At 37.0% G+C, this 144,179-nt stretch overlaps 9 protein-coding genes across 9 annotated transcripts in view; 2 read left to right on the top strand and 7 right to left on the bottom strand.

The window, feature by feature from the left end:
* The window catches only part of rubcn (rubicon autophagy regulator), a 33,923-nt gene extending 27,219 nt beyond the window's left edge, over positions 1-6,704 (top strand). The window contains 4 exon segments of the mRNA XM_038291687.1: positions 2,372-2,433; positions 2,529-2,682; positions 2,783-2,876; positions 5,973-6,704. Of these exon segments, the coding sequence (XP_038147615.1) occupies positions 2,372-2,433; positions 2,529-2,682; positions 2,783-2,876; positions 5,973-6,109 (447 nt within the window). The 3' untranslated portion in view covers positions 6,110-6,704.
* Positions 6,705-10,383: 3,679 nt separating this feature from the next.
* Positions 10,384-31,819, bottom strand: LOC119787668 (5-hydroxytryptamine receptor 3A-like). The gene is made up of 19 exons (XM_038291649.1): positions 31,705-31,819; positions 31,139-31,302; positions 30,963-31,007; positions 30,771-30,880; positions 29,209-29,378; positions 28,816-28,976; positions 28,085-28,295; positions 26,285-26,575; positions 17,880-18,094; positions 17,378-17,391; positions 16,925-16,980; positions 16,476-16,636; positions 16,221-16,265; positions 15,738-15,844; positions 15,365-15,534; positions 14,997-15,157; positions 13,326-13,536; positions 12,433-12,642; positions 10,384-10,899 (listed from the first exon to the last, which is right to left on the bottom strand). The coding sequence occupies exons 1-19, from the start codon at positions 31,757-31,759 to the stop codon at positions 10,577-10,579; spliced, it is 2,880 nt and encodes a 959-aa protein (XP_038147577.1). The 5' UTR covers positions 31,760-31,819; the 3' UTR covers positions 10,384-10,576.
* A 2,047-nt stretch (positions 31,820-33,866) lies between these two features.
* On the bottom strand, positions 33,867-47,308 carry LOC119787629 (5-hydroxytryptamine receptor 3A-like). Its single transcript, XM_038291597.1, has 20 exons — positions 47,211-47,308; positions 47,056-47,125; positions 46,461-46,515; positions 46,131-46,294; positions 45,999-46,043; positions 45,523-45,629; positions 45,009-45,178; positions 44,352-44,515; positions 44,054-44,264; positions 43,714-43,899; positions 43,439-43,620; positions 42,279-42,342; positions 41,252-41,415; positions 41,056-41,100; positions 40,820-40,926; positions 37,201-37,370; positions 36,929-37,092; positions 36,333-36,543; positions 34,449-34,658; positions 33,867-34,354 (listed from the first exon to the last, which is right to left on the bottom strand). Exons 2-20 carry the CDS (start codon positions 47,080-47,082, stop codon positions 34,077-34,079), a joined length of 2,724 nt encoding a protein of 907 aa, XP_038147525.1. The 5' UTR covers positions 47,083-47,125; positions 47,211-47,308; the 3' UTR covers positions 33,867-34,076.
* A 16,854-nt stretch (positions 47,309-64,162) lies between these two features.
* LOC119787630 (5-hydroxytryptamine receptor 3C-like) lies at positions 64,163-70,576 on the bottom strand. The gene is made up of 10 exons (XM_038291598.1): positions 70,335-70,576; positions 70,192-70,240; positions 69,850-70,013; positions 69,582-69,626; positions 69,340-69,446; positions 68,962-69,131; positions 68,019-68,179; positions 67,726-67,936; positions 67,130-67,315; positions 64,163-64,592 (listed from the first exon to the last, which is right to left on the bottom strand). Exons 1-10 carry the CDS (start codon positions 70,359-70,361, stop codon positions 64,324-64,326), a joined length of 1,389 nt encoding a protein of 462 aa, XP_038147526.1. The 5' UTR covers positions 70,362-70,576; the 3' UTR covers positions 64,163-64,323.
* A 3,561-nt stretch (positions 70,577-74,137) lies between these two features.
* LOC119787667 (receptor-transporting protein 3-like) lies at positions 74,138-75,272 on the bottom strand. The gene is made up of 2 exons (XM_038291648.1): positions 75,121-75,272; positions 74,138-74,468 (listed from the first exon to the last, which is right to left on the bottom strand). The coding sequence occupies exons 1-2, from the start codon at positions 75,270-75,272 to the stop codon at positions 74,138-74,140; spliced, it is 483 nt and encodes a 160-aa protein (XP_038147576.1).
* A 3,165-nt stretch (positions 75,273-78,437) lies between these two features.
* LOC119787643 (receptor-transporting protein 3-like) lies at positions 78,438-80,250 on the bottom strand. The gene is made up of 2 exons (XM_038291619.1): positions 79,986-80,250; positions 78,438-79,138 (listed from the first exon to the last, which is right to left on the bottom strand). Exons 1-2 carry the CDS (start codon positions 80,135-80,137, stop codon positions 78,808-78,810), a joined length of 483 nt encoding a protein of 160 aa, XP_038147547.1. The 5' UTR covers positions 80,138-80,250; the 3' UTR covers positions 78,438-78,807.
* A 2,105-nt stretch (positions 80,251-82,355) lies between these two features.
* LOC119787642 (receptor-transporting protein 3-like) lies at positions 82,356-84,200 on the bottom strand. The gene is made up of 2 exons (XM_038291618.1): positions 83,927-84,200; positions 82,356-83,070 (listed from the first exon to the last, which is right to left on the bottom strand). Exons 1-2 carry the CDS (start codon positions 84,076-84,078, stop codon positions 82,740-82,742), a joined length of 483 nt encoding a protein of 160 aa, XP_038147546.1. The 5' UTR covers positions 84,079-84,200; the 3' UTR covers positions 82,356-82,739.
* A 1,293-nt stretch (positions 84,201-85,493) lies between these two features.
* On the top strand, positions 85,494-92,082 carry dynlt2b (dynein light chain Tctex-type 2B). The gene is made up of 5 exons (XM_038291620.1): positions 85,494-85,658; positions 88,638-88,771; positions 89,185-89,254; positions 91,691-91,754; positions 91,833-92,082. The coding sequence occupies exons 1-5, from the start codon at positions 85,603-85,605 to the stop codon at positions 91,878-91,880; spliced, it is 372 nt and encodes a 123-aa protein (XP_038147548.1). The 5' UTR covers positions 85,494-85,602; the 3' UTR covers positions 91,881-92,082.
* A 32,836-nt stretch (positions 92,083-124,918) lies between these two features.
* Positions 124,919-142,856, bottom strand: nmur1a (neuromedin U receptor 1a). The gene is made up of 3 exons (XM_038291763.1): positions 142,751-142,856; positions 127,093-128,037; positions 124,919-126,113 (listed from the first exon to the last, which is right to left on the bottom strand). Exons 2-3 carry the CDS (start codon positions 128,009-128,011, stop codon positions 125,725-125,727), a joined length of 1,308 nt encoding a protein of 435 aa, XP_038147691.1. The 5' UTR covers positions 128,012-128,037; positions 142,751-142,856; the 3' UTR covers positions 124,919-125,724.
* Positions 142,857-144,179: the final 1,323 nt, after the last annotated feature.

The following is a 144,179-nucleotide window of genomic DNA, read 5'->3' as shown; positions in this document are numbered from 1 at the left end:
TGATGGAAAAATCTATGAATGCTGAAATACCACCCAGCTTTACAGGGCAGCAGTGGGACTGAAAGATTCAACACATAAAAAGTACTTCTATTTTAATACTATTTTAATATTTTACAATGTCCTGATGACATTTTTTTTTTTATTTTAAATCACCACTAGTGTTGTAGGTTACACTTTCATCCATAAATAAGCTTTTAAGCAGCATTTATGTGATTCCCTAAGACTTATTTAGTAATTATGTTGAAATAGAAAACGAAAAATCTCCATTTAAAAAAAAAAGATTTATAATCTTAGGATGCAGGCATCATTAATGAATTATCTATGGATGTCAGAAGCAGTTACAGCCCCCCAGTCAGCTGACCAGATCTTATTTGAAGGAACTGAAGCAAAATTGGGACAAGGAGCCAGACTAACTTTGATGTTTTTACAGGGATTTCCATCAGCAGCTTTCAATGGTATCTAAACTTGTATTAGTTTTTCATTCAGTCGTTGTCCGCCTGATAGAATAAATTCTATGTTTGGGTACAATTTAGAAATAAGCAAGTTATGAACAAAGTCATGGTGAGGCCTGCAAAAATGTCTGCTTCTTTTTTGGAATTAGTTAAAATCTTATCAGCATCCTGACAACCAGAGAGCTGCATCATCCTTCATTTCAAATACTTTGGAAGGTTTTCAGCTGAAACATCTTTGGCTCAGGACGTTAGTAGCTGGAAGAATTAAGTTATGCCACAAAGATCCCCCATCATCCTTCTCTACACAATCTGCTTTGAATGTATTCCTGTTTATGTTAACTGGGAGTTCTAACATCTGCATCTAGCTTTAGCTTTAATATGCATGTGGAATAGGGATGGAACGGTTTATGAAAACCGTTCGGTTCGACTGTCTCGGTTCGATTCGAGTGTGTTGCTTTTGGTTCTTGCGCGGCTCCTTTTTCTCATAGGCGAAGCGTGTACACTCCAGAGCAGAAGGTGGCGGTACTGCGACCAAAGCCAACCACCAGTAGTAAACAAGAAGAAGAAGAAGCAAAGCAGTGTAGCCGGGTGTAGCAGAAAAAAATCAGTTGTTGTTGAGAATTGTGTGGGTATGGCGAGTGGGAAAGAACAGGAGTTGGACGACGCGCCAGCAGCACTTTATAGGTCTGCTGTATGGGACCACTTTGCATTTAGAGTGACCTACGATGACGGCGGAAGGAAAGTTGTGGAAAAAAGTGTACCGGTGTGCAAGCAGTGTGGAACACGTTTTGTTTATGCTAACAGCAACACGACCAACATGTCATGCTAACCCCGAAATCCCACATACTCCGTCAGCGCTCCGCTCCAGACCGCCCGCACAAAGCAAAGCCTACAGCCTCCGCTGTAGAGGGCATGCGCGAGATGATTGAATTCAAAGCAGCAAAACATGCGGAAATGATCCAGGGTTTCCGCGGATCATTAAAAATAATTACAATTCATTAATTTTGGTTTTTTTTTCATTAATTTCATTAATATTTATGGGATTTCCGGGTAAAGATCAAAATATACCGAACCGAAAACCGTGACCGGGAACTGAACCGCGGATTTTGTGAACCGTTCCACCCCTAATGTGAAATGCTAAAGGTTTGTTACACGTCAGAAAAGCACAGACATTATAGAACAGCTGTAGCTTCCCAGTTTTCAGCACTTCTTCAGCTTTATTGATTAAATAGTGATGTTACGCTGAGAATAGTCTCACCAGTTGTTTTAAATTGATCCTAAAGCGACAACCAACATATATTTCTGGAAAATCCTTTTTCAAATTTAGGGCCAGAGGATTTTGACCCCCAAAAAAAATCAAAATAAGGATTTCATTTAATTTTCTCTAACCCTAGGAATACAATTAATTGTATTCATGACCTTGTACAGAGCCCATTGACACAGGGTTTTACTATCACTGTTGTGTTCATGGGTCTTCATGCTACTCTGTTTCCATCTGAGTGGAATTTAACCCAATATAAGCATATAACTGCCAATTAGAGGGCTGTAATTAGAAAGTCTGTGTTAGTCTTATTAAATATAATGTGACCAGATTGATTGCCTGTGATAAAAACAAACATTTTGTTTAATTGCTATTATATCCCAAATGTAAATAATAGCCCATCCCTACTCAGAATGGCTCCTTACTGCCTGCATCTCCTCTGACTTCAGTCGTCCTTTAGTTTTGGTGGAAATGGCAAACATTGAGTTACCATCTTCAGTAAAGGCTTTCCCACTGAGTGATGTGGTTAACATCACTTTACTCTTCACTTACTGGGAAGCGGTTGGATTTTTAGATTTCCACCCATTTAATCCCTTTCTTCCATGTGTTATTTTTTCTCTGGATCACCTTTTTACTGACCTTTTTTTTCCCCCGTCAGGTTTTGAGGGTGCAGCTGTTTCACATGAAGAACCTCCTGAGGACCTGTCGGTTTGCCAAAGAGTATGTTCCTGGGTTGACATTTAGCAGAGCCTATGTGGGATGTGAACTGCTCACTGATTGGAGAATCACTGCTTTGCTTCTGCATCTTCCTTTAGGGTACTAGACCTTTTTGACAGCCTGCCTGGCCACCTGACCGAAGACCTTCATCTCTTCTCGCTCAACGATCTCTCTGCTGTTCGCAACGGAGAACTGGCTCCTCGAATGAAAGAGCTGCTGAAGCTTGGTACCGTGCATGTGGCCGGATGCGTGGTAAGACAGCGTCTGTTGGCTCTTTCACTTTATTTTGTCATCCAAAATGTGTTTTGATTTCTACAGTATGTCGTTTTTTTCCCCCTCTCTTTCCTCTCAGCTGTGTCAGGCAAAGGGTTTTGTGTGCGAGTTCTGCAACAACGACAAAGACATCATCTTCCCCTTCCAGCTGAGCAAGTGCCAGCGCTGCGAAGGTGAGCCACCCCCAAGACCCCAGTCCTCCCGCATTCCCTTTCAACTAAACTGGAGAGACTGGAAGATCCCGAATCCCCGTAGACTGGCGAGGGCGCTCTCCAGAGACAGGAGAGAAGGGGAGGGAGGGGAGGAGGGCTTGCATTTGGGGATAGATCAGGGGGTAAAGAGTGGGGAGCCGGAGGAACAGAGGGAGGAGCCTTGCGATCTTTCTAATAGCGTAGAGACCAATTGGCCCCTAAGTTCTGGAAATACTGCTAATCTAGTTCCCTGGATTACAGGAAATGAGGAGGAGGACGAGATGTCTGACAGAGAAGGTCAGGAAGAGAATGAACGTAAAGAAGGTGGAGATGAACCTGCAGGAAGGGAAAGAGTTAGTTTTTTAAAGGTTCTGCAGATAGACAGATTAAAGCAAAGGATCGCGAAGCGAGACAGAAGTGATCATGAAACATGCAGCAGCTTTGAGAGTTTGGATGAAGGAGGACAGGAGGGGACAGAATCCAATACGATGTCTGCAAAGACAAGTAAAGTAAAACATTTCTCAAAAGGCGGTGGCAAGGAGCGAGGGAGAGAATCGAAAAAGGAATCTGGAATGAAAGGGTTCCGAATAAGATCACTGGTAAAATCAAAAGAGGAAGAGAAAGCTCAGACAGAGGGAGTGAAAGCTGAAAAACATCCGGGCTTAAGGTTACTGAGGACACGTCAGCTAACAGGTGTGTTCAGCAAAAGCACAGAAGAGAAGGAAGAAGAGAGCTGTGAAAGTGACGGGAAAATGAATACTGACCGAGGGGGCACGGCGTGCGGAGCAGAGGCTAAGTGGAGAAATAGAAAAACCCGTAAAGCCAGGAGAGTCACAAAAGAGAGGAAGAGGAGGCAGAGCGGAGGGGAGGAAGGGGGGACAACAGAGACTGATGCTGACAATCGTTCTGAAGGAGCTGGGGGTCAAGAGTAGAAAGTAAAGCTGAGCGATATTCCTGAATCTGGACACGGTAATAAAACCCGCTTTAAGTAAAAATGCAGTTTTAATCATGAATTTTCTATATTGGAATACAAAACGATGACGATGGAAACCTGGAGGCATGGAAATGGATCCTGAGTTTTTGAATTTTCGTTTATTTATTTATTTTTTTTAAGTTTTAAAGTTATCTATTTGAAATTATTTGGGGTTTTTTTTGTAAAATTTTGTTGTATCTCTTTCCAATAGATATTTTTTTACAATATCAGCCCTTTTTGCAAAGATTATGTTGAGATGGTTCCATTATTTTCCTGTTCAATGCAAAGCTGCATCCTACTGCATGTTTATGTTGGGGAAATGCTTTTAAACTGGTCTGAAAGAAGCTTTGCAGCTACGGATATCCTGATGTAAAGGTTTGGCTTTTTGCTCCCAGTGTGAATGAGTCTATAAAGCCAAACGCAGCCTCTCTACACGACTTAATTAAAATTCTATTTGTAGGTTTATAACTGTAGGATCATCAGAATAGATCTACTTTATTGTGCATGTGCAATACTTGCCTCCCTTTACCAGGAATGTTCTGGACAGAGAATGTTTGAAGGATATATGCAATATGCTTAAATATATTGCTAACAAAGTTGTAAATGTATTATTATAAAAAAAACTCCTTCACCGAATGCAAATGTGAAAGGTTGTAGCTGCAAAATGGCAACATTTAATTTAGCATTATGTGCTCTACCTACGCCTATTAATACCAAGATCAATTGACTAATGAAACATAAAATTATATTTTACTGCTGTCATCACATTGGCCTGTACAAAAAATTGTTTTTTGCTAATTTATAAATGAAAAAACAAATACCTTAGATAATTTTGGTGAATTTTCACCCGATAGTCATGCAAACGTCCCATCATTGCATCCCTGATGGCTACAGTGTTCAATAAGCTCACATCTTGCTCCTGGGTGTGATGTTTTCATGCAAAACAGTCCGAAGCTAACGCTAACACTACCTGCTGTGATTCTGCCTGTACTGCTGATGTTTCACTCACCTCAGGATGCTGTTTGCTTAAAACTGAAACCAACTTCCTCCTTTAGGAAGAGCGTTGAAATTTCACAGGTCCTTTAATATTACATAAATGGCTGAAGATGATGTCAGAGCAGTTCCTTGATCCCAATACACATGCACTATACAATGTAGTGCATGCGCTGCCTTTTCTATCCTCACTCTTACAGGCTGTATGGGAGTCTTTCTCTTCTCTTCACTGGCTGTTTTCTGGGTTCCTGGTGTCGCTGTGCTGGTGTTGGTTTAGGCTCCTCATGTTGAACAGCTGGTGGCGGGCAGATGGTGGTAGATATCTCAGTTTTGACTCTAGAGGGTGTCGTTCTAGTGTTTTCCTCTTTTTGCCTTTGAGCCATTGCCTTATTTAGAAAAAGAATGCTGCTTGATGTTACACAGGGTGTGCATCATCCTTCCTATGTTTATGGTTTGGAAACCACTTTGGTCCTGAATTTCTTCAGAGTTAATTTCTCCCCGTGTTTGTCAGTGGAGGATTTAAGTTTGTTCACTAGCTTTGTTCCTTGGAGGACTTTTTTTTTGTAAATGTAGTTTTTATTTACCACCTGTTGTTGCACATTTTGACTTTTGCTGTTGGTTCGCTTTTGATGTTTGTAGGACTGTTGGAAATGATTATTTATGCCTTGTACAGTTGTGCCTCTTATTTATATTTTTAACTTCATTTGAGCATGAAATAAACATGTTTTAAATTCACTTTTGAGTTTTGTTCACTTTTGAGTTTTGTCATCAATAATGTTTTTCATCTGATCATGTCATGGGATGCTGCGCTGGGTGAGGCTGCTGGTAAATATCAGGACAAGTCTAAACAGGTTTCATGGTGCAGCTCTGAGAGTGCGATTTGCTTCCTCCCATCTGCCTCGCTGCCTTTTCTCCGGGCCTTTTATACTCTCTGCCCTCTCTCAGCTCTCCTTCTGATTGGCTCCTCTGCTTATGCAACATACACTATAGTTGGCAAACTGGTTAAACCTGTTTGCCGCTAAAGTGTTGCCTCTGCATGCCCTCTGAGGCGTGAATGCCTTCTTAATCATAAATGACAACCTTTCTTTTTTTCCCCCACCTCCTCCTTTTAGGGTGCCACGCCTGTTATCACCAAAACTGTTTCCGGACGGGTAAAGACTGCCCTCGGTGTCGGCGGCTGGCGGAACGCAGAGAGAGGATGGCGCGCAAAAACATGGAGGAGCAGGAGGATGAGGGAGGGGGGACCTAGCGCCGGCAGGGAGAGAACCTCAGGAAAGAAGAGGAGCACAAATCGACGATGATTGTAGACACTGACCTCCTTCTCGTCTCTCATTCCTCCCAGATCACCACAGGAAGCTATTTTTTTGACCAGATCGCAACATGGAAGTTAAGTTTAGAGACGTATATTTTCAAAATAAACCCTAAGATGTGCACTTTATTTGACTAATGCTTGAAAAGTATAGAAACCAATATGGAAAACTTAAGTAATGTCCACAATATAAGAATAAAATAATATTAATAATAATAAAAATAAAATAAGACCTTTAATACTAACACATTAAGCCTGTATTTGAACATTTAGTTGCAGCTTTTACTGCTGCTCAAACATCTAACTTGAGTTTAATCATTCTTGATCTAAAGACAAAGTTTTATGGTTATTATGTTTGTCTGTCTCCTCCTTTTTACCAGCTATCCTCAGCAGTGCTGAATCATTCCTGCACAGATAGACCAGCTCTGGATGAGATATCAAACCTGCTGCCTTGCACACTTACATGATGCTAATGATTTTTGCAGTTTTCTGTGCAACATGAGCCAAAGACCACCGTTAAAATGTCAGCACTTGTATGTTGTTATACTTCTCCCTCTTTATACAAACTTGTAGGATAAATATTTGAGTTTTTTTTTTTTGACACCTGTAATATTAGAATTATTTTATTTTTAAGAGTGACACTGGAAAATGAAAATTATAGGATTTATTTTTAGGATTTGACCAATAATTATTTGAATGATCTTGTCAGGTGCAGTTTTTTATTTTTTTTTATTTTGATATTTAAAAGATTCACCCCTCTGCTTTTTTTATTTTTATTTTTTTATATCCATGTTTCATATTTTTCTTGCCTTTTTTTGTGAGAAATGAAGATGTAATGGAAAAGATGTTGGAGTCTAAGCAAAGCCGAGTTTATTCTCAGTCAAACTGCTAATGATCAGTTGGTGTGTGCTGACTAACGTGGACTTTATACGAGTGCTGCTGAGATTATCTACCTGCTGTCCTTGCTGGCTTCTTTTGTTGCAGCTTAAAGATAACAGCGTCTTTGGTTTATTGCACTGATCCTGTGTTTCGGACAGTGGAGTTGATTCTTCAATGTTCTCCTTCTGTTTGTTTTAAAAGTATGAACCTTTGACTTGAAATGTTATTGCCCTTCATGATTTCATCTTCTAGTTTCATTCACAGTATTTCATACTTTAGCGCTCATTTAAAAGTCCCAAAGGATAAAGACATGCTGACTGGAGGTTAAGCAACTCCATTTGGTTAAAGATAATAGTTTAAGTAACTAAATGCTTTTTGTTTAACATCTTTTTTTGCTCTTCACAATAGGCATCTCATAAAAGGTTTTCAGATGCATCTTTTGTGCACCAATATAAATTACTTATTTTTTTTAAGTTTTCAATTTAAAAATGCTAATATGTCCCGTTATCTTAAATTTTCGAAACAAACATTTTGTTACCGGGTCAGTCTCCTTTTAACTCGGCTCTTTGATATGAACCCAGTCAATATTAATGCACTTACATTTTCAGTTTTTTGCAAAAAATCCCTTGAAGTCTTCAGTTAAAAGTTTTAAATAAGCCCCCCCAGCTCCTCTGATCAGCTTTGTCTTGGACCTGCCTTTTATTAAAGGAGTGAAGAGGTTTAAAGTGCACTACAGAGTTAAAATGTTTATTATTAAATGTAAGTTATTGTTATTCTTAACCCTGATTGCTTTGCATCTGTAATTATGTTCAATAAATGACTGGCAAGACTGTTAAACTGGTGATACTGAGTGGTTTTTGGGGAATTTTATTTATTTTATATTTTTATTCATAGTAATTCCATTTTGTTTTGTTTCTAATGATCTTTAAAAACAAATTCAGTCTAAAGTACAGCAGTCCATGGCTATATCTTATATTTGATGTCTGACTGCTTGGCTTTATTTTTTATTAAAGTACTTTAATAATCGTTTTAACATAAGACTAAAGTTGTACATTGTATTTAACTTTGATACACTGGGCAGCTTGTTTTGTTGACAATTGTGCCCTCTAGTGGTGGCAAAGGTACTTTTAAAGTATATTTCATTAATCTGACATGTAACATAATTCTGCATACAGATAAGTCATTCTTTACATATGTATTTATTTTTTGTTTTGTAATATGACTAATGTATTTCTTCTGAAATAAAGTGCTATAATTGTTTTTGGAGGGACCCCTATGCAGTCCTATTACTGCAGGAGAGAAACTGAAGGGGAACAAAACATTTGGGTGATGGTAAAGAGGCGTTCCTAATATAAAAAAAGGACCCTGCAGCTCATCACAGCAGATGAATAGTATGGATGAAAACAAAAAAAGTGATTTTTTTTTTTTTTTTGCCATTGATTTAGAATAAAATCTTTTTGACATGTCTATTTTTTTTTTCCAAATAAAGTTTTGAAACTTTTTTTTTCCTTTCCAAAATGGATTCTGCGGTATATATATATTTATTTTTTTTTTGAGAGAGATGGCAGTATTATGTTTCCTAATAAAAACAGACCTAGTGTGTAAAAAAATACAGTCAACAGAAATTAGCCACCTTAGGCTTTACTGTATACTTCTAAAAGTTTTTTTTTCCAACACTGATACTTCATACATTAAAAAAAAAAACAGACTGGAGGATATTTATGTAATTTTTGGCATTATCCTCTTTAGTGTGTTAACAGAAGAGTAAGTTGAAAGCAATCTTAACGGTAAAACATTTGCTTTAGTTAGTAATTCTTTAAGATAACAAAAAACAAGTACAGTGGATTAATCAGGACAAGCAACCATAGGTTAGCAGGAGGATTACACAAGTCCTAAAGTACTAGAAATGCTTCTTTGGATTCAGGTCTGAGTGGATCTATATCCTGTCCAACCTTCCCGTAAATAAGGAGCTGTGGTGGAAAGTTTTTGTAGTTAGATAATCCAGTATATTAAAGCATTGACTGCATGGAAACGCCAAGGATGTGTATTTAAGTCTCTATGCTTTAAAATTATGAGTCACAACAGGTCATCAAAGCAAGGCTGCCTTTTTTAATGTTTGTATTTTAGGCACAGACTCAGCTTCCTTCACTACTACCAGGCATTGGTTATGTGAAGCACAGTAACCTGAAAGATGTCTGGCAAAATGTCATCCTCCAAAAAAGAATCAAGTGCTAAATGTGGCTACTTGTAAAAAAAATGAAGTTTTATCTTTAAAATTTTTTTTTTTTTTTTGTCAAAATATGTTTATTTAATGGGCTGCTCAGTGGAGCAGTGGGTAGCACTGCTGCCTTGCAGCAAGAAGTTTCCAGGTTAGATTCCTGGCCCGGGGTCTTTCCTCCCACAGTCAAAAAACATGACTGTTAATTTCATTGGTTTCTCTAAATTCTCCTTAGGTGTGAGTGTGTGCATGAATGGTTGTTTATCCTGTTTGCCTCTTTGTTGCCCTGCGGTGGACTGGCAACCTGTCCAGGGTGAACCCCGCCTCTCGCCCATAGACAGCTAGAGATAGGCACCAGCACCCCTCGCGACCCCGCTTGGGATAAGCGTGTTGGAAAATGGATGGATGTTCATTTAATTTCTTTTCTCCAGGATTCAGTTTGTTGTTCGCCCGTAGTTAGAAAACAAGAGTTTGCTGCAGTGTTTGTAAAATTTTTCAGATAAAGAAATTAATTTAGTCTCATGTTTTCAAGTTTATCTGTGACTGCATCCGTTCATTAAACACTTTATTGCTTTTTTTCAGCATTTTAAGAATACTATTTCTAATGTACTGAAATAAAAAAGTACAGGAATCCACAGAGATACACAAAAACAGCACTAAAAATGGACATTTAAAATAGAAAATCTATAATTATTTTACATAAATTCATAAACATAGTTTTGGCATTATGCAGATACATTGAAACATTTAGTTGTGTTTTAGTGCTCCATAGAAGTATCAATGCTTCTACCTTATAAAATGGAGCTGAATTCTGTGCAACTTCACTTTAGTTAAAGGTATATTGGAGGATTTTCGCGAATTTTTGAAAAGACCCACCCTCTTCACTTGAAAAAAAAAAAAAAAAGCATATTTACAACCCCGTACCCGCGTCTGAGAGGGAACGCCTATTAAACGATGAGCATGTTTCTCCTCGTGCACGCTCTGTTTAAAAGTTCCTGTTAGCATTGCTCATACAAGCTTTCTTTCCAAAAGAAGATTTTTAATTTTTCCGCTATGTCAGACTCACCAACGGTAAGTGAAAACTGGGGAAAATCATGTTGGACGGCCTTACGAAAACACATCACCAGAATGATTGACAATTAGGAGGACCACTTATTTTGATGATCCACCCGGAAAAAGAACATCCTCCACTATACCTTTAAGCTGAAATATATTTTGATTTATTTTTAAAACTGGCCCCATCTCCCATACACTCTCAGTTCAAAAACAGAACTAACAAATGTTTATGTTTTTATTCCTTTAAACCTAAATCATGCAGTGTGTGTATCATTCCATGTCCAGATCACGATGACGGTGATGAAGCTCGTAACAATGAGGAGGATATAAAAGCAGAACAGCAGACGGTCTATTACTATTCCAATCATTTTCCATTCCTCAGCACTTTTGGATCCCTGGAAATGTTTGTCCACCTGGAGACGGATGGCTGTGAGATCTCTGGTCAGCTTCCTCAGCTCGTCGAGAGTCAGGTCTGGTGTGGCAGCAGGGGGGTTGGAGGCCACCACTGGCAGTGGATCCTTAAAGATACTCTGATCTCCCAAGACAGTTATTGAGTTCTTATCTGTTGTTGGATCTGCTGAAACAAGAAGATTTCTGATCATGAACCCCAAAAAGACAAATTATAAAATATTCTAAGGGCTAATGTTCACAACCATTTTTCACAAGTTAAGAAAATAATTATTTTTTGTAGAGAAAACCAAAAAACCAAAAAAAGAAAAAACTGTATTATGATTTTGAAACCAAAATATTACACTTTTTCATTTGGATTAAAGTGTTCTGCAATTTCTAAAGGGACTATTGTTTTGTGTGGAACATATAACCTGTCAGAGAAAGTCAACTAGAACTAGAACTTCAAATGAATTATAAAGTTAAGTCTTTAATGCTTCAAACAGTCTGACATAACTAATATACATCCACCTCAGACCAAAATTACATGTGCAATATATTATTTGAAAGCTAGAACCATCTAGTTTCTGAATATATAAATTTCATTTGGGTGAGTAGAATACAGAGTAAGCTGCATCGGTTCAAACATGACTCAAAGTTTGTTTTATTTATTCTCGGAAATGATAGGTCTTTTTTAAACAGCAGTAATAAAGACATTCTTGAAAAAAAAGCATGTTTTATTGTATTATATTTGTTCTACATCATGTCAACCACCAATGCAGACAATTTCAGACCTCTAGCTATAATAGATCCAGAGCTGTGGGGTTTGGGGATTTTGGTGTCATCTTGGAGCTGCGTGCAATGGCTCCCCCTGCTGGTGATCATTTTACTAGTGGAATTTTATGCATTCTGAATTATTACCCCTGCTTAAGGTTAGGGTTTTAAGAGGCTTAGTAGTTTTTTTGTTTTGTTTGTTTTTTTACTGTAACTGCTGAGTTTTATTATTACTATTATCCACTATTTAAGAATCACTGACATAAGTGAATACTTAAAATCCATGCATTTTGCCCTTACTCCATCACCTATGATTCATTGAGCATCATTGTTCTCATCATCCAGTAAGAAGTCTAACATGTTTCTTAAAAATGAGTTACCGTCTAATTTTAAACCAGAATCCTTTTCACTGTGCCTTAAATGCAAAAAACATGAAGGCAGCCATTCGCTGATCATGCCCCAACATCCAGATATATTAGGAATCTATTCTCTAGACTAGGAAAATTATTAAAACTAATATTTATCTCGATCCAGTGTCTCTTCTCCTTAGTCTACTTAATAAAAATATCCATGATTAAAACAAGAGTAAGTTGTATAACGTCCTAATTTTCTGTGCTCTTAATAATATTTTGTTACAATTAATTTCTAATATATTTCCTACTATTTTTGGGTGGAAGAATCTTATTTTGGAAGATATCGCTCCCGACTTTCTAACATGCCTCATTCACTCTAAGACTGACGCTTTTGGATGCATATGGAAGCCCTTTCATCCTGACATTTATTAATACTAAGATTTGGACTCTCTAATGATGGAAATATGTATGTCCCCTATCTTATGTTATCTTTTCGTCTCCTCTGGACTAAACGCTTCAGCTTGTGTTCTCTCTTATATTGTTGTAGCTATTGAACAAAAATGAATAAACATATCTATAAAAAATAAGTGATTTACCTTTGTAAGATGGATTGAGGTGGACTGTTACTCTGTTGCTCTTTTTTTTGGGAGGAATACATACGATGATTGCAAGATAACGTAATACCAGCACACTGAGCCAGTGGGGCACGTCACTGTACTGGCTGGAGCTGTGCTGGATGTTTGTGATGAAGACGGTTTCTAGAAGACTGGCCACCATCAGAGCCAGAGTGATGGAGAAAAACACATCTGAAGGGAAAACCAGAGCATCCGACAATAAACTGAGGTGTCAATCAGACTTTATTCAAGGAGTTGAATATATCCTGAGGTAAATACTCTATTTAAATTGAGGATACATTACACTTCTCTCTCTATGGTGGTACTCGTTTCTATTTAAGTCAGAATCTCATTTAGGAAATAATGTTTAGACCACAGCCAGACAAACATGCTGCTCATCTCGTGTACAGGATTCAAATTGTTGACCTGTTATGTTGATTCTAGAGGTGTGTCTTTTTAACGCAGAGTATGACTCAAGTTAGCAAAGTCCCAAACTATTTCCGCTAACTCGGAACTTCCAAATTATATTGAGTATTTCAATTTAATAAACATCTGATGCTTGTTGGTTTCTGTAGAAACATGGATGAGTGATGAATGTGAGCCAACAGTCTTCTCAACATTAAAAAAGGAAGATAAACTATATCTGAATAGAGAAACAGCCTAATGCTCCTCACCTTGAACTAGATTCTTTCTCTGTCTCCTTTTAGTAACCTTTACCCTCTCATTGCAGTTTTCTTATATCACTGCTTGTACTCTACTTATCCAATATCTATGAGTGTGTTTTGCAGCTGTAGCTGAAGTTCAAATTTTAAAGTTACAATTTAGTTGAACCGTCAGAAGAAATGTTGACACATCAAATCAGAGGTTTTACATACTGATCAGAGGTGTTCTTTGTCCTGGTACCGGGAGCAAGTCATTCATAATAAGAAGGAAGACGGTGTAGCCGAGGATCAGGGTCATCTTGAAGGATGATCGGTCTACACTTTCAGGAGGTAGCATGAAGCTGAAGAGATCCACAGCAACAAGGAAGCAGCTGGGTACCAAAAGATTCACCACATATAGGGTTGGTCTGCGCCGGAGGAACAGCTGTAGAAATACACAGAAAGGTTACTAAATCACAGGGAAGCTATACTGTAATAAATTATACCATACTTCACTACACTTTATGACTATAAACTACACAATACTATACCATGCTACAGTAAGCTACACTACACTGCACAACAATACATTATGCTTGACTACACTATACTATACTTTATTAAAGTAAACTATACTATACTATAATATACTTTAGTATATTATAATAAACTATAACATAATATATTAAACTAAACTATACTATATTAAAATATACTATATTATATTATATTAAACTACACTTTATTAAACTATAGTATACTACACTAAAATACACTGCGCTGCACAACACTACATTAAACTATTATAATTACACCACACACCATACCATACATACTATGCCATACTATACTAGACTAGACTAGACTAGACTAGACTAGACTAGACTATACTATACTATACTATACTATACTATACTATACTATACTATACTATACTATACTATACTATACTATACTATACTATACTATACTATACTATACTATACTTTACTAAAATAAAATATACAATACTATTCAATACTATACCATACCATACTATACTATACTATACCATTCTACAATAAACTATAAAATACTATACAATACTATACAACAATATACCATATTACAATAAAATACACAATGCTACACTATACTATACTATACTATACTATACTATACTATACTATACTATACTATACTATACTATACTATACTATACTATACTATACTATACTATACTATACTATACTATACTATACTATACTATACTATACTATACTATACTATACTATACTATATTATGCCTTACTAAACTACACATTTCTTTACTGTAGTGTGCTTAGCCAGGTAGTACTATACTATGCTATAGAATCTTTTATTGATATACCTATCTGTAATTATATATATTTTTTACAATAATAATAATAATAATGAATTTTATTTATCATGCACTTTACATTTGATTTCAAATCTCAAAGTGCTACAAAACAAGTTTAAAAGACCATAACATTAAAAACAGAGTAAAAAGACAGTCATTAAAATCAATACATTAAAAGGCATACGTAGCCTATTAAAAAAAATCTAAAATCAACAATTGTAGGAATTTCTAAAAAGGAAAGTTTTTAGTCCTTTCTTAAAACAATCCACCGTCTGTGGGGCCCTAAGGTGGTCTGGGAGGGCATTCCACAGACGGTGTACAATGCACTTGTACAAGTAAAATATTTGACACAAAGCTCAATCTAAATGCAATTAAACAAAAATGACATTTTAATCAGACGGGTGTCTCTTTTCAATATACATGTTACAAGAAGATGCATGTTATTGCTTAAAACTAATATAACTGCATTTTCAATACGCACACATTTTCATGCAATCACAACCATATTAGCTTATTATGTGAACAAATTCAAAAATGTAACTTACATTAAATATGACCTCAGAGTAAGATACGTTGTCTAATGTAAGGTTATGCTGAGTCATGGTTATTTTGGAAAGCTCCCATTCTCCGTTTGTCTTTAGCACAGCAATGGACTCATTGAAAATCTTTTCTGCTGTCGTGCCTGGAAACAGCTGTATGTCCGTGTCTTTAAAAATGTTTTCACAGGATTAGGGTCAGTCAGTTATCTAACTGATAAAAGTGACTACTTCTGCCACTCTCAACATGTACTGTGAATATATTGTTTTATTAAAAAGAAAAAGGTTTCTTTAAGATATGAATATAATAAAACAAAAAAGACATCACAGTTCAAACATTAGGCTTTTCAAACAGAAATGTTGTATATCAGTCTCACCGAAGTGTAAATATGATCCAAAAGTCAGCGAGCAATTCTGGACATCAAAGGGAAAAGTGTAGATTTCTAACTTGCAGGAGCTGACCACTCTGATAGGCCTATCATCGTAAACATCACCTGTATTGTATAAGTAAACATAAGGAGTCGTAGGAGATTTGTCTTCATTCATGCTGAAATGAGGAATAAAAGAAAGCAACAATTTACCAGTTGGAGATACATTAAAGATTTTTCTTACCATTTAAAAAACATTTATTTCTATTTTTTTCGCCTACACCGCTAAATTATCATTATAAAGGTTATAAATGAATAGATATTTATTGTTATACAAGGACATTTCTCTATAAACCAATCAATAAGAATAGTGTAGACCTACAACTCTGCAATATGCACATCTGGAATCCACAGTTTTTCCCGAGGCACAGATACTTTTTCTGCTCCACATGTCTCCTCATCCCAGCTGAGTCCTGCTATATTCCACTCCTATTTCAAAACAAAACAAAAACAAAAGTAAAACAAAACCTGATCTGCAATGGCACTACAAATCATAGGTCCATTTGCAAGTATTTATTTAAAATAACTTAAACATTTTTATTGAGAACCTCATTTGCCAACATTCTATTAAGAAAAAAAAAAAATCTATAAACACTGATTTGAATATTGTACAGATAAGTTCTTTTCTAAAAAAACACAAACAAAAACTGTAACTATACAGTCATATGTTTACATTACTGTTTTTCATCAGTGTTTTTATCACTGCTGTTAACCCTATCAAGGCTGCACTTTAAAACAATTAAATAGTCTTCTTAACGACATTTCTTTTTGTTTACAATTGTGTATACAGTCTAAGTCTTCTTACCAGGACCTCCCATAAGAAAGTTGATACTGTTTGAGATTTTTCATCCTGGAAAAAAACCAAAAAACATTTTAAATCATGATAAGCTGATTATGAATCAAAAATATGACCACTGATAGATGCCATTTAATCATTGAATCCAAAACAAAACAATCGTTTAGCATCCCAACGTTATTAACACCTCCTCTGCCATCGAAAACCCACCGATTTTCATTATCACCAAAAACATATTCGATGAAAAAAGTTGTTTTGACTCACCACTCCTAAAATCCCGACCACAGTGATGCCGACATTTATCCTGAGCACTTCTGAAAAGTTTTGTTTGGGGGGGATGAGTTTTCTGGGGAACAAGTGTTTATCAAGCTCTGCATACAGGGAGTCTGGGGTTGGACTGGTGCAGTTCAAAACTGCAACACGACCTTTGGAACAGAGACAGAAAACGAAAAGAAGACAAATTTAGAATGAATACAGTTCACTATCAGGTCATCTCCAAGAGAAATGAGCATAAAAGTGGTAAACACCATAAAAACAAAAACAAAATAAGAGCGTGTGGCGTAAACTTTCATAACATTTTGTGAGTTAAAAAAGTAAAAAAATATTCTCCTTACACTGGTTTATTAGTTTAAGATTAATAAGACCACATTAAAAATGGAAATATTACACAAAATGTCTTATAAAAGATATATTTAAAAATGTTTTTCCCTTACCATGAAACAGTGTGAAAAAGATGAGGATTTGTGCCAAATGTTTGATATGAAACATCCTCATAATTTTGTATCAAGTTCCTTCGATTGTGATGGTTGTAATTCTAAAAGGTAGCTCATCGAATGAAGGCACCTCTGCTCTCATCTCACTATTTCATCTCATACTTCCTCCAGCAGCTAATATTGACTTTTGGTAAGGTTAGTCGACTGAGACACTGGTGCATGACTTGAGCTCATTAGGTGCTTTTGTAGTTGCAAGCGGAGATGTTATGGTTGTGTTTGTATAAAGATACTGTTTGGATTTGCAACTGGTTCTTGAATCATTCCTGGGTCCCGTTGCGTGATATGAATCAACCACAAACTAACTCAAGTTGCACACTGCTTCCCTTTAATAAATAAATATACAAACTTGCAAAGTAAATATAAAACATGCAAAGTAGGCACAGTAGGATCTACACGAATACACCATCCTACAGGGATCACATTAATGCGCACATACAAAAAACAAAACAGGATTCTTATAGTGCTGATTTTTTATTTCATATTGCTATAATCAATGTCAATCAACAGCAAATAATAATAAATATGTTAACATGCCATTTATCTTTGACATTGTCAGTATTCCATAATGATGTTATGCATCCCATAAGTTTTGCTAAAATAGAGATTAAAACAAATAAATAAAGAGAGAATAAAGTCAACCATCTGTCAACCTGAATTTTCTGGTAGAAATATTTAAACAGTTGATTATGGAGGGAAAATGTGAACAAGATTTCAACCACAGAAAACTAGTTTAATAGTAATAATTCTTATAACATTAACGTGGCAACTATGAATGCACTGGACATATTCTAACTCAATAGTAAAAAAGAAAACATTTAAAAAACTTTAAGCTCTTCTTTTGCAAGCAAACAGGACAGAAAAATAGCTCAATAATAATATGAACCACATTCAGTTAAGATTGGCTAATCCAGATGCACCACATAGTAATGATGACCATGGCGTAGCAGCTGATCAGGAGCAAGTAGATACGAAAGAGCAGGAAGTCAAGGACGTATCCCACGTGACACCACTGGTCCAGCAGCTCGCTCTCCTTCTGCACAGACAGAAGATGTGCTCGGAGGTCCTTCAGGTACTGACAGATGAGCTGCAGCTCAGGGAGAGAAACTGTATCTAGAACAGAAGAAAGGAGATTCATATGATCCTTTTAATGCGGAAAGTAACATCCTATTAAATATTCACTCTTACATGACTCATAAGAGAAATATTCATTTTCTGTCAATTCCAAATAATTTTTTTTTAATAATTGACGACAGTAAAAGCACAAAAATAACTTTGTTTTTCTAATTACACTAAAATATATCAACATAAATGTGGTTTCTAACTGTACAAAAAGCAAAGACCTGTTCCTTTACTCTCTTTAGCTGATATCTTTAAATTCTTCTAACCTTCTAAAAGGTTTTGCCATCGACCTGAGCAAATTTCTCTTTCTCCTCACTTTCATCTGTGTAAACGGAGTGGTTCCTGCATCTATCCCCTGTTTCGAGTCATCCCATTTAACCCCAATTTATTTTCCAGTGATGTCATGAAGGGAGAAGCAGCTTGATTTTTCTACTCCATGGAAAGAACCTGAAACTACACCATCTTGCAAAATAAAAAAACATATTCTGCTGTTTTTTCAAGAATTACAAATATAAAAGAGGTCTACTATCAGAAAAGAAGTTGATAATAAAAATACATCAACCATAATGAAAGAAGTCTGCCAACATGCTAAAGACATTCCAGTTATGAATGAACATAGAGAAAACATGTACACAGTAGTTACAGAACTTACAAAAAACAGAGAAAAGAGGACACTGAATCTAAAAAAATACTCAAGTTACACCGTCCAGGGTTACAACATCATTAAAAGACATCATTGACTGAATGATAAAACTTGAACAAAAAAATAACGGAAACCAACAAAGAGTGAATGAAACTGAGGACCACCTGCTCTTCAAATGTTGTGTAATTACTAAACTCTCAGCTAAATGTGAGAAACTTGAGTAAAGATTGAGATTCAACAATCTATGCATTTAGAACATCAAAGGTAGAGAGAGAGAGATAGGCAGTACTTCAGCTGAGGGGGGATGAAGGGGGACGGCATCCCCCTTCTTAAAAAAATCTTTAAAATCATCTCTGTTAGGTTTATTCTTTATACATCAAACGATTCAAAGACATTGCATCAACACTGACCTTTCACTCAAAGGGGATAAACATTAGATTATTGGTCCAATTCTTGCCTATTTATCAGTTATCCAAAAAGATGTTACAATCTTTCCATATTTCTTTTTTTCAACGTTTTATTGTCAATACACTGTCAAAGGTAGGGAGAAACGAAATTAATACTGTGAATTTAACCGATCCCCTTGGGGAGCAGTGGGCTGCCATTGTGCGGCGCCCAGGGAGCAGTGTGGGGTTAAGGGTCTTTGCACAGGGACCAGAGTGGCAGTCTGTGGGCGTGGGGCATGAACTCAGAACCTCTGGATTCCAAACTCAATGCCCTTACCACTAGGCCACCCACTGCCTTCCGTGTCCATTAGGGATACAGGCCAATTGCTCTGTTTTACAGACCTCAAACTCCTGAGCAGTAAATTAGCTAAAAGGATCCAGAAAGATAATAAAAAGCTAATTTAACGTGATCAGATGGGGTTTACTCTAGGGTGACCAAACGTCTGTATTTCCCGGGACATATCCGTATTTCACGTCCTGTCCCGGGCGTCCCGGGTTTTTTTAGAAAGTGAGGAAATGTCCTGATTTCACTGCGCACGACGCTCCGTGTGACGTAATCCCTGAGCCGAGTCAGGGCGGGCAGCCCTGTTCTTAATCAGAGGCTCTGTTCGAAAACCTGGCCTGCATCCTCCAAGGACGCGGTCTACCTAGACTGGATCCTTCGAAGTCCTTGAAAATAAGGAGGCCGGAAGAGTTTTGGCTGTAAATTCGAACAGGTCCTCCCTTCGACGGGTTTTACCGCCGTATGCTCTGTTGCCTAGCAACCGTGAAAGTTGACACACAAAGCAGGAAAAGAATGAATACCGAGGTTTTCAAAACTGTTTGTTTATTTATTTATTTTTTTTAAAGTTAAAGTGAACAAAGACTACACTCACAAGAATCCAGAGTGGAATAAAGGTTCCAACCACCGGGAGCAGGAACAAATAAAATCAAATGTAATGATAGAAACCTTAGTCAGTTAAATAACATGCTGCTGTCATTTTACACATCTCTGATGTTGCTCCTATTTTCAAATATCCATTACTGTAAATATGTCCATAGCTGCATATTGGTTATTTATTCTCCAGTTTTATATTGTTAAAACACTTTACAGAATTGTATTTTTTATATTTTAACTATGTTATTCTTATACATTTTTCTAAGGTCCTCATTTGTGTGACCATTTTCAATAATCTTTCTGCTGCTGTAAATTTGCCCATTGTGGGACAATAAAGGGATTTTCCATTCTATTCTATAAAAGGGTTAGAAATATATAAGTAAATCTAAACAATGTATCTACAAAATGTATCTGCAAAATCTCTAATATTCAACAACAAAAAATACTTAGTTAAGCATATTGTGCAAAACAACAATAAAAAAATTAAACTCCTATCAGATTTATAGTCCCCACCCTGCAGATCTATTAGAATCTGTCCTTAAATTACAGCCAAACCCATTTACACAGTAACAGATAAAAACCTTTAGATAAACCAAACATTACCGCCACATATCTGACTCTATAACCATTAAAACAACTATTTTCATTCATTTCAGACGGAACTATTCACAGAGTTGTATTATATTAAACTGAACTTCCAATTTTCACCACTGTTCTGCGCCAAGTAACATTTCCTCTGATCACAGAGCAAGTCACGATGATGAGACATTTGTTCTTTCAATCAAAATACCCCCCCCCCCGCTCCAAGGTGTCCTGGTTTTCCCAAATGAAAATATGGTCACCCTAGTTTACTCCAAATTTGCACGGCGCTAACAACATAAGGACTACCTTATAAATGTCGAAACACAGGCCAAAGGAACCAATAAAGAATCAATGCTGATTAGTTTTCATGTTTGAAAGAGATGTATGTCAGGGAGACTGTCTTACTCTTTGCTCTAAATATTGAAACTTTAGTAGCATCAATTTGAAGGAACAAGGAAATCAAAGTCAATAGGGAAAAAAATTACAGGGAAGACAAACTTTCACTGTTTGCCCATGACATCCTGACACCACGTATTTATACTTCCGTATGTCCCTCCATCCAGCCATCCATCTATCTATCTATCTATCTATCTATCTATCTATCTATCTATCTATCTATCTATCTATCTATCTATCTATCTATCTATCTATCTATCTATCTATCTATCTATCTATCTATCTATCTATCTATCTATCTATCTATCTATCTATCTATCTATCTATCTATCTATCTATCTATCTATCTATCTATCTATCTATCTATCTATCTATCCATCATCCATCCATCCATCCATCCATCCATCCATCCATCCATCCATCCATCCATCCATCCATCCATCCATCCATCCATCCATCCATCCATCCATCCATCCATCCATCCATCCATCCATCTTCCATTTTCTGAGGATTGTCATAACTAAAATGAACATACTTCCTCATACAAATACCTGTATCTATATTTCCCATACTAAATAAATGGCTCATTAAATCTATTTGGTAAAACAATTGCCCAATAATTAAATTAAAATCTCTTATGCTGGTGAAGATTCTCAGTCATCCAGGTCCTAGTCATTCCAAAAAAGTTAAAAAACAACCCCCTTTACCAATCCAGCCCTAATTAGGTCAATGGTCTCATGAATTCATTGGAACAAGGTGACCTCCAGGGTATATTCCTCGCACTAACCCTTTAGTAAAACAAAATAAATGGTCAAAGGGTAAAATGGATAAAAATGGGTGAAGTCCACCATATTGGCATGGTCAAAGATTAAAAAGACATTAAACTTATTAAGCTTTTTATTTAGAGCTATATAAATTAACCATGGCTCTTCCTTTCTTTTTTCCTACTTCTGAGCAACTTGAACAAATATATAATCTCCTGACATATAACCTATACAAATATTTACAACTGAGACACTATTTACACAACATAAGGACTGGGATACTTTACAATAATTAGAGATGAGGATTGGGAGGAGATTATTCTGGATGAAATAAACTATCAAGTACTACAACTTTCAGAGAAATTGATTGGAAAATCAAAGTAAGGGTTCTTTAGGATGCTAAATGCTGGAGGGGGTGTGGACAAACTAGAGACTTTACCCATATATTGATGCGCTTTCTACAGCTATCACCTTATTGGAGAGTGATATAGAGTGAAATCATAGCATGTTTGGGCATCAAAATCTCCTTTGAACAATATTGGGAATATTTTAGATTAAATTCAGAGCCCAGTCTAAGTTTGATCTTTTAAAGATTATTCTTGTTTTTCAAAGAAAATGATCTCAGACTCCTGACTGAAGTCACAACCCCCTACAGTTTCTGTACAATTTCTGAATACAAACAAGCTAAATAATCTGGGCTTTGACACTGCCCAGGACTTTCCTTCTCTTAATTCCCAGAACATTTTTGCTGGGTTCACTGGTTTATTTTAGATTGCTTTCTTATTGCAGAGTCTATTTTTAGGGTAGGATGAGGGAACAGATGGTCCACCCCCCTTCTCATTGGAGTTGTTTTCCTGAAATTTATGTGGTTTAGGTTGGACTGTTTCATCTGTACCATTAAGACCAGTTTGTATAAAATCAAGCTTTAGAAGTAAACAATGGAAGCAATGAGGAAGCTAACATAAGGAGTCGGCATAAGCGTCGTTAGACCTATTTAAGGGTGGCTTCAGTCATCCTTTCTTTGGCATTAGCCACCCTATAATTATTTTGCGATTTAAAAAAAATATATTTTTTTTTCTGTATTTATTTTTTCCTGATATTTTCCCAAAACAAGTGCAGTAAAGCACCGAATAAAAGCCATAAAGAAGACAAGTTAATCTGAACAATCATAGGCGTAACTTCCTTAAGGACTGGTGTGGACATGTACCCACCAATCTTGACCGGTAGGGGGACAGTCCCCACCAATATTTCGTACACGTATTTTGCTTTCGGTGCTGTGTATATCTGATTAAAACCCCATTCATGCCGCTCCTCAGAAAGAAAATAAAAAAAGTTCTTCCCGCTGCTTACCGTCCACAAACCCCGACAAAAAACTCAGAAAAAAGAATCTGTTGCCTCTCGCTTTCTCCCATCACCCCCTCCACCCTCTCCCAATAACACCTGTCGCTTCCCTCCAAAAATGCTAACCCATTCAGGGACAGAAGTGGACTCAGACTTGCAGGTGAGAGGGACTTGTGGAAATATTAAGACCTAATTTTAGTCAGGAGAGACTTAAAGTAGTAAAAGAATAGAGAATAGTGTAAAAATAAGTTAATACCGTATTTAAAATATAACTGAACCGTTGGAAAAAAAACTCAAACCACTCTTTTCCGGCCCTGTTATGTCAGCTACACTAGAGTCCTGCAACGGGTCGGGTACCCGCGAAAAATACATTAAAAAAATAAACGGGTCGGGCGGATATTTTTTTAGTGCGGGCGGGTAGTTGGTGATTTTTTTTTATGCGTGTGTGTTGTTATGGACATCAGAAATGTAATAATAATCAGGCACTGGGTGCAGCGCAGCGTACAATAGCCTATGATGGGTTAACGGGTCGGGTTGCGGGTTAAATATCAACGGGTCGGGTCGGGTTCGAATTTGAATTGAAGATATCCGCGGGTGACGGGTGCGGGTTGGTAAAACTCGACCCATGCAGGTCTCTAAGCTACACTACATTCAGTATCGTTGCCATAGAAACAGACAACAGCGCCAATATATCAGAATTATACTAAAACACACGCAAATAAATTCCCACATAAAAAGCAGGACTTTCAGTCCATTACAGTTTTCTGTTCTTAGAGGGTTGTTTATTTTGCGTTTATTAAGTGATGGCTGTGGTATATTAGCTTTCACTGCTATAAGCTTTCGCAGCAGTGATTGATTAATTTAAACACCTGCTCTACTGATGGTCTATCGGAGTTGGTGTTTAGGTTGAACATAAAGAACACTTTTTATTTGAAGCTTCTTGTAGCTACTGTTTTAATCCCGGCTTTACTTAAAACTTTTTCCTGACTTTGATAGTGTTGCCCTTCAGTAGCAAGCACTGCGCCCCTTTTTCTTTTATATGTACACGTACATTTAAGATTTAGCGTGTTAAGTTGACAACTCATGAGCAAGCTGCTTTTTGCAATCTAGCAGGAAGGTAAGGATAGGATCTTGCAGGTGTGACGTCACTCTGCAGGGGGTCCAAAGATAAAAGATTTAAACAATTTTGGCATTGGAATTTCAGATTTAAGGGAGTTAGAAAGTTCACTTAGTAAAAGTGCAAATTATAAATCTGATTACCGATTACTTTTAAGCTGGTTGAACATACTGTGACAGACTGGTGACCTGTCCAGGGTGATCCCACCTCTCACCCAGAACGTGGCTGGAGATATGCACCAGAACCTCCTGATCCCACTGAGGGATAAGGTTAAAGAAAATGGATGGTTGAACATAGTCCGCTCTCCAAGATTCTATCAAATGAGTATTGATACCCTGCTGGTGGATGTTCTTGACAGAAAGACGGAGTTGCTTAATCATATTCTGCTTAAGGCCCCATAAGATCTTGTCCGAGTCCTGGTTTAAAAGTAAATTAATTTTAAAAAGTGACCCAAAATTGACTGTCAATAAATGTTCTACAAAATTGATATATTTATTTGATTTCTTTGATTTGTACTGTCTGTTTAGATTTATGTGATATTTTTTGCACAAAATATATAAGTGAATATTGTAACAGTTATGTTTTCAACTGTAAGCATTAAATTTATAAATGTTATTCTCATTTTTTTGGCTTTATCCTTTCCAACAAAAAAAAAAAAGGCGTCGCGCAGCTAGCTCCCTTTCCTTATGAGCCGTCCCCACCAACTTTCAACACAAAGTTACACCCTTGTCTTAGACAACGCCTTAGCAGGTGCACTGAAAAAATTCCGGCGCGCGCGCTAGGCGCGCGCAATATCTTCTAGGGGCTGAGCCACCCTTTTCTCTTAAACCTAGAGACGCCCCTGGGAGTCGGTGTTGACAGTTGACAGTATTTCCTGTTTCTACTTCACCTCTGAAAGGTCAGAATTGCAAAAAGATTCAGATGAGAGAGGATGTCTTGTTAACTCCGCCCACAATGTCTACCATCAACATCCTGTGTTAAATGGGGAAAAGTTCCTGTGTTTTGCAGACCTCATTCATTCATATGCCTCATCCAGATGCTCTGCTAAACTGATGTCTGCAAACAGTTTTGAGGAAAATTCTTGATCCTAACACTTACCTGGTTTAAGGGACATACTATCAATAAACTTTCTCTAATGCTACATTCACACTGTATGTGCTGTGGGCAGAAGAAGTAGCAATTTTAAGTGCAAAGTCAATGGTTAAATCAAATCAAAGTGCATCAAAAGGTCCTGCAGCGTGTTTCGAGCAGCAGGACCAGCGCACCTTGATGCATCTGAGCAGCTGAAGCAGCGCCTCATAAATGTGATTCACAGGCAGCAGCTGCTGGAGTTGGAAAATTAAACTTTTGCTGCTTGACGCGCCACATCAACCAGACAGACACAGCACTGCTGATGCACATTGCTATGATCGCTCCTCTGAGACCGTTTATTAACGCCTAAATTAAATTAAAATGTAGAAACCTTTCAGCAAAATATGCTCGCTGTAATAATAATGGTGCTTTCAGTTTGTGTTACGTATGTGAAATGTTAACATCTACTTCCAGCCGCCACGAACATTAGGGGAAAATACCCCCAAGATGTGAAAGGGCCTGAGGCAGCTGCTGTTGGGAATTACTAGTGACGGCACGAATTACACTGCAGCAAAATAATATTTTAAGGATCGTAATCTTGATGAACTGACTGCACAGAGGATTTTTGAGGTGGACTTTTCTTAAAAATATATTAAAACTACATTTTAGCTGCTGGTGACAGCAAAGCCGCTCTTTGCCACTGAAAACAGGAGCAGCAGAAGCATTAGATGCATCTGGACACACTTTATTGGACACTTCAGGGGATCAAAGATGTTCTTAACGCACGCCTGACCTTAATGTTGTACAAGCATTAAAGATTAAGCAGAAGGAGCTGTTTTTGCTGCTGAAGTTGCACATAGTGTGAATATAGCATAATGGGGCCAAAGGGACAGCTTCCATGAAAAAATATGACAGAGGTAGATATAAATTCCATGACTGATTACCTGCATTGGTGGCTGTATGCCTGTCGGCAGCTTGGTTGACCGGCTGGATCACCCAAGCTTCTGTGCCACAGCTTGAGCTTCCAGGTTTATCCTCCTGTGCTTTATGACTTGGACGAACATCGTCGGGCCAGCGGTAGCAGATCAGGTTGGCTATATGCTTAAGGACAACAACTCTAACCCAGTTTGGAACTTCCTGGTACTTCATGGAGCTGTGATGGAGGACATTGGTAATGATGACTGTCTCCAGGAGGCTGATGACCATGAGAGCCAGACACACAGAGAAATAGATACCTGATGGAGAACAACAAGTAACATGTTAATATAATACATTTTATTGCAGTTAATTTTTTTTTTGGTAAAGAACTTATTTCTCAACATTGTGTTCTGACCAGAGCATGTGAACGGAGCTGAGCGTCACACAATTCCCGCTCCCCGCTCAGGAGGATGTTTGCTTATTTGGTTCGCCGCTCAAAGTTTCGCCTGGACGCTCAAAATCCGCTCAGTGCACACTCTGGCGAAATCGCTCCTTGCTCGCTTAAATTTTAAGGAGAAGGTATTTTCTGACATTTTTCCTTGAAATAATTATGCAAGGGCCCTGGGACACACTGCGTTTAATTTAATGATGTGACCGATACATGTGTATTGTCATATTTAACTGGCTGTTAAATTATCGCACTGTTTCCTAGCTGTGAATGTAACACCTTGTTCCTTTCATGTTGTACCGCTATTCCTATTTAATTATCAATTTATTTTACTAGGCTACATTAAAAAAGCTCACTTCGCATTCCATTGCAAATGAGATAATAGCGTCTAATGCATGTATGTGATCCATTTTCAAGATCAGGCTTTTACTTTATGTAAACCCACTCTGTATTGTAATGTATAGTTAGTGTATGTTTTGATATTCTATTCCACTTTTTATCACACTTAACAAATAACAAATAAATGTTATTTTAAAAATTCTATAATCCAACTTTTTAAATTGAAGTTGTGAGCCTATTGGTGTTAGGAATCCAGTTTGTGTGGGTTGTGTTTTTGTGTTTTTCTCTCCCTCCACCACCAGGTGGAGCCCTGTTCTCGTTGGTCCTCCCACACACTTGCGGCTGGTTGGCTCATTACTGAGGACTATTTGAGCGGTGGACTGTCACTACCATGGCGCCAGAGTGTTTTCCAGTTTCGGGTACTCTAGCCAAGCTGAGTTTAGCTGAGTCTAACCAAGTCTTTGTTTTTTCACTGAGCCTAACCTTGTTTTCGGCAGGAAGCCTTCCTGCAAGCTGGATGTTTGGCCTTCTTCCCCTGGAAGGATTGTTTGAGTCTCACATTGAGCAGGGGATTATCCTCCACAATTTCCGTTCAAGTCCTCCTGGATTTCCAAGTGACAGTCCGTTCAATAGCTCCTCAGGATCCAACCAAGTCTAAACCTGTCCGCCCTCCAATGAGTCTCTACCTCTGGATAAACCCACACTTACTGGATTCTGGGAGGAAAGTCTTCTCCACTAACGTGAGTCTCGTTTTCTCTGTCTCTCCTGCCATTGCTCAAAGTTCCCACAGATCCTGAACTAACCGGTGATACTTCCCTTCCCTCTTCCAGTTCCAGTTCACTAGCACACTGAGTTTCCTGAATCCAACCCCCGCTGACTTTATCAATAAACCTGTTTAAACTTTTACCCTGGTTCTCTGGGTGGTTTACTGCATGTGGGTCAGATCTCTTAAGACAATCATGACAATTGGAGCCATATTTCCACCATATTTCCTCTGCTCCGCTCACATGCTCTGGTCCTCATAGAGATGATGTCTGACCTATGATGGGAGTCCCATTGGCTGTGCTGGGCAGCAGATCATTCATGATGAGCAGGAAAACAGTGTAACCCAGGATCAGGGTCATTTTGAAGGAGGCTCGGTCCACACTATGGGGGGGCAGGTAGAATGACAGGATGTCTATGAGCATGAGGAAGGAGCTCGGGATCAGGAGATTAACCACATAGAGCACTGGACGCCGCTTTATGACCACCTAGTGAACAATAGAAAATGATTCAGGTTAAAACATGCTACTGGATTTATTTATTCATGTCTCTACCCTTTAGTTTTGGTTTCACCTTACTGTTTTTTTTTTTACTCTCAAATTTATGGCCTGTGTCTTTTAGCATGTTTCTTTCAAGCTAATGCTGGAGAAATATTTATTAAAATTTCCCTAATTCGACTAGACTGGAACCGACCACTGGCTGCTAGATATTTTCTCCTATCCCTGACATTCAGCAACATTATTTGTACTTTCAATTTACTTTACTTTATTTTTGTTACATTACAACCCCGACAGTTCATCGATTTGATTGAAGTTTCATTAAAATTATAGCTTTAATACAAAAATCTGACAAAAGTGGCAAGTCTTTCCATTAACAGTTAAGCAGAGAAAAGTTCAGCTAACATATATAAAAAATTCAAATTCTAATAGATCAACCCTAAAGTTGCCCCATTATCTTTTGTTTCTACATTTAAAGCCTTTAAACTCAGTAAAAATTTGTTTCTCAAACCCAAAAGGTGATGATGTCCCACTCGTCAATCCCAAACCGCAGAATGGACGTCTCCCCCAATAAGTCCACCAGCTCCCACTCTCCACTGGCTTCCAGGTATTGCTTTGAGTTTTCTGACATCTCACTGAAAGTCAGAGCTGGACTGAGTCTCACATCACGTACTGTGAACAAGAAGAGTGCGACGAAAAGTGCTTCAAAGTACCAGAAGTTTATACACAAGTTTATACAAGACAAACTTTATTTGCTGAAACCTTTAATCACTAGGTTTGTTCATTTTCTTTTCTGTTTAATTTTTCATTGTTATTATTCAATGCTGAGCTCTTATCTGAGTGAGCAGACAGCTTAGCTGTTAATCTGTGAGAAAGCTAAAATAGCAACAAATGCGTTTCTTACTTGTATGCATGTAAGAGCCAAATGTAAATGTGCAGTTCTGCACATCGAAAGGAAAACTGAAAATCTCCAGGTTGCAGGCTGAGACAAGCCGCAGCATCCTGTCCCAGCGAATGTGTCCTGTGTGGTTCACGTAGACATAAGGACACGCTTGGGAGACATCATCGTCCACACTTGGGCAGGAAAGAGATGAAACAATTACGACTAAAAGTGTTTAGTATATTAAAGGATCACTGAAGCATGTTTACATTGAGAATTAGCAGACATATTTCCCAGGACACATATTTACGCATAGTCCCTGCATGTCTACTTGCTGGTGTTTTTTTTGTCTGATCTTGACATCTTTACAAAGAAGTGCATTAATCCTTTAAAGCCTGGAAAAGTTCTCATAAAACATAAGCTGAAATAATCCTCAGAACAGTGATGAGTCTGTAGCACTCTGACGATTTCTTATTTGTTTTTAAAAGACTGTTAGAGTTTCAAATTGTAAACAGGTTTGAATAATTCAGATTTGCCTTTAGGGTTTTAATTGGTCCATGCTCTAACAGTTGCTCTAATATGAAGTGTAATTTACTGTTTTCCATGCCCTTCATTGGGAATATTTTTTTCTTCCAGTTGATGCAAGGAAGAAAAAAAGAGATTTGCATGTTCAGCATCTGCTTCACTGATAATGCCACCTATGAAATAAATTATTTTAGCCTGCTAGTGATGGAAGCACATCAGTAACCTACTAATATAGATTTGTTACATTCGGCAGAAAATAAAATGAACAGAATTTCAGTAAAGAGAAAGGGAAAGGGAACACTGATTTAGTAGTTTAAGAGGGACCCTCATACTGAGACTGGTTCTGGTTTATTTCTGTTGAAATACTGTCTTTACTCTCCGACATTATTAATTGCTTTTGTAAATTGTAAATTATTATAATTAGACTGAATTCTATAATGTGATATTTGATGTGATTGTAAACATAAGATTGCCTTGTATTGGTATAAACTGGAAAGATCTAAACTGTCAAATTTTATTCTAGATAACTCAATATGAACTGGACCTGTCTCATATTGCTTGTTTTTCCTATTTGTTCTTAATGAAGCCAAACTGAACCAGAATCAGAATAATTTTAGCCTTATTTTATGGGTGACATGTTGCACCCTTTCTCCACTCTAACAACTCTGTAAGTTGATGCTGTCCCAATAAACACACTCAAATGTGCATTAAACCAGCAAATGTTTGTTACACTTAAAGCAGGGAATTCAAGAGCACTTTATGATCAAGGTAAAACTGACAAATTGAAGGGGAAAAAATGCTTAATAAATGAAAAAATATTTTATATCAATTCAGAAAAGAGCATAATCTGTTAAATTATAATTGTCTGCAGAGCTATGGTAATGTTGCTACATGCTACAACGATCTAATTCGATGGATGGATGGAAATGTCACAAAGAATTGTCAGCATTCTTATTAGGGAAAGGTACTATTTAATTTAGTTTCCATCTAAATAGAGAAGTCCCATACATATTTATAAAATGGCAGATGATTCATTAACCATAGAAAAATAGATAACTCACAACTCGTAAACAATGATGTCTGGAGACCACAGCTCCTTTACAGGGAGAGAAATCCTAGTGACACCATCGCATTTCTCCGGCTCCCAAACCAGATACTCATTGTGCCAGAACTGCAGCCATGAACACAAAACGTAGCACAGATAAACTTCCCTATCTGTGTAAACTGGAATATCTTTGCCTCATGAAACTCACCAGTCTGAGCCACAGAAATGTAGTCAGTATCTGAGCTTTTTCATTCTGAAATGCAGAAAATAACAATGGTATACAATACATGAATAACATAACATAAATGATCAAGGTAGCACACATTAGAATATGGATTAGGATAGTCATGGCATGCATACATTTATTTAGAAGTAGAAACTCACCACTCCGAGGATGGCATAAAGGGTGAAGGAGATGTTGGCAATGGTGGGGTTACTGAGGTTTACAGCTGGCCTGAAGGGTTGCAGGTCAAACACGGCTTTCACAGATTGATGTGTCGGACCGCTCTGGCCCTCCTTACAAACCAGTTTCCCATGGCATGTGGACGCTTTCAAAGAACAGTTAAAAGTTTCTATAATATGTGCATACTATAAAAACTTTGAATCGTATATTTTTTAGAGCTATAGTGAAAGACTATAAACTCAGGCAGAGTTATCTGAATTACAATCAAGCTTTGAACATATACAATTTTACTTGATATATATAACAAGGCAACTGATCCTTTTACCTAAAGGCAGATATAGATAAATAAAATTCCCCTATAGTGACAATAGTGACTTTTTCCTCTAATCATCAGAAAATGTTCAGATTTGAAATGTAACATCATATTTTGAACTGAAAATAAAGAAACAATTCAGCAAAAACACAATGGACCCCTTTACAATTAGTTTAATACCACTGGATAGAAAAAAAAACTTCAGGCAACAAATGTGAAAGAAGGTTTGATTACCTGCCAGTAAGAGCAACCCTAAGATGAAGCTGAGCCCCTGCTGAAACCAAGTCATGCTGTGCTGCAAGACGCATGGAATATTCTGCACAATCACTGGTTTAATGTTGTCCACTGAAAAGGCTCCTTGTTTTTTTACTTAGAGCTACATCACTGCAGATAATAAATCTTCTGTGACTGACTAACAATATAGTCACATGTACAATGTGAGGGTTAATTCACAACCACATATAAATGGAAAACCCCATGATGGACCAACAACATAACAAAGAGAAAAATAAATTGTTATTTCACACTCCCAATGAGCGCTCATCCATTTTGTTTTTTAGCACCTCCACCTGCAGGTGGTTGCATCCTGTTCCAATGCTTAATAAATTATTTGTGTGTATCTGTAATTTCATATTGACTTTAAAAAATAACCTGGATCCTCATTGTTTAATTTTTATGATAATGTCTGTTCTCGTGATCATCAAAAGCTCTAATATGAAGGAGTTAAGAAGGAATAACATGCTGCAGACTTTTGCATGCAGATGCTTCGATCTAAACCATGCCATTGTAGCTCTGGCCATAATGATGATATGATATAATGATAATGATGTTTAGGGCATGAGGCTCTGCCCCAACATCAAGTATTTTGCAACCTAGAACAGGGTTACCTTTTATGGATTCTGAATGCCAGGCTCTGAGGAGACCTTAGCATCCCACAGCATCATACCACCACCACTAAGGGGATTCTATGCAAGTATTAACTCAAATTAACTTTTTTCAGATGTAACTGCTTACATAATCTCTTTCACCAGTATGATCTATTACTGTGTTGACTTATTTTAGATTACATTAAAATTTGTGTATTAAATAAAACAATACATTTCTTTAGTGATGAAAGAGCACTGTGTAAGGGTTTTAACTATATCCTTTATGTAATTAATATTTTAGACTTAGTGATCTTTTTGTCTAGAGCCGTGACATTACACTGGATTTTTGCACAGGATGGACCGAAGGTTCAGGATAAATTTAAAAAAATTCTCTATCATGTGGCATTCTTTACGGTTGAAGTTGTTGAACCTTTTCTTTTTCTGCACATCTGCTCTCTATTTAGGAAATGCATAGGTTTAAACTAAGTTAAAGCTAAAAGGTTTGTGGGTTCCTAGCTGTTTTTATTCCATTTTTCTATTCACCTCTGTGGTCTGTTTTTATATTTATTTTTGGTCTCATATATGGCAATTAGGTAATAATTGTTATAAATAATTTTTGTATTTTATATTATTTTGTATTACTTTTGTATCTCTGCTTCTGTCTCCTTGAACCCCGGTCAAGTGTGAGCGCCCATCTGCCAAGGCAAGCAGATGTCCACTGACACTGAGCCTGGTTCTGCTGGAGGTTTCTTCCTCTTAAGAGGAAGCTTTTGCTCTCCACTGTCGCTACAAGCATGCTTAGTGTGAGGGATTGCTTTGAGTCAATGAGTCGATGTAGTCAACTGGTTTTCCTTAAATAGAAACTTTGAATCAATTTGACTGGATGATCTGGTTGAACTGTAACGTGCCTTTAAATGACGTTTTGTGAAATGACGCTATATGAAATAGTGTTGCACTGATGCCACTACCAGTATCGGACCCTGATCCAGCACTAAAATGGTGGTATCGGTATTGGCGAGTACCAACAAATAGGGCACCGATACCATTTTGAGAGCCAAAAGTTTATTTTACCATTGTCACCCATTCCAGGTAGGGAATAAAAAGTTCTACTAGATTCACTTTGTATTAGTCTTCTTCCTGCTTCACAAAGCTAGGCAGCAGCTTGACAAAGCCCTGATGGCAATTATTTTACATCCAAGTAGTATGCAGTTCTTCATATGTACACACACATATCAATTTTAAACAGATGGTATTGGTATTGGCCAATACTGCCAGGTATCGGGTTTGTGGGCCAAAAATTGGCACTGGCGCAACACTAATATAAATAAACGGAATTGAATCGAATTGAATAATTTTACACATTTTAGTCAGATCCAGGCTGTTCATGACATCCCTAACAATTCTGTTTTAGAAAATCAACAATGTGGAGTTTATTGACATGTTTAGGAATAAAGTAAACCATAATACAAATCTTTTGGCAGTATTTATTGAATTTATTTCAGATTTACACATATTAACTTTCTCAATTACAACAACACTTTAAAATCTAGCATAGGTGAAAAGATTGACCAAAAATATAAAGAATTTCAAGTCTGGAGAAGGAGAGGCTGGTTGATGGATTGTGCAACTAAATGAGTTTGTTTGCTCTAAAAAAAGTTGATTGACTTCTGAAGCAAAAAACACCAAAGGCGTTAAAGAAAATGATATATTTCATAAATTTGCTGCAATTTAAAGTCAAAGTTATACTGAGTTATATGAGGTGACCCAGATAATGATGATAGAAATAAAGCTGACTGTGATGAAGAAGATGTAGAAGATGAAGAGCAGACGGTCGATGACCAGGCCAATCTGGATCCACTCCTCTGAGCTCGGACTTCCCTTCAGCTGTAGAATCACATGATGGTGGATGGCCTGGAGATCCCTGCTCAGGTTCTTCAGAACCTGCAGGGTCTCATGCTCCTTTTGCGTCCCCTTTCTCTCAATGGTGTCATTCTCTTTTGACACTGGAGAGAAATTTTCTATCCCAGAGGAAGGAAATGAAAACTATGAATTCAAACAGAGTAAATTTCATCATTTTAGAGACTAATATCAGACGTTGGATCTGTAGCTAACCTTGTGCATCAGGATTCTTTATCACCAGATCTTTTTCAGGTTCAGGCTTGGGTGGAATCCCTGCAAAACGTCCCAGGAAGTTAAGAATAAACCCCTTGATCCAGCGAGGAGGTGGAGTGTAGTGAGCCGAGCCCCGCTGAAGATTGGTGATGAAGATGGTCTCCATGAGACTTGTAACCATCAGGGTCAGGCAGAGAGACAGAAACACATCTGGAATAATAAAGAATAACCTTTGGAAATGTTGTTTTACAGAAAACAAACAAATTAGAGACAATGTGCTCCCACTGAAATCAAATACATTTTAATATAACAGCTAGATTGCTAGAGTTACTTCAAATATTCAGCATGTTATTCAAAAAAAGTAAAAAAAAAAACCCAATCCACTGGACTTTATTTTCAGCTTGAAGACGTTTCGCTTCCCATCCAGGAAGGTTTTTCAATTAAAAATGTCAATAATAGCGTTGAGTTCAAGCTTGATTATGACTATGACATGGATGACTAGCATATTCAGCATGTTGAAGTTATAAACATTCATGTTTGAAGAAAGACTGTCAGCATTGTGTTGACATTAATATACAGTCATTTCTGCAACATTTGAGTGGAAATGTGCTTAATGTCAATGTTACATTCATGTAAATACATAGCATTTGAAAGTTACACGTTTTAAAGTTGAATAATTTTGTAAAAAGGATAGTGCTGGGGGGCATTAGTCAGAAGTGTTTTGGACGAGACATCATTTTATTTTCACAGCCTAAAAAACCTTTAGGATTTCAATTAGAAAGGTTATCAAAAAAAGTAAGCGTGTGAACATTTTATTTAATGGAATAGCTTTTGCAAAACAAGTTGATTGTTGGGCTGCTCAATGGGGCAGTGGGTAGCGCTGAAAATACGCTTTAGGTTACTCTGCATTTAACCCATCCCCTTGGGAAGCAGTGGGCTGCCTTCATGGAGGAATCGGGGGTTAAGGGTTTTGCTCAGAGAGCGACAGTGGGTTTCAAACTCACAACTTTAGGATTCCAAGCTCTATGCCCTAACCACTAGGCCATCACTTCCCCGCTGGACAAGAAGATCTGCAGAGCATTGGTCCATAAAAAACTGTCCTCACAAACAGTGTGAGTGCACCTGAGATAAAATAATAAGTCGACTTTTTGCTTAGATTAGGAAAGCATCCTCAGTTAAAAAGAGGAGACCTCAAGACAAGGATGACTTTTCTTCTTTCAAAGATATCGATAAAATATTTGACAGCTTAGGTTAAAAGCACTTTTCCCAAAATGTTAAGAGAATATGAATATCAGTAGCCTCATGAGACCATCCTGATCTCGCGAGCTTTCAAGGTTTCACTCGCAGATCAGTCTGGAGACTCTCGTTAAAAAAAATTTGGAGCCGTTCACCAAACGAACGTCCAATCAGCGTTGGCTTTGAGGCGGGTTGAGGTGTGACGCAACGAGAAGCGTGACAGTTCAGTCTAAAGAACATGGCGGCTTCAGCCGATAAAACTTGCTCGATAGCCACGCTGATGCTAGTATTTCTTCACTGAAAGAGGTGAAGAACTTTTTCTCAGAGAAAAAGATGTTTTTGCTCTTCTCCCGACTGATTTCGGCAAGAGTTAGTCTGGCTTGTGTTTGTGTTTTCGTCGTCGCTCTGTTAGTACGTCATATGCTTCGTTGATCTGATTGGTTTATTTGGCCCGTCTATCACCAACATAGGCCAATCAGCTAACCAGTATTTTCGCCCCTTCTCAAAATTACTTCAATGGAAGGTTTCCAGACGGATATGCGGAGCAAATCCATCTGGCGGAGTCAGGTTAAAATATCTGTACATTAACATAACTATGTTCTACATTTATTATACTAGGGAATATCAACAGAGCTTTGGAGAACTGACTGATAAGAGGTATGGTGTTTCCAGTGATAGGAAGCAGGTCATTGGTGCTGAGCAGGAAGACAGTGTAGCCCAGAACCAGAGTCATCTTGAACAAGGACCGGTCAACGTTTTGAACAGGCAACATGAAGCTGAAGAGATCCACAGTAATGAGGAAACAGCTGGGGATCAGAAGGTTCACCACATACATGGTAGAGTGGCGCTTCACAGCAACCTGCAGCAGAAGATCGCAGGTCAGCGGATAACGAAAAATATAAAAAAAACCCTTAATCAAACTTTCATATTGCAAATGCAGAATTATTCATTTGTTTAGTATCCTGTTCTTTAAGTAGCTTGTTTGATAAAAGCGAAAAAGATAATATGATCCCAATAATTTAACCTTCCCAATAAGCAGTTTATGGTTCAGGAATATTTACAAATAAAAATAAATTTTAATTGAGATATTAAAGTATATTCATTTTAAAGTTACTTTCACTAGGAGGTGGAAAATTCCTTTCGATTAAACTGAAATGTAAGCTTTTCTGTAAATGTTCCTGAATTTCACAGCTAGTTTGTAAATAATTACCAAACAACCATAAATTATTCGTGCAGGTTCTTACAAAGAAGCGAAGCTCGTCATAACTGTACCCCTCCAAGGTTGGTATTACTACTCTTTCTGATTTTATTCCCACGAGCTGCCATTCGCCCTGTGTTGCCATTTCTTCTTTGGACGCCTGAAAGATTTGCTCATATGTGCCTAGAAGTTCCAGTTGTATAGCACTGCCTGCAAGGACAATAAAGTCATAGTAAGACATGTAGAAATATACTTTCTTGAATAAGAAAAAATCCTATATTACGGTTTAAAATCAGAGTCCACAGAGTTTTTACTTACTGCGGTGTATGTAGGAGTTGAAGGTGAAAGTGCAGTTTTGAACATCAAAGGGAAACAGATAGATGTTGAGACTGCAGGAGCTAACGACTCGGACGGGCTTTGCATCGTATACCAGACCATCATAGCGCAGGTAGGTGTATGGGACTTCTGGAGCTGAGTTCTTCTCCATGCTGCAAATATTTAGACGCAAAAACTCATTAAACTTAGTGTAGAATAAATATTATGCTCCTCAACCAGAGCACCTCAATCCAATGACACGGTGTCAGCAATTTTTAAACTATTTATGCCTTTTAATTATTTATTCACATTTGTTCATATCATATCCACAAACTTACGTGTTTTTTATAACGATTAAATGAGACTGATAAACAAGGAATATTACTGACATATAAGGATTATTACACATTGTTTTCAATTTTATAGATAATAACATTGTGGGAAGACCCCTTCATTCTACTTGCCTCTTCTTCTGTCTTGTCACTCTGTCTACTTTTCAGGGTAGGCTTAAAACTTTCCTTTTTGATAAAGCTTATAGTTAGAGTGGCTCAGTTTATCCTTACTTATCTCTATAGTTATGCTGCTATAGGCTTAGACTTCTTGAGGACATAGGGACCCCTTTTTTATCGTTCTCCTGCATTCTATCTCTATTCTCCCACTCTGCACAATCTGTTAGTTCAATCTCTTAATGCTAGGTTCTCTCTGCTTTTTCTCATAGTAGCTTTGCCTCATCTGTTCCTGTTTGGCTGTGACAGCATCCTGGAGAGAAATATCAGCTGTGCTGCTGCTGTCAACTCCTTTGTTTATAGTTGTTGCCTGGTTTTTAGTGTAGTCCTGTTTCTCTGACTGTGACTGGCTGGATGTGCTCTCTTCATCCTCTGACATGGGAGCTGGCTTGGAGCTCGTCTGCCTGGCTGTGTGTTTCCTGGATGGGGCCGCCTTTTGCAGCTGCTTTTTGTATCTCTGCTTCTGTTTCCTTGAACCCCAGTCAGCCTCAGCAGATGGCCACTCACACTGAGCCTGGTTCTGCTGGAGGTTTCTTCCTATTAAAAGGGAGTTTTTCCTCTCCACTGTCGCTACAAGCATGTGTGAGGGATTTCCTTTGAGTCAATGAGTCAATGCAATCAACTGGTTTTCCTTAGATAGAAAACTTTGAATCAATCTGACTGGATGATCTGGTTGAACTGTAAAGTGCTTTGAGATGACATGTGTTGTGAATTAGCGCTATAAACTGAATAGAATTCTAATATCTTAGTAAATAGAGTCAGTCTGTGGTTAACTGAATCTCAGTGCAAATCCAGCCTTAAAGGTTGTGAGCTTAGAGCAGCAGCATCAAATACCTTGGTTCATCAAACTGTTCAAAGATGGCCCTGCTTGATACACGACGTGTTCCTAATATCGTATTTCTCCCTGTTTTAATATGCTGACATGATAGAATCCTCAACAGACCATTTAGCACACCTCTTTATTCTCTATATTCTGCATATTCATGGAGACAGAACCCGCTAACTGGTTTCAGCCTGCCAATTTTTTAAAGGATTAAAAGTTCTCTTTTATACACATATTATTTTGTTTTTTCAAACATTCATTCATTAATTCATTCATTTGTTCGTTCATTTTGTCAACCATTGTGGATCAGCTGTTCTTGCGCTGCAAAGTTTGCACGTGTTTCAGTCAAGTTTCAAGCTCTGAATTTACCAAAAACAAAACACTATTATCAAAAAGTAAGCTAAACAAAAAAGGATTAACTAGAATAAAAAAAAAAAACTAACATTTGTAAGAATAACAGTAATGGCAAGAACTGTTAAATCATACAGCAAGGAAATACTGATAACATAAAAACAAATAAAACTAAACCCCAACCCTTATGCTACGTTCAGACTGGACGCAGCAAAAGCAGCAAAATTGCGTCTGCTGCTTCCTTTTTGCTGCTTGTACCAGTTAGTTCTGACGCGCAGCTGAAGCAGCTTTGCTGCTCTGGCTGCGCGGTGCAAAATTGTGTCTGACGCGCGTTGGGCGGAGCTTCACTATCCTTTCTCTGCCTTGCAGCTATATTTGCTGTGATCAGTGGGAATAAAGTAGTTTTAATATGTTTTTAAGTGAGAAAATACACCTGAAAACTTCATCAGTGCAGTCAGTTCATCCAGATTACAATCCTGCCTCCCAATGTTATTTCTGTCGGAGCCGCTCAGACCCCCACATACCGGCGGTGCGCCGAGAGTAGGAATCCCTTCAACAGCAGCCTCTGGCCGGGTCGCCTCCTCGCGGTTCACCGCGGCAGCTGGTAGGTGTTTTTCATCTAAATAATCCGATCTGCAGGCACCAGAATAATAAAAGCTAACATATTCTGCCGGCAGATGTATGCATTTTAAGTTAATTATGCGTTAATAAACTGTTTAAGAGGAGTGATAATAGCGCTCTGATCATCAGCGCTGTGTCTCTCTCCCAGCCAGCTCCCAAATCAGCTTCTCTGATTGGTTGACACGGCGCGTCGAGCAGCAAAAATTCAATTTTTCCATCTCGAGCAGCAGCGCGTTTGCGGCGCGTCATGCGCGTCAGATGCTTAAACGCGCCCGACGTGCTGCTTCAGCTGCTTATGCTACGTTCAGACTGGACGCAGCAAAAGCAGCAAAATCGCGTCTGCTGCTTCATTTTTGCTGCTTGTACCAGTTAGTTGTGACGCGCGGCTGAAGCAGCTTTGCTGCTCTGGCTGCGCGGTGCAAAAGTGTTTCTGACGCGCGTTGGGCGGAGCTTCACTATCCTTTCTCTGCCTTGCAGCTATATTTGCTGTGATCAGTGGGAATAAAGTAGTTTTAATATGTTTTTAAGTGAGAAAATACACCTGAAAACTTCATCAGTGCAGTCAGTTCATCCAGATTACAATCCTGCCTCCCAATGTTATTTCTCTGTTGTGTCTCTCTCCCAGCCAGCTCCCAGATCAGCTTCTCTGGTTGACGCGGCGCGTCGAGCAGCAAAAATAAATTTTTTCCATCTTGAGCAGCAGCGCGTTTGCGTCGCATCAGATGCTTAAACGCGCCCGACGCGCTGCTTCAGCTGCTCAGACGCGCTGCGCCTGCTGCTCAAAACGTGCCACGGGACCTTTTGCTGCGCCTTGACGCGCGTCAACCATTGACTTTGCATGTAAACTCGCTGCTTCTGTCGCGCCAGCTGCGTCCGGTGTGAACGCAGCATAAGAGATGTGTCATACAGTACAAAGGAGTGAATCCAATCTCTAGTTGTGCAAATTTTTCAGAAACATTTTTCTTACACTCCACCAACTTAAAACCCAGAAGATGTTCTTTTCACTAAGCAAGAACTCTGGAGAAAAAGAAATGCACACTAAATGTTTAGAAATGATTTCTAAAACTAGAAAAAGTGCTACCTACTATTTTTTTTCTTTCACTTTACATTAATCTCAAGCTTTCATTTGGTCAAAGTTTTGATTAAATTAAGTAGACAGAAGTAGTGTGTCTAGGAGCTAAATGAAGCCAAAAGAGGCCAAACAAATATGTGAGAGCAAACAGAAGCTTTCTTTTAAAAGGTAATCCAGAGTTATATCCCATGTAAACCCTGACATCTCTATGTTCTCAATCATTTATCTACTTTCCTAAAAATAACTTACAACTCGTTGATGACGATATCTGGTACCCAGAGCAGGTCTCTTGCAATTGCAATCCATTCAAGACCACACTCCACTGGGTCCCACGACGTAAATTCGTTTTTCCACTCCTGCAATGATAACATGTTTTAATTGAAATAGAAAACTTTTTTTTCATCAGCAGAATGCAGCACATTAATATGCTTTCCCCCCCTTTTTTCTTATACTCTATTGCAGAACTATACAAGGAAAATACTCACTAGAGTTTCCCATATGAAAGTTGTTAGAACCTGGCTCTTCTCATCCTGAAAATAAAAGCAAACACCTTTTCCATAAGAAACATTTTAACAAAAAATCTAGAAAAGAAAAGAAGTTAAATAGATCCAGTTCTTTAGCAAAATCTACAAACTGTTGATTACCATTCTGAATATATCTAGAGACAAATATATTTCCTACCACTCCCAAAATGCCAAAGAGGGTAAATTGAATTCCAACTCGGGTCGGGACTGAGATATTTATCACAGGTCGAAGAGATTTCAGTTCAAACACCGGCTCAAGGGACCTGAGCAGTGAGGCTGGAGTTGGCTGAGAGCAGTTCAGAACAGCTGAGCTGAATGGAGCTGCCGTGGACAGGAAGAGGAAACCACTAATTAACATTCATTTAGACCCTCCGTCCATCAAGTAGTAGAAAAAAACACTATTTCCTAACTGTTAATATCAACCTCAATGAAATCATAGCTATTTGCAGAGCCATAGCATCTGAATCTTTTTTCCAAAGGTCTTTAAAGTTTGGCAATCAACAGTTGAAGATATTAAATTCTGCTTTAAATTCCTTCTAAAGAGCATAAAACCAATTTAGTCCCTGGGTCCTGCATCAAAGTATTTACTTACCAAATGGTAATGTGTTCACATGCTACTAACTTATATACAACATACATACGTAAGTACACAGTGTCACATTTCTAGAATTGTATGTACAGTATCAGGGCAGGATATCATTTCAACAGTTATTTAAATCTGACTTAAGATGCACTAAAGAAAGACTGCTTGTGATGTGGAAAAATAAAAGCTTGGCTGAAACTGAGTTAATACAAGCAGGTAAGTAATGGTGTATAATGGAAAAATGGGTCACAAACTCCAAGATGATGAAAGAGACCAATGAAGAATCTTCATGTTTTTACTGCAAATGGTGCCTTTGAAAGACAAATTATGATAGGTGAATTTTTTTTTCCTACAGTGTTTCTGGCTTCATATTTTGTTTACTTTATAGTCATTACAGTATTTACAGTTTAGAAGAAAAAAAAGAAAGATATTAATTGGAACTTAGTAAAGATCAGGTATATTTTAATTGTCCTGATAGAAATAAAACTGTGTGCACTTCTTTTTTCTTTTTCTTTTTTACAGTATATAGTTTTCAGTTTATAAACAGAACAGTAAAATGAACAGCAATGAGATGGAAATATAAGATATGTCCTCAACTCACCAAGTGTCAGCAGAGAGATGAGGAAGAATAGCTGCTGAGAAGGCTTGACTTTCAGCGGGCAGCACTAGAAACATTAACACTGGGTCAGTAGTAGTTGTTAAACTAATTGGTAAGGGAGAGGGCTGTCCTGTAAGATCTGGGAATACGTTTAAGATTCACTTTTTGATAAACAAAAAAATCAAATATGTATTTTTGGTATAATAAATATTAATTTCTGAAAATAATTTTCTTTTCTACATAAATCAACATTCAGGCAAAATAAAAAAATTTCTGGTTGGGCTATTAACTCATTTCAATTAATTCATTAAGACATTAAGGACTTAAGGATTCCTGGAGGCCAAATCTTTAAAAAATGAATTATTAAGATGAATGACATAGGATGTATAAATATTTTAGTTTTATGCCATATGTTTTTTGATTAATTTGATCTTTTATAATGGATTTTATTTAATTGCCCTCCAGTTTCCTGTTGACTCAACTACCCATAATGCCCTGGTTTAGGACAAACCTGAAAAAGAAGCAAAAATATTTCCTTCACATTCTTTCTTAAACTACAATGTGTTTTCATAATTAACTAATTTATTATTTAGGACTGCTGTAAACCAACTTTGCCCTAAAATACAGCAGCAAATGCCTCATTGAGCCCTATAATTTGTATGCAGCTTAATCTGATTAATCTTTCTCAAATGATAAGCCTATGGAAATATCAACGAAGAAACAGACAAAATAAAATGTTGGAAATAATTAAGAAATAATTAAGAAAAGCTGTTGGATGTTTTTCCAGTAATTTTTATTTTTCAAACTTTCCTCCATTTAGAATTGCACAATTTTACATAAGCAATTTAACTTTATATGTAATAAGTAATGTTCAAATAATAGTGTTTAAATCCAAGTAAATTGATATAAACAATATACTTAACAACTTTTTTATATATTGCATAAATATTGCTGCTAAAATAATCATTGGTTGAATTTCTAGAATTAACAATAACAATGCTATCAACATTCTCCAAATGCCTATTGAATAAATGTAGGCTTGTCTAACACGCAGCAGTCTACTGATTGTATGAGTTCACCCAGATAACAATGATGGTGATGAAGCTGACCGATACGAAGACAATGTAGACGCCAAACAGCAGGCGGTCAATGATGAAACCCACCTGCATCCACTCCTCTGAGCTCTGGCTGCCATTGTGCTGCTGCTCCACCTCAGAGCGGATGGCCATCAAAACGTTGTTCAGGCTCCTCAGCTCCTGAAGGGCCTCATCCTGATCAGCTGATCCTGCTGTCCCTGAAGGCCCCTCATTGGATCCACATTTGAGCACCACAGCATTCTGTTGTCCTTTTTTTCCAGGAAATATTGTTTACATTTATTTAACAATCTTTACTGCATTTATTAAAGTTACTTATTTTTCAATTTTTTTTCAAAATGTACCTGAATTCTTTGATTTCTTAGCCTTTCGGGGCATGCAAACAAGACAGCCAAAAAAATTCAGAATAAGCATCCGAATCCATCGAGGGACGGGGGACAGTTTAGAGGAGTTGCTCAATAGGTTGGTGATGAAGATGGTCTCCAGAAGACTGGCCACCATTAAACCCAGACAGAGAGAGAAGAACACATCTGATGGAGAGAGACCAGAGGATTTAGGTGTTAGCGTATTGGTTAAGGTAGGAATGTATATTTATAATAAAAGAAAACATCAGTTTAGAAGAAAATCAGTGAAAAAGTCAGGAGAAAAAGGCCATTAGCTCTGTTCTCTGAAGCCCATACTGACTTATTAGCGGTATGGTGTTTCCAGTGACTGGAAGCAGGTCACTCATCATGAGCAGGAAGACCGTGTAACCCAGGATGAGGGTCATCTTAAAGGAGGATCTGTCGGTGCTCTGAGGAGGCAGGAGGAAGCTCAAGAGATCCACTGCGATGAGGAAGCAGCTGGGGAGCAGCAGATTCACCACATACTTGGTTGCACGGCGCCGCAACCGGATCTGCAGAGAGAGAATGCACGGGATTTAAACTAGACGAGGTGTTTTGCGAGACTAATGTATTCAAATAAAAATCCTAAATAAACTTACATAGAATGTAAGCTTGTCGACATAAAGAACAGACTCTTCATCATTGACAAGTTTTTGGGCAGTAATGTCCAGCAGCTCCCATTCACCCATGGTGGTCATCACTTGCTTGGACAGATTGGTGATCGCCTCTGGGTCTCGTCCGAGGAAAACCCTGACCTCAATAGCTGGAGAGAAAAAAACAACAACAGCTGACCTCAGAATCCCCCAAACATAAATAAAATCACTCATTCAATCAGTCTGTCTGTCTAATTTACAGCTATTTGCTTTTTAGTCCCTCTCTGGCCTCCATGTCTGCTAAATTTTGTGTTTTTCTTTTTTCTTTTTCAATGCTACTACAGCAAATTTCAGCTTTAGTCTGTTCATGTTTATATATATATATATATATATATTATTTTTTATTTTTTTATTTATTTTGTATTTTATCAAATCAACTAATTGTTATTAACAAAAATCTGAACACCCTTCACTAAAATAGTTTTAAAAATGTTTATATTAGGATTGCATATAAATTGCAGAGCTGGAGGTGGTTTGAATAAGAAATTCTAAGGCAAATAAAGATGTTCTTTCCTGGACCAATAAAAAAATAATGATTGTGTTTTTCATACAAACAAGGTCTAATTGCAAGATAATATAAAAGAGTGAGTGATGGTGCCTCACCGTAGTAGATGTAGGAGTTGAAAGTCAGGGAGCACTTCTGTGTGTCAAACGGGAAGGTGTAGATGTTGAGGTTACAGGAGCTCACAACTCTGACAGGAAATCCGTTCCTCACTTTACCGTCGTTAAAGAGGTACACGTATGGGACGGATGGTGCTTTGTTTTCCTCCATGCTAAAGGAGCCATAAATGCAGATATGTAGAATTAGAGCAAAGCACTTAAATTACAATACAGGAGAATGTGCTTTTGTAATTGAAAATGAAGGCAAATAATGCCCCAAAAAAAAAGATACCGATTCTACAGAGCTTGCAGGTGAGAAAAATGGCAAAAAACCCCCCCCCAAAAAATCTAGTTAACTAAAACATATATAAAATTAGTTGTGCCAAGGGACACATACGTGGTCAAAATATAAATAAGTATTTTTAATTCATTTTTAGCATTCATCTAATTAATTTTATAACAACATGAAGGTTTGACATTATGGTGAGCATTGTAAAGTGCATTACTGAAAACTCACAATTCATTTATCACAATATCTGGAACCCAAAACTTTTCCTTTGGTAGAGCAATCCTGTCTGAGCCACACTGGTCTGGGTCCCAACTGATGAAGTCATTCTTCCACCACTCCAGCAAAAAAACAAAACAAAACACTGTTAACATTCACAATATCCTCCATTGTGTCAAAACCATTTGCCTGTCTACTTTGACATGTCCTTCAACTATACACGAGCCGCAGGAGTGTAAAATCTAACAGAAAGCTTTTGACAAGGTATTAAAGACGGATACTGGCGCCTTGTGGAAAAACTTCCTCATATAAACAGAAGTGCTTACAAAGGGTGGATATTAATCCTAGGTGAATTAAGGATGGGAGGTAATTAAAGTTTATGTATATATATGCAGGCAGATAAATATTCAGGCAATACAGAGTATGTTTATATTTGCAGAATAAACAGATTCAAAGCAGATAAAAAATGGTAATAGTTATTTGCTTACATAGACGAGCCAAATATAAGTGACCAGGAGTTGAGACTTTTCATCCTGAAATATAAAGACATCAGTCAGATTAAATGATAACCAGATCAGGACTCTTTATTAATCTCTTTAAGTGTTTTAGGCTGAACCTACCACTCCTAAAATCCCATAGAGAGTGAAGTAAATGCTGACGTTGGTGTAGGTTTGTTGGTTTTCTACGGGCCGAATGGCTCTAAGGTTGAAGGCAGGGGACAGAGCCACCAGGAGGCCCGGCTGGTCCGACTGGGAGCAGTTCACTACATTTGCGCTGCAGAAAGCTGATAAAGAAAATTTAGGAAGAGTTTGCAGCATTTTCACTTTGCAGAAATATATTTGTCATGTTTTAGAATGTTATAATTTAACCTTTTTTACACAACTGAATGTAAAGAACAGCAATTAATCAAGGATTTTATAAATACTCGCAGTAATAATAAAAAAGCTCACCTGGCAGGATGACAATGAGAATAACCACCGTGTGACTGACTGATGGGAGGAGCCACTGAAAATAAAATAAAAATCAACTTATCTCTTGAATAATGTTTCATAGTTTAAATTAACTAAGTAAATGTTTTTCTTTTTTCTATTACAGATTTACAGTCAGCCTTACACTTATTACCAAATGTGTTCCCCTGACAAAAGTGAGTAAAGTAATATTTTAATGTTACTATAATGTTTACTTTGACTGGAGGCAATGATCGTCTGGTCTGGTGCAGAGTCCTTACTTAAAGTTACTTTTACCTCTTAAACTTGGAGCTCATCATCATAGATAAATGTTAAGAAAACCAGAGGAAACAGGAAAATAAGATCCTTACTAAATATAAGAAGGTTTTACCTGCTTATATGTCAATAGAAAGGTCAATTTACAAAAATTGGTCCAAATAAGATTTGACACATTTTTTTAAAAAAGTGTATGAAAGATGAAAAAAATGTATATGGTTTACCAAATTTGAAGAGATGCATGTTACTTAAAGTCTGAATTTATCCCTTTTAAGTGAATCAAAGTTGAGAATTGTTTCAAATGCAGCAGATGATGCTTTACCTTAAGTGTTGTTTTCTTTGATTCCATTATGCTGAATGTGAGTTATAATTTAGCAGTTGCCTCTTTGTCCCTTTATATGTATAAGAAAAATAGAATAAAAATCAAATTGTTGAACTCTACTTTAAAATGAAAACCAAAGAACAATGGCAGAATACCTGCAATGGACTTGGTCTCTAACTTTTCAAAAGCTAAATTCAGCGTCTGACTGAGAAGATATACACAACACCACCGTGACCCGAGTGTAAAAAAACCCACTGCAAATTATGTGGGAGAGCTGAAACAGAAAGCAGGATAGCTGCTGAACCAAATACAAGCCACAGCTGACGTGAAGGACCTCAGGCTGGGGCTTGTATGTGGTGAAGACGGACCACAGCGCTGTCAAAGTCACAGCTGATGGTTACAGGCAAATGAACAGTGGCCGGCCTACGAGAAACAGGTGTCATCTGGTTTCTACTCAAAATCCTCTGCTAACCACCTTTCTTTACATGTTGAACAAGATATTTGTTTGAAATAAACATGTATCAAATTTCTATCAGGGCCATGTTGTTTTTTCGTTGTAGATTGGGGCAGGATTTATAGAACTGCAGAAGCCAAAAACAAACAAAAAATATTTACAAAATTTTTTACAAATTTTGCAAAAAACCTTCAACACATAAAACGGCATCAAATAACTGTGGAAGTTTCTTCTACTGTCAATAAACCTTCTTGGATGTGCTGTCATATGGCTTTTAAATATAAATCCTTTAATGTCCCAGAATGGGGAAATTAACTCTTTGCATTTAATCCATCCCTCTTAGGGAGCAGTGGGCTGCCATAGTGCGGCGCCTGGGGAGCAGTGTGGGGTTAAGGGTCTTGCTCAGGTACCTAGAGTGGAAGCTGTGGGAGTGTGTGGGGCTTGAACTCAGATCCTCTGGGACCAGAGGCCAATGTACAAGGCTTTAACCACTAGGTCACCACTTCTGTGATAGTTTTATTATATGAATTTATGAAAGTAAAGCAGCAACTGTTCAATAAACACCATCTTTTTGTGAACTGATCAATATATACTTTTCTATGGGGCAACTTTAGCTGTGAACAAAGTGTTTTCCCCATTTTTGAAAATAGTAGAAATTATTATATTTATGAAATCCAAAGCTTGTAAAGAAATAACAGGAGTTTTGGTTTGAGGATTTTCAGTTAATTTAGGATAATTAGGTAGCCAATGCCTAGAAATAAAAATAATACAACATATTTCAATAAAAGGTGCATTTAAAAAAACTAAAAGAAAAGCTAAATGAAAATGAAGAAATGGAAAATAAGAAAATTACATAATAATAATAATAATAATAATGAATTTTATTTGTTACGCACTTTACATTTGACTTCAAATCTCAAAGTGCTACAAAGTGCTACATTTAAAAAAGGGGAACATTAAAACAAGTTTAAAAGACCATAACATTAAAAAAAGACAATCATTAAAATCAATACATTCAAAGGCATACGTAGCCTATTAAAAAAAATCTAAAATGAACAATTGTAGGCATTTCTAAAAAGGAAAGTTTTCAGTCCAGTACATATGAACTATAAAAGGGATTTTTATTTATGTATTTGAAGAAAGCCTTAAGTAAGCCTTCTTGAAAGGCATAATGTAATTTATCAAATATCCATCGATCCTTTTTCCATCATGCTTATCCCAAGTGGAAGGGTTGCTGGTGCATATCTCCAGCTGTCTATGGGCGAGAGGCGGGGTACACCCTGGACAGGTTGCCAGTCCATCACAGGGCAACACAGAGATAAAGAGGACAAACAAACAGTCACTCACACCTAAGGAGAATTTAGAGAAGCCAATTAACCTAACAGTCATGTTTTTGGACTGTGGGAGGAAGCCGGAGTACCTGGAGAGAATCCACGCATGCTCAGGGAGAACATGCAAACTCCATGCAGAAAGACCCCAGAATTCGAACCCAGAACCTTCTTGCTGTAAGGCAGCAGTGCTACCCACTGCTCCACTGAGAAGCCTATTTTTTATTTTTTATTTATTTAAAAAAAGTAATTGGAGGCTTTCAGTTATTAATGCACACATTCAGCCACACATAAGAGCTCTTTCAAGCTGGGCACTGTTTCATTCATAACACCTGTCCCATCAACAAGGAATCACAATCAGAAAAACTTTAATAATCCCAGGGAGAAATTACCTTTGTTACATTACTCCACATGTAATAGACTGACTATAGGACCAGTTTGATAAAACACAATTTCATACAATACATATAATTAGGGGGTCCCCGCTTCATCTAGCCATCACTTTTGGGGTCCTTGGCCTGGAAAACATTGAAGACCCCTGGTTCATAAATGGATTATAAGAGAATCAAGAAAAATAAACAAAGCAGACATAAGTATTTATTTGAAGTAAGAGAGATGAGGAAGAATAGCTGCTCAGAGGAACAGATTTTTAACAGGCAGCATTAAAAACATTAATTGTGCTCCGTCATTTTCAATATGAGTAGTAGGATAAAATCACCCCGTAAGATCTGGGGATGGGTTTAAGTTTAAAAAAGTATTTTTTTTTTCTTGTGGGAAAATAAAGGGATTTTCTATTCTTTTCTATATATCTTCAATTCCCCAGTTTTATGAGCAAATATTTCCTGACAAAACTTTAGGAATGAGGTACTTTTACAGTAGGAAAAATATGACTTCGGTGCTCAAAGCCACTAAGAAAATATTTTTCACTTTTACATAATATAGTATATAAATGTGCACATTAAATACAGTCAGGTACATACATATTTGATCACCCTACTACTTTGCAAGTTCTCCCACTCAGAAATCATGGCAGGGTCTGAAAATGTCATTGAAGGTACATGTCCACTGTGAGAGACATAATCCAAAAAAGAAACTCCAGAAATCACAATGTATGAGGTTTTAACTATTTATTTGTATTATACAGCAGCAAATAAGTATTTGAACACCTGTCTATTAGCTGGAATTCTGACCCTCAATAGTCTGTCGTCAAGAATGTCCACCTCCACTCCATTTATCATCCTGAATTAGATGCACCTGTTTGAGGTTGTTAGCTGCATAAAGACACCTGTCCACCCCATATAACCAGTAAGAATCCAACTACTAACATGGCCAAGACCAAACAGCTGACACTCATAAAAATGACTCATTGGATTAACTCAATTTAATTGAGGGTAGTTTTTCCATGCAAAGCTGAACCAAAAAACTTTTTCTTTATTTTTTTTTAGTTCCTGTGTGGTGTAATTTTATTGAGTCTGTTCAATACAATAAAAAAAAAACTTTTAAAAGAAAATGAATACCTACACCAAATTTAAATATGCCTGGTTGGTTCAATTTAATACAATCTAATTCTGTTTAACTATATTTGTCCCTTGATTGAATTCCATTATGTTCAACTAACTCATAACATTTAAATAACCCAATGACAAATTAATTACACAGTGTTTTTGTCAGTGTTTGGTTGAGGTTGGAGGACCCAAATGCAGAGGCAGGGAGGCAGAGGTGAGTTTTTGCAGTTTTAATTGAATGATGACTGGTAACAGAGGCAAGAATCTAAAAATCCAACTTAAAATGTTAAACTAACCAGAACTATGGAGACATCAGGGAAAACAAGCAGGAGGAGCCAGGGTAAGAGGAGAAACCAGCACTGAGGAACTGCACAGGGAGAGTATTTATGGTTGACTGAACAAAGGCAGGACTAACGAGCTGATTGGGAGCAGGTGAGAACAGAGGCTTCTAGAAAAGAGCTAGGTAAAAGAAAACTAACACAAGATGGCAACAGAAGGCAACAAAGAAAAGCCTAAGAACTTAAATACATCCAAAAACAAAACAAAATAGGAATTAAACCAATATAACTAGAAAATAAAGAAAAACATGAATCAACATAAAACTGAAAACTCAAAGAAAACTTAACAAAACTATGACCATAACAGTTTTTGACATAATGAAGCACTGGTGAGCAGAAAAACCCCCAAAATTTGTCAACATGGAGAAATTCACTTGGAGAAAATGTCAGAATTCAAATGCGAAAGCAACAAATAAAAAGTTTATTGACATGAACAAATGAGCTGGTCTTATGCATGCCGACCTCGGCAGAAGACGTCGATATTGAGAGCAGGAAACCGAGGACGCCCTGGACGGTGATTGGCTTATATCAAGGCAGGGAGATTCACCCATAGGCTGGAGCAGAGTCTCATGGTGAAGAGACTGGTAGCAGGTTAGAGTCTTCCAGTTTAAACCCGGGCCTAAGCTTCATAACTCAGTTAAGAGTAGTACTACTTTAATATATCTTTCCTCAAGTAAAAGTAAAATAGAACAATATTAAATCAAAACAGTAATACATGACTAATTATAACATCTGATTTTATTTTCACAACATTATCTAGTCAGATGAACATAAATATAAAGTTAAGTGCAAATTCTGGTAACTTAAACTCCAAATGATAGAACGAGGGAATACAGTATAATACATAATGTTTACTATATGTTTACTTAAAGGTAGGGGATAAAAAGTAAGTAAAGTTGTGCATAAACCAAAATAACAGGTTTTTACTTTCACATTTCATGTGATTCTGTTGCATTGTGACAAGAATTTGCACTCAGATAAACATAGGGTCCTTATAATATTACTTAAATAAAATGAAAAAGTACAGTAAGAAAATACAGAATATATTTCTAAATATTTACTCTGTCAAGACTCAGTAAATGTACCAAGTTACTATGCACCTCCCTAATTAAACAAAACAGTTCACCTAAATAGCAAATAAACAATTAGTGAAAAACAAACAATATTAGTTACTGTAACAACTTTGTAACATTTTATGTATTGCATAAACATGGTCCTTTAAATTCATTCATGTTTACATTTATATGAACTTACATTATGATTAGATTTGTGCAAATGATTATTGAATAAATGTAGGGTTGTCTAACACGCAGCAGTCTACTGATTGTATGAGTTCACCCAGACAACAATGATGGTGATGAAGCTGACCGATATGAAGACAATGTAGACGCCAAACAGCAGGCGGTCAATGATGAAACCCACCTGCATCCACTCCTCTGAGCTCTGGCTGCCATTGTGCTGCTGCTCCACCTCAGAGCGGATGGCCTTCAAGACGTTGCTCAGGCTCCTCAGCTCCTGAAGGGCCTCATCCTGATCAGCTGATCCTGCTGTTCCTGAAGGCCCCTCATTGGATCCACGTTTTAGCACCACAGCATTCTTCCTCAGCTCTGTTTTTGGGAAACAGTTATCTATTCATTACTAATTTAATTTATTCTATGTTTTTCTTGTATTTTACTTTTCAAAGGTTTCACAGAGGGCACCTTGAAAGTGCAATGCACATTTTCTGCAGTTACACCTCTATTCCTAGTGGTGTGAAAATAATATCTTACATCTAATTCTACAGAACAACCCATTACAACAATGTAATTATGATTATGATTGTTGCAAAGGTATTACTAATAGATAATCAGATGACAGTAAAATCACAGTCAGATAAGTATTTAAGGGTTTGTTTTAGTGATTTGTTTTAGTACTTTGGAGATGATACCACAAGCTTACCAGTTCTATCTTTGGGCAGATTGGCTCTTTTTTCTTTGGAGAACTTCTTAAGTTTCATCAGGTTTATAAGGAAAACTCCCCACAGCCATTTTCTGATTCCTCAAAAAGTGTTTAAATGGAGTCAAGTTTGTTACTCCTGGATGTTAAAGTGTTTCTGAAGCCTCTACTTTAGGAGCTTTGCTGTGCTATTTGGGTAAATCCAACTGGAAAAAGGAACTATCACCCAGCCTGGGTTTAAGAGCGCTTTGGAATAATTTCATCCTTTTCCTGTACATAGCTGCATTGATCTTTGCTTCTATTCTGGTGCTTCCTTCAGCATGTTTCACCATAGGGATGGTACTGGCCTGGTGATGACTACTGGCTGTTATTTTTTACAAACATGATGCCTGACATTTACACCTAAGAGTTCAAACATTGTCTGATCAGACCAGAAAGTATTTTTCTTATAGGTCTGAGCAAATCCAGACAGACTGTCATGTCGCGTTTATTAAGGACTGACATTTGGTCTGGCCACTCTACCATACCAGTCTTGGTAGATTGCTGCAAAGATGATCTCCTTCTAAAAGGTTCTCCTCCTTTTTTTTTCTTTTTTTTTTTTAGAGAAATGCTGGAGTTCTGACAGAGTGATTATAGGGTTCTTGGTCATCTCTCTGAATAAAGCCCTTCTCCCCCTAATCGATCGCTGTAGATGGCTGATCAGCTCACAGTTGAGCCCTGGTAGTTCCAAAATTCCTCCATTTACATCTGATTGATGCCACTAGCCTCACTGGGACCTTCAAAGTGGCAGAATATTTTCTGCTGCCCTCCCCAGACTTGTGCTTTAAGGCTGTCCTGATTGTGGTCTTTAGACCAATTTCTTTTACCTCATGTTGCTGTTTGGATCCTGACATTAATGATTAACTGTTGGACTGTGTATAGACAGGTCTAACTCTATTTGTAGAATCAATTTAAGATCTCATGGATGATCAGTGGAAGCAGTGCACATCTCAACTCTTTTTAAAACTTCATGGCAAAGGTTGTGAATGCTTATATAGATGTAATTTCTTAGTTTGTAGTAAATTTACAACAATTTCAAAAACCCTTTTCAACTTTGTCGGAATGTTGTATTGTGAAATTATTACAACGAAGAGAGATTTATGTAATGCTATGTGGAATTAGGCTTTAACATAATCAAAAATGAAAGGCGCAGTAATAGAGGTGCTTTCTGGATGGACTGGATGTGGGCTGCGTACCTAAATCTTTTGGTTTCATATTCTTTCTGGGCATGCAAACAAGATAGCCGAGAAAATTTAAAACAATCACTCGAATCCATCGGGGGACGGGGGAAAGTTCAGACAAGTTGCTGAATAGGTTGGTGATGAAGATCGTCTCCAGCAGACTGGCCACCATTAAAGCCAGACAGAGAGAGAAGAACACATCTGTCAGAGAGAGACCAGAGGAAATAGATCATTGAAGCGTGCAGGGCTAAACGCTGAGTTTTGGCTTATATATTATTTTTTTTGCTTTTTTTAATAATAGAGAAAAATGAATATATTACAATATTACAAACAAGAAAACCAACAACAAAAACCCTTAAGTTTCTGTTCTCTGAAGCCCATACTGACTTATTAGAGGAATGGTGTTTCCAGTGACTGGAAGCAGGTCATTCATAATGAGCAGGAACACGGTGTAGCCCAAGATGAGGGTCATCTTAAAGGAGGATCTGTCTGTGCTCTGAGGAGGCAGGAGGAAGCTAAAGAGATCCACCGTGATGAGGAAGCAGCTGGGGAGCAGCAGGGTCACCACGTACATGGTGGCGCGGCGTCGCACCCGGATCTGCAGAGAGAACATGCCCAGGATTCAATTGTTAAAAAAAAAAAAAAAAAAAATCCAAATATAGATAATAGTTTCACCCTTTACACCTTTTTTGTGTCAACTTACATAAAATGCAAGCATGTCCGTGTAAAGACCTGACTCATCATCATTCACTAGTTTTTGAGCGGTAATGTCCAACAGCTCCCATTCACCCATGGTGGTCATCACTTGCTTAGAGAGCTCTGTGGATAATTTTGCATCTCTCCCTAGGAAAACCCTGACCTCAGTAGCTGCAGACAGAAGAAGTACAACAACTTTAACCAAAGCTTCTGAGACACAGTATCTCTTTCTAAGCTGACAGATCTTTGAAAACAGTGCTCTAAACAGAGAATGCATCTCCAACTTAACCCTTTAAAGCCCGATCTAAGAATAAAACAAAACAGAAAATTACTTTTTTTTTTTTGTTTCAGTCCTTATTTGGCCTTTTAACAAAATATGTAAAAAGAAAAAACTGAAATACATTTTTGATATTAATAATTTATTACTATGCGATAAGTCAATATTATTTTTTGTGTAGTCTTCTACTGGCTGTTATCAGGTATATCTGATTGTGTACAATAGGATTTTGAGCAAAGTTTTTACCATTAAATTATGCAAAAGGTATCAGAAGCGAAAACATTTCAGAAACCGTATGTATAAAAAATATGATACATTTGGCATTACAGGGTTAAATGCATTGCTTCAGTTGATAACAAATAATTTAATTAGGTTTGCCCAACCTAATCTATCTGATTTTTAAACTTAAATAAATGAAGTAAATAAATCCACTTGATTCATTACTTGTTGACAATTAAAGCAGCTCAATTGAGCCTCATTCTATTCTTAGAGTGAAATGCAAAGAAAAAAAACAGTGTAAACTGCGATTTCAGAAAGCTGCTGCAGCCCTGGGCAGACGGAGAAGATGCCATTTTTGCATCTAAAGTGCACTAAATATTGGGGTTATGGCTGTGATGTGGTCACAGTAGAATGGTCCTTGTCCCTGTTTATGACAGGGAGGCGGGGACAGAGAAACACATGAGAATCCATCTTATCCCACTGCAGCCTCAACTGTTCTAAAATGGACCCAGCACAGGAGGGCATATCATGCTGCATTATTAAATTTTAAGGCAGGATATACACCTGTGACTATATCCAGAGGTGCCAAACCCATAGCCAAACTAAAATAAACATGGCAGAGCGCATTTTTGGATGGAAAAGTTCTGTTCCTCCCTGCATGATTTCAATGGGAGCAGAACCAGACAGTTAATAAGTAAAACAAAACATGGCTTGGTCAAAGGTAGACTGAGCACTCTAATAGGTTTTTCTTGAATCCATTTTGGTTTTCCAATAAATATATTCAGCCTTTTGTAATTTACGCTGTTACATTTGAATCTCCCAACAAATTGTTGTTTTTATGCCAAAAACGAGAAATACTTGATTTTATTTTTAAGATAGTAAATAAGTTTGTGGCAGTGCCTCACCATAGTAGATGTAGGAGTTGAAAGTCATAGAGCAGTTCTGTATGTCGAAGGGGAAGGTGTAGATGTTGAGGTTACAGGAGCTCACAACTCTGACAGGAAATGAACTTACCACTCTACCATCATGATACAGGGACAAGTATGGGACGGTTGGTGCTTTGTTTTCCTCCATACTTAAAGGGAAAGAATGAGAGAATTACACTATTAAATAAAGACAGGTAGCTGTTGAATTAAAATAAAAAGGTGCACATATATTCTGCAAAGGTTTCAGCTGAGAAAAGAAATGTTAGATCATGTAAACCACAATAAAAAGCTTGAACTTGAATGCCATGGGCAGGAATAAATGTGGATAATGTACTAAAAACAAGGCTGGTCCCTTTTTGTCACATTACTTTTTATCCTTTACTTTAACAAGTGTGTTTAGTAACAATTTAAATGTATTGTGCAAATTTAAAATATACAACAGACAACTCACAACTCATTGATTACAACGTCAGGAAGCCAAAAATTTTCTTTGGGGAGAGAAATCATGTCAGTGCCACACTGCTCTGGTTCCCAATTGATAAACTCATTTTTCCACCACTGCAACAAAAAAAAATCTTGGTTAAAAGTCATGCCATCTAATCGTATAAAGTAGACACTGTCTTACAAGCACAAGAAACAACAAATTTGACGAAAATGGCGGCAAATATTTGCACAGCTTACATAGTAGAGCCAGATGTAAGTGACAAGAAGTTGTGACTTTTCATCCTAGAATATAAAGACAACAGTCATCTTAATTATCATTTTAGTAAGTCAAAATTAATCTTTCTTTGTGTTTTCTTGCATTTTGCATTTTATTTTTAAAGCTTTAATTTCAACCTACCACTCCTAATATCCCGTAGAGAGTAAAATACACACTAATGTTGGTGTAAGTCGATTGGTTTTCTACGGGTCGTATCGCCTTCAGGTTAAAGGCAGGAGAAAGAGCTGCAAAAAGGCTTGACTGGTCTGGCTGGGAGCAGTTCACCTCAGCCGTGTTGCAGAAAACTGATGGTGAGAATGATCACATTATAGCAAATTTTATTAAATCAATTTAAAGAACACCCTTTTAGTAGAGGTTCTTCCTGATTTCATATATTATTTGTACTGTATGAGTTTCGATATTTTTCAACGTCAATAAAAAAGCTCACCTGGTAGAATGATAAAAAGAATCAGCACAGAGGGAGTAACCGATGGAAGGAGACACTAAAAACAAAATAAATCAACTGATTTTGCAGTTTAAGACGCACAAAATGTGTAACAGGATATTTTACCTTACCTTTGGTGCAGGTTTGTTGGATTTCATCTTATTGAAAGTATGAGTCAATTTTTGCAGCTGTTGGATAAAGACTTTACTTGCCTTCGATGCCAAAGGATAGAAAAATATTTGAACCTCAGTTTGATACATAAACAACCATTACTACACAGTTACATATGCCTGCAACTCTCCGAGCTCACTAACTCCCAAAGGCCTAGTTTTAGCCTCTGATTGTCCAGATATACTCGACCCGAGTATGCCTTCAGCATGATGAACAGCTTCTGCAAATGATGTGGGAGAGCTGAAACACAAAGCAGGAGAGCCGCTTTCTTTGTAGATGGTTTCACACGAGGCGAACACAAATCACTGTTAAGAGTTAAGCCTCAGTGTATGATTTATAAGTAGGAAAGAACTGACCAAAGCGCCGCCAAGTTCAACCTGATGATTATAGGCAAATAAATGGGTCGACGCCCAAGAAGAAACAGGTGTTAGGTGGTTTCTTCAAAATCTGAATTTTTCTATTAATAACAAAATGGGTATGCTTCCTTCTGTCACAAAAATTGACTTTTAGTGCAAGAATAATTCCTTTAAGGTCATGTTTTAGTGTCTCAGGGGTGTTGACGTCCATTATGTCACTCAAAAATTTAATAATTTTTCTGAAAGAGTCAAAGGGGACTTGCCGGTATTTTTTCTGCTGCATTACAAAAGTAGGCCTGAATTTTAAAAAGAGGTACGGTCAGAGGTTCTTCTTTTCCAAGGATTTTTTTTTTAGTAATGGGTAAAAAATATGGTTTAATAAAAAACTCATTGTTCTAAATTATAAAATCAGCCTAAACATAACAACGTAATCAGTTTAATGTACTGAAATGTGGTGATATCTATCCACATGAAAACTGTGTGGACCAATGTCTATTGGATCTAACATACTTTGCCTATTGGCCCTTTGTGACCTACTCCATATTTATTTTACCACTCATGAGTGTAAAAATGACTTCCACTTTGGTTGAGTAAATTGTGTAAAATATTCTTCTTAGCCCTTTAATTGCCTCCAACCTGCATTTCACTGAGCAAATGGTCAACCATTGGTTGATAAGCGTTAAGTGTTTCTTTTTTTTTTCTCTTTTTGTATCACGTTTTGCCATTATAGCTCTGAGAATAGATGCCCCAGAGCTAGATAATAGGCCATTAGCTTTGCTTTCACAAGCAGACCAATATGACCATCCCCATAAGGTTCTACTTAGTATTTGTATATGAAACTTTATTGAAAATTATTTCGGCAGTAAAATCGATTACAACCGACCTGGAGACTGAAAGAGAGGTGCGAAAGAAAGAGGGAATAAGAACTAAAGGGAGAGATAAAAGAGATGAAGATAAAAAGAATACAGGATAGGATGCATGAAAGGAGAAAATAGAGAACCCAGAAGATATACAGTAACTCCTAGATGTCTGTTTCCACAACTGTATAGGGATAGAAAACAGAGAACGTATCGACAGCAAAAAAAAAAGAAAAAAAGACAACCAAAGTAAACATCATATAGAAAAAGTGTCAAGAGCAGCAGGCATCCCTTATATAATAATCTGTGTGAAAGTCAAAACCTATTGTGATAAAATAATATTATTCAGGGTGGTGTATATACCTGCAACTGCAGCTTAGTATTTAGCATTAGTGTGTGTCCTGAATGAACATGCTGATGTATAAAGGATTTACAAAGCTTCTTCAGAGGGAAGATATGCTTCATAGCTGGGCTGGGCGGCCCCAGACTCGTCCAACAGAGCCCAGGTCCAATAAAGAGGTGTTCCCGGTCCCAGATATATAGAGGCAACCCAGATCACTGGGGCAAAAGGAGGACAGAAAAAGGGATGGCATCACTTTAAAGCCTGTAGTAAAACTTTGAAAGGTTCCAAAGAGTTAATCAAAACAAGTTACAGACTGTTGAGGAAAATAAAGCAATGTTATGAATAAAACACTGAGAGGGAGTCTGGCTTGTGATAAAAAAACATTACCTTTTGTCCCAAACAATTCAAATACAATAGTCAATCAACATCTCCTCTCACACTGTGTGGCCTTGCAGGTGAGAAAGGATTGAGTGAAAACTTTTAGAAAGTAAGCCCATGCAAAATCAGCAGCACTCATAAATCAATATATGTATTGTACAAGTGGGAAACCATTCCCTTTCTAAGCTCTATCAGAGGGGTGTGCCTTCAGAGAGGAGTCGTTATGTTTACATCACTGACATTTGATCTCAACATATGTGAGGCTAAAACATAGGATCTTGAATTTTCCGACAACAGTTTCACCCTTTCGATTGTAAACAAGGATATTACCAAGGCGGAGGTTTAATATAAGCACTCCCCTTTCCAAAGATAACAGAGATAACCTCAGAATCATCAGAGCTCTGACATATGGAACACAACAACACAGGGAGGTAACTAAAACAAACTTTATATGGATCCTTATGAGCACGATAATTATGGTTTTACACCTGATATCGATAACTGATTATTTCCTGTTTCTTTTAGTTGATAGCTAACCAATAAATGGTTTTTTAAATATCTAGGGTAAAAAATATACAAGCAAACTAATATGCAGTGTATGGCTTTGATTTCACCAAATAGAACTTACAAAAGTATTGTTGATTGCAAAAACATCCCATTAATTGTAAGGCAAGGCAAGGCAAGGCTAATTTATCTGTATTGCACAATTCAGTGCAAAGACAATGCAAAGTGCTTTACATGACTAAAATATAGCAAAATAAAACAGAATCAAGCAAAGTAGGGGAAAGATGCAGAAACAAAAAAAAAACAAAAAAAGAAAATTAAAAACAGTTGGACTAAAGAAAATAAAAAAGTTGAACTAATGATGTTTGAGTTGAACTGTTTAACTAGAACAGTCGAAGGCAATCCTAAACAAACGTGTTTTTAGTCTTGATTTAAAGGAACTCAGGCTTTCTGCACTTTTACAGTTTTCTGGAAGTTTGTTCCAGAGAAGTGGAGCAGAGGAACTAAATACTGCTTCTCCATGTTTAGTTCTGGTTCTAGGTATGCAGAGCAGGCTGGAGCCAGAAGACGCGAGTGATCTGGAGGGTCGGTACACTGATAGCAAGTCTCTGATGTATTTAGGTGCTAAGACATTTAGAGATATATAGACTAACACATGTATTTTAAAGTCTATTCTCTGAGATACAGGGAGCCAGTGTAAGGACTTTAGAACTGGGATGATGTGCTCTACTTTCTTAGTCTTAGTGAGGACACGGGCAGCAGGGTTCTGGATCGGCTGCAGCTGTCTGATCCACTTTTGAGGCAGACCTGAGAAAACACCATTGCAGTAATCAATTTTACGAAAACATGTTTTTTTTACCCAGCAAAAATGGCATGTCAATTTGTCTCACAATGAAAGGTCATTAACAGCAAAAACTGAAAACTAAATAAGAGTAACTTAAATATTGCAACAATGCATTTCCTTAGAAATAGAAAATAATGTTGGATCAAAAAAGAAAAAAGATTTGTCTTCACATAAAGTGCAAATGCTTTCTTTGCCTAGTTTTAAAACCAAGCGCTTAGTTTCAAAAGAAAATCAAGCAGCTAAGTTTCAAAATAAAATGCAAATAAATGGTTTCTTTTTAGTTTTAAAATAAAGTTCACTGGTTGCATTGATTTGAAATAAAGCACCAGTAGATCGTTGCTTATTAGTTTTTAAGTATAGTGCAATTCTCATGAGCCTGCATTTTTAACAAAATAATAGAAACTGGCCTTTTCACTGAAAAAGCAAGTGCTTAAACAAACCAGTATGCCACAAAGGCATTAAACTTGGACAAAAAAGGTCATTCATGATTATTCTTAATTTAACTTTGGTCAAATCAGTGGGCTTTTAAAAAAAATTGTTTTATAATAATAAACAGCATCTGCCCCTTCTAACAGCCCAGTCTGTTTTTTTCTAATCCATCACATTCGCAGCCTCAGAAAGCAAGCGCTCACTATGAATGCTAGTGCAGGGGGCTGACAAGTATTTATGTGCAAGCTTTTCATGATCTCAGAAACGTGAGTAGTTTCTCTTCCAGTATTCCAGTGGTGTCATGGTCTTAAGTTTTTTTGGATGGGTTCTCTTGGCTCATCAGGATTGTAGATTCCAAGAGATACGCCTACATCTAAAATCAGAAAGTGAAGAAAAGTTTAATAAATTTTGGTAAATTATTTTAATAGCTGTAAATTACTTGACAATAAAAAACACGTATACCCAAACTTCCACTTGGCTTCCTTCTACCTGATTAGTCATCATCAGACTCGGACTGGGAACGATTTTCGGCCCTGGCATTTTTCCATCCACACCGGCCCACTTATATACTTTGGTGTAGAAGGCTTACAGCCGTACATGTTTTTAGCCCTTGCCTTGCAATGCTGCCAGTTCTGTTAGCTCTACCTGCTGAAGACACAGACGTCCATCCCCGTGAACACTGGGACGGAACTCAATGGTAGAGTAAATCATTCTTATTTCTTATTTCAACCGTTGCGTATATTAGCTGCAACAAAGAATCAAGATGCTATGACCGAAAAAATTGATTGACAGATGAACGTTGATATATGATTGGCCGAATTTAGGTGTGCAAGCTGACGCATAACGAACTGGCCTGCATAAGATAATGAAAAACCCCCCCACAGATTTTAAGACAGGATTTCTTTTTCAAAAATAGAAATTTTATAAATTTTTCATGTTTAAGCCAAAAGGATTTTACATTTAAATATGACTGCCCTATGAAGCCATGGATTATTTTCCCTATCCCTGAAAAGCTGTCCGTTTACATAAAGTTTATCCACAGCCACCATGGCCCTGATACATTCAGGCATTTATTTTTTTTCTGACCGGGAACATAACTTGTCTTTGGTTGAGAATTTCTTCAGGAAATTGATCATTAGCACTGAAGTGCGTTCCCTACTGCTCTTTGCATTGACTTTTAACGTATTATTTTTATTTGTAGTGCTCAAATTTAGCAGCTATAGCTCGGTTGTTATCAGGTCTCTTACCTCCAAGCTGGAGAACGCGATTGAATGAGATCTTTTTTACCTCCTCAATGGAGAATTTCAGCTGATAAGGGAGGAAATCTTGGATTGTAGATTGTAGTCTTCTTCTCTTTCTTACTGTTCTTGGAAACTAAGACCTGTCAGGTTGTGGTTAAATTGGCTTAACGTGTAAAAACATAAATGAGTAACATAAAGGTCAACAAAATAAATGAGGCTGTTCAGTCTGTGAAAATAAAATGATTAACATATTCTAAAACTGAATAACTAATAATATCTGAAGATACAAAAACTTAAGAGGCATTCAGCCCCTTTAGTGTTTTTTTTTTTTTTTGTAGAAGCAGCTTGAACTGCAAACAGAACCTATTAGGAATAGGTTTAAAAGCAGATATAGGATTTCAGCTATAAAAAAAACTTGGGGAATTCATACGTAATTATTTTATGTTACCTTTTAGAACTTCTAGTAATGTTGTTTAGGTGCTTTTATGTTACAATTTGATTTGGGACATTTTCAATTCATATTTATTTGTTTTATAGTTTAAAACATAAAAATAAAAAGAGCATTCTCTATGATTTGGAAAACCTACCTCTTATAAAAATGTACTAATATTTGACAAGTCATACCCATTCAACCACATTGGATAGTGACATGCAAAAATTAGTATATGATGTTGTGACTATAAGCTCCATGTCTTTGTTCATGTTGCAACCAGAGCATTTTTACAGCTAAAATGGTTTTCTTAAAATTATCGCAGTTCAGTGTTACATTTCCTTTTGGAAACCACTTAAGTCTACTTTATCAAATTAAGTACACATGGTGCTTACTATAAATCAATATACCATTAAATAAAATAGATACCCTATTGGCCCAAATATAAGACTACGGTATTTTCTTAAAAATTATGTGAAAATGGGGGGTCGTCTTATAATCAGGGTCTAACCAATTATAAAGGCTGATAGTTGTCTGGGATCTCTACACAGATGCAACAACAGAGGGCGCCATTTTTTCCTCACTGTGGCTGGGGTCATCTTTCTATCACAACAGGGAGGAAGCGGCAAAGAAGCTACAAAAGGAGAGTCGCTGCCCAGAACATTGTGGATCAAAAGTCAGACAAGTTTAAAGACAATTGAGGCAGAGTTAAAAAAATTCTGGCTTTACAAAGTGCATAGTAGAGATAAAAAAAAAAAGCAAAACAAAAGCTTATTAAAAATTTGGAGAGCTGCAGGATGAGAGTAGGAGTGGCAGCGAGCGCAGCAAGGCAGAGGATGTCTGTTAGTAAAAGCCTCATGCGGGTTTTTGAGACCTTTCCGTGAGCAAAGTTCAGATTGCATTCTAGTTGAAGTGTCGCAAAATTTCTAGTAAATGTGTCATTACCATGTTTTTTAAAGCTTTTTATTGTTTAATTTCACTGATCTTTCAATGTCACTGCAAAAAATCTAAATCTAAATAAGTCATTTTTTCTTAAAGTAAGTGCATTTGTTCTTGGATTAAGGAGGTAAAAGAGACATTTTGCCAATGGAACAAGACAATTTACACTTAAAATAAGAAAACACAATTGCATTGTCTTATTTCAAGTGCATATTATCTAATTATCTTATTTTAAGAGTAAAATGACTCATTCCATTGGCGTACTATCTCATTTAACTACTCAAATTAAGGGTGAATACACTTAATTTAAGAAATGTTTACTTATTTCTAGATCGTTTTTGCAGTGTGGTATGTTATTTAAATGAAATTCTTAGCACTTCAATATAAAATGGTTTCTTTAAACCAAATAGATTTGTTTGGTGCCTAAAAATTGGTCCTGGAAAGAGGGGCTTGTCTTATAATCAGGGTCGTCCTATATTCGGGTCAATACGGTAATATAAAGAGAGAAACATATTGAGTGTTCAAAATCAGTGTCAATGAGAAGCACATTCAGGTTTTCATGTTATTTATTCTAAGGAGAACATTTTTCAGCATTGAGAATTACATTATATTTCACAATAATTCAAAGTACAAGTAGCTACTGTACTATAATTGCTGTGTGAAAATCGTTACTACTGTAGATGCGTTTATTCAAAATGTTCTAGTGTAATAAATTTGGGCAGCATGCAGCAATCTACTGATTGGAGGAGTTCACCCAGACTACAATGATGGTGATGAAGGCGACCGATATGAAGACGATGTAGAGGCCGAAGAGCAGGCGATCAATGATGAAGCCCACCTGGATCCACTCCTCTGAGCTCTGGGTCTCTTTTGTCTGCTGCTCCGCCTGAAGGCGGAGGGTGTGCAGGATGTGGCTGAGGCTCTTCAGCTCCTGTAGGGCCTCGTCCTCCTCCACTGGACCTCCTGTTTTGGGAGGTTTTACATCAAACGTATTTGTTGTTCCTGTGAAAATATTAAATGAGTTAACTAAACTTTAAGAACCTGAAGACTGAACTTCAGCTGCAGAAACGCAAGAAGCTGCATCTCACTACCAGGCCCTTCTTGGAGGACAGATTTCAAATTTAAATTTTCTCTGAATAAAAAAGGTTGATATCTCTGCAGTACTGCTACCAGAGTCCTTACCAGCACAGCAAAAAGCAATCCTATCATACTATTTATAAATTAGTGCACTTGCTTCCTGTTTGTCCAAGGTTAGAGTATAAAAACCCGATGGCATAGAAAGCGCTGTTACTGGTTTGTTGTTAGCCATGCAGACCTCTAAGGTCATCAAATACCTCTTATATCTCTGTTCTTATAAAATATTGCTAAAGAGGTGGGGGAAGAATTTATTTTTTATTTTTCATCAACTCAGGAAGATGCTTCCTGCAGATGTGAGATAAGCAGAAACTCTTGTGTCGTTCAGGTATTATTAAAATATTACTGTTAGGGCTCACCTATAAAGGCCATTATTATTTCTTTTGTGACTCATTCCCTTATTTTGTCTAATTTTACCAAGTAAAATTTTTTTATGCAATTATCTCTCATTTTTTATTTGTTTAAGTGAAATTTATGGTGGCTGACAGAAGCGAATATCCTAGGTTTGTGTAGTTCATAAGAATTAGTATGTTTCTAAGTCGTTTATGGATGAAGTTTCTAAACATTGAATATATTTAAGTACATATTAGGCACAAAGGGGAGAATATTTGCTTATGTAGGTTGCAGAAGAGGAAGCCTAAAAGAAGAGGCCTAAAAACATTTCTGGGCACATGCCGTACTGCAGCTAATGGTAGAGCCAGACTTGCAGGGGTCTGATTTATAAAGCATGCATGCTCACAAAACAGGGCCTGAAACTTGCATACCCCCCTCCAACACATGGATAACATGTTTGTGTTTACCTAAGGTTGGCCAAATAAAGTTTTTTAAAATCGAAATAAAACCTTATACCTGTTCAGCCTTGGTACTAGAGTAAAGAATTTCCTGGACAGTAGCAAAAGTAAGATCAAATATTATTGGTGCTGTACTAGAATTTGCATGCGTGCAGCTCTAACAATGGCCATCACTCTCCCTGTGACTGTTGCATCTGCAGAGGAGAGCTCTTCCAAACTCAAATTAATACAGAGCTATGTTTTGGGAAAATGATTTAGTGAGCCTGCTGTGATTAATAATAACAAAGATGTCTGTAAGATCTTTTTCAGAGATGACTCCAAACAGAAAAGCTTGGAAACATTGGTTTAAGAGAGAGAATGCTTTCAATAAAGAAGTGTTTAAAAAAGGTCAAAGGTCATGTCGGCAGAGGTAATTCTAGAGCATTTGTATATAGTATATAGTTAAATGCATTAAAATTCCTTTTTCTGCCTGGTTCCAGGTAGCATTTTATTTCCAATTCAGGTTGCATTTTATTTAAGAACATGCTTAATATCTTATAGTTTGATTTCATGAAGTATGTTTTTGTAACATACAATATAATTTATATTACATTGTATATCAAATTAATATATTATATTAATATTACATTATTTTTTTGTTATAGTTATTTTACCACAGGCTATGTTTGCATATTGCTCTTGTAGGTGGAACCAAATATTATAAATCAAATGAAACCTTTGCTGTAATTAAATGTAACATTTGTCTATTCTATTACTTTTAATAACACAAGATGATGCACACCAACAGAAGACTGTATTCAGGACTATTAGGGCTATAATAAGTTTAAATAGGCAAGAAAATGATCTGATCATCATTGATTGCTGCAATCTATTATTGTTATTGGTAGAAATAAATCAAATTCTTCCTAGGGGTCCCATTGAGACTTGGGCAGGTCATGTGTAAGAGAACATACATTTCTTTTCATTAAATGAATAATTCAGTGAAATACTCTTTTTTATTATGAATTTTAATGAACTGTTTCAGTACAATAGAACATATTGATGCAGCAAACAAAAAACAAGCTGCAAATGGTGAAACAGCCAACACATGCATGATGCAAACTCAAAAACATAAAAAAATGGCCTCACCGTCCTTTCACTCATATAAATATGAAGCTGTTCTATCATATTTAAAAGATAATGACCAGACATGTAAAAAAAAAAAAAAAAAACACATTAAGGCATGCGGTTTTTTTAGTCCTCTATTAATTGACAGTTGACTCCGCCTAGTGGTCAGCTACAGCTTTGTTTTCTGGAGTGAGTTTGAGATTTTCTATTTTCAGGCAGTGATTGAGGTATTTGCTTGTTGCTTATTTATCTTTTTATATATCCTGTAATTGAAGCTTCTGTTTTTGCTTTTTTTTTTAAATAGTGTTTTTTTATCAGCATTTTCCTTTTGCAAAATTATACTGTTGAATAAAATGTATTGCTTTTGTACTTGTCAGTCAACATCTTTTTTATGTAATACGTGTTGTTTTTATCTCTTCTTACCTCTTGTTATTTCACGTTGTGTTAGGAATAAAACTGCGTAAAAATGGTGTAAAAATAAAAAGCCTTCCCCTAGTTATTACATACCTGAATCCTTTGGTTTCTTATTCCTCCGTGGCATGCAAACTAGACAACCAAGAAAATTCAGAAATACTGCCTGGACCCACTGAGGGACAGGAGAGAAGTCAGATGCGTTGTTTAACAAGTAGGTGATAAAGATCGTCTCCAACAGACTGCCCACCATCAGAACCAGGCAAAGGGAGAAGAACACATCTAGAAAAAAAAAGGACAGAGTATGTACAGTTTAAAACTTATGATTTTAAAACCTGAGTAAAAAGTATATACCAGAACTATTTTAGTATGTGGAAAATTTCTAATATTTCCCTGGTCCAACACACCTGAAACAAAAGTAAATGAGAATAACACCATGCAGCCAAATCCTGCAGATTATGTTTAAGGATCTATTTTATGCAGGCTGGTTGCTAACATCTGGGAATATAATTTTATTTGTGTTTCCCTTATATTTCTTGGGCAAATCTTTTCTCCTAAATGTGCTTTATCAACACAGGTTACACTTGATTTGTTGAAGCAGATTAATTTAGGATTAACAGACATTAACAGGCATCAGTCATAAGGGACATTTTTAAAGTACTGCACCAAAATTCTCTGTAGCTCATACTGACTTATTAGAGGTATGGTGTTTCCTGTGATAGGCAGCAAGTCACTCATAATGAGCAGGAACACGGTGTAGCCCAGGATGACGGTCATCTTAAAGGAGGATCTGTCTGTGCTCTGAGGAGGCAGGAGGAAGCTAAAGAGATCCACCGTAATGAGGAAGCAGCTGGGGAGCAGCAGGGTCACCACGTACATGGTGGCACGGCGTCGCACCCGGATCTGCAGAGAGAACATGCCCAGGATTTATTCTGCAAAAAATACAGGTAACAAATTGATTATATAAAACATGCTATGAACATACATAAAATACAAGCCTGTCAATGTAAAGATCAGACACATCATTCATCGGCTTCTGGGCTGTGATATCCAGCAGCTCCCATTCACCTAGGGTGGTCATCACATTCTTGGAGGATGCGGTGATTATTTTTGGGTCTCGCCCTAAAATAATGTTTATCTCAGTAGCTGGGGAATAAAAAAAAAAAAAAACTCAGACAACCATGATAGGAAAAAAACTACTTTGTTTCAAATTAAATTACTTTGATCTTGACAGAATGAAATACAACAGTAATTACAGAAAGAAAGAAAAAATCCTTTTGGTTAATTATTTTTACACTTTAACCATTTGGGATTTCATGTCAAATGTATTTATGAAACTGTTGGCACACTTCCATAATCATCACAGATGAACACGTCTTGGTCGATTTGCAGTGAGGCCAAACTCTTTTAGTCCAACGCCTGAAAGAATAACTCTATATCCTAATTCGATGAATTTTATATTGGGATATCAAATTAAAAACATTGCAAACACATACTTTACGGCTCTTTATTTGTTGGCAAAGGCAGAGATAACCATTTTTCCATTTTTCTTCCAGTTATTAATTATGTTTTTTTTTTTTTTTTTTCTTTGTCGGACTGTTAGTGATAATAAAACAGACTGTAGTTTGTGGCTATAATGTGAAAAAAGTTTAGTAAGTAAAGTCAACTTTGCAAACTAAAGAACTCTTCTGTCATGTTGCATTAAATTACACTATTTGAAAAAATACTAGATGCTCTGTCATTGTTATTCTCCTTTTGCAATAACAGCTTTTTACTGTAGTAACTACCAGATTGAAAGTTTGTAAATTATTGTAAATGATAGTGGTTCCTATGAACACTAAATCTGCTTTTTATATTACCATAACAAATAATGTATTTCCAAACGTTTTATTTTAGAAAAGATATACAGCTTTGTTGCAGCGACTCACCATCATAGATGTAAGAGTTGAAAGTCATAGAGCAGTTCTGTATGTCGAAGGGGAAAGTATAGATGTCGAGGTTACAGGAGCTCACAACTCTAAGGGGAAGACCCTCTTGGACCCTTCCATCACTGTACAGGTGCAAATATGGCACAGATGGTGCTTTGTTTTCCTCCATGCTGAAAGAGCAGACCATGCAAAAGTTTTGAAGCAAAGTATGGATTATTATTGCAAACTTAATAAATACATTTATTACTGTTATTGCCAGAAGCACAGAGTGGGTAAAGCACAACAAATAACATTTGAAAAATTATATACTTTTTCAAAGAGATCTATTTTAGTGTTGGGTAAGTTTTGCACGTTATGCTTTGATAGGACACTACTCACAACTCACTGATGACAATATCTGGAAGCCAAAAGTTCTTCTTGGGAAGAGTAATCGTTTCTAGGCCACACTGAACCGGGTTCCACCTGGCAAACTCAATCATCCACCACTAGAAAAGGAAGAAAAGAGTAAATGTAATAGTATAAAAAGTGGTTTTATTAAAGTGATCCCTGTTCCATATAAGATAAAATAATAAATCAAATCTACCACTAAAGAGACTGAGTTTGATGACTCTTCTACTTACGTAGTGCAGCCAAATGTAAGTGATTAGAACTTGTGACTTTTCATCCTGGATGACAATAAGCATAAGACATTGTTGACTCACAACTGTTTAAAATGAGCTTTTTTAGTGTACTTTTTCAACATGGACATCACATGAAAAAAGCATGATGAGTAAATATGGAAATCTAAATTATAGAATCTCTTAAAATGAGTGTTGAATAATATCTTTAAAAACACTGAAGGTCAAATAAGAAAGAATACAGCTTTATAGGATGTAAAATTGAACATACCACTCCTAATATCCCGTAAAGAGTAAAGTAGACAGTGATGTTTGAGCACGTTGTTTGGTTCACAACTGGCCGTATGGCCTTCAGGTCAAAGACGGGGCCCAGAGCTGTAAGCAAGCCCTCTTGGTCTGCTTTGGAGCAGTTTACATTGAATGTGCTGCAAAAACCTGAGCAGGACAATTCATACGCATTGGTGAGACTTAATATGTAGAATATTCCCTCCGAACTGTAACATTAAGTCAAAAATAATAGTGATTTAATGGTTACAAATTGTTGATTAAATTGTCTCTGGTTCTAAACCATATCTTAAGAAATTATAGGTAAAAACATTATTTAAAAGCTCACCTCGCGTATTAAGAATCAGAATAACCACAGTGGTTGATGAAAGAAAACCCTAAGAAAGAGTTAATTACCTATTATTGGAGATTAAATTGATGTTAAAAAGAAGAAATGTGTAATGCAGTTTGCAGAAGGATAATGTAATATACCTTTAGCGTAGATTCCTTTGATGCCATGATGAGCGTGAAGGTGTTGAATTTTAGTAGCAGACAGGTGGACAAGTCTTCATCTAACTTGGCAAGCCGGAATAATAATGTGCAGCATTCGGGTTGTTTGTGAATTAAAAACTACCGCGAGAACTCAGCTTGCAGCTTGTGGGCTTCTTCGTGTTTTACCTATCATAGACTAAGAAGTCTCATACAAAGCAGAATTAGGTGACAGATGTCTATCCAAATAATGTTGTAGGGCTGAAATCCAGTGAAGAAGCTTTCATTTTTGAAAAATGATTTTCATACGATTCAAAGAAAAACCACAGTTAACATGATTCACCTCGATTTTAAACTTGCATACAGTCTGACCGCATGGCTATGAGACACACCTGCTGGTTATAAGCAAATAAACAGCAGATGGTTGGGTGGACGTGTTTGGTTTCTTGCCGATCTTTACTATATCTGCATAATCATTATTTCACCAATTTTTTGCATGTTATGTCATATATTTATTGGAAATAAACTGTATTTATGTTTGAAGCATTATTCATTTCTTCAATAATATGCAGCTTTCATATAGTGCATTGTAAGGGTACAGACCCCTTAGTGGGTCAAGAGGTCCTAAAGGCTTGGAAGGATAGTAATAGGAGCTGATAGCTTCCTTCCAACCAATTCAAGGCCTTGCACTTAAAAATTTCAGTATTTTTTCCTTAAATATGTCAAAATTTTTGCGACCTATTTTTGTTCTGGTGTTCAATTTTGTCAAAGTTGTTTTTTCAAACCATAAAAAAGATAAAAGAAAGAAAAAAAATTATGATGCAGTGATTAAAAACAGCAAACAGCATAAAGAAATATTAGGGCAACATGCACATGATGAATAAAAAGAAGCAAAACGAATATCATCTACACCGTCCAAAAGCAAAGTCATGTTCATGTGTTTGTTTGAATGTCTAAAGCAGGAGTTAGCACACGAGAAAAGACAAACTAGCGAAAACTGGAAAAGGAATAAGTCAGAAAGGGGAAACATACGGTTTCATACCATTGTATCTTTCAAACAAGGATTTTAAAGATCGACTGAAGTTAAAAACCTTTTACAGAGCTGTTAGGTACCATATTTTTCTATTACCAGTGTTGCAACATAGTCATATATTAGTGGAAATGTTTTCATTGTTTTAATGTATCATGATTGTCTCGGCCCAAAACTCATCTACTGATTTATATAAAAAAAACCTAAATGTAAGTATTGAAAAAAACATAAAAGACATATTAGATGAAAGTTGAATCACTGTCTTTATACATTAATAGTAAAATATCTTGTTGAATTAGACAGTTCATTAACCTTTTCTGAACTTATTGACTTCTGCAAAAAAAATTCCTGGACAATATTTGGGCAACACCACCCCTATCTAGATATTATGAGACATCTTTTTTTGTTATATCTGGTTTCATAATGGAAAGATGAAAGAAGATCAGATCAACATTTTATAGCTTTGGTGACCAAATTAGTTGAGGCTCTTCTATGAACATAGTCATAGTCATTCCAAAAAAAAGAAAATGAAAAACAATCCACTGGACTTTGTTTCCAATTTTGAAGATGTTTTGCTTCCTATCCAGGAAGCTTTTTTAATTCAAAATTAAATTGAATTGAAAAAGCTTCCAGGATTAATTTTTACTACAAATCAGACTTGCACAAAATGGAGGAGGGTGTTATCACTAATGTTTCTCTTTCCTCAAGCACAATAAAAAAGACAAAAGTGGAACGTTTCTTAGTGCTATAATCTCTAAATGATATATTATTAAAGTTCATTGAATTCAGTCCTAATATGAAGAAAGATAATACACACATTTAAATAGAATCCAGGGCACTGTTTATTTGCTACTGGAATCTTTTAAATTAAAATAATAAAATATTTCTGAAGGACGATAGGTGAATTGTCATTTTTCATGATAAGATTGAAAAAAAGGCTTTTGCTTATAACTAATTGCCCGATTTTCAAATTTCTTGCAAACCAACAGAAGAGACTGTTTTCTTTTCACAATTAAATGTTTTATTTCATGTTCCACCACGTTAGAATACCATAACACCAAAATGAATCCAAAACAATTACAATATGTTTGCACAAAATTATTATATCTTTTTTTTTTTTATTGTGCATCTTTTTAAAACGGTGTAATAAGAAACTTATTTCAGATCTGTTCTTAATATTAAACGTTGATTTATTCTCATGCTTGAAAGCCAGTTTACCAAAATGACAAATCAGTTAGAAATACCTTTTCATCAAAACCTACTGAGACCAGGGACGGACCTTAGGCAAAACTAGGCAGTTGCCTAGGTCCAAAGTTCCTGGGGGCCCCATAAAACTTTAATTAATTAATACAACTATTCCTTATTTGTGCACATTAATAAAGTTTTTGATAAATGTCAATTCGCTTAAATGCAATCAGAACGCTTATAACATTAAGTGTGTCTGGCATGCAGTGTGGAACTAAACAGCTGAATTATATGTATTTTATTTACTTGCTTCTTTCTGCAAAAGCTAATACTCTTAAAATTCTCATAAGTTTTCCCTTCCAGCTATCTCCTGCACTGCTTTGCCAGACCAAAAAAAAAAAAATAAAAGCTATCGCAGGGATTCTACAGCTGGATCATCTAATGCCTTATAGCACCTTTTAGGAGAGACAATAGCGGCCTTTCTTGCTGGGGAGTAGGCAATACTGGGGAAGATATGAGAGGGGCAGAGAAGAGAAGCTACTGATTAAAAATTCTAAATTTTGAGAAAAAAGAGTCTTTAAAAATATGAAAAAACTTATAATTAATTTGAAATTGGTGTGTCTCATTTATGTAATTTAGTAGCAGTTGGTCTCCAGGCAAGGGATTTATTTATTTATTTATTTGTATTTCTCACGCGTGCGTAGTTCGGAAATGTGTTGATGATCCCTAGAAGAGGGAGTATCAGAGAACGGTTGGCTGAAGTCTGAGCTCCTGAGTTGGATTGACGAAGCTTGAATACCGGTATCTAGCTTATAACTAACTTTGCTGCAGCAATTCATGACAGATTTCTGAAGCAGTCTTAGAGTTCACAAAGTTCTTGTTCTCAGCACATTGCATATGGCTGAGTTCTTTCTATCTTGTGGCATTTTAAAACAACTTTGTCAAGAAGAGCCAGCACCATTGCAGCCATGTAAATTTCTGTAGGCAACTGTTAGGACAGCTCAGTGACAGACTAGGGGGATATTTCATAATTCCGATATTATAAAAATATAGTTTTGAGAAGTTCAAATTAGGTGAAATATCTTGATTATAATTCCGGATATGTGAAACTTTAAATGACAAATCAGATGACCTCATTTGAGATATCTTAAAATGCATTTTAAATATCCATGATTTAAGATATCTTGAATTGTTAGTTTTCCTTAGACATAATATAAAAATATAAAACGTCATTAAGGGCAGTCAAAATAATCTTTTTCTGTTCTATTGAAATTTCTGTATCTCTATAATGGGTCTGTATAATGAGTTATCTTCTCATTTCAGAGGGCCCCCTGCCTGTCTTTGCCTAGGGCCCCAAATTTCCTAAATCCGCCCCTGTTTGATACACATTTAGTTTTAACTCAAATACTACATAGACATTTCATATCTCATACCAAAACATTAATCTAGAATTGATAAATTATCACAGTTTTATGTAAGTACAAATCAACATGGATTTAATACATGGAATAACAAACACTGAAATATGAATATATAGAGGGAAAGAAAGATACATTTTGCAGATGATTTCCATAACTTTATCTATATTAGCTCATTCTTTGGCACAGACGTTGAATTTGCATCCCTCACAATGATCAGGCTCATGGGCACTCCTGACATGAAACTGCTCGAATGCCCTGTTTAGCTCTTCAATGTCTTCTTTGTAGCAATTTCTTCTTACTTTCTGCACTAGGTTCTCCATCAGGACACGAATGTTGTCTTGCTTGACCAATGGCTCCAACATCGGTGCACTTTTACATTTCTTGCAGTTTTGACGTAAAGGCCTGACCTTGACAGTGCCCTGCCTACTCATTAGGCGCATGTGGAAAACCACCATGACCTGGTTTGAAGGCCAAGTTCTTGTACATGAGGTGCAGCTGAATCTAAAACAAAAACAATTATAGATAACATCTAATATTCAGTTTTATTTTATAGTACACAATCATACGATATTCATTCTGCTATATTTATATACATACATCGTATTTTTTCTTCCAAATTTATTTACTTTGGCAGAGCACAAAGGTAAAACTATTTGTTAAGCACATTGCTCTTACTATAATACAGTATTTCTTATTATTTTTAAAGCAAAGGTTATTTTTCAACTGTCTTATCTTTGACACGAAGCTATAACTGTTATTGCACTTTCTTTACATGGTTTATATCAAAGTTATAAACATTTCAAAGATGTCCATTAACCATTATTTGCTTCTACTTGGCCTAAAGGTTGAATTTCTGGGTGAAGATACATAAAATATTTGGAATCAGTGAGATTTTAAATAAAGGAAAATGTAAGCACACTTCTGCTAACAAGCAGGACAAACTACCTGAATACCGGAATATGTTCTAAAAACAATTGTTAATAACAGAAGAAAAACATTTCCATAAATTACAATAAATTTGCCACTCCCTGGATGTCGATGTGCCTGACACTTTCATTTGCATTCAGTGGAATGGAAATTAGGAAAGACCCGTAGAAGTTCATGGCATTTCAATTCTTAGCAGAGAAGATAGCAAACTGCGTCCAGTACTGACCTTGCACTTGTTTTCCTGATGTACTCCTTCCAGCGAGAGTCTGGTTTCTCCGGCTCAATACTTTCATCAAACTCCAGATGCCAAGTGTCTCCTTTATCATTTAGAATTGCGATTTCTTCATCAAAGATGCTTGACCAATCCTCCTTGTTCATCTTTTAAATGTGGTGACACTGTTGGTTAAAGAATAATAAGAGCTCTAACAGCTGATCTTCAGATCTGTCAACCAGCTTGTGGCTGTGATGCAGCAACCAAAGGAAGGGTTGTGGCACTCAGGAAAGTGAAACCTAAAAGTGGACAACAACTCCACCTTAGGTTTAGGTCAGAGTTTAATCAGGTGATTATTTTATTGAGGCTATAATCAATACTGAGAGAACCTCTGACACCGACTGATATGTGCAATAACCACTGTGCTCGTCATAATGCACTGCACTGGTAGAGCACAATTCAACATTTTAAATTACTTACTGCAAAAATATATGTATTTACTAAGAAATATTCCAGGTGTATTTTTAGTAAAATATCTTATAGATATGGGTGTCTGAAAAAAAAAAATCATGATTTATTATCCAATTCATACTTAGACACATTTTATTTTCATTTTGTATACAAAACGAAATTTTGCTTATACAACTTTCCGACAGTTAATTATTTATTTTTTGTGTGCAGCAGCTTAGCAATGAAAAATAAAGTGCAATAAAGTGCATCACTGATCATAATGTAAACAGTGTGGGAGAGATATGGTGCAAAAAGGCACTGACGTGGGAGGTTCAGAGCAGTGCAAAATAGATAAATAGATAAGGCGCAAAATACAGTAAAAACATTTGAGTTGAGTTCTATTTTCACCATATAGTGCAAGTATGATGTTATCAGTTGGATGCAGAGTCTCGATTTGTGACTTGATTTAGAGTTTCTTCAACAGTTCAACAGTTTTATGGCAGTGGGGAAAAAGCTACAGAACCTGCTGGTCCTGCATCAAATGCTGTGAAGCCTCTTCAGAGAGCGCAGCATGGAGAACTATCCATGGTGGGGTTGAGGAGCCCCATTGATCCTCTGCTGTTTTCACCACTCTTCATTTTCTTCCAATCTGCAGCGCTGCAGCCTCCACACCACACAGTGAGACAGCTGTTCAGAACGCTGTCTATGGTGTTTTCTGTAGAAGCTTTTAAGGATGGGTGGGGGCAGGTGGGCTCCCCTCATCCTCCACAGGAATTACAACCCCTTCTTTGCCCTTTTGACCAGTGAGGAGGTGTTTGTATTCCAGGTGAGGTTGTCTGTGATGTGCACACACTGGAATTTGGTGCTGCTGACCACCTCTACAATTCAAAGTGTGCAGATTAATGGTAATAAATAATAAAATGTAGATATTATTTACTTTAAAATGTAATATGTTTTGAAAGTGATAAATTGAAAAATCCTGCTTTTATGAAGCCTCTAGTTATTAATACAGAGAAAAATTATCGCCAGGAATGTTATTTGACAAAACTCTGAAAGGTTTAGCATGACTATACATCCTTCCTTCTTAAACTCTCAAAGCCACAAAAAAAACCCAGCTTAGCACATAGCTTTAATTGTATAATGAACATTCAACTTTTCTTAATTTTGTCTAATTAATTAAATTAATCCAGCTTTTATGCAAAGGCCTCAGAGGATTATTAAGGCATTAGTGAATACAGCAGACAGGTTGGGTACAAGTGTTTGGTTACTTGCCAATTTGTACTTTTCCTGCATAATCATTATATGAACCAAGTTTTTGCATGTTATGTCATACATTTATTTGAAATAATCTGAATTTATGTTTGAAGCATGATTCATTTCTTTAACATACAGCTTTCATATAATGCCTGCGAGCAAAGCTTTTCATTGTAAGGTTACAGAACCCTCTATGGGTCAAGAGGTCCAAAAGGCTTGGAAGGATAGTCACAAGGGCAAAGCTGAACCTTTTTTTTTTTAAGTAAAATACAGATAAAAGAAAGAAAGAATAATGATGCAGAGAATAAAAAAAGCAAATGGAATAGAGACTTTAGGGCTAAATGCAACATGCAAATTACTAAAAAGAAGCAAAACAAATATCATCTACAGTTTGAAAGCAAAGTCAAGCTACAGTAATATGTTTGTTTGAATGTCTAAAGAAGGCATTGGCACAAAAGAAAAGAAAAACTAGAGCAAACTGAAAAATATTTAGATTTTTTTCTTCCAATAATATTAATTAAAAAAAAATTCAAAAACTGATTTGTGTGTTTGCTTTTATTGCCAAAAATGTTTAATGTTCTGAGACACATATGTTTGACAAAAATGGAATAAGTCGTGAAGGCGAAAAATAAAGTTTAATATCATTTTACCTTTTAAATAAGGAATATAAAGACCGACTGAAGATAAAAACCTGTACAGAGCTGTTGGGTACATTATTTTTCTATTACCAGTGCAAAAGTTGTAACATAGTCATATATTAGTAGAAATTGTATTCATTGTTTAATTTAAATATATCATGATTATCTCTGCCCAAAACTCAATCTACGGATTTATATAAAATAACCCCCTAAATGAAAGTAGAGAAAAAATTAAGTATAATATATAAATATAACAGTCATGCATTCTTTATACATTATAGCAAATTATCTTGTTTAATTATACAGTTCATTAACCTTTTATGAACTTATTGACCTCTGCAAAAAAAAAAAAAAAAAAAAAAAGGGACCTGCACCATATTTTGGCAACACCACTCCTATCTAGATGTTATTTTGGGGACCAAATTAGTTGAGGCTCTTCTATGAACTGATGAAGTGACCCACGTCTGATGGAAAGGATTAGTTTTTACTCCAAATCAGAATTGCACAAAATGAAAGAGGCTGTGATCATTATTGTTTCTCTTTTGGATTACATCCCATGAAGAAACTTCACTCAAGCAAAACAGAAAAGACAAAACTGAAATATTTTTTAGTGCAATAATCTCAATATGATATATGGTATCATTAAAGTTCAATATTTTATTGTCAAATAAAACTTTTTTTCTTTCAGTCTTATTTTGAAGAAAAATAATACATACATTTCCAGAGAATCAAGGACACTGTTTATTTGCTACTGGAATCTTATAATTAAAATTATAAATAATATTTGAAGGACAAACCGGGGAATTGTAATTTTGGTACAATAAATATATTATATAGTAAAAGTGAAAAGAGGCTTTTGCTCACAATTTCTGGCAAACAGACAGAAGTGACTGTTTCCTTTTTTACAATCAAATATTTTATTTCATTATCCACCGAGTTAGAACACCATAATGCAAAAATGCATCAAAAAAAAAAAAAAAACTATATATGTTTGCACAAAACTATGACATCTTTTTAAAAATTGTGCATCTTTTTAAAATACTGTAATAACATACTTTTTTCAGCTCAGTTCTTAAAGTTAAACTTAGAAAATGTATATATTCTTATGTTTAAAGGCCAGTTTACCACAATAACAAATCAGTTAGAGGTACCTTTTCATCAAATCCTATTAAGACACATTTACTTTGAATTGAAATAATACATATACATTTTATATCTCATTATTAATGAAAGCAGTTTCATGTAATAACCAATAAATATAGATTTAACACCCACAATAACAAAACACAGAAGTATAAACATAGAGAGAGAAAGAAAGAGGCATTTTGTAGATAATTTCAATAACTTTATCATTATTAGCTCAATCTCTGGTACAGATTCCTAACCTGCATCCCTCACAATGTTTAGGCTCATGGGGACTCTTGACATCAAGGCTGTTGGACCTCCTGTTTGGCTCTCCGATGTCTTCATGGTAGCAATTTCTTCTAACTTTCTGGACTAGGTTCTCCATCAGGATACGAATGTTTTCTGGCTCAACCAATGGCTTCACCATCGCTGCGCTGGTACATCTCTTGCATTCTTGACGTGCAGGCCTGACCTTGACAGTGCCTTGCCCACCCATTAGGCGCATGTGGAAAATCACCATGACCCGGTTTGAAGGCCAAGTTCTCCTACATGAGGTGCAGCTGAATCTAAGACAAATAAAAACACAATTCTGTTTAAAATGTACTTTTGTATTTTATATTATATTACAGAATCAAAGAATCAGTGTTGCTTCCTAAGTTTCGAGGTAGATTTCACAGAAGTTTGAATTAATTGAAGTTATATTGTGTTGTTTATGTGTTCCCTTTATTTTTATCTGTCTGTCTGTCTGTCTGTCTGTCTGTCTGTCTGTCTATCTATTTATATAGATATACAGTACAGAAGGTAAGACAATTTGTTAATCACACCACCGTTACTGTAATACAGTATTTCTTATGATTTTTGACACTTTTTTGGGGTTATTTTTCAGTTATTTTATTTTTGACACGAAGCTATAAATGTTATTGTTCTTTGTTTACATGGTATATATCAAAATTAAATAAATGTTCAGGAGCTTGTGGTTGTTGTATCTTGTTTTAATTGTGTTCAGTATCCACTAATTGCGTCTACTCGAAATATAGGTTCAATTTCTGAGTGAAAATACACACATACATTTTGCTATATAGTAAATGAAAGTCTATGCACACTTCTGTCAACAAGCAGGACTTTAAACTATCTTAATGTGGGGATCTGTTCTACAAAAAAATGGTTATAACAAAAGAAAAAACGATTAGCAATAAATATACCACACCCCCGGATGTATCACAGATCTGACACCAAAAAATGGTAATGGAAAAAAGATCTGAGATAAATACATCACCCCCTGGATGTAGATCTCAGATCTGACACATTCAATGTACATCAAGTATACTGTATAGAAATAAGAAATTATCAATAGAAGTTCATGGCATTTTAATGCTTAGCAGAGTAGATAGAAAACTGCAGTCCAGTACTGACCTTGCAGTTGTTTTCCTGAAGTATTTCGTCCAGCCATAGTCTGGATTATTGGGCTCAATACTTTCATCAAACACCAGATTCCAAGTGTCTCCTTTACCACTTAGAATTGCAATTTGATCATCAAAGATGCGTGTCCAATCCTGCTGGTTCATCTTTTAAAAACAGATGAGACTGTTGGTTGAAGAAGAGTAAAAGCTCTAACAGCTGATCTTCAGATCTGTCAAACAGCTTGTGGCTGTGATGCATCATCAAGCAAAGGAAGGGCTGTGGCACTCAGGAAAGTGAAACCTAAAAGTGGACAACAACACCGCCTTAGGTTTCAGTAAGAGCTTAATCAGGCCATCATTTGCTTGAGGCAGAAACAAAACTGAAAGCTATCACTATAACTGAGAGAAACTCTGACATCTGCTGGTAAGTTCAATAACCACTGTGCTGGTCTTAATGCAGTGCACTAAAATAAACTGTAAGCAAGTAGTGCACAATTAATCGTTTTAAACAACTTATAATCTGACATGCGAATTACCCAGAAAATGTAAAAATATATTTTTAGTAAAATATTCTATAGACATGGGCGTCTGAAAGCAGTTTCTTTTCTGATAGCAAGGTGATATTTCCTTTTATGTACTGATCCTGCCGTTACAAAGCCTCTATTAATACAGAGAAAATGATTCTCAGGATTGTTATTTCATAAATAAAACTCCAGGCTGGGAGTCTTTCTGCATGGAGTTTGCATGTTCTCCCTGTGAATGGGTTCTCTCTGGGTACTCCGGCTTCCTCCCACAGTCCAAAAACATGAATATTAGGTTGATTGGCTTCTCTAAATTCTCTTTATGTGTGAGTATGTGTGTAAATGGTTGTTTGTCCTGTTTGTCTCTGTGTCACCCTGTGATGGACTGGTGAACTGTCCAGGGTGAACCCCGCCTCTCAACCATTGACAGCTGGAGATAGACACCAGCACCCCTCGAGATGCCAGCATGGATAAGCGTGACGGAAAATGGATTTATGGGTGGATGGAAAGGTTTGGCATGACTGTATTTCCTGCCCTCTCTAACTCTCAATGCTTCAAATAAAACCAGTCTAACAAGTTGCTTTCAGTTGTCTAATGAGCAATAACCCTTTGTTTAACTTGTTTAAGTATTAATCCAACTTTTCTGTAATGGCCACAGAGGTTTGTTAAGGCATTAGTGAACTAAAAGGGTATCAAAAACCAAGAAATACAGCAGACAAGTTGGTTTGGGTTGTGGAAAAGTTTCAAGCAGGGTTGGATCGTAAAACAATCGAGGTAAAAATATCCCATATTTAAAAAGGAATAAGTGGGACAGACACAAACCAGTAAGCCAGAACAATCTACCTAAACCCACATGAATGACAAAGACAATGTCAATCATGAAAGCAGACACAATAATTATTTATTTTATTTTTATTATTATTATTTTATTCTCTTTATGTACAGAACTGGTGAAAAATGCTATGATAGACTTACAGCTGTAATTTAAATGAAAACATTTTGAAATATTTACTCAGGAAACTATTTACGCAGAATACTTAATCATGCCATTCCTCCCATATTAACTACTAAAATGACAATAAAAAGAGAGATGTAAGCATATCCTTTAATATGTCAGTGATAATACATTGAAAATATTTTTCCAGCAGTGCTCTACAATTTGAAATTTATAGGCTTTACATTCACACAAACGTTTTTAAATTGGAGTTATTTTACTTTTTTTAATGCGAACTGATCGCACAGGGAAGGTGGTCAACATAACGTTTATATGTGCTCTTAATTTGAAACCGAAAGTGGACGTGGAACGTTTCAAAAACAAACAGACCACTAATCCCAGTGTTTGACAGACTGCCAAACATTTTTATATTTCCTGGATTTTAGTCTGACTATCTTGATGTCACAATGTTAGTTTATTGTGATCAAAACATTTTATATTCATTGAAACTTTTTTTAGTATAAAATATATTTAATATTATATTTTTTAATGATTTTTAATTCTGAGAAATGTTATATTAAATAAATTGTTTCTCATATAATTCCCACTTTTATTTCATAACTTTTCTTTTTTTTTTGTGTATTTTTTATTTTTATTTTTTTATTTCATCATATTACAGCCCCCAAAAAATCCTGTGTTTTATAATGACAGCACGTAATTCTCACTAAGACATAAAAGCCCACAGAATTAGTTATGGTGGGAGAAAAATATTTTACACTAATTAGTACTAACTGCCTGATTTTCACATTTTTTGTAAACAGACAGAAGTGACTTTTTCCTTTTTACAATCAAATGTTTTATTTCATGTTACACCAAGTTAGAACACTATAACACCAAAATTAACCAAAAACAATTATTATATATGTTTGGACAAAATTATCACATCTTTTTTTTTTGAAAAGGTACATCCTTTTAAAACTGTGTAATAAGATACTTTTTTCAGACCCATTCGTAATGTTAAACATTTATCTATTCTCATATTTAAAAGCCAGTTTACCACAATAACTAATCAGTTAGAAATACCTTTTCATGAAAACCTATTGAGACACATTAAGTTTGAATTCAAATAGTACATAGACATTTTATATCTCATGCTGAAACATTCATATACAATTTATAAATGAATGTATTCTTATGCAAGAACAAATGAACATGGATTTAATAAACTGAATGACAAACACAAAAGTATGAATATAGAGAGAGAAAGAAAGAGGCATTTTGTAGAAGATTTTATAGCTTTATCATTATTAGCTCAATCTCTGTCACAGACTCCTAGCCTGCATCCCTCACAATGATCAGGCTCATGAGGACTCTTGACATCAACGGCGTTGAACACCCTGTTTGGCTCTTCGATTTCTTCATGGTAGCAATTTCTTCTAACTTTCTTCACCAGGTTCGTCATGAGGATATGAATGTTGTCTGGCTCAACCAATGGCTTCACCATCGCTGCAGTGGGACAACTGTTGCATTCTTGACGTAAAGGCCTCACCTTGACAGTGCCCTGCCCACCAATTAGGCGCATGTGGAAAATAACCATGACCCGGTTTGAAGGCCAAGTTCTCCTACATGAGGTGCAGCTGAATCTAAAACAAATAAAAAGACAATTCAGCTTAAAATGTAGTACTGTATTTTATATTATAGTACAAAATCAAATATTATTATATAAATTCAATTAAATCCAACTTCTTTGAAATCAAACTTAGAAAGCAATGCTGTTACAATGCGGTTACTGTATTACAGTCATGGCAGTGCTTAACAAATTTTCTTAATATATATATATATATATATATATATATATATTATATATATATATATATATATATATATATATATATATATATATATATATATATATATATATATATATATATATATATATATATATATATATATATATATATATATAAAGTTCTATATATATATTGTTATTCTTTCATACATTATTTCTTATGATTTTGAAAGATTTGGGTTATTTTTCAGCTGCATTATCTTTGACAAGAAGCAATAACTGTTATTGTACTTGGTTTGCATGGTTTATATCAACATTATGTATATTTCAAGGAGCTTGTGGCTGTCGGATCTTAGTTTAAATGTATTCGGTATCCAAGGTTTGCTTCTACTTGACCTATAGGTTGAATTTTTGAGTCAAAATACACAAATGATTTTGATTCAGATATATTTTCCAATATAGTAAAGGAAAGTCTATGCACACTTCTGCCAACAAGCAGGACTTGGACTACCTTGATACAGGAATCTGTTCTACCAAAAAAATGGTAATGGAAAAAAGATCTGAAATAAATATATCACCCCCTGGATGTAGATCTCAGATCTGACATATTCAATATACATCAAGTATGTAGAATTTAGGAAAGACAAATAGAAGTTTGTTGCGTTTCAATGCTTAGCAGAGTAGATAGCAAACTGCAGTCCAGTACTGACCTTGCACTTGTTTTCCTGAAGTATTTCGTCCAGCCATAGTCTGGATTATTGGGCTCAATACTTTCATCAAACAACAGATTCCAAGTGTCTCCTTTACCACTTAGAATTGCCATTTCTTCATCAAAGATGCGTGTCCAATCCTGCTGGTTCATCTTTAAAAAGCAGATGAGACTGTTGGTTGAAGAAGAGTAAAAGCTCTAACAGCTGATCTTCAGATCTGTCAACCAGCTTGTGGCTGTGACACATCATCAAACAAAGGAAGGGTTGTGGCACTCAGGAAAGTGAAACCTAAAAGTTGACAAAACACAGCCATAGGTTTCGGTCAGAGTTTAATAAGGTGATTATTTTATTGAGTCAGAAACAAAACTGAATGCTATCATTAATACTGAGATAAACTCTGAGAACTGTCTGTACGTGCAATAAGCACTGTGCTTGTCTTAATGCAGTGCACTCAAATAAACTGTAAGCAAGTAGAGCACAATTCAACATTTTAAACAACTTATAATCAAATATATACATATTTACCCAGAAAACTTAAAAATACGTTCTCAGTAATATATATTATATAGATATGGGTGTTTGGAATCAATATAAATATACAGATACTAAAAAACAAAAAATATAGATTCTGTTTTCTTTTATGCACTGATCCTGCTGTTACAAAGCCTCTAGTTATTAATACACAGAAAATGATTATCTGGATTGTTATTTCATAAATAAAACTCTGAAAGGTTTGGCATGGCTGTACATCGTGCCCTCTCTAACTCTCAAAGGCTTAAATAAAACCAGTTTAACATGCAGCTATCAGTAGTCTAATGAGCGATTACCTTTTGTTTAACTTGTTTAAGTATTAATCCAGCTTTTCTGTAATGACCTCAGATGTTTGTTAAAGCATTAGTGAACTAAAAGGGTATCAAAAACCAAGAAATACAGCAGACAAGTTGGTTTGGCGTGTGGAAAAGTTTTAAGCAGGGTTGGAACAATCGAGGTAAAATATCCCATATTTGAAAAGGAATGAGTGGGTCAGACACAAACCAGTATGCCAGGACCATCTACCTACACCCACATGAATGACAAAGACAATATCAATCATGAAAGCAGACACAATAATTTTTAATTTAATTTTTTATTATTATTATTTTATTCTCTTTATGTGCTGAGCTGGTGGAAAAATTCTACTTACAGCTGTAATTTCAATGAAAACATTTTGAAATATTTACTCAGGAAACTATTTAACCAGAATACTTAATGATGCCATTCCTCCCATATTAACTACTAAAATTACAATAAAAAGAGATATGTAAGCATATCCTTTATTATGTCAGTCATCTGAAAATACACTCAAAATATTTTCCAATAGTGTTCTACAACTTGAAAGCTATAGGCTTTACATTCACAAAACGTTTTTATATTGGAGTAATTTTACTCTTTTAATGCGAACTGATCGCATAGGGAAGGTGTTCACCATAACGTTTATATGTGCTCTTAATTTGAAACCGGAAGTAGACGTGGAACGTTTCTATAGTAACTGATATATATATATGTGCTCTTAATTTGAAACCGGAAGTGGACGTGGAACGTTTCCATAGTAACCGAAACAATCCTGTAGGTTAGCTTCTGGGCAAATTTACCTGTTTTTATTTTAGTTGTGGTGAAGCAAATTGTTTCCATTAGACATGGTGGAGGTGGAGGGTTCAGATTCATACCTGATACGACCGAACCATCAGCACAAGTAAGTTTGCTCTAAAAGTTTTACGATTTCTTCTTCTTTGTCAGTTTTGCTAGCGAGATTATTGCTAACGAAAGCGCTAATGTTCGAGTATCTCATTTAGCTCACCGCTAAATGTAAGGTTTCAGTAAATTCTATATATAAAAATGTATGGCTAATTATCTAACGCTTGTCATTTGATTATGAATGTTTTATTTGTTTTACAAATATTTTTGCATTTACTTTGTTTTTATTTCTCTTGTATTATCTAATTCATGTAGTGCACTACTGCAGTAAAGTTGGCAATATATTCACAGATTCGGCTTTTCCTAATTTTTGCTCGTCGGCGGATGATTTATTCTATAAAACAGACACCTCTTCGCAACCACAGCAAGACAGACAGTGAGCTACAACCATAGTTTCCTGAAAACAGTTCTCCTATCACGCTGGGAGAATTGGACCCTATCCACTTAGGGACCGTCTGCAAGTTGCAAGATAACCAGAGAGAAATATTCAAAAGCGTCACCAAGGAGTGGTGGATTACTATCAAATTAATTTAATGTGTATCTCTTGTATCTCATACCACAATTATTGGATTCGAAAAGAATACTTTTTTTGAGTTATTTCCCAAAGCCCAAATGACAAATGCTGACTCTATTTTATTGATAGAATAAGAATAAAATGAGCAATGACTACCATATAGATCATTCCAGTGCCTCCAAACTTGTAGGATACATAGATAACTTCATCTGGATCATACTGCAACACTTACCTTGGGAAAATATGCTATACGTTTATTTTTTGAGATTTTTTAATTGTTCTTATAAGCAAATAATTATCAATAACTGCACTATTATGAACTGTACCTTCACTAAAACCACTGTACACATGATTCACACCCTACTAGTGATACTACAACTGTTATTATATCAAATACTTTTTCATATTTTTGGGGAATTTGTCACTCAAACTAAGTGGTCATAAGATATTAATTCTGAACTATTAAATAACATTTAATATGTTTTGAATTATGTAAAAAAAATATTTATAAATAAATAAATAGGGCAAAATAAACAGGTCTGGAGTATTTACTTTTCTTTTTGCCAGGCTTCTACTTAATGTTAACCCAATCTTCCTTTACAAGTCTATTCCGAAGCATCTTGAAGTCTATAGGACAAAAGGAACAGAATTTTTGGTTTACATTTTCACAGACTCTATGGCCATTTATTTTTATATCTTTCTGTACATTAGGTAATAAATAATTGTAAATTTAGATGAAAAACAGATTAAGGTAATTGGTTACCTTTGTATACAAGATTGTTCTTTTCTTTTAGAGTTTACGACAGAGTAAAAATAAAAACAGGTTCCTGTGCATTTCAAAAGGGTACTACTACTGTATTATTATGGCAGTAGTGAAATTCAATACACCTAAACGCTCTTATTTCTAATAAGAGTCTGCCAAACTTACCAACAGCCTCGTCACTTAGGGCTGTTGCACAACTCACAATGCCAAGGGGTAACTTCATTAGGGATTTGTGCTGCTGTTATTCCAAGGCACTGCGTGTGAAATCATCTTGTGCAAGTTCCACACTGAATCTACATTGGGATAAAAACATTAAACATATTTTAAAAAGTTGACATTAGCAAATCTGTAATGCATAAGATTATACAAGATTTGATTACTATAGTATTATCGCAGGAATTTCAAGATTATCCACTATCATCCACTGATGTTTTCAAACAATTAAAGAGATTTCAGTAAGATTGCAGTAAGTCCTTATTTCCACAGAAGGAACAGAAGTCATCCTTTGCCACTAAAAATATTTAAGCTATATTACTGTAATGTTTGTAGGAAGTTGTCAACATAATAATGGGATATTCTGAACAATATCTGATCCTCTCAGAATTTCTCTTCTTAGATTTTGAAGAGATTTTGTTAGACGACTCAATGCAAGTTTTTATCAGCATGGTATTTTTATATTTAAATAAGTGGAATGTAGTTCAGTTTTATTGTCCGTCATATTTTAGCGTGAAAAAATGGGCATACTGAGTGTGTGTGTATGAAGACACTGACATCCGTGAGTCTCACACCCATGCCCTGTTATGCATTATGCAAAGTTGAAAAACACTTAATTTAATCATTATGCAACAGCTATATGCATAGTAATATAAAGATAAAAGAGGACTTACAAATAACCAAGGAAAGACTGTGCAGGTAAACTGGCTAAGTACCCCAAAGGCAAAAATATGTCATTCTCTATAGCAGTGTTTTTCAACCCTGGCCCTCAAGGCACACTGTTCTGCATGTTTTGGATGTTTATGAGCTTCAGTACATCTGATTCAGATGATTACAGTTCAGCAAAGCCTGATAAGCTGCTATCAATTGATAACATGTGTGTGAAAGCTGGCAAACATATAAAAAATGCAGGGCAGTGTGGCTTGAGGACCAGGGTTGAAAAACACTGCTCTATAGGTCTTACAGTAAAGACTTAAATCTGCTCTTGCAAGTAGAGCTTAAATGACTGTAGCTCCTTTAAATATGCCATATGAATAAACAAAATAAACATCACCAAGAAGGTACACATGAGGTTAACAGTGGTTTTGGTGAGGCTAGAGTTCATCCTAATGTAATTATTGATTTTTTATTGAACTAAAAATTCCCCCAAAATATTAAAAAGTATTTAATTAATATAATAACTATTGTGGTGTAACCAGGAGGGTGTGAATGATGTGTACAGTGATTTTGGTGGGGCTACAGTTAGTTATTGATAATTAATGTAGTTATTGATAATTATATGCTTATAACAACAATGAAAAAAGCTAATAAAATAGAGTGTGGCCTATCTTCCCAAAGTAAGAGTTGTAGTATGAGCTAGATGAGGTTTTCTACGTGTGCTACAAGTTTGGTGACACCACAATGATCTATAATGTAGATTGTGTTCTTTGATCAGATTCAACTTAAGTTTCTTTTTTTTAATTTTTATGCTTTGTTCAATCTTTCAGGTTTAAACCAACCATCGTAAAGGAATATATCCATGAAATTCTGAGGGAGCGTCTATCAGGGGTGCTGTACGACCCAGAGAGTGTCCCAGAGCTGACCCGTTCACTGGCAGAGGCTGTTAAGGACAAAGTGAAGAGTTAGTGCTGCTTTAGTTCCCCTTTGGTTTTACTCAAAAAATATCTAACCTAAAAATATCTAACCTAACAAAGCAAAATGTGACCAAGTTTCATTTGAGTTTGCAGAACTTTAGTAAGATTGGACATTTCTGACATCTCGACAGTGTTTAAAAAAACACAAGCAAAATAAGCTGAATACAATTTAAACCAAAGACCTCATGTTTTTATTTTAAACATTTAGCTAACATAATAGAACCAGACGCATTTGATGTGGTAAAGAATCTGTCATTAAAAAGAAAATTAATGATACATATTAAAAGTATGATTGTGCAGTGTTGTTGCATGAATAAAACATGTCTCTGCAGATCCTTTCATTTTATTTTATTTATGATTGACACCTTATAAAATGCCTTTTGCTTTGTGTTGTTCCCAGATGCAGGATTTGACAAATACAAGCTCATAGTCCAGGTGATCATTGGAGAACAGCGAGGACAAGGAGTCAAGTAAGTTGTAACTGATACTCAGTCCGGATGGCATGGCCAAAACTTATATCACGATATATTGCTTCATTAGGGCTGATATGATGAGAATATTAAAGTCGTAGGGAAGCGGCTGTTCCAACTGTTGTATTTCTCTTGAGTGGTCTAAGACTTTACACGGTGAATAAAGTGAATGTGATTGGTCGTTTATCAAGGGGGCGGGATTGTTGTGGCGTAAGGTTCCCAAGCAGGTCTGGTTGTGGCCGGTTTGTCGTAACGCTAAATTGCTAACCAGTTAGCAACTTAGCGTTAGCAGGTTCCCAATGGGAAATTCCATTGGGACTAAGTAGCACTAAATTGGTGACTTAGAAACGACACTGTCAAGGAACGCTATGGACAGAGCAAACATGCTAGAGGAGGAGAGTTTTTTTTGTTGGAGGTCGTGGAAGAGTCTCATCAGTCATACATTTTTTATTTAGAGGAAAGTAGGGAAGAAGATGTTGTGGAAGAGGACGCCAGGGCGGCAGAAGCTTGGTTTGGTGTAGAAGGCTTCCAGCCGTACATGTTTGAGCCCTTGCCTCGCAACGCTGCCAGTTCTATTAGCTCTACGCCTGCTGAAGACACAGACGTCCATCCCCATGAACACTGGGACGGAACTCAATGGGAAAGCGAATGATTCTTATTTCTTATTTCAGGCGTTGTGTATATTAGCTGCGACATATGATTCAAGATGCTATGGCTGAAAAAATTTGATTGACAGATGACCGTTGATATATGATTGGCCGAATTTAGGTGTACAGGCTGACGTATAACTAACTGGCCTGCATAAGATAATGGAAAAAAAAAACACACAGATTTAAAGGACAGGATTTAAAAGAAAAAATAGAAATGTTCTAATTTTTGGGACAATATCGTCCGATAAAGAGTACATACATGTTCAAGCCAGAATGATTTGACATTTAAGTATGACTACCCTATGAAAACATGAAAAACTGTGCATTTACATAAAGTTAATTCACAGCCACCATGGCCCTGATACATTCAGACATTTATTGTTTTTCTGACAGGGAACAGAACTTGTCTTTGGTCGAAAATTTCTTCAGAAAATTGATCATTAACGATCTATGACTTTAAGAAAAAAAAAAAAACTCAGAAAGATGATAAAGGCTACCCGAAATAGATTCCTGTATGTATTTATCAGGGTTCTCACTATAATTGTTTGTGTGAGTTTTCTGTGTTACACCTTTATTTTATCTCTTTGCTAACTAAGCCTTCAGGCTTAGTCAATGAAAGAGTCTGAAGGATGCAGGGTTCACATTTTCACAGCACTTTTCTCACATATTGAAGTATTGTTCCCACCAAACAGTTCATTAGAATAGTGTGGGCTGTTCTTGAAGCATCATTTTGTAACTTCTGAAAACCCTTGAATCTTAAGAAATGTTTAGAGCAATCTGATGTGAGCTATAAATGCCCTTTCTACAAAAAGCCCTGAACAAAAATGAAAGATTGTGTTCGTATAAAGTGCATGTCAAGAACTTTGAAGGTGCATCAAAAAAAGGCAGCATCTGACAGAATATTTTTTGGTTGTAAAACTGTTTCTCTTCATTTCAGAATGATGTATGATCAGAAAAATGTGTAAAACATGTTTTGCACCGTTAAAAATACAGCCTCAGAGGAACAGACACATTGAAGGATCACTTTGTTTTCCTCAAAGAGCACTAAATGGAAAAAAAGGACAGGATTTATGTATGCGTAGTGGAGGTCATGAACCGTTCACCTGAATGAAACAAAAACACACCAATAATCCCAGTGTTTGACAGACTGCGAAACATTTTTATATTTCCTGGATTTTAGTCTGACAATCTTCATATGACAATGTTAGTTTATTATGATCAAAACATTTTATCGTCATTGAAACTTTTTTTTTTTTAGCATAAAATATTTAATATTATATTTTTTAATACTTTGTAATTCTGGGAAATGTTGAATTAAATAAATTGTTTCTCATATAATTTCCACTTTCATTTCATAGTGTAATATTTCATATTTCATCATATTACAGCCCAAAAAAATCCTGTGTTTTAATATTACAGTGCATAATTCTCAAAGACATAAATGCACACACAATTTATCATGGAGGGAGAAAAATATTTTATGAAGACAAAGAATTTAGAAAATTAAGCTCACAGTTCTGTATTTGTCACCAAGGGAGACACCAAGCATATGGAAGAAGTTTTACTGTTCATAGAACAAACTCATTGCTCCTGATCCTTAAAGACTGCATGTGTCATTTTATTACTTTATTTATTTGTTATGAGTAATAAATGGGCATGTTGCAGGTCATTTACAAAGAGCGCTGCACAACATTTTTATTTTAATTGATGCAAAATGTTCTATCAGGAGAAAAATGTTTTTATAAAATGTCATTTATGTGTATTGAATGCAATTTTTTTTTTCTAGGATGTCTTCCAAGTGTTTGTGGGATGCTGACACGGACAACTATGCAGCAGATGTGTTCATGAATGTAAGCACTCAGAAATAAAGCATAATTTCTTTAAGGATGTTTGTCTGATTTTAAAATCACTTTGTTTTCACTTCTTAGGAGAGCTTGTTTTGTTTGGTGGCAGTTTTTGGAAGCTATTACTACTGAAGATGTGAAGAATTGATTATTTGAAGTCGTTTGACATGAAGTTTTGGAGGAACATTTAAGAGACTGCACACTGTCAGCATTTCAGCCTCTGGAGTCTACAAAATGTATTTTTTGTATCGTTTTGAATTATATGATTATTACTTTTCCTGCAAAGGGCCTTTGCAAATGTAGTGATTAAATAACTATTGTTGCTGTAATGTCACTGACTGAAGCTTTTTATATTCTCTGTTGTGCCAGTCATGGCTGAGGTTTAGAGGGTGGTGTTAGTGTGAGGGAAAGATGAGATGTTATAAATATCTTTATCAAAGCTTAATTTTAGATTATCCCTTAATAATAATAATAATATTGAATTGTATTTGTAACGCACTTTACATTTGAATTCAAATCTCAAAGTGCTACATTTAAAAAAAGGGAAAATTAAAAAAAGATTAAAAGACCATAACATTAAAAACAGAGTAAAAAGACAATCATTAAAATCAATACATTCGAAGGCATACGTAGCCTATAAAAAAATCTAAAAATCAGCAATTGTAGGCTGATTCCCTTCCACACTCTGGAATGAGTGTGTTCTGCTGCAGTGTTTGTTTCTATATTATTTTCAGATATAGAAAAGCAGTCCAGAGCAATAGAAGACAGTGTGTTAAATTCATTTGCATTCAAATGAGTGGTTGAATTGAGACAGAAGTGACAATATGGGTCAATATGAATTTAGTGCAGTCAGCTTCAAGACAAGAATAGTTGATAAACATCACCGCTTGTAATTATATAAAAGGAACAAAACATTTTAATTATATCCAAAGTGAAATTATATCGATGAAAGATAGAAGCGATCATTTTCTAGACCCACAGCCATGACATGTAATTATTTTAATGCTTGATTAAAAAAATTATTTTCTTTCTAAAAAAATAATACAAATTTAATTATTGTTTACCTTTTGATGCTGCTTTGGCCACATCAACAGTACAGATAGTTGTTCTCTAATTTAGTGACTGGTGGACCTCCAACATCTATATACAGCCAAGTTTTTCATTAAAAACCACTAAAGGTTTGCTCCATGTGTAAATTCCTTGACACTCTTACAGTACTTAACACAATTGGAAAATTAATTTTTGCATTCTTTTGCAGCCGTATATTAAGTTAGTTTTCTTTTTTTTCCCAGCGAAGTCTGGGTGAAGTCAGAAGGTCCAGGGAACTTAAACATTAAATCATCGAATTCAAAAAAGTAAACTAGAAAAAGAAAGTCAGATTAAACCAAAAAATATGCAGTGGAGAAAAGCTGCAATGACAGAAAATGGAGAGCAGCAAAGTGGAAACATGTTGCAAATAAAAAAATCCACCGCAAATACATAAATTATGATAACATGCAAATGAATAAACAAACACTGCAAGTAGCAAAAACAACTGCAAGTTCAGAAAAGCTGCAAACTGGTCCTAAAGAATGGAAGTGCTCCCCACCACTAGAGGGAGACAGTTATCTCATATGGAACCAGAACCTCTTGTGGTATGTTTGATCTTGTGGTGCAGTTTTCATTAAAGGGGTGATCAAGAAAGCAATTTGTCCAAATAAAGGTTAAAATCTTTTATTAGCAATAGAAAATCATTACTGCATATTAAGTAACCAGCAACCAGACTTTTGCTCAGTTTTTCTGAAGATGTTTGATGATGTTTCGACGCATATCCAGGGGTGTTTGTCATTTCTGTTTGTTTGCACCAGAGCTACAGTATCAGTTGTTGGAGCTCAGATGTATTTATGCAGTATGGAGGTCCATCACAAGCACATTCCTAGTACGATATGAAGAATTGATTTTCCTCTGATTTAAGCCTGTTTAGTGGAAATGCTAAGTAGGGATGTGAATGTCTTAAAATGTGCAAACCCTGGTGTAACCGTGCTGCTTCCTGTTTTGTTGAATCAAGGCAACAAAAAAAATCTGTGTTGCAGGGAAGCAGAGATGGACACTTTCACCCCTATGTCTCTTTTCTGACTCTTTTGGTATCCTTTTTTGTAATAAACATGCCACGATATTTAAATTCAAGTGTTTTTTTTGTTTGTTTTTTATTGGTTTTATTGTATAACTATTATCTTTTATCTGGCTGCATTAATTTTTGTCCAATTGAAAATATATTATTTTATATTATTCTACTATTACTCTGGGGTATTTTTTTACTGTCTAAATATGTTACATGTTCCCAAAATATGGCTTTTTACTTATGCCTTATTTGTGGCAAAATGAGGGCAGATAGTTTCCCATATCAAAAATCCAAAAAGTAAATGGTAAACATTTCCGATTGCATATCCTGGCCATAGGGGGCCTGATGCCTGGACCCCATGAGTGGAATTGATGTTTGTGGGTTAGGGGTCAAGTTTAGGCGTAAGGCCTGAATTGAGTTTAGGTTTGGTTAGGGTTAGGTATGAACCAGTCAAGTTTAGGTTTAGGTTTAGGGTTACCTGGAAGGCGCTACAGGCAAATGAGGATCAGGACAAACAGACTCAAAAACAGTTTTTTCCCCCAAGCCATTGCCGCCCTCAACTCCGACCTGCACTGACGGACACTTTTCACCTGTTTTGCATTATTCCCCACCCCACAATCTGTGCCAGTACTGTTTACATTTCCTTTCCTTTTAATATGGTAAATGGTAAATGGCATGTACTTATATAGCGCCTTTATTCAAGTTAGGAGACTTGACCAAAGCGCTTTACACTGCATTCATTCACCCATTCACACACACACTCACACACTGATGGTGGCAAGCTACATTGTTTTGATTTTTATTTTTTCACGGTAGCTGAAATGGAAGTCCCAAAAATCTCATTGTATCCGTTGTAGAATATGATGACAATAAAGGCTTTTTTTTAAAAACTTTTTTTAGGGTTAGGGTTATGGTTACACTGCAGAAATGAAAGGTAAGTTAATGGAAAGTCACTGCAAAAAATAGTAAGACAAGTTAGTGTGTGTGCGTGCATATTCTACAACTCTCAAATCTGATTTCCTTCTGAAGTTTTCGGAGGTTTTTTTTTTCTGTCAGGGCAAAACTCAGTTTTAAAATATAACTGAACAAAAGTTAAGGTATTCAATGCCTGTAGAGAACAAGTATTTTAATCACGCCAGTCTAAATTCAAACCCCCTTGTTCCGTAGGGTAGACACGTCAAAGGAGATAGATAGCAATGCATAAATTCTGATCGATGTGATAGGCATTAAAGCTTCAAGGTAAAAGTTTGACACTAAATCCCGGACAGTACGCCTTGGCATAAAGATAAGGTGCAGCACATAGAACCTGTCTTTGCCGTGTCACGTGTATGTTAATTTTTTATTGAGATTCCCTATGGTAAAAATTATGATGTTATGAGTAATGAGCATTTAGTCCACAACATCTACAAGTTCCTGCAGTAAGGGACACCCCATTTCTGAAGCTTTTCTTGTGTCTGGTTTCAGCTGAAATTTGCGACAAACTGAGGATAACTTCAAGAAATCCTGCTATCAAAAAGAATTAGGCTCACAGAGAAACTTGCAGTATAAACATGATTTTTGATAATGGCTATTCAGCTTTCTGGAACTGAAATACAAAAAGTATTAACTCTAAACAAATAGTTTTTATATACCATCTGGTGTCTGTTTATTTCTAGCTTTAAACACCATTTGTGAGGTTTGAACTTCTACCAGATCAGACATTTTAAGCAAGCAGGACTGAATGATTAATAGATTAGTATGGTCATGATAGCCAGATTTATGATAAATATCAAAATCTCCTCAATACAACGTGGGCTACATTAATAATTGGCAGTACTTTTGGGGAAAGTCTGGTCTGATTCGGAGAGATGGCATCCATCCCACTTTGGATGGTGCAGCTCTTCTTTCTAGGAATCTGGCCAAATTTATTAGGGTGAAAACCAGGAAGCAGAGTCATAGTTTAACACACATCTCTGCAGCTTCTCTGCTTTTACCCACTCTTTACTCCATCCAGACATTGTCTTGCCTACGACCAAAATCTAATAAATTAGCAAAGATTCCTAAAGGAGTAAACCAATTAAATGTTGTCTGTTTACCATAAGATCTCTTTTCTCAAAAAGTCTGCTAGGTAATGACTTGATTTGTGATAATCACATTGATTTATGTTACCTTACAGAACCTTGGCTGCAGCAAGAGGATTATTTGAGCATAAATAAGGCAACTCCTTCTAGTTATTTAAATTTTCACGTACCCAGATGTTCTGGACGAGGAGGAGGAGTAGCAACAATCTTTCAGTCTGACTTACTGATTATTCCAATGGCAGTTAATAATTACAACTCTTTTGAACATTTAACCCTTAGTTTTCCTCATCCAAATTGCAAACCATGAAAACCTCTTCGTTTTGTAACTTTGTATCGTCCACCAGGTCCTTACTCTGAATTTTTATATACGTTTTCAGAGTTCCTTTCTGATTTGGTATTAAATACTGACAGGGTCATCCTAGTGGGGGATTTTAACATCCATGCTGACATTGAAGGTGATAGCTAAATAGCAGCCTTTAATGCTATCTTAGACACTATTGGCTTTGTTCAAAATATGAATGGTCCCACACATTCTCATCTTCATACTTTGGATCTTGTGCTGACATATGGCATAGAATTTGAAGAAATAAAGGTATTTCCTCACAGCCCTGTCCTCTCTGACCTTAAGGATTACTTTAACAGAGTTATCCTCCCCCAAAAGAAGGTTTCACTTTAGCAGATAGTGCAGTTATAAATTTTAAAGAATCTGTGTCACTTTCTCCTCTGTGTCGAGCAGAGCTGCGGAGTGTAAAAGCTTAGTTTATTCCTTTTCACAGGTTGATGATTTTGTTGATGGGATTACTAGTTCTCTGCATACTGCCTTAGACAACGCAGCCCCTTTGAAAATGAAAACCTTTAGAAATAGAATGCTGGCTCCTTGGTTTAATGCAGAGCTGTGCAGTTTCCTAGCCAAATTTTTCCTAGCAAAATGCTAGGAAACTGTCGAGAAAATCATGCTTCACAGACCTACGGAATCCTAGCTAGTCTGGAAAAATACTTTACTGCTGTATAGGAGGACCCTTTGCAAAGCAAGAGCAGCATAATTCTCCTCATTCATAGATGAGAATAAGAATAGTCCTAGATATGTTTTTCACACAGTTGCCATACTTACCCAGACCCATAGCTCAGTTGAACCGTCCATTCCACCTGCTCTTAGCAGTAATGATTTTATGGTATTCTTTATAAGTAAGATTGATCTTACAAAGAAAATCATTAGCACTCCTCCATCTACGATTGGTTTATCTCTGGAAAGTGAGGCAGCATCTGAGGTAGCCATAGAATCTGAACCGAGTTAAGATTGCTTTAGTGAGCAAAACGATTGTCTTAATCTAAGCCTTCAACTTGTATGTTAGATCCAGTTCCAACCAGGTTGTTTAAGTAGGTATTCCCAGTGATCTGCTCCAGAATCTATCCCTGTTACAGGGACATGTATCAAAGGCTTTTAAGGTTGTTGTAGTTAAACCTTTGCTTAAGAACCCGTCTCTTGACCCAGAGGGCTCGGTCAATTATAGACCTATATCCACTCTTCCTTTCTTATCTAAAATTCTTGAGAAAGTAGTTGCCAAACAAGTGTACAATCACTTACACCATAATAAACTTTTTGAAGAGTTTCAGTCTGGCTTTAGAGCTCATCATAGCACTGAAACCGCTCTGGTGAAGGTTACTAATGATATTATCATTGCCTCAGATAATGGACTTCTATCTGTACTTGTCCTGTTGGATCTCAGTGCTGCATTTGATACAGTTGATCATAATATTCTTTTAGAAAGACTTGCAGTTTAGAAAAACTGCACTATATGGTTTAAATCTTATCTATCTGATCGATTTTAGTTTGTTTACATAAATGACTAATCTTCCTCATGCTCAAAGGTTACCTGTGGAGTACCACAGGGATCAGTGCTAGGACCAATTCTCTTTACTTTATACATGCTCCCAGTTGGTAGAATTATTAGACAGCATGGGATTAATTTCCACTGTTATGCTGATGATACCCAGCTATATCTGTCTATAAATCCAGATGAAGCTAACCCATTACATAGATTACAGGCATGTCTTGAAGACATAAAACCTGGATGACTCTTACTGTAACTTTCTGCTGCTGAATGCGGACAAAACAGAAGTTATAGCCTTGGACCAGATTCTATGAAAAAGAAGCTGATTAATCAGTCACTTCATTTGCATGGGATTAAACTGGATTCATATAATAAAGTAAAAAATGTTGGTGTCATTTAAATCGGGACCTGTTATTTAAATACCCTATTAAAGAATGTCCTTCTTTCATCCATGGAATATTGAAAACATTAGAAATATCCTGTCCAGGGTTGATGCTGAGAAACTAGTCCATGCATTTGTTACTTCAAGGCAGGACTATTGTAATTCTTTACTATCAGGAAGTCCACAAACTGTAGTTAAAAGCCTTCAGCTGATCCAAAATGCTGCAGCCAGAGTTCTGATGAAAATTAAAAAGAGAGATCATATCTCTCCTATCCTGGCTTCTCTTCATTGGCTTCCTGTTAAATCAAGAATAGAACAGAATTTAAAATCCTCTTTCTCACATATAAAGCCTAAAATGGCCAAGCTCCATCTGATATCAGAGATATGATTGTTCCTTATGTTCCTAACAGAGCACTTCGCTCTCAATCTGCAGGTTTACTAGTGGTTCCTAGAATTTCTAAAAGAAGAATGGGAGGCAGATCTTTTAGTTATCAGGCTCCTCTCCTGTGGAACCAACTACCAGTTTTAGTCCGTGAGGCAGACACCCTGTCTACTTTTAAGGCTAGGCTTAAAACTTGCCTTTCTAATAACTCAGGATAACTGAGCCACTCTAACTATAGAGTGGCTCAGATATCCTGAGCTATCTCTATAGTTATGCTGCTATAGGCTTACACGTCTGGAGGAAATAGGGACCCCTATTTCATCATTCTATCTCTATTCTCCCACTCTGCAGAATCTGTTCATCCAATCTCTAATGTTATGCTCTCTCTGCTTTTTCTCATAGCAGCTTTGCCTCGTATGTTCCTGTTTGGCTGAGACACCATCCTGGAGAAAAATATCAGTTGTGCTGCTGCCATTAACACCTTTGTTTGTAGATTTTTCCAGTGTAGTCCACTTATCTCTGACTGTAACTGGCTGGATGTGCTCTCTTCATCCTCTATATATATGACTTTCACCTCTAACATCTTTAAAGAGCTCTGGTCTGGGACAATCCTTAGTGATTTGCTGGCTCCCGATTTGATGATCAAACTGCATCGGCACAGAGAGATGCAATTTGCTTTGTTGAGAAGGCGTAAGAGCAGATCTGCTTTGGAACCTAATTTAAGAATTAGAAGTACTTTTTTAATAGTTGTTTGACTATCTTGTTTGTGCAGGATAAATTTTATTTTATTATTTATTAAATTTAAATTTTATTATTTCCTTGGTTTATTTCATTTCACAACTGATTCTGTATATATATATATATATATATATATATATATATATATATATATATATATATATATATACATAATACAGTAATTCTTTTTTAGGATAAGGTTGAGGATATGAATGAGTCAATACAAAAAAAACCCTTTCTTGCTATGTAATTTCAAGTTCGCTGAGATGCAGCTTTTCAAAACTTGTTTTGCTGCCTCATTCTTTGATGGCAAAAGGTTTCCCTTGAACATTTGAAAGAATACTTTTCCACTTTTGCTCTGAATGCACTGCCCTAAACTTCACCATTTAAAGCCCTTACTGAGAGCTGAGGCTATTGTTATTGCTTATTCATTTATTTTGCTGTTATATATTGCCTGACCTAGAGGAGAACAAAGCCTTGCCTTTTTGGAAAATTACATCCAAAAGGTTGTCTGTTTCAAATAATAACTTGTACTGAAGAAGGATGGACTTTGCATTGTTTTCAAATGACCTTGCAGACTCAGAGAAATAACCTACAGGCATCTTTTTACAATATGCATTTAAGCTAGGAAAAAAAAAAAACAACCTTTTCTGCAATTGAGTAAATGCAAAATACCAATATTTTTTTAAACAAAAATAATATCATATATTAGCAAGAAATGAGAATAACAGACTATAAAGTAAGGGTTATCTATAACATCAGAGAAAAATACTATTATTGAAAATGGCATTCAAAACAACCTCTCACTTTCTACTAAATTGTTAAACATGCAGTGTCAAATGTGACACTAGTCAAACCAGAAAGAAGGCAAACAAAAAAACACTCTGAAAAATGCCAAAAAAAATAATATAAAAAGGGAACGTTGTCAGAGCTTGTGCACTTATCTGGTCTCTAAGTTAAATTCTACTTAAGGCTTTTAAATGACCTTGAACAGGTTATGTTTCAATAGTTTTCATTTAAAGATTTTTGAACATTAACCTAAATATTATGTCCAGCTTGAACTAAAGTTACCTATATGTGACTGTGGACATTTACTCACTGCTGTGTCCAGCAGTAGAGGGTTTACCAGCTCACTTTTTGTTTTTTTTCTCAGGAAGTAGACATTTTTTAACCTCTTACACCCTAAGGGGGTATAAATAAATTTCTGCCTGACAAAAACACACAAAAGTAAATAAATTATAGCCTCAAAGCTATTAGATTTAAGAAGAAACTTTTGGTACGTCTGTAAAGGTAAGATGTCATGAATGGTTTTCTGGTGTCAGCACCATTGTAGCTTTGACCCTGCCTGAAATATTAGGGACAAAATACAAAATATTTTGCATTTTTTGAACCTCGCCAAAATTTTCTTTGAAATAAACATTGCAAAACACTACCAAAATATTATTTATAGCACAAAAAAGTAGTACAGACTTTCAAATCTAAATGTTGTGTAAAAATATACAAAATGTGTACTCAATCAGATGAATCATATTTATTTTAGAATGGTATTAGTGAGAAATTTCTTAGACGGAGAGGCCATTTTGGCACATTTATCCATAAATGTCACCAAACTGTGCCAAATATGTTTTTTACATCAATACTGGGGGTTTGGTAAAATTACGAGGTCATGTAGCAGCTGGACCCGCCGGTGGGTCCGTAGGGTTCAAGGGGTTAATTAGATGTAAATTACCGTCTAGTCATTTATTGTTCTGAAATTACGAATGAACCTTTTTGTCTGATTTCAGAAAAGGAGCCCCCCTGCAGGAAATCTAGCTTTTCAGACTGAACTCTAACAAGACAACAGAAGTCAGCAGGTGAAGTGATGCAAGTACCTGAGTTAATTAGGCAAATGACGTATATGGTGATTGCATGCAAACCCAGACCAAAGTAAAATTTGCCTTTGAGAAAATACTTTTGATTTTCATGTGGAAAAAACCCACATAATGCACATCGAATAGATACTGATTTTTAAGTTTTAGTGGTTGAATCTAGTAGAGCAAATTATAAACACCTTCACTGCAACTAATATGTAGTATAGTGTTTTTCTTTTTGTAAAGATATAAAAAAAAATCCCACAAAAGCAGTTCAAATATCTTCTGCAATCTACACATGTGAACAAAATAATTGGTACCGGTACCCCTCAGTTAACGAAAGCAAAACCCGCTAAAGGTCACATAATTAACATGAATCAGACAAAAGTAATGATAAATAGAAATTCATAAATTAATGCCAGACATTGCTTTTCAACCATGCTGAACCAGGCCTGAACACAAATGATGCTACCCTTAACGTCATATTCTTTGCACAACCTTTTGAGTCCATCACAGCAATCAAACTATTCCTGTAACTATCACTTCTCAGAAAGAATTTTGCACACTCTTCATTATGGTGGGCAAACACTGTAGGTAAGTTTCAGCCTCACTGTGCATCCTGCGTCTTGTAGTATACAGCGGGTAAGGAGGGGCGATTAGCATCTCATGACCACCCCCTGACCGGGAATCATAATCAGATGAAAATCCAACATGTTTAAAATTCAGTCAGCCTTTGTGAGGTGATATTGAGGGTATCCTGCTTTTGGAGCAGAGATACAAGCCATTTTACCTCGACCTTGTGTATTGGGCATTTGCAAGGAAGGCAGTTCTTCTTTATCTCTGACTTAATTTCCATATAAACAACTCTGACCAGCGATAACTCATTTCAGAGATAAGTCTGATGTATAATTTTTGGTCATACACAAGTATTACATTGCATTGGAGCATAGGTCCAAACAGTGTAAGAACAGATATATGAGCCTTGAACTTTTCAACCCTGCTATTTTGTGTTACATTGTAAGATATGAACCAGTCAATGACTGAAAATATCCTACAGTGTATGCCCGCCTTTAGCAAACTGCTCCAGCTGTCTTAGGTTTGAAGGTTTTCCAGGCTGTATATTTCAGCTCCTTCCAAAAGATCCGTAGAATTTATGAGCCCTGACAGTGACTTAATGGACTTAATGTCCTGCTTGGGCATTAAGTCCATTAGGTCCACTTTGGCTTTAACAATTTCAGAGGATGGGATCTGACACTAATGTTCCTTGGGTTTAAAATTCACCTTCAATCTCTTTAGAATTTTGCCTTTGAACTTACATTTCTGAATAATATGAGCAACTGTAGTCACAGGAACATCAACCTATTGTGACAGGTCTTATAGCCTTTAACATGCTTGTCTATAATTTCTTTCTACTCTCCTGAGACAACTATTTCCTTCACTTTCTCTGGTCCATGTTGAGTGTGATACACACCATGGCTGTGTTCAAATGTAGTGGCTGCTGCCTCCAAAGGCCAGATTCGACGGCCGATTACATCATAGTAAGAAATGAATTTAGCCATGGGCTGTTTAGAATGGAAGAGTTCTCGATAAGCGACCAACAAATTCAGCCTTCCTTTTTGCCCGTTTTGAAGGACAGGCCCACTGTATCCTCCGTAGCCTTGGATATCCCATGATTCATTGTGAGTACTGCACCGTGCTCAGAGGAAAAAGGGAAATGGTGCTGAACAGTAGCGAATATTCTAAGTGCATTTTTATACAAGTATGTGGATAGTTCCGCCTGAAATGTATAAAAATAGCTGTTTTAATGGTTATTGAGTCATTGAGTTATTAATGTGACAGGTAATGTTTGTTTTATTGAAAGGTTTTATCTGTCACTGTGTAACAGCTCAGATTCCAATATCTGTGCAGCGTGTGAACTCCAAATCTAATTCAAATCAATTCAGTTTATTTATATAGCGCCAAATTCACAACACATGTCATCTCAAGGCACTTTACAGTTCATCCAAATCATACAGTCAAATTGATTCAAAGTTTTCTATCTAAGGAAAACCAGTTGATTGCATTGACTCATTGACTCAAATACAATCCCTCACACTAAGCATGCTTGTAGCGACAGTGGAGAGGAAAAACTCCCTTTTAACAGGAAGAAACCTCCAGCAGAACCAGGCTCAGTGTGAGCGGCCATCTGCCGAGGCCGACTGGGGTTCAAGGAGACAGAAGCAGAGATACAAAAAGCAGCTGCAAAAGGCGGCCCAGTCCAGGAAACACACAGCCAGGCAGATGAGCCTCGAGCCAACTCCCATGCCAGAGGACGAAGAGAGCACATCCAGTCAGTCACGGTCAGAGAAACAGGACCGCACTGGAAAACAGGCCGATCTCCAGCATCTATAAACAAGGGTGTTGATGGAAGCAGCACAGCTGATGTTTCTCTCCAGAATGGCGTCACAGCCAAACAGGAACAGACGAGGCAAAGCTACTCGTAACGTTAGATATTGAACTAACAGATTCTGCAGAATAGGAGAATAGAGAGAGAATGAAGCAGAATGATGAAATGGGGGTCCCTATGTCCTCCAAAAGTCTAAACCTTTTTCTGCGAAGCTCCATGAAAATGTAATTAGCATAGGTAACATTAGTAAGAAGTTCTATACCCATCCTTTGCCTGTTTTGTGTGTCAAATGACCAAACAGCACAGTGAGTACATGTAGAGCTATTTATAGGCTAAGCGACTGATGACAAGATTGTAGACTCCTGTGATACTAATTAGTTGACACCTCTTGATTTAACATGTCGCTTTGATCATATTATTATTAGTCTTTTCAAGGGATACCATAATTTTGGCCAGGCCTGTTATATCAATTCATTTTGTGAAATCATCCTAATGAAGCATGGTTGAAAAAAAATGTATGAGTTTCATTTGTTTCCTTTAAAAGAATTTTCCTTTATCAATACTTTTGTCCGATTCAAGTTATTTCCGTTACCATTGTTTTTTTTTTTCTTTCACTAAATGAGGGATACCAATAATTTCGTCCATGTGTATAAATGTGAACAATAACAGTTGAAATATTTCCAAATCATCTTTCGTTCGGTTTGAGAATTGCAGAAACAGCAAGATAAAAAATAAAAACAGGCTTGGAAATCCTGTGTTCTATTTTGATGTATTTTTAATGGATTCCTTTAAGAGTTGGCTAAAAGTAAAAAAGAAAGAAAACAAAATCTTTTAAATATATCTTTAAATAGTCAATTCTACCACAAGCCCACAAACATCTTCAGACTAAAAGTATAGGCTTTAACATTTTTCATTGTGAATAATTATAGATGCTCACATTTGTGTGGTTTTTATCACTTGGGTCTGTTATCGTTGCAACTAGTGCATCCTTTATATCCTGCTCTGTCATTCCAATATCATGGTGTGTGTAGGATTACACACCGTAGATACACCTGAAATGTACTTTAATAATCTGATATATAGCTATAAATAGAAAGATGATATACTGTGTAAAGTGTAGATATTAAAACCAATATTAAAATATATGAACAATAACATTTGTAAACCCAGCTTCATCTCTTACTGCCACTGCTGGTAGAATAAAGCACTGTGACTGAACACAAACCACCCCTGAACATTCCCAGAAAGTACTGGGTTTCTAGAGTATCCAAAGCCCTGAATTGGCTGGGTAAAAACGTTGGAAAGTCTACCTGGGCTTTCAAAAGTCCCAAGCTTGTCAAAAGCCTGGCACTTTTAAAGGTATACAAAAAATTTTTTATTTCTGGGTAAATCCTCTAAAAAAGTGATCCTCCTAATTGTCAGTCATTCCTGTTATATGTTTGTGTAAGGCCATCCTACAGTACGTGTTGTTTAATTATATTTTTCTGCGCATGCCCACTTTCAGGCGTATATCTGTGATGAGCTGTGGTTTCAGACAGTCATTAAAGCTGACCTTTCTCACTGCAGTTCTTTAAAAATCGCAGAGGGTTGTTAACGAAAAAGTTACTACGAAGTGTATGAGAAGAAAAGAAAGGCCTCAGAAGAGGCAGATATATCCCGGAATGCTTTTCTTTGCGTGGAGAGCTCTCCTCGCAAAGCATTATGAGATTAATAACCAACTAATAACCAAGATGGCACTGGCAAAGCGCAGTGAAGAAGGAGTTACATGATCAATGGAGCAAAAAGCAGTGATCATCTGTCTGAACAGTCAGTTAGCTTAGTTAGTTTGCTATAAAGTCCACTATAAAGTCCTCGCTCTATATATTTAGGGATCTAGGGGTTAGAGTGAATGTGCGGACACAAAAGCAACTTTTAAAGGCACACTATGCAACATTTTTCAGTTAATTAATGTGTTCCATAACGTTATGGATGATTAAATGAGTCATTTCAGGTTGAACAAAGGTATTCTCGGCCGCCCTGGTGGTCGGTGGGGGAAATACTGCACTTGCAACTGCAGGAGCACCGACCCGCACCCACAGGCTCAGAAGTCTCGTGAGAGTCAGTCTTGCTTTACGGCGAGAACTGCTACATGCCCCCAGTTAAAAGCAATCTCGTTGCTAGCACAGTGGCAATCTTTGTGCAGTTATGCTACGTTCACGCAGCAAAAGCAGCAAAATCGCATCTGCTGATTCCTTTTTGCTGCTTGTACCAGTTAGTTCTGACGCGCGGCTGAAGCAGCTTTGCTGCTCTGGCTGTGCGGTGCAAAAGTGTGTCTGAGGCGCATTGGGCGGAGCTTCACTATCCTTTCTCTGCCTTGCAGCTATATTTGCTGTGATCAGTGGGAATAAAGTAGTTTTAATATGTGTTTAAGTGAGAAAATACACCTGAAAACGTAATCAGTGCAGTCAGTTCATTCAGATTATTATCCTGCCTTCAATATTTTTTCTGTCGGAGCCGCTCAGACCCCCACATACCAGCGGGGCGCCGACAGTATGGATCCCTTCATCAGCAGCGGTTCACCGCAGCAGCTGGTAGGTGTTTTTCATCTAAATAATCCAAACTGCATATTCTGCCGGCAGATTTCTGCATTTTAAGTTAATTTAGGCGTCAATAAACTGTTTAAGAGGAGTGATCATCAGCGCTGTGTCTCTCTCCCTGCGCACCCGACGCGCTGCTTCAGCTGCTCAGACGTGCTGCGCCTGGTGCTCAAAACGAGCCGCGGGACCTTTTGCTGCGCCTTGACGCGCGTCAACCATTGACTTTGCATGTAAACTCGCTGCTTCTGTCGCGCCAGCTACGTCCAGTGTGAACGCAGCATTAGTCATTCGCTGCTAAGCTCAAAACAACCGCGCCTGGCTTGACGGAGAAACCAGGAGAACAGCTGAGCATATTTACGACAGTGCACTTTTACTTTCGCCCTCTGGGGGGAGCCTCGCTGGAAAATCAACACCGGTTGCATAGTGTACCTTTAAACAGAGTGTTTACGAGGAGAAACTGGTTTGTGTATGCTCTCAGATGCACATTTTTTTTAAGTGGAGAAGGTGGGTATTTTAAAATATTTGCAAAAATCCTCCACAATACAGTTCCTTTAAATGGCACTGTAGAAGGAGCTATAGATGTTTTCCCTTTAAAAATGGATAGTAAATAAACACTGAAATTATATATTTTAACGGTTCACTTGCATTTTGAGGATATTGTTCAGTGATTTACAAGCATTTGGTTCTTATATACCAGAGGTTTGCATTTGTTGGATTTTTTTTATTTTATTCCGAGTTTATTCAAGCATTACTTATTTTTTGTCACTTCAATTCAATTTCAATTCAGTTTATTTATATAGCGCCAAATTCACAACACATGTCATCTCAAGGCACTTTACAGTTCAACCAGATCATACAGTCAAATTGATACAAAGTTTTCTATCTAAGGAAAACCAGTTGATTGCATTGACTCATTGACTCAAATACAATCCCCCACACTAAGCATGCTTGTAGCGACAGTGGAGAGGAAAAACTCCCTTTTAACAGGAAGAAACCTCCAGCAGAACCAGGCTCAGTGTGAGCCGCCATCTGCCGAGGCCGACTGGGGTTCAAGGAGACAGAAGCAGAGATACAAAAAGCAGCTGTAAAAGGCGGCCCCGTCCAGGAAACACACAGCCAGGCAGACGAGCTCCAAGGCAGCTCCCATGCCAGAGGACGAAGAGAGCACATCCACTCAGTCACGGTCAGAGAAACAGGACCACACTGGAAAACAGGCCGATCTCCAACATCTATTAACAAGGGTGTTGATAGAAGCAGCACAGCTGATGTTTTTTTCCAGGATGACGTCACAGCCAAACAGGAACAGACGAGGCAAAGCTACTCTGAGGAAAAGCAGAGAGAGCAGAAGGTTAGAGATTGAACTAACAGATTCTGCAGAATAGGAGAACAGAGAGAGAATGAAGCAGAATGATGAAATGGGGGTCCCTATGTCCTCCAAAAGTCTAAGCCTATAGCAGCATAACTATAGAGATAGCTCAGGATAACCCGAGCCACCCTAACTATAAGCTTTATCAAAAATGAAAGTTTTAAGCCTAGCCTTAAAAGTAGACAGGGTGTCTGCCTCACGGACTAAAACTGGTAGTTGGTTCCACAGGAGAGGAGCCTGATAACTAAAAGATCTGCCTCCCATTCTACTTTTAGAAATTCTAGGAACCACTAGTAAACCTGCAGATTGAGAGCGAAGTGCTCTGTTAGGAACATAAGGAACAATCAGATCTCTGATATAAGATGGAGCTTGGCCATTTAAGGCTTTATATGTGAGAAGGAGGATTTTAAATTCTATTCTTGATTTAACAGGAAGCCAATGAAGAGAAGCCAGGATAGGAGAGATATGATCTCTCTTTTTCATTTTCATTAGAACTCTGGCTGCAGCATTTTGGATCAGCTGAAGGCTTTTAACTACAGTTTGTGGACTTCCTGATAGTAAAGAATTACAATAGTCCAGCCTTGAAGTAACAAATGCATGGACTAGTTTCTCAGCATCACCCCTGGACAGGATATTTCTAATTTTTGCAATGTTCCTCAGATGAAAGAAGGAAATTCTAGAAACCTCTTTGATATGGGATTTAAATGACAGGTCCTGATCAAAAATAACACCAAGATTTTTTACTTTATTATCTGAAATCAGTTTAATCCCATCCAAATGAAGTGACTGGCTAATCAGTTTCTTTTTCAGAGACTCTGGTCCAAAGACTATAACTTCTGTTTTGTCTGCATTCAGAAGCAGAAAATTAAGAGTCATCCAGGTTTTTATGTCTTCAAGACATGCCTGTAATCTATGTAATGGGTTAGCTTCATCTGGATTTATAGACAGATATAGCTGGGTATCATCAGCATAACAGTGGAAATTAATCCCATGCTGTCTAATAATTCTACCAATTGGGAGCATGTATAAAGTAAAGAGAATTGGTCCTAGCACTGATCCCTGTGGTACTCCACAGGTAACCTTTGAGCGTGTTGAAGATCTATCAATAACATGAACAAACTGAATTCGATCAGATAGATAAGATTTAAACCAGTCTAGTGCTGTTCCTTTAATTCCAACAAAATATTCAAGTCTTTCTAAAAGAATATTATGGTCAACTGTATCAAATGCAGCACTAAGATCCAACAGGACGAGCACAGATACAAGTCCATTATCTGAGGCCATGAGAATATCATTAGTGACTTTCACCAGAGCTGTTTCAGTGCTATGATGAGCTCTAAAGCCAGACTGAAACTCTTCAAAAAGTTCATTATGGTGGAAGTGATCGCAAACTTGTTTGGCAACTACTTTCTCAAGAATTTTGGATAAGAAAGGAAGATTGGATATAGGTCTATAATTGACCAAGTCATCTGGGTCAAGAGACGGTTTCTTAAGCAGAGGTTTAATTACAGCAATCCTAAAAGCTTTAGGTACATATCCCTGTAACAGAGATAGATTAATCACATCTAAAATGGAGGAGGAGATCAAAGGGAATACCTCCTTAAATAACCTGGTTGGAACTGGATCTAACATACAAGTTGAAGGCTTAGATGAAGACAATAATTTTGCTAATTCAGAGAGTTCAACTGGATCAAAGCAGTCTAAACCCGGTTCAGATTCCATGACTACCTCAGGTACAATCGCGGATAGAGGAGTGCTTATGATCTTATTTTTAATATGATCAATCTTATTTATAAAGAATCCCATAAAATCATTGCTGCTAAGAGCAGGTGGAATGGACGGTTCAACAGAGCTATGGCTCTGGGTGAGTTTGGCAACTGTATTAAAAAGAAATCTAGGATTATTCTTATTCTCCTCTATTAATGAGGAGAAGTATGCTGCTCTTGCTTTACAAAGGGTCCTCTTATACAGCAGTAAACCATTTTTCCAGACTAGGAAGGACTCTCGCAGGCATGTGGAGCGATATTTTCTCTCCAGTTTCCTAGCATTTTGCTTCAAAGTACGCAGCTCTGCATTAAACCAAGGAGCAAGCTTTCTATTTTTAACGGTTTTCATTTTCAAAGGAGCTGCGTTGTCTAAGGCAATACGCAGAGAACTAGCAACCCCCTCAACAAAATCATCAACCTGTGAAGGGGAATAAGCTAAGCTTTTGCACTCTGCAGCACTGCTCAGTGACACAGAGCAGAGAGAAAGTGAAGCAGATTCTTTAAAATTTATAACTGCACTATCTGATAAAGATCTACTAAAATTGAACCTTCTTTTGGGGGAGGAGAACTCTGTTAAAGTAATCCTGAAGGTTATTAGAAAGTGGTCAGAGAGGACAGGGTTGTGAGGAAATACTGTTATTTCTTCACATTCTATGCCGTATGTCAGCACAAGATCCAAAGTATGAAGATGAGAATGCGTGGGACTATTCACATTTTGAACAAAGCCAATAGTGTCTAAGATAGCATTAAAGGCTGCTCTTAAGCTATCGCCTTCAATGTCAGCATGGATGTTAAAATCTCCCACTATGATGACCCTGTCAGTATTTAATACCAAATCAGAAAGGAACTCTGAAAACTCATCTAAAAATTCAGAGTAAGGACCTGGTGGACGATACAAAGTTACAAAAAGAAGAGGTTTTCTTGCCTTGAAATTTGGATCAGGGAAATTAAGGGTTAAATGTTCAAAAGAGTTGTAGGAATTAATTGTTTTGGGAGTAATCAGTAAGTCAGACTCGAAGATTGTTGCTACTCCTCCTCCTCGCCCAGAACTTCTGGGGATGTGAAAATTTAAATAGCTTGAAGGAGTTGCCTCATTTATGCTCACATAATCCTCTTGCTGCAGCCAGGTTTCTGTAAGGCAAAACAAGTCAATGTGATTATCACAAATCAAGTCATTAACTAGTAGACTTTTAGAGGAAAGTGATCTTATGTTAAACAGACCGCATTTAATTGTTTTAACTTTTTCCCCAATTGGAGTTATTTTGATTTTAATTAGATTATCATGATTTACTCCTTTGGGAATCTTTGCTAATTTATTAGATTTTGGTCGTGGGCACTGTCTGGATGGAGTAAAGAGTGGGTAACAGTAGAGAAGCTGCAGAGATGTGTGTTAAACTACAACTCTGCTTCCTGGTCTGCACCCTGGGTGGTCAGGGTTTTGGAGGACTAATAAATGTGGCCAGATTCCTAGAAAGAAGAGCTGCACCATCCAAAGTGGGATGGATGCCGTCTCTCCGAATCAGACCAGGCTTTCCCCAAAAGGATTGCCAATTATTAATGTAGCCCACGTTGTTTTCAGGGCACCACCTAGACAACCAGCGATTGAATGACGACATGCGGCTAAACATGTCATCACTGGTCAGATCAGGGAGGGGACCAGAGAAAATTACGGAGTCCGACATTTTTTTGGCAAACTTACACACCGAAGCAACACTAATTTTAGTGACCTCCGATCGGCGTAACCGGGTGTCATTACCACCAGCGTGAATAACAATCTTACTGTATTTAACCTTATCCTTAGCCAGTAGTTTCAGGTAGGATTTGATGTCGCCCGTTCTGGCCCCCGGCAAACATTTGACTATGGTCCCTGGTGTCTCTAATGCCACGTTTCTGACTATGGAGCTGCCAATCACCAGAGTGGGCTTCTCAGTGGGTGTGTCACTGAGTGGGGAAAACCGGTTAGAAACGTGAACGGGTTGGTGGTGACCAGTGGGCAGAGATCCACGACTACGCTTTCTGCGTACAGTTACCCAATCGCCTGGCTGCTCAGGCACTTTTGGAGGACAGCTACGTGGGGGGCCTACTTCAACAGCCTGAAGCCTGGATTCTAACTCTGACACCCTCGCCTCCAAAGCTACAAAAATACTACACTTATTACACATCCCATTATCACTAAAGGAGGCAGAGGAATAACTGAACATCTGACACAGAGAGCAGGAGAGAGGAGAGGAAGAAGGAAGAGTTGGAAAAGAGTCAAGGGAGGGAGAGAGAGAAGCCATAGCAATGCTAAGCTAGCGCTAGCCTAGGCTAGCTACTTCTTGCTATCAGAAATAAAACCGTGTGAAACTGACAAGTGCTCAGTAGAAAAGTGCAGCAGAAGGCGCTATGTTTTAAAGTAGTCAGTTAGAGTTACTTAGATACAGAGATATCACAGAGAAAATAACTTAACTTCAGATGGAGATCCTCTGAACAGCTGCACACTCAGTTGCACACTCAGTTAATCCAAACAGGAAGTTTGTGTTAGTATATAATATATATATTATATTATATTATATTATATAATATATATATATTATATAATAGTATATATATATATATATATATATATATATATATATATATATATATATATATATATATATATATATATATATATATATATATATATATATATATATATATATATATAATATATATAATATTATAATATTATATATAATATAATATTATAATACCTTCCAAAAGAGAAATGTCAGCTCTTCTGCTGCTATCAACACTTTTGTTTATAGAAGCTTGGCCTGTTTTTCCAGTGTAATCATGTTTCCCTTACTGGGTCTAACTGTATATGCTCTCTTTTATCCTCTGACATGGATTCCTTGTTTACCCCTTACACACATAAGTAGAATTGTATCTCTGATAATTCTGTGTTGGTATCGTAACCATACACAAAAGGCTTTATTTAGTAACAAAAATAAGCTTAAAAACAGAAACAACAATTACTATGCAGGCATGACATGGTCATTTTGCTGAAAAACCTTGTATGCAAGTAGAGTGAGCTACTTCATATAAATGTAAAATATATATATATATATATATATATATATATATATATATATATATATATATATATATATATATATATATATATATATATATATATATATATATATATATATATATATATATATATATATATAACATGCCACTTTCAAACATATTGAATTAATTATCATATATATATATATATATATATATATATATATATATATATATATATATATATATAAATATATATATATATATATATATACATATCGGTATATGTTGATTGTTACACCGAAATCCCATAAAAATTTATGAAATCATAGAAAAAAAAAAAATTCATGAATTGTAATTATTTTTAATGATCCGCGGAAACCCTGGATCATTTCCGCATGTTTTGCTGCTTTGAATTTAATCATCTCGCGCATGCCCTCTACGATCTCCAAGGAACTCAGAGCGGAGCGGACGGGAGCCACAGTGGAGGCTGTAGACTTTGCTTTGTGCAGGCGGTCTGGAGCGCAGCGGGGCGGAACGCTGAGGGAGTATGTGGGATTTTGGGGTTAGCCTGACATGTTGGTCATGTTGCTGTTAGCATAAACAAAAGGTGTTGCACAATGCTTGCACACTGTTGCACTTTTATCCACAACTTTCTTTCCGCCGTCATCGTAGGTCACTCTAAATGCAAAGTGGTCCCACACAGCAGACCTATAAAGTGCTGCTGGCGCGTCTTCCAACTCCTGTTCTTTCCCACTCGCCATACCCACACAATTCTCTACAACAAATAATTTTTTTCTGCTACACCCGGCTACGCTGCTTCGCTTCTTCTTCTTCTTGTTTACTACTGGTGGTTGGCTTTGGTCGCAGTACCGCCACCTTCTGCTCTGGAGTGTACAAGCTTCGCCTATGAGAAAAAGGAGCAGCGCATGAACCGAACGCAACACACGCAAATCGAACCGAGACAGTCGAACCGAATGGTTCGGACGGTTTTCATAAACCGTTCCATCCCTAATATGTATTTATATAAAATATATATATATATATATATATATATATATATATATATATATATATATATATATACACTATATTGCCAAAAGTATTTGCTCACCTGCCTTGACTCACATATGAGCTTAAGTGACATCCCGTTCCTAATCCATAGGGTTCAATATGACGTCGGTCCACCCTTTGCAGCTAGAACAGCTTCAACTCTTCTGGGAAGGCTGTCCACAAGGTTTAGGAGTGTGTTTATGGGAATTTTTGACCATTCTTCCAGAAGCGCATTTGTGAGGTCGCACACTGATGTTGGACGAGAAGGCCTGGCTCTCAGTCTCCGCTCTAATTCATCCCAAAGGTGTTCTATCGGGTTGAGGTCAGGACTCTGTGCAGGCCAGTCAAGTTCATCCACACCAGACTCTGTCATCCATGTCTTTATGGACCTTGCTTTGTGCACTGGTGCACAGTCATGTTGGAAGAGGAAGGGGCCAGCTCCAAACTGTTCCCACAAAGTTGGGAGCATGGAATTGTCCAAAATGTCTTGGTATGCTGAAGCATTCAGAGTTCCTTTCACTGGAACTAAGGGGCCAAGCCCAGCTCCTGAAAAACAACCCCACACCATAATCCCCCCTCCACCAAACTTTACACTTGGCACAATGCAGTCAGACAAGTACCGTTCTCCTGGCAACCGCCAAACCCAGACCCGTCCATCAGATTGCCAGATGGAGAAGCACGATTCGTCACTCCAGAGAACGCGTCTCCACTGCTCTAGAGTCCAGTGGCGGCGTGCTTTACACCACCGCATCCGACGCTTTGCATTGCACTTGGTGATGTATGGCTTGGATGCAGCTGCTCGACCATGGAAACCCATTCCATGAAGCTCTCTGCGCACTGTTCTTGAGCTAATCTGAAGGCCACATGAAGTTTGGAGGTCTGTAGTGATTGACTCTGCAGAAAGTTGGCGACCTCTTCGCACTATGCGCGTCAGCATCCGCTGACCCCGCTCCGTCAGTTTACGTGGCCTACCACTTCGTGGCTGAGTTGCTGTCGTTCCCAAACACTTCCATTTTCTTATAATACAGCTGACAGTTGACTGTGGAATATTTAGGAGCGAGGAAATTTCACGACTGGATTTGTTGCACAGGTGGCATCCTATCACAGTTCCACGCTGGAATTCACTGAGCTCCTGAGAGCGACCCATTCTTTCACAAATGTTTGTAAAAACAGTCTGCATGCCTAGGTGCTTGAATTTATACACCTGTGGCCATGGAAGTGATTGGAACACCTGATTCCAATAATTTGGATGGGTGAGCAAATACTTTTGGCAATATAGTGTATATATATATATATATATATATATATATATATATATATATATATATATATATATACACTATATTGCCAAAAGTATTTGCTCACCTGCCTTGACTCACATATGAGCTTAAGTGACATCCCGTTCCTAATCCATAGGGTTCAATATGACGTCGGTCCACCCTTTGCAGCTAGAACACCTTCAACTCTTCTGGGAAGGCTGTCCACAAGGTTTAGGAGTGTGTTTATGGGAATTTTTGACCATTCTTCCAGAAGCGCATTTGTGAGGTCGCACACTGATGTTGGACGAGAAGGCCTGGCTCTCAGTCTCCGCTCTAATTCATCCCAAAGGTGTTCTATCGGGTTGAGGTCAGGACTCTGTGCAGGCCAGTCAAGTTCATCCACACCAGACTCTGTCATCCATGTCTTTATGGACCTTGCTTTGTGCACTGGTGCACAGTCATGTTGGAAGAGGAAGGGGCCAGCTCCAAACTGTTCCCACAAAGTTGGGAGCATGGAATTGTCCAAAATGTCTTGGTATGCTGAAGCATTCAGAGTTCCTTTCCTTGGAACTAAGGGGCCAAGCCCAGCTCCTGAAAAACAATCCCACACCATAATCCCCCCTTCACCAAACTTTACACTTGGCACAATGCAGTCAGACAAGTACCGTTCTCCTGGCAACCGCCAAACCCAGACCCGTCCATCAGATTGCCAGATGGAGAAGCGCGATTCGTCACTCCAGAGAACGCGTCTCCACTGCTCTAGAGTCCAGTGGCGGCGTGCTTTACACCACCGCATCCGACGCTTTGCATTGCACTTGGTGATGTATGGCTTGGATGCAGCTGCTCGACCATGGAAACCCATTCCATGAAGCTCTCTGCGCACTGTTCTTGAGCTAATCTGAAGGCCACATGAAGTTTGGAGGTCTGTAGTGATTGACTCTGCAGAAAGTTGGCGACCTCTTCGCACTATGCGCTTCAGCATCCGCTGACCCCGCTCCGTCAGTTTACGTGGCCTACCACTTCGTGGCTGAGTTGCTGTCGTTCCCAAACACTTCCATTTTCTTATAATACAGCTGACAGTTGACTGTGGAATATTTAGGAGCGAGGAAATTTCTCGACTGGATTTGTTGCACAGGTGGCATCCTATCACAGTTCCACGCTGGAATTCACTGAGCTCCTGAGAGCGACCCATTCTTTCACAAATGTTTGTAAAAACAGTCTGCATGCCTAGGTGCTTGAATTTATACACCTGTGGCCATGGAAGTGATTGGAACACCTGATTCCAATAATTTGGACGGGTGAGCAAATACTTTTGGCAATATAGTGTATATATATATATATATTTTACATTTATATGAAGTAGCTCACTCTACTTGCATACAAGGTTTTTCAGCAAAATGACCATGTCATGCCTGCATAGTAATTGTTGTTTCTGTTTTTAAGCTTATTTTTGTTACTAAATAAAGCCTTTTGTGTATGGTTACGATACCAACACAGAATTATCAGAGATACAATTCTACTTATGTGTGTAAGGGGTAAACAAGGAATCCATGTCAGAGGATAAAAGAGAGCATATACAGTTAGTCCCAGTAAGGGAAACATGATTACACTGGAAAAACAGGCCAAGCTTCTATAAACAAAAGTGTTGATAGCAGCAGAAGAGCTGACATTTCTCTTTTGGAAGGTTTCACAGCCAAACACGAACAGACCAGATGAAACTACAATAATGAGAAAAATCAGACAGAACATAACGTTACAGATTAAACAAACAAACAGCAGAATATGAGAATAGAGATAGAATGAAGCAGAATGATTAAAAGGTGTCGCCATGTTCTCCAGCAGTCTAAGCTTAGAGCAGCATAACTATAGAGATAGCTCAGGATAACCTGAGTAACTACTGTCTAAGCTGAATCAAAAAGGAATGTTTTAAGGTTTAAGGGTGTCTGCCTCACGGGCTTGAACTGGTAGTTGGCTCCACAGGAGAGAGGCCTGATAACTAGAAGATCTTACTCCTAATCTACTTTTACAAAGTTCTAGGAACCACAAGTAAAACTTGAGATTGAGAGCGAAGTGCTCATCTATGGTGTGCAGGTGGAGCAGAACATCCAAGAAGGACTCTTCTAGACTGGACAAACTGGTTAGGCAAGCTGGCTCTGTAATTGGCAAGAAGCTGGACCCTCTAGGGACGGTGGCAGAGGCAATGACACTTAACAAACTGCTTTACATTATGGACAATGCCAGCCACCCTCTGTACACTGTCTTCACCAGTTAGAGGAGCCTGGTCAGTGGGAGATTGCTCCTCCCCAAATGGAGGACCAGCAGACTGCTGACCTCCTCTGTTCCCCAAGCCATCAAGCTGTACAACTCCTCACTTTGGGGAAGGAGGAGGTGATTGGAAGAGGGACAAGGTTCAGCACTCCCCTCCTTGGACATCTTCTGCAAAACATTTCCTATTGCCACTCATGTGCAATATTCTTCTATCTCACTGTGCAATAACACATGCCAGCTACTGTGTAGCCTGCGTGATTTTTTACTTTGACTTATTTCTAAGGTCAGTACATCTCTGCAGTACAAGTGCAATAATCTAAGTCAACTACTGTGTAGTCTTTCCTTGGCTCTCTACTGTGCAGATATTTTTATATATGAAGGAAACCTAATACAGGACATTACAACATTTCATTTTTATTTATTTATTTATTTTTTTTAAGGCTGCTCAGTGGCGCAGTGGGTAGCACTGCTGCCTTGCAGCAAGAAGGTTCTGGGCTCGATTCCCAGCCCGGGGTCTTTCAGCATGGAGTTTACATGTTCTACCTAACCATGCGTGAATTCTCCCACAGTCCAAAAACATGACTGTTAGGTTGATTGACTTCTCTAAATTGTCCTTAGGTGTGAGTGTGTGCATGAATGGTTGTTTGTCCTGTGTGTCTCTGTGTTGCCCTGCGATGGACTGGCGGCCTGTCCAGGGTAGACTCCGCCTCTCGCCCGTTGACTGCTGGAGATAGGCACCAGCACCCCTCGCGACCCCACTCGGGACAAGCGTGTAAGAAAATGGATGGATACAACTTTTTTTTAATGCTTTTTTTGTACTATATACACTCTTTTTATATTCTGTTTTATATTTTATCTTTAATGGCATCTTGCTTTAACTCCGCCCTCTGTACCCTAGAATTTCCCTGAAGGTGTAATACCAAGGGATAATTAGAGTTGAGTTTAAGTCTAAGCAGTGCTTTTTTTGTGTGAATCCAGTGTGACACATAGTTTAGACTAAGTAGCAGCGATAGTATGTACCCCACACAAATTTCCTTTGTGAAACAAAATAAGATTTAAACCAATAAAACTAGAAAACATAACAGAAACAAGATTGTGAGAGAAATATTATCTCTCTTTTTAATTTTCATAAGAACTCTGAATGCAGCCTTTTGGATGAGCTGACTGCTTTTAACTATAGTTTGTGAACTTCATGTTTGTGGAGAATTACAATAGTCCAACCTTCAAGTAATAAATGCATGGATTAGCATCACCCCTGGACAGGATATTTCTAATTTTTGCAATATGCAGATAAAAAAACACGACATTCTAGCAACCTCTTTGATATGTGATTTAAATATCAGATCCTAATCAAAAACAACACCAAGATTCTTTACTTTATTATCCAAGATCAGTTTAATGCCATGCAAATGAAGTGACTGGCTAATCAGCTTCTTTTTCAAGACTCTGGTCCATAGACAATAACTTATTTTTTCTCTGCATTTAGAAGCAGAAAGTTGAAAGTAATCCTGGTTTTTATGTCTTCAAGACATGCCTGTAATCTATGTAATGGGTTCTTTTAATCTGGATTTATACACAGATATAGCTTAGTATCATCAACATAAGAGTGGAATTTATTCCAATACTGTCCATTGATTCTACCTATTGGAAGCATAATATATATATAAAAATAAATAAATAAATAAATATATATTTATATATATATATATATATATATATATATATATATATATATATATATATATATATATATATATATATATATATATATATATATATATATATATATAAATATTTATATATATATAAATATTTATATATATATAAATATTTATTTATTTATTTATATATATATATATATATTTATTTATATATATATATATATATATAAATATTTATTTATTTATATATATATATTTATTTATATATATATATATATATATATATATATATATATATATATATATATATATATATATAGTAAAGAGAATTGGTCCTGGCATTGATCCCTGTGGTACTCCACAGGTAAATCTGGAGCATGATGACAAATTATAGTTAATGGTATAGGTATATAGGTATATAATTTTTGAAAAGAACCTGCTCCCAAGAGGGAACACATATTAAACCTGTGCAAGAGCATGCACAAGCCCATTTCTTCTTGTTTTACTAGCAGTGATGTGAAATGGATTTCTCCAAATAGCATGTCAAACAATACCTCTCAAGTAGAAACTTTGTGACCGAGTCATAAGTGGGAAGCTGACCTGTGCTTTTAGTGTATGCCATTTCGTAAAAGAATCTCCCAAAAACACTCCGGTCATGTTTTTCTCTTCTGGGACTTTCCCCTCTTCTAATACACTTCATAGACACTTTTTTCTCTTACAACCCTCTGCCATTTTCACAGAACCACGGTGAGAAAGGAGAACTTCAATGACTAACAGAAACTCAACTTTCCGCGCATGTACACCTGAAAGTGCACATGCGCGGAAACATATTGCCAGAATGTTTGACAGTTAGGAGAACCATTTATTTTGATGATCCATCCGGAAAAAGAACATCCTCCCCTATACCTTTAAGATGAACACACCGATATCTGACAGATAAATAAGAGTGAGCTGGGAATCAGCCTGCAGTGATAAAGTTGCAATAGGAGTTCACACACAGGTGAACTGTTCTAAATTTTTGGATTTCTTTTTATGTAAAATTTTGCAGAAAGCTAATAACACAACCAATGTAATGTGTGCAACCGTTTCAGTTGTTATGCCATTCCATTTGTGAGGTAATATTACCTTCTCTCCCAATATCGTGCTCACATGAATTTCTCCAGCTCCTTGTTATCCCTGATGATCATAACCTTAACCTTCTCTGGTGATAAACACCTTGCAGATTGCTGTCCACATCACCTGTGTCCTCATGTCTTCATTAGATTGGATTTATAAAATAAAACCAAAGAGTCCTTTAAGATGAGTTTCCTCATGTCTGCAACCTACTAACTAAATCACAAAAGGTTAGGAATCAATAACTAAATGTAGAACTTTTTTAACAAAAAAATGTTTTAATTACTTTTTTGGTTTGCATTGTAAATTGATTTGAACACATTGCAATTGTACTAAATTAGTTTAAAGCTATTTTGACCCCATTACAAATTCTTTTAAGATAAACTTTGGTTGTGTTTCATTCCTTCCTGACTGCCAGGAGCAGTGAAAAGAGTGAATGTGTTTCCTCATTCTCTGTGCAAGTAGAGATTAAATGTAAACAAAGTCAAGCACATGACACAAAAACATATAAATAAATAGCAAGTGGAAGGCTACATTCAGGCACAAAATATACACATACACACATGTATATGTGGCCACATTATCAATTAATCAAGATCTCTTATCTGGTTCTTCAGTTTTATTGAAATCTTTGCTAAGTTTGCGTGGTGCTTGCCCACATTTCGCACAACTGTTATTAGGATGCTGGCATGCACTTTATATGGGGTCCATCTCCAGGTAGAGGATGGTCGTGATCTGTGCTTCAAATGCCTGTGTGTTGCTCATCTCAGGAAGTCTCTGACAAACCTGCATGAACCTCAGCTTTTTGTTGTTGTCCATTAGAGAGGACAGGCTTTGTCAACTAGACAACCTCTTTTTCACAGCCTGGCTGCCACCCTTAGGTATGCCTCAATCTTGTTCAGGAAGACAAGAGGATGCACCGGCTGGGGAGCACCAAAGCCCACCGAAGAACAGGGCTGGAACGCTTATCTTGGCAGCCTAGGTGGGGCAGTTAAAGGTTTTACTCAGTGCTCCAGTCAACAACTTTGTCCTCCAAGCAGCAGCCTTGGAATCAGGGGAGGATCTGAAGAATGACAGAATGTCCATGCTTCAGTTCTTTGGGAGTTATGGGACGACTTTCCAGATGCTCTGGGGCTTTTTTCAAACGAGGTATTGTGGTTTTAACTTTACTTTTCCTCTGCACTGAAGCTTCTGACACCAGCACTCAACAAAAGGAGAGTATCATCATTTTTTTTTTTCTCCACCAAGGTAAATGCTGAAGGGTGTCACTTCATGCAAACTAAACAGCTGAAATTACATAGTTTTTTTTTATTAGCGGATGACTTATCTGAGATAGTGACTTTGTTTTAATTTGTTTGTAGAATTTATCTTCAAAATGAGCAAAGTAGAATACAACATACAATGGAGATGAGTGGATGGGCTTCATATATTACAGCTCACTCAAACGGGTTTCTGTTGATATAAAATAATAGGAAAATTGACTTTGATTTTTCGTAATACCATTGTCTCAGTTAAATTAAATATCTACCATGGTATATATAAGCCAAAGTGTCTAAACTTCTCATTGTGGCTACAGTTCTTATACTCCATGTGACAGATTGCAAGGTGATCTCTGGATCCATCATGAGTTTGACATTTAATTCCAGTACAGCCTTACTTTGATTCGATAAGATTGAAGACTTGACACATCACATTGCATTTACTCCACACGTTTTAGCGAGCTGGATGAGCCTGCATTTGAACTTGGTTCAGTTCTGTTTAGAAATAATTTTCCTTAGTGCGTGTCATTCCTTATATTTAAGAGCCCCAACAAAGCCAGTCTAACTGTAATTGTACCTAACAAAGTTGCCCTATAGAATACAAGCTACAATGAAGATCAAAAACCAACATTTGTTCTACATTAAACCCACTAGAGTTGATCAAACACTTCGTAATTTGCAACAACTGTATGCTTGTTTATGCTTTCACATAGCTCTTCTTTGAGCTTTTGCATAATTAAAGATTTAAGAGAGCAAGATTAAAGGGTATTTCTGCAGGTCCTTGTTTTTGGTTGAGCATTTATCGACTTACTTTGCACCTTGATGGGAGAGCAACTTGAGATATGCTTTACCAGAGAGGCCAATCATCAACCTCTTTACCTCTGTTCTGCCTTTCTCTACACCTGCTTCAGTAAACACTTGTCTCCACTATTCCAATATAAACATGACGTAATGATGCTTTATTTCTTTTTTTTTAAATATACATTTGAATCTTTTGTACTGAAAATCACTGAACAACCTGCTTGACTTTTTAAAAACTTATTTGGGACTGGAAACATTTAGATTAAAATGACAGAATCTTTATATTTTTTCTAGATTACTCTGGAGTTACTCTTGCCATCTGTGTACTGAAGTCAGTTTCTTACTTTATTTGTAATTGAAATGAGTGACTTATGGCTAAATAGCACCCAGGAGCAAGTGTTGTTATATTCACAGGTCCTGCGTTCACATTAGTGTGTGTTTGTACTGTATGTCTATCTTCACCTATCCCTTACAAGGTACGACTGTGACATATATGGTCCCTGAGATGCAACCAGAGGTAGTAGGCTACTGAAATTCCTGTTGAAACTTTCACTAAAACATAGTGATTCTCTTTCACCAAGTCAAAACAGTTAAAAGCATTTCAATAGGGGTTTAAAAATCTATCAGATTATTAGGACTGATTATTTCTTTAAAATGGTGATCAGCTAATTAAGTAATCATGTCAAGTGTACAGTTGGGGTCAGTCGGCCAAAAGTTATTGGCCTTTGATTATGAATATACACTATATTGCCAAAAGTATTTGCTCACCTGCCTTGACTCACATATGAGCTTAAGTGACATCCCGTTCCTAATCCATAGGGTTCAATATGACGTCGGTCCACCCTTTGCAGCTAGAACAGCTTCAACTCTTCTGGGAAGGCTGTCCACAAGGTTTAGGAGTGTGTTTATGGGAATTTTTGACCATTCTTCCAGAAGCGCATTTGTGAGGTCGCACACTGATGTTGGACGAGAAGGCCTGGCTCTCAGTCTCCGCTCTAATTCATCCCAAAGGTGTTCTATCGGGTTGAGGTCAGGACTCTGTGCAGGCCAGTCAAGTTCATCCACACCAGACTCTGTCATCCATGTCTTTATGGACCTTGCTTTGTGCACTGGTGCACAGTCATGTTGGAAGAGGAAGGGGCCAGCTCCAAACTGTTCCCACAAAGTTGGGAGCATGGAATTGTCCAAAATGTCTTGGTATGCTGAAGCATTCAGAGTTCCTTTCACTGGAACTAAGGGGCCAAGCCCAGCTCCTGAAAAACAACCTCACACCATAATCCCCCCTCCACCAAACTTTACACTTGGCACAATGCAGTCAGACAAGTACCGTTCTCCTGGCAACCGCCAAACCCAGACCCGTCCATCAGATTGCCAGATGGAGAAGCGCGATTCGTCACTCCAGAGAACGCGTCTCCACTGCTCTAGAGTCCAGTGGCGGCGTGCTTTACACCACCGCATCCGACGCTTTGCATTGCACTTGGTGATGTATGGCTTGGATGCAGCTGCTCGACCATGGAAACCCATTCCATGAAGCTCTCTGCGCACTGTTCTTGAGCTAATCTGAAGGCCACATGAAGTTTGGAGGTCTGTAGTGATTGACTCTGCAGAAAGTTGGCGACCTCTTCGCACTATGCGCGTCAGCATCCGCTGACCCCGCTCCGTCAGTTTACGTGGCCTACCACTTCGTGGCTGAGTTGCTGTCGTTCCCAAACACTTCCATTTTCTTATAATACAGCTGACAGTTGACTGTGGAATATTTAGGAGCGAGGAAATTTCACGACTGGATTTGTTGCACAGGTGGCATCCTATCACAGTTCCACGCTGGAATTCACTGAGCTCCTGAGAGCGACCCATTCTTTGACAAATGTTTGTAAAAACAGTCTGCATGCCTAGGTGCTTGAATTTATACACCTGTGGCCATGGAAGTGATTGGAACACCTGATTCCAATAATTTGGATGGGTGAGCAAATACTTTTGGCAATATAGTGTATCTTTAGTCTTTTCCTGGTTTGGTGAATAATGTAATTACTTCTTGTTTCATCACTGGCATTAAATTATAATTTTCCTTGTATGCCAATACCTGACTGTATTTTACTCTCCATTGAATCATAAAAACAATCGTGGTATCGAACATATTTGGAATATATTAAAACAGCGATTTTGCTGTCACACCCAAAATCTCCCTTCAAGCTCAGATCAAAACTTAAGAATCCCTATTAGCACTGAAGGCAAAAATGACGAGAACACAAGAAAAGGGAACCATGCCTCGATCAAAGTCTCAATCTGCTGATCAAAAAAGAAACCAGAGTGAGGAGTGAATGAAGCAGAACAGACACCAGAGGCTGCAGACAAATGCTGTGCGTCTTTCAGGGTAGCCATGCAGAGGCATATTTGAATCTTTTTTCACTTTTAATTGTTTAGTTTTTTTATTTACTGTGGCTACCATATATATTTATCTTTCTACCTTAAACATCAACACCATACTAAATTCTTTTCTGCTCTCTGCAGTTGCCACGATAACCACTAAATAACAATAATCAGCTGGCTCATTTAAATACACATTAACATTCAAGCTGTGCTTTGCTCAGTTTTCGAGTGTTTGCCTTACACTTTTAGTATGAATTATACACATGTTTTATAAATGAAACCCCAGGAGATAAATAACTTTCAAAGGTTAAAAACTGAAAACTGCGAGTACATTCATTCATCACAGGCCTGCATTCATGCAACTGATTTTTGTTTTTCAATAAACTTTTTTTTCACTCTTTAGAGGCTTTTATTCTGTAGTCCCCACCTTACTTTGAGAATTAAGGAACTGGGTCCATAAGATTGAATATATTGTGTGCTATTTTTGAACATTACTAAGGTAGAAAAAAGAAACACACTAAAGTTTCATTAAGAATTATTACTTTTTTTAAATTATTACATACATACAGTAATAAGGCATGAAAGTATCATAAAAATGAATAAAAAACACAACATCAGACAACACCTTCTTAAATCAAAAACAAACCAGATACAAGCACAGATTTGGTAAACTTACACAGTAACACACGTTTTTTTCAAAACACCTGCTACTAAGTCTTCATGGCTGCTTTTTTTTCTTTATCCATGTATAGCAGTTTTCTAAAATACATCCAAATTCTAAACATACAGAAAAAAGACACTGCACTATTTGGAGAAGTCGTAGCAATTGTTGGACCACACAATTTGTGAAAGTGTACATGTAAGATGTTCAAAGAGGCGCTTTGGGACGGGTGGGGTGGGGTGGGGGTGGGGGGTGGGGGGGGTTAATTGTTGAAAAATGGCACTAAGTGGCACTAAATAGCACTAAAGTCCCCTCCCGGGAGCCAAAATGTGCACTAACGTGCCCTCTTGGGAGCCAAAACACAAGTTAAACTGCCCTCTAGGGGGCCAAAACATCTGCTGGAGTGCCCTCAAGAGTGGTGCAGACACATTATATATGCCCTTTTTTTACCTGCCCCATTTTTCAAAAATTCTGTGCACAGCACTTTCAATAAGTATCAGTCTTAAACATTCATCACAGTCCCCAAAACATAGTTCAGTTTTTTCTAATGGGAGTTCTCCTGAAAGGTTGTGTGGTGAATATCCTACCTCCACTTTAATAATTTAGGACAAACCTTTAAACTGCTTCCAAGTTCTGAAATATAACTGGTTTGAAATTAAAGGACCAATTCTTTGAAAACACCAAGCAACAGATTATAGTTTAGACATGCATGACTGTGGAACTAAAGTAGACACCCTTAAATACATTCATGTCCCATCAAGTCATCAAGCTTTAATAGCTATTTAAATAATATAACACAATGTATTAAGAAAAATTGTTAGATCTCATACTAGATAATAAATGGATTACTTACTTTTTTATATGCAACCTTCCACATAACTGAAGTGTTCTGCTTTAACGTAATTCTTCTGCACAGGTATTTTCTTGACATACCTGTGTAGAATCTTCTGCAGAAGGCAGATGACATTATGGAACAGCAAGCATAGCAACAAGCAGATACTTTCAAATAACAGACTTTACAACAATTCCACCTCTTTCACATGTCCCAAGTTTTTTTCTTTAACACGAAAAACAGGTCTCATCTTTTAGTTTTCCTTCGCCATCTGCCACAATGTCAGCCTCAGCAACAGTGGTTCCGTTGCTGAGAGGTGCGTCACTTAGTGTGCTGCGGAGTGTCACTCTGGTCACACTCAGAGAGTGTTTTCTTGGGCTGATGTGATGTGGCCGATGGCACATGACTTCTTTGAACATTTCTCTAAAGCGTGTGGACATGAGGTTGTAAAGGATTGGGTTGACTGCTGAGCTGAGGTAGAAAAACACGCCGGAGATGATGTGTACATACTCAAAGATTTCGTGATGGCTATCGGTCCAGTCACTGATGAAACTCCACATGAGGCGATCCGTGTGAAACGGGGCCCAGCAGATTCCAAAAACCACCACTAATACAACTTAAAGAAAGGGAAAAGGAAGGGAATTAGATGTTGTGGTCAGGAACTCAAAAGGAAGTCAATAACTGCCAGCATATTTTGCCTGAACTAAACAGCCCCTCTGAGGGCCTTCCTTCCATTATGAATTAGGTTATTAGTTATCCTGGAGCCTCAGATTTGTTTTAATCCTGCACATCAGGATAAAAGATATCTAATAACAGAAAGTGCATGAAGTGTGTACTTTATCCCTGTTGTGAGGCCCCCAGAGCTCCTACTCAGGTCCTCCTGTGGTTTAAGAGAAGCTCTCATGCAAGAGCTCTGCAAAAGGATTAAATATGCATCAGGATTGGAAAGCATTTAGAACCAATACCTGAGTAACAATAGAATAAGGATTTTTCAAGCTGTCATCCTTAATGTGTCTAGCAAAATACCAGACCGCTTAGATGTTTCATCTATATAAACTTCTCCTTGTGTAAACATTTTGGCTTTGAAATAATGAAAATATCACTGCAATATTCTAATTATACTTATAAAGCACTTTATACTCTAAGGTATAGTTTTGCAATATGAATACAAAAAAGACGGGTAAAGCCCAAGAGAAATAATATTAGGCTTATGAATATATTGATTTTTTAAGTTGATCCCTCATGGTGATGCAGTTGGTAACACTTAAGCTTTGCAGCTAATTGGTCCAAGTTTGAATCCCAGCGTTTGGTCTTTCTGCATCTGTGATTTTATTTGATTAATTTGTACACCTTGGATTCTGAAAACAATGGTTATTGACCTCTTATGTTTAAAATGTTTGAAAAATGAATGAAGGCTTTCCTCCTTGGAGTTTTAAAAGGAGAATTTAAAATGGACTTTTAGCTGCTGTTGGCTGTTGAAAAGAACAAATAAAATCTGCCTTTAGTGAAGTTATCTTGATGTAACTATATACATCATTTTATAAGAATGAAAATTCTATTTTTAGAAAGCTGAAAATGTAAAAATGTTAACTCACACAACATTTTTGTGACCTGTCGGCGTCTTGCCTTCTGCTGCTGGGTACGGATGTTACAAAAGCTGTCACTTCCGAAGCCAGAGTTGGCCTCCAGCCTCTGCCGCATCTTTTCACGCTTCAACTGCAGCCCAATCAACATGTAGAGAACACTGATTGTGATCATGGGCAAAATGAAAAACACAAAGGTGGTGAGCTGGATGGTGAGGTTGTACATCCAACGTGATTTCACTAAAGTACAGATAGCCGAGTCGGGAATCTCAAGGTTTATGTTACCAGAAGGACCAGTTGAATGAATCTGAAGGGTTATGATCCCATGCAGACTCGTGTTAGGCACAGCACACAGCACCGATATGCCCCACACAGTGAGGATGACCTTCTTGGCATGAGTACGTGTCACAACATACTTTGCCCTCAGTGGGTGCACCACGGCAATGTAGCGCTCAATGCTCAAGGCAGTTACATTAAGAATGGAGGCCAAGCAGACCATCTCGAAAAGGAACGTTTTGAAGTAGCAGCCTCCCTTTCCTAAGAGAAATGGGTAGTTTTGCCAAAGTTCATACAGCTCCAGTGGCATACCAAGCAGTAGCACTAACAGGTCTGAAATGGCCAAGCTGAACAAGTAGTAGTTTGTTGGTGTCCACATGACCTTATTGCGTGAAATAACTGTGCATGTTAGCACATTCCCCACAACGCCAATCAAAAAGATGAGAAGATAAATGAGGCAGACAGGCAGGAACACAGGTGATCGTCGAGGGCCCAGATATTTTTCCAGATATCCTTCCTCTGTCAAACATGCATCATCCATACCAGTTTGGCTGATATTCATGCCGGAGGTCATATTGATGCACTCCTGTCCTGTAGGACAAAACCTTTCATCGATCCCAGGCATTGGATCGAAAGAACAGTTGTTATCCAACATCCCAAGGCTGAGATGTGACTCGGGATCTGGAAGATAGTAAAAACAAACAGCATGACATTTGCAGTACTTTGCCATGGAATATACAATTGTCAGGCTATATTGAGTAAGAAGCAATATCACAAATCCAAATAACTTAGAAGCCACTTATTACAATATAATTTACATCCGATCAGAGGCGTCACTGGGTTTTCAGCACAAGGGGGTTACCCCTTAGGTGATACAAAGAATATTAACAAACTTACGGCGGCTCAAAATGTCTCCACTAATTGAAGTGTTTTTCTACTAATTGAACAGATTCAACAGAGAGACCTAGTGTTAAAAGTTTTAGATTGTTAATAGTGTTAAAAAACAACAAAGGAACTATGTTTGTTGAACTGTTTGTCCCACAACCTCCTTCTGTCTGATCCCTCACAATATCTTAAAGCACAAAAAATAACCAACCAACATAAAGGCTAATGCCATGACGGCTGACCTCAACACAAGAACTGTTCGCACCCCAAAATTTTGAATGGATTACACAGATTGCACAAACTATATTATTGAAGATTAATTATTTATTTTTATTTATAATTTTCTGTTACTGGTTAAGCATATGTATAGTAGCAAGTCCGCCAAAGGGACTTTTTCGTTCCTTGACCTATCATGACCTGAGATGGCCTACCATCAACTTATATGGAAGTGCTGTGGTATGGCTAAGAAAGGAAGGCTATTGCAGCTTGAGACTTCTGAAGACACACCTCCTAACTGGGTGTTGCATATTTAAATAAATTGGAAAACCTTTAGTAGATATGGGCCTTTTTGCTGTTTCCACAGCTATGGTCAAGAAGGTAGGCCTTGTAGCTCTGCCACCTGATTCGGTCTGTTCAATAAGAAAACAACAGATATGTGTTCATTTTAACCTGTAACTATGAGTCATGGTCCTCTAAGAAGCACAGCTTTTTTAACTAGTAAAGAAAAACATATTACACACACATACAGAAAGCCCATGTTCTTATCTGCAGGTACCACAGAGTGCATGTCAGTTTGAATAATACTACAGGTGCTGGTCATAAAATTAGAATATCATGAAAAAGTAGATTGATTTCAGTAATTCCATTTAAAAAGTGAAACTTGTATATTATATTCATACATTACATACAAACTCATATATTTCAGATGTTTATTTTGTTTAATTTTGATGATTACAAATGACAACAAATGAAAATCTCAAATTCATCATATCAGAAAATTAGAATATTGTGAAAAGGTTCAAAATTGATGGCCCCTGGTGCCACACTCTAATCAGCTAATTAACTCAAACCACCTGCAAAAGCCTTTAAATGGTCTTTCAGTCTAGTTCTATAGGCTACACAATCATGGGGAAGACTGCTGACTTGACAGTTGTCCAAAAGACGACCATCGACACCTTGCACAAGGAGGGCAAGACACAAAAGGTCATCGCTAAAGAGGCTGGCTGTTCACAGAGCTCAGTGTCCAAGCACATTAATAGAGAGGCGAAGGGAAGGAAAAGATGTGGTCGAAAAAAGTGTACAAGCAAGAGAGATAACCGCACCCTGGAGAGGATTGTGAAACAAAACCCATTCAAAAATGTGGGGGAGATTCACAAAGAGTGGACTGCAGCTGGAGTGAGTGCTTCAAGAACCACCACACACAGACGTATGAAAGACATGGGTTTCTGCTGTCGCATTCCTTGTGTCAAGCCACTCTTGAACCACAGACAGCGTCAGAAGCGTCTTGCCTGGGCTAAAGAGAAACAGGACTGGACTGCTGGTGAGTGGTCCAAAGTCATGTTCTCTGATGAAAGTAAATTTTGCATTTCCTTTGGAAATCAAGGTCCCAGAGTCTGGAGGAAAAGAAGAGAGGCACTTCATCCACGTTGCTTGAAGTCCAGTGTAAAGTTTCCACAGTCAGTGATGGTTTGGGGTGCCATGTCATCTGCTGGTGTTGGTCCATTGTGTTTTCTGAGGTCCAGGGTCAACGCAGCCACATACCAGGAAGTTTTAGAGCACTTCATGCTTCCTGCAGCTGACCAACTTTTTGGAGATGCAGATTTCATTTTCCAACAGGACTTGGCACCTGCACACAGTGCCAAAGCTACCAGTACCTGATTGAAGGACCATGGTATCCCTGTTCTTAATTGGCCAGCAAACTCTCCTGACCTTAACCCCATAGAAAATCTATGGGGTATTGTGAAGAAGAAGATGCAATACACCAGACCCAACAATTCAGAAGAGCTAAAAGCCACTATTAGAGCAACCTGGGCTATCATAACACCTGAGCAGTGCCACAGACTGATCGACTCCATGCCACGCCGCATTGCTGCAGTAATACAGGCCAAAGGAGGCCCAACTAAATACTGAGTGCTGTACATGCTCATACTTTTCATGTTCATACTTTTCAGTTGGCCAACATTCCTATAAATCCTTTGTTTTTATTGGTCTTCAGTAATATTCTAATTTTCTGATATGATGAATTTGAGATTTTCATTTGTTGTCATTTGTAATCATCACAATTAAACAAAATAAACATCTGAAATATATGAGTTTGTATGTAATGTATGAATATAATATACAAGTTTCACTTTTTAAATGGAATTACTGAAATCAATCTACTTTTTCATGATATTCTAATTTTATGACCAGCACCTGTACTTGTGCTTCAGTGATGGTATCTAGGTGTTACTTTATTTTATGTCTCGTACCATGTTCGTTGGTATTGCTGTTCTATTTACACCTCTTTGCAGGTGATGAAGCACACTGAAGACGTTTTATCGTTATCTCCCTTTTATTTCCTCTTTCTTTCATCTTTTCTCCTTTTTTCAGTGTCCATATAATCTGTAAAACTCCCTGCATAATTATAATAAAGCTATTTATATGCATAAATCAAGTGGAACACTATGGCGTTAGCCGTACTACTCCACTTGTGAAAGTAAAATCTCTTGAGATCTTTTTGGCATCAAGACCGTTATTCTTATTGCCACATTGCGAGACAGGACACCGTAAAAAAAAAAAAAGAACACATTTAAACGCTGTGTTTAAATTTTTTGACCAACCCGTCTCCTAACTTATATCGAACTAGCTGCTGGTTAAAATTCACTCTGCGTGTCTCCCTTCTAACCAGCTACTATGCACGCAGTGAATAGTGAATGCAAATCATATTATGTCTTAAAGTGACAGATCTGATGATTTTTTCACCGATGGGCGGGACTTGGGAGCAGTGGGAGAGAAGAAAAAGAAACACTGACTCAAAACCCTTTGAACATAGACTCCTGCACCCAACCTGAGTTACTGTTGGCTAAAGTTAATGAGCGGAAAGGGACTGGAGGGGACTGTTCCTGCCACGCAAAAGTTGGTGGGAGTCCTTTAGAAAATGATGCCTGTGATCCTATGTATCTTTTGGACCTACAAACAAAGCACTACGTGGGATGAGATTCCAGGAACCAGGGCAACTGTTCACTGTTGATGGGAAGTTGAATGAAGCTCAAAGGAAAAGTCCGGTCAGCAAGGAATAATCAATGGATCATTAAAAATTTGGGAGTCAGGGAGCGGCCATTTATGCCCAAATATAGTAACACCTCCCTCCTGACAACTTCCGGCAGTGACGTCACGGTGCGGTAAGCCTAGCTCCATTCTCCCCGCTTTACAAGCAAAATCAATGAGAACTATTATACAGACCTGCAATCAACAAGAATTATCTAATATTACGAGAGGACCTCACCATTGAAAATTCGCTGTTTCGAGAGCTATTGTTAAAGTTATAATGCCCACATATGCATGGCAGTTGGATGTTTGTTATGCATCAGGTAAAAGTGAAAATAAAAATTTGTTATTTCACCATTCCGATTCATGATGCACCACGGACGGGTTCATCGTTGGATTGCCAACTTGAAGCGGGAGAAATTGCCATCGAACTTCTGGCCAGAAAAAAAAAACACGTAATATGTAGCCAACATTTGGAAGAAGAATGTTTTCAAGATGACGTGGATAATAGCGCGTTGACAAACACCAGATTGAGTACTGGGTCTTGATCAATAGCCGATATCGCACTGTGACGTCACAAACCGGTAGGTGGAAGCAGTGTTCTTTGACAAACATGGATGTGGATGCCTCCAGTAAAGCACATTGAAATGAAAATTACTCTTAATTAAAAACACATATTGTATTGAACAGTACTTTGAGAAGTTTGAATTCTGAATATGACCAGACTTTTACTTTAATAAAGGGAAATTGAGGAGGAAAACCTGCTTAAGACTGGAATGGAGGCTGAGCTTCCAGCAAGCCAAAATATAAAGCCAAAACCACAATTTAAAGGTTCACCATTGTGCATATTAAAAATGCTGGATTTCCAAACAAAGACTCACTTCGTTTTTATTTATTTTTTTTATTTATTTTTTTTTTGCAAAACAAAACTAGAACTACTTTTCAAATATTTTCCTCTCTAGAAAAGTCAAGACAAGTCACACTTCAAAAAACAAAGGTAGAAGGTAAAAGTGGAGGTTCAGGCCAACATAGTTTTCATTTGTGAATAAAAATCAGCTGAAAATCACATTTTAAAGTTAATGAACAAAATCTGACAAATCTGTAAAAAAAATTTAAAACCTTTAATACTTTTGTAGAACAATGTAGCATCTGAGTGTAATCTTGTCATCTCTTTTCATCATGTTTTTCTCCAAGGTTTGTATTAAATCAGCTTCCACTGTTGTCTCCTCTTATGAGCAACTTCATTTCCGACACTAAGTGATTAAATTAGTTATAAGACACCACTTAGAAAGCCATCTCAGAAATGTCCCTAATTTGTGACTCTGTTTCATTGAACTTGCATATTAAAAGGTAATTTGCATGTAAGGTAAGATTATGTGAGTTATTATTCATTGATCTCAACCACTGTTGTGCAAAAAAACATTGCAAAAATAACTGCCAGGAGCTGCAGGATGAAATCAAAAACTGATGCCTAAATACATTTTTATATTTTCAAAACAAGCCACTATATACTTTCATAAACTCACTTTACTAAGCTTGTTAGAAAAATTCCTCCTGATAGAACTGGTGTAGCTGAGTAAAGTTTGTCACACATTTCGTTTTCAGTTTTGACCTCAGCTTTTCCACTAAAACCTGGTGTTAAGATAGCTGCTCCAAAATGTCTATAATGTTGTCCTTAATCAGCTTTTTAACAAATTTCTTAGTATATTTGCATTTTTGCATCACTGACAATGATCAAATGACTCAACCTGTTTAGTGTGTATTTGAACTAATATAGGTGGAAATATTTCGCTGGTGCAAACATTTGAAGGCTTTACAACAAAAGCTTTCAGCATTTCCATTACATAAGGAAAGCCTTTGAAGTTCAGTCTGTTAATGACAATGATGGTCCACCATCACCTGGGTAAATGGCATGTTGGGTTATTGAATAAATGGGTCTGCTGCTGCTCTGACTCCATTTCTGAATATGGAGTCATACTTTAGTCGCATTATAAGCTCTCAAGGTTTTAGTTAAGATTTTAACAGTTTACTTTAAAGCTTGCCTTTAAAGCAAAATTCCACTTCAGTCACTATTAAGTTTAAACAGTATTTTGTATTATTCTACTTATGTCCACCTATCACTCCACATTATAGAGAATAATTCCATGCTTAAAGGACCGTTCAAAGTCTTTTTGCTCCTATGCTTAATCTAAGTCTCATCATACATTGTGTAATAGGAAAAGTGTATTTAGACATATTTTGGGCTTTTTATTATAAAGCTGCTAACCTATAAAAATTAAGAGATTGGATTAGAGTTTTGATTAAGTGTCACAGTTTGAAATAGATAATGGATTTTTACAGGAAGCTCAATCAATAGCTTGCTTACAAGTAACAGCAAAAAGATTTATCCTTTCATTCGTATGCCAGTTTGAAGTTGATTCAGTCACCATCTGCCTGATTATGTTGCATTCGACTGACTTTAAATGTTTTAAAGTTGTTGATAAAATGTCCGTTTAAGGGAAACCTTGATTCAACATCAAAACAACATTGAACACTAAACAGTTTAAATTGTGTTGTTAACTCTTCATGGATTAAGTGTTTAAATGTCAACCATTTTTGAGTTGTATGTCTAAAAAGCATAATTTTCACAAACATGCCTTTTAAAATTTTGCTGATATAGCCTATTTCTGTTGGAAAATAACATTTTTCCAACATCCAAGCAATGCTGATTAATTCACAGTTGAAAGAGGGTTGAAAAATGAATGAAGAAGCAAAGTTAAAAGCTCAACTCTGAATCTGATGTTCAAGTTGAGTCATGATAACAATTTCTTCATCTACCAGCTTATTTTTTTCTTTCTCGGCAAAGAGTGAACAGTCCGTTCGCACATATGTTAATGGAGTAATGTGGTGTCTTTCTGGTTGACCATTTGCCAAATTTAAACATCGTTCAAACTAGCTGAAACAATCAGAATTATCATGATTAATTGATTATTGAAATAATCGTCAACTAATTTAGTAATCAATCATTAGCTGCAGTATAGAGACCAAAACAGATCTTTAGCTGACGGAGCAACATATTTAGAGCAGTAATTATTTAAAAAAAAATTGCATTTAAGATTAAATAAATAAAATGTTGTCTGTCAATATGCTCTATTCAGAATTACTTAAGTGGAAAAGTTTCAAGAAATTAGTCTGAGATGATTCACTTTATAACATGGCGCATTATCCAGCTGGAAGTAGCTGTCAGAATATTGGTACACTGTAGTCATAAGGACATTGTCAGCAACAAATGCCTCATTTATTTGTTGCTAAATTGGTGTTAAGGGGCCCAAAGTGTGGCAAAAAATATCCCCCACACCACTACACCACCCCTACAAGCCTTTGTCATTGATTCAAGGCAGGATGGATCCAGGCTTTCATGCTGCTAAAAGCCAAATTCTGACCCTTCCGTCCCAAAGTGGCAGCAGAAATCAAGATTCATCAGACCTGGAAAAGTTTTTTTAAAGTTCTCTTGAGCTTGTTTGAATTGTAGCTGCAGTGTCATGTTCTGAGATACTGTACAATCTTTTTCCCTTTTCAGATCGACTTTCCAGTCGTGCTAGAATTTTTCATTCGGGCCAAGGGGTAAAGAGGGGTAATCAGCCACTCACGACCACCTCCTTCCCGATCAGGAATCGTGAGGTTGGGAGAAACTCAAACATCTTTGAAATTCAGTCGGCCGTTGTGGGCAAATCGCTCAGTGGGCATGCGCAAACAAGTTTTGTTCTTCTTCCCCTCACATAAAAAAATACAGAAGCTTGGTGGGGGTGTGAGTGAAATGAGGTTATTTCTGTAAAATTGACAGACCGTAATAGCCACGTTTGCTCAGCCATGTCTTTGTTCAAATACGTTGTCGCCTTTTCTTTTTAAAGCTTTCAGCACAAAATTGCAAAAATTGCCAAAGCAGCGCGTTTCTCTCTAGTGAGCTTCATATTCCTCTTCTACTCGCTTGGCTTCCGGATACAGTACGAAGAGTCTGCGTAGCGCCATCTCACTGTGGAGCTGAGTCCGATGTGGTTTTCAGACGTGCAGTGTGAGCAGGTATAATGCATAAGAGCATCAGGTCGCCAAGTGTGAGAACATTCATCGTGCGCCGTGACCTCACACAGTAAGCTGTAGCTGTGTGCGGCGACTGAAAAAAATCACACAGTGTATGTCCGGCTTAACAGGACTGGCATCTGGTGTGATCTTCTCCTACTATAGCTCATTTTCCTCAAGGTTTGTGTTGTGCTTTCAGAGACTCTGTTCTGCATGCCTTGGGTGTAATGAGTTGTTATTTGAGTCACTGTTTCCTTTCTATCAACTCTAATCAGTCCTTTTACTTCTGGCATCAGCAAGGCATTTGCACCAACAGAAGTGTAGCTCAATGGATATTTTCTCTTTTTCAGACCATTCTTTGTAAACCCTAGCAATGGTTGTGGTGAAGAACCAGTAGATTAGCAGTTTCTGAAATACTCCAACCAGCCTGTCTGGCAATACAAAAAAAAAACAAAAAAAAAACACCACGTTCAAAATCGGATGCTCAGTCTAAACTGGTAAATGGTCATGACACGTCTACAGGCCTAAATGCATTGAGTTACTGCCATGGAATTGGCTAATTAGAAATTTGCATTAACGAGCAATTGAACAGCTGTGGTGTTTAGTGGGTGTACTGCATGTCAATCATCTGCAGCACCTGTATAGGCTCTAAGCAGCATTAAATACAAGTAATTTTACAGTTGTGTAGGATGCAGAGGTTTTTCCTGCAACCCAAGGGTCGCCCAATTGAGTTATTGCTCCATCCAACTCAATTGTTGTGTCTTTGGGCAAAACAGTTTATTAATCCCACCAGGGGCAATTTGTTTGAGCAGTACAGGAGACAAAAAAACAACAGAAAATAAACATGTAATAACAGAAAAATAAGACGATTAAACAGAAAAAAAATGTGACAGGGAGCTTGAAAACAAAAGTTAGCAATAATAATAAAAACACCAAGATGGTAAAAAAAGATAACACACTTATCTTTTTTTTAAACACACCAGCCAACATAGAGTTTGAAAGTCGAATGAATGTTGGTATAAAAAAATTTGAATAGCGATTTGTTTTACAGTCCTGAAGGCAACAATGAGAATTCATTTTTGAGAACATGTTCTGATAAAGAGAGAATCACTTTAGCTTTTTTTTGCTCCGGTTCACTCCTATGATTTTAAAGACACGATGCAGACTGTTTTTTTTTTAAACACAGGAGGGTTAACAATGAAAGCCGCATAAAACCTACCCATGATAATTGGACTTTCTGAAAAAGACTTTTGTTTTCTCAAAAACTACATTCTTTTTTGAGCTTGTTTCAGAACAGCTGCAGTATTAATCTCAAATTTAAGCTGGTTGTCAAAAATTGTGCCAAGATACTTATAAGAGTAGACAAGCTCCACGCCTTCGCTATGAATAATGCTCTCGGTGGCCAAATCCTTTTTTATGTCTTGAATCAAAATTTTGTCCTGCTGTTTTTTTGACATTTAGGTCATACATTTGACATTTAGGTCTAAAATGTCTGTCTCACCAAGAAATAAAACCAGAGAGTGCCGTTCTGATTCTGGAATGCTGAGAAGGGTTAACAATGCAGTGTAATCTGAACAATTCACAAGATAACTGTGTTTAAGATTAATTTTATATTAATTTCGCTGCAAAATATAAAGAAGAGGAGATAAAACACAACACTGAGGCGAACCTGTTGATACAGAGACACAATCTGACAGGCAGTTATTAACAAAGACTCAAAGTTCCCTCATCGACAAGTTGAAATCCATAAGACTAGCCGGTGAGGCAGATTCAATTCAAAAGGCTCCGAAGCAAAGGATGGTTGCATGGTATTGAATACAGATGAAAAATCAGCTAATAAAACTCCAGCATAAGCTTGAGGTCTTTCTAAGTCGTTAAAAAGGGAGTCTAAAATAAAAAGTTTATATTGTGTAATTGGCTGTTAAAATGACAGCTTACATGGGAAGAAAAATAAACAAAACCCTTTCTCCAACTTTGGGGTAAATTTTGGAAAATTTTAAGTTGAAAACGATATTATTTAGGGTTTTTTGTTCTGCTTCTAAAGTCAGTTTCGAGTGATTATGACCCCAGTTAAACAAAAGGGTTGAAAAACTGTTTAAAAACAAAAATTTTTCTTTACTCTGGTTCTTTGTTGTTATCAACAATTGACGATTCCAAGCATTTAAGTGTAAAAAAAAACAAAACATAAAACAGATAAGAGTAATCAAAGCAGCTGATAGCTACTTTGTCAGGACATTATATATCTGCTGTAACATGAATAAGTTGAATACGTTATCTATGGCATAACATTCCTTTAAGAAAAGCATAAAAATGACATATGAGGTAGTGTAGCTTACTGCTACAATTTACTTTTAAATAAAAGTAAATTGTTTTTTAAAGACGTACTGCATATATATGCAAAATCAAATATGCCATGAGAGATGGACTTCAGTATCTTTATACAATGTTTTGCCTGTCTCTCACCCGTTTAGCAGAGGAAATGTGTGCTGTGGCAAGACTCGTGATACTGAATGAGTCTCTGAATGTAATAATGAGAAATGCACCAGCTCTAAAGGCAGGGTGCAAATGGAAACAATCCAACACCACGGAGGAAGTAATGTTAGGTAAAAAAAACAGTACATGCTCACATAGTGAGAAATGTTTAACAAGGAAGACAAGGCTGAGAACTTCTTAAATTGCTTTCAAGGATAGAAATTATTGCTCCACTCTTCCATTGCAGGTACACTATATTGCCAAAAGTATTTGCTCACCCATCCAAATTATTGGAATCAGGTGTTCCAATCACTTCCATGGCCACAGGTGTATAAATTCAAGCACCTAGGCATGCAGACTGTTTTTACAAACATTTGTGAAAGAATGGGTCGCTCTCAGGAGCTCAGTGAATTCCAGCGTGGAACTGTGATAGGATGCCACCTGTGCAACAAATCCAGTCGTGAAATTTCCTCGCTCCTAAATATTCCACAGTCAACTGTCAGCTGTATTATAAGAAAATGGAAGTGTTTGGGAACGACAGCAACTCAGCCACGAAGTGGTAGGCCACGTAAACTGACGGAGCGGGGTCAGCGGATGCTGACGCGCATAGTGCGAAGAGGTCGCCAACTTTCTGCAGAGTCAATCACTACAGACCTCCAAACTTCATGTGGCCTTCAGATTAGCTCAAGAACAGTGCGCAGAGAGCTTCATGGAATGGGTTTCCATGGTCGAGCAGCTGCATCCAAGCCATACATCACCAAGTGCAATGCAAAGCGTCGGATGCGGTGGTGTAAAGCACTCCGCCACTGGACTCTAGAGCAGTGGAGACGCGTTCTCTGGAGTGACGAATCGCGCTTCTCCATCTGGCAATCTGATGGACGGGTCTGGGTTTGGCGGTTGCCAGGAGAACGGTACTTGTCTGACTGCATTGTGCCAAGTGTAAAGTTTGGTGGAGGGGGGATTATGGTGTGAGGTTGTTTTTCAGGAGCTGGGCTTGGCCCCTTAGTTCCAGTGAAAGGAACTCTGAATGCTTCAGCATACCAAGACATTTTGGACAATTCCATGCTCCCAACTTTGTGGGAACAGTTTGGAGCTGGCCCCTTCCTCTTCCAACATGACTGTGCACCAGTGCACAAAGCAAGGTCCATAAAGACATGGATGACAGAGTCTGGTGTGGATGAACTTGACTGGCCTGCACAGAGTCCTGACCTCAACCCGATAGAACACCTTTGGGATGAATTAGAGCGGAGACTGAGAGCCAGGCCTTCTCGTCCAACATCAGTGTGCGACCTCACAAATGCGCTTCTGGAAGAATGGTCAAAAATTCCCATAAACACACTCCTAAACCTTGTGGACAGCCTTCCCAGAAGAGTTGAAGCTGTTCTAGCTGCAAAGGGTGGACCGACGTCATATTGAACCCTATGGATTAGGAACGGGATGTCACTTAAGCTCATATGTGAGTCAAGGCAGGTGAGCAAATACTTTTGGCAATATAGTGTATATCCATACAACTGCAGACACACATCTTTCTATAAACCTTTGCAATATTGCAATTTACATTTTAAATTTTCTACATGTACTTTAACAAGACTGCCAATTATGTTATTAGCAGATAACTAAGTACTATCTTGGCAATAAAGTAAATGTTTCGGCAAAGACTTTCTAAATGGCAGCCAATGGATTGCCCTAATGACATAATGTTTTTTTGTTTTGTTTTACTCAGTAGGAAGCATAAGATTGTAAGTTAAGCTACTTCTGAAATGTTGGTCTTTTTATTCAGAATTTTATTTTGGTTCTTTTCTTAACAAAAGCTCCTTGTCGAAATATTACTTTGAAAAAGCAATCCATACTTTTGTTACAACTCAAATGAATTGCTACAATTCATTTTAGCTTGGTGTTAAAGTAAAGCATCCTTATTTGGCCATACAGTATGGTGTGATTAAAACTTGCTGGATGGCTTTTAACCAAAAGCACTCAGATTAACTGACCAGCTGTTAGTGGATCTACTTAAAACTCAGCAGATTTAAGTGATTTACCAAAGTTTTAGTTTTGCAGATTTTAAAATATGCAATGCTTTGCTGCTGTAAAGCAGAAAAACCTCCTTATTAGCCATAAACAAATACTGTATGGTCTTTAAACCAATTTCTTCTATTTGAATTTTGATCCAGTTTTTGTATTATTTTCATATTACTTTGACTGGATTGTATTTTCAGTTTAAATTATTGGCCTTCCTTTTATTCCAATGTCCTATTTTTTTATTTAAAAGTATAGCTAATTTTTAAAATTATACATTTAGAAAATGTCCAGAGTAATGTAGAATAAAAGTAGGATTGTCAAAAATATATAACACAGAAATAATTATTTTATAGAGGTATTAGATTAAATCTTACATCAGAGAACCTTTGGTTGGAATTAGCATTGAGGAACCTGGAAACCAGCTGGCAAAAAGTACTGAGCAAGAATGGGCGAGTGTCGGTGTGTCATTTAATGACCAGAAGCAGATCAAACTTTTAGCTCTCACCTTTAATTATTATTTTTGTTCATCACTGCTCTGTAACTAATTTGCTTTCTTATCTGATTTGTAAGCCGATGAAATGAAAGCATTTTCTGTTAATAATAATAAGCGGTCATAATCGACAATACTTTAGAGGAGATTCTCCAGAAATTTGCAAATATTACTTAAAGTGCTAGAATTAGCTGGTTTTGTGTTTCTTATCTTAAAACTGTATCAAAAATATTAAACTAGCAATAAAATTTTACTGATATAATGTGGCTGAGCACATAGATGTTAAACTAGTTGTTTCGGTCTGAAAGTTGAAATGAAAAAAAGAACACAATTGATTTGCATTATTATGTAATCAGGTAAGGAAAGGAGAATTGTGTTTTTTTTTAAACAAATAGGTTAATAGCTTGTTAAATGTTATAGTGGTTCTGCCTGAAACATATTTTCTGGTATTGACCTTAGTAATTGGTGAACTAACATTTTTATTTAATGACACAGTTGAAGCAACACCACGTAATTTATGGCTACTAGGGGAGTTAATTCAATTTCAATTCAGTTTATTTATATAGCGCCAAATTCACAACACATGTCATCTCAAGGCACTTTACAGTTCAACCAGTTAGACCTGTAACTTCCAGGTTTTACTCTTTGAAAGCAAAATTAAACAGGATCCCTCTGGGTTAACATAAATCTGATAACAAACAAGCAGATTCAGAAATCATGGATTGTCTAAATCCAAATTCACCCCTTTAGATTTAGATCAGAGAATAAATATAGATCAGGTTATTGCCATATATTTTCTAGTCAGATGACACCTTTTTACCTTGGTTAGCTCTGGTGGCGACACGACATATGCTGCACAGGATCAGGTTACATAGGTGAGTTTTTTGAGAAGGAAAGCCCACCTGGAGCATCAATGCGCATCAAATTCATTATGTCAAAAGATATGCACTGTTGCATATGCCCAGATCGTTATTAATATGATGCGACCTGTTGCATTAAACACCCAGTTATGACAGTATTACCATCTCCGTTGCTAATGTGCAACAGTATAAAGAACTACCTGTTTAACATGCTGGATGGCTTTTTCAATGTGCAACAATATAAAGATGAACTACCTGTTTAACATGCTGGTTGGCTTTTTTTGTGACATATGTTTTCTGTTTTTCCAAATTAATAATAATTACACCCACCCACCCAGATAAATTTTACTTTTTAAACTAATCCAGTGAAATCTGATCTTTAACCTAAGAATGCTTATTATTTGATCATCTAATCACTCAACAGACAGATCTTTATAGAAAAAAAAATGGGAGGAACTGAATAGGAACTGAATGTCTTAGTTTTGGGGGCTATTCAAGGCAAGTTAGAATAAATAAAATATCTACACCATTTAGGGTTGACTCTCCAACTTACAAAAAGCTCTCATACATTGTGTTTAAAATATTTTGGTTCCATGATGTCATGAATAATCTATTCCATGTGTAAATTAATCATAACTGAATAACCTGCTCAAATTCATCCTAATCAGATTACTAATATTTTTCCAAACATGCAGTTGCCTCTTTTTCAGTGGTTTGTTTAAGCTTTAATTTGCACATAAGCAGTTTCAGTCAACTAAGGGTGCAGATGAAATGGTACACATCTACCTTTTTACTCAGTTTTAGGTTTGTTAGTTTTTTTTAATACAGGAGGGTTTTTCTTACAGGTTCACTGCTGATGATCAGGCTTCTTGTGTTTATGTGCATAGACGTTTAAAACTACATACATGAATAGTTAAAAAGCTTGGCTTTGATATCATTTCACCATTCATTTGCTTTTAGACATGGCCAAAAATCATATTATAACCTCAGTGTTGTAAACTATGAATTGGTTCAATTAATAAATATAGTAATGAGCAAACATACAATTTCAGTTCATCATTCATCACCCAAACAAGGCATTGATAAATCCTAAAAAAATAACATTAAAACACATCTGATCAAAACAGAATCTGTCCATTTCTCTTCTATTATAGCACCAAAATATACAAGAAATATGATTTTTTAATGTATTATTTGGATAATATTTTCAGTTATAATTTTATACACAACAGGTCTTGTGCATCATAAATGAAGGAAATGAAATGAAGAAAAGTTGAATTAATTTCTATTTTTCTAGGGTCGATTTTGGATATCCATCTGTGAATTCAGAATGTGTATTTCTGCAGAAAAGTATAAATGTCCTTACCTGCAATAAGGAAAAGCTTTCTTGCTGTAAATGAAGATGAGAGGCTGAAGTGTGGACAATGTGGTATTATCTGAGTACACTCTCCACCTAGTCTGTAGCTCTCTCCTCAAGCCTGACTGCAAATAAGGCAGATGCATAAAATACACACACATTCTCTCTCTCTCTTTTTCGCCAGCCTCCCTCACCCCCACTCCATCTCTTCCACACAAACATGAAAATCCAAATGTACAAGTTCAAATCTTCCTCTGAAGCTTTTGGTGATGGCTGTAGTTATAAGCGAAAATGTTATATTTTTAGCCATACTTCTGTCACACTATTGTAAATGCTTTGGTCATCTTAAAATGTAATATTTTACCACTCTGTTCTGTAATCTTTAGGGTAGTTCCCTCTATACATGGAGGCTGAAAAAGCTCCTACTGTGCAGCAGATATTTATTTTCTTTTGTTGGTTTGAGCACATCTCTCCCACATGGAGGCTTGTTTCTATAAGTGGAAACATGAAGTGCCAGGGCAAGTGCGCAAGCGACTAATAAGAGCCAGGTGACAGGCCCACTGAGTGGATCAGCCTGCCACTCATACTTTTCTTTCATGCATCTTTTATTATATATTTATTTACTATTGTTTTTGGAATGCATTTTCAAGCTTTTAATGGACTCTGGTATTCTGTGGCTGCTGTTGTACACTTTCAACATCTGACCCTAACCCAGGTGGGTTTGAGGTGCAAGTAATCAAGATGTTGTTTATGAGACATTGCTTTGTGAGGTTTTATATTAAATATGCATGCAGCCATTAAACGATCCAAGGCCAACCACCTTACACGCTGTCAAGTTTTTGTTAACTGACTGAAGAGTTAGGTAATGTGATTGAGCCTAAAAAAAGTCTGTGCAGCAAAATGTATTTTGTGCCACAGCAATCTATCTGCGCTGGTGATAAACAACTGGCTGAACTGGTTGAGAAGGAAGAGTGTGCTGTTTCTCTGCTTTTGTTGTTTTCCCTTCATAGCAGCAATATGTTGAAAACACAATACTAGTCAGCAGGTGCTAAAGGCCAGGCTCAGCCACAATCCATTTTTCTTGCTCAGAGACGAAGTAAACTAAGAATCCTAAAAGGAAGAGAATATCTCCCGAAAGCCACTGAAATATGATTTTCAGTTTTTATTCTCCACATGTGGCTCACAACATGCCTTAAAGCAGCCTGTGTAAGCTGTGTCTTCAGAGCAACGTCAACCTTCATCCCTACATGTGGGCACAGACAAAACAAAAAGGACTAGATTCAGCCACAGTATTAAATTCTGAGGACCCTTGGATATAAATATCTAGGTTTTTGGGTTTCTTCTGTGTCACTTTTAGTGTTTAGTTAGAGGTTCATTTTTTCATTTCATTTGATAATTCTCTTACTGCTCCAGTCTACCGCAAGGTTGTTTTTATGCT

The sequence above is a fragment of the Cyprinodon tularosa genome, unplaced genomic scaffold (assembly GCF_016077235.1).
Source record: "Cyprinodon tularosa strain WSP-4 unplaced genomic scaffold, ASM1607723v1 ctg30, whole genome shotgun sequence".
Classification (NCBI taxonomy): domain Eukaryota; kingdom Metazoa; phylum Chordata; class Actinopteri; order Cyprinodontiformes; family Cyprinodontidae; genus Cyprinodon; species Cyprinodon tularosa.
Note: the sequence above shows the minus strand (reverse complement) of the source record. Positions and strands in the feature narration are given on the sequence as shown.

What these genes read in the sequence shown, in the direction of transcription:
- LOC119787642 (XM_038291618.1), bottom strand. Translation starts at nt 84,078, where the DNA reads ATGAACCAGCAGGATTGGACACGCATCTTTGATGAAGAAATGGCAATT. An exon ending in TTCAGGAAAACAAGTGCAAG is followed by an intron (nt 83,071 to 83,926) that starts GTCAGTACTGGA and finishes TATTTGTTTTAG; the next exon opens with ATTCAGCTGCACCTCATGTA.
- LOC119787667 (XM_038291648.1), bottom strand. Translation starts at nt 75,272, where the DNA reads ATGAACAAGGAGGATTGGTCAAGCATCTTTGATGAAGAAATCGCAATT. An exon ending in ATCAGGAAAACAAGTGCAAG is followed by an intron (nt 74,469 to 75,120) that starts GTCAGTACTGGA and finishes TTTTTGTTTTAG; the next exon opens with ATTCAGCTGCACCTCATGTA.
- LOC119787643 (XM_038291619.1), bottom strand. Translation starts at nt 80,137, where the DNA reads ATGAACCAGCAGGATTGGACACGCATCTTTGATGATCAAATTGCAATT. An exon ending in TTCAGGAAAACAACTGCAAG is followed by an intron (nt 79,139 to 79,985) that starts GTCAGTACTGGA and finishes TATTTGTCTTAG; the next exon opens with ATTCAGCTGCACCTCATGTA.
- LOC119787629 (XM_038291597.1), bottom strand. Translation starts at nt 47,082, where the DNA reads ATGGAATCAAAGAAAACAACACTTAAG. An exon ending in CAAAGAAAACAACACTTAAG is followed by an intron (nt 46,516 to 47,055) that starts GTAAAGCATCAT and finishes TTTTATTTTCAG; the next exon opens with TGGCTCCTCCCATCAGTCAG. An exon ending in TAAGAAATCAAAGAATTCAG is followed by an intron (nt 43,621 to 43,713) that starts GTACATTTTGAA and finishes CTGGAAAAAAAG; the next exon opens with GACAACAGAATGCTGTGGTG.
- nmur1a (XM_038291763.1), bottom strand. Translation starts at nt 128,011, where the DNA reads ATGTTGGATAACAACTGTTCTTTCGATCCAATGCCTGGGATCGATGAA. An exon ending in ACAGGTCACAAAAATGTTGT is followed by an intron (nt 126,114 to 127,092) that starts GTGAGTTAACAT and finishes CCTTTCTTTAAG; the next exon opens with TTGTATTAGTGGTGGTTTTT.
- LOC119787668 (XM_038291649.1), bottom strand. Translation starts at nt 31,759, where the DNA reads ATGACTTGGTTTCAGCAGGGGCTCAGCTTCATCTTAGGGTTGCTCTTA. An exon ending in TGGCTCTTACATGCATACAA is followed by an intron (nt 28,977 to 29,208) that starts GTAAGAAACGCA and finishes TCTTGTTCACAG; the next exon opens with TACGTGATGTGAGACTCAGT. An exon ending in CCTCAATCCATCTTACAAAG is followed by an intron (nt 10,900 to 12,432) that starts GTAAATCACTTA and finishes TTCTTGTTTCAG; the next exon opens with CAGATCCAACAACAGATAAG.
- dynlt2b (XM_038291620.1), top strand. Translation starts at nt 85,603, where the DNA reads ATGGTGGAGGTGGAGGGTTCAGATTCATACCTGATACGACCGAACCAT. An exon ending in CAGCGAGGACAAGGAGTCAA is followed by an intron (nt 89,255 to 91,690) that starts GTAAGTTGTAAC and finishes TTTTTTTTCTAG; the next exon opens with GATGTCTTCCAAGTGTTTGT. An exon ending in CAGCAGATGTGTTCATGAAT is followed by an intron (nt 91,755 to 91,832) that starts GTAAGCACTCAG and finishes TTCACTTCTTAG; the next exon opens with GAGAGCTTGTTTTGTTTGGT.
- LOC119787630 (XM_038291598.1), bottom strand. Translation starts at nt 70,361, where the DNA reads ATGGCATCAAAGGAATCTACGCTAAAG. An exon ending in TTTACGGGATATTAGGAGTG is followed by an intron (nt 69,627 to 69,849) that starts GTATGTTCAATT and finishes ATTGTCATCCAG; the next exon opens with GATGAAAAGTCACAAGTTCT. An exon ending in CAACTCTTACATCTATGATG is followed by an intron (nt 68,180 to 68,961) that starts GTGAGTCGCTGC and finishes TTTATTCCCCAG; the next exon opens with CTACTGAGATAAACATTATT.